This window comes from Phocoena phocoena, chromosome 17 (genome assembly GCF_963924675.1).
Source record: "Phocoena phocoena chromosome 17, mPhoPho1.1, whole genome shotgun sequence".
NCBI lineage: Eukaryota > Metazoa > Chordata > Mammalia > Artiodactyla > Phocoenidae > Phocoena > Phocoena phocoena.
In genome coordinates this window covers 55296035-55440213 of record NC_089235.1, presented here as the reverse complement: position 1 = coordinate 55440213, position 144179 = coordinate 55296035, and positions in this window count along the sequence as shown.

Below are 144179 nucleotides of genomic sequence, written 5' to 3'. Positions count from 1 at the left end.
GCTCCACAACAGGAGAGGCCACAACAGTGAGAGGCCCACGTACCACAAAAAAAGGAAAAAAAAAAGAAGACCTGTATATGCTGTCTGCAAGAGACCCACTTCAGATCTAAAGACACATACAGACTGAAAGTGAGGGGATGGAATAAGATATACCATGCAAATGGAAATCAAAAGAAAGCTGGAGTAGCAATCATATCAGACAAAAGAGACTTTAAAATAAAGACTATTACAAGAGACAAAGAAGGACACTTCATAATGATCAAGGGATCAATCCAAGAAGAAGACAATTGTAAATATATTTGCACCCAACATAGGAGCACCTCAATACATAAGGCAAAGGCTAACAGCCATAATAGAGGAAATCAACAGTAACACAATAATAGTAGGGGACTTTATCACCTCGTTTTCACCAATACAGATCATCGAAAATGAAAATAAATAAGGAAACACAAGCTTTAAAAGACACATTAAACATGATGGACTTAATTGATATTTATAGGACCTTCCATCCAAAAACAACAGAATACACTTTCTTCTCAAGTGCTTATGGAACATTCTCCAGGATAGATCATATTTTGGGTCACAAATTAAGCCTCAGTAAATTTAAGAAAATTGAAATCGTATCAAGCATATTTTCTGACCACAATGCTATGAGACTAGATATCAATTACAGGAAAAAAACTGTAAATAAATACAAACACATGGAGGCTAAACAATATGCTACTAAAAACCAAGAGATCACTGAAGAAATCAAAGAGGAAATCAAAAAATACCTAGAAACAAATGACAATGAAATCACAAAGACCCAAAACCTATGGGATTCAGCAAACACAGTTCTAAGAGGGAAGTTTATAGCAATACAATCCTACCTCAAGAAACAAGAAACATCTCAAATAAACAACTTAACCTTACATGTAAAGCAATTAGAAAAAGAAGAAGAACAACAAAAAGAAAAACCCCAAAGGTAGCAGAAGGAAAGAAATCATAAAGATCAGATCAGAAATAAATGAAAAAGAAATGATGGAAAAAATAACAAAGATCAATAAAGCTAAAAGCTGGTTCTTTGAGAAGATAAACCAAATCGATCAACCATTAGCCAGACTCATCAAGAAAAAAAGGGAGAAGACTCAAATCAACAGAATTAGAAATGAAAAAGGAGAAGCAACAACTGACATTGCAGAAATACAAAGGATCATGAGTGATTACTACAAGCAACTCTATGCCAATAAAATGGACAACCTGGAAGAAATGGATGAAGTCTTAGAAAAGCACAACCTTCTGAGACTGAACCAGGAAGAAATAGCAAATATGGACAGAACAATCACAAGCACTGAAATTGAAACTGTGGTTAAAAACCTTCCAAAAAACAAAAGCCCAGGACCAGATGGCTTTGCAGGTGAATTCTATCAAACTTTTAGAGAAGAGCTAACTCCTATCCTTCTCAAACTCTTCCAAAATAAAGCAGAGGGATGAGCACTCCCAAAGTCTTTCTATGAGACCACCACCACCTTGATACCAAAACCAGACAAAGATGCCACAAAAAAAGAAAACTACAGAAAAATATCACTGATGAACATAGATCCAAAATCCTCAACAAAATACTAGCAAACAGAATCCAACAGCACATTAAAATGATCATACACATGATCAAGTGGGATTTATCCCAGGAACGCAAGGATTCTTCAATATATGCAAGTCAGTCAATGTGATATACCATAGTAACAAGTAGTTTCTGCTGTATAACAAAGTGAATCAGTAACGTGTATATACATACCCATATCCCCTCCCTCTTGCATCTCCCTCCCACCTTCTCTATCCCATCCCTCTAGGTAGTCACGAAGCACCGAGCTGATCTCCCTGTGCTATGCAGCTGTTTCCCACTAGCTATTTTACACTTGGTAGTGTATACATGTCAATGCTACTCCTTCACTTCGACCCAGCTTACCCTTCCCCCTTCCCGTGTCCTCATATCCATTCTCGATACCTCTGTGTCTTTATTCCTGTCCTGCTCTTAGGCTCAACAGAACCTTTTTTCAGGGTATATGCCTAGTAGTGGGATTGCTGGGTCATATGGTAGCTTTATTTTTAGTTTTTAATGAAACTCCACACTGTTCTCCATAGAGGCTGTATCAATTTACATTCCCATCAACAGTGCAAGAGGGTTCCCTTTTCTCCACACCCTCTCCAGCATTTATTGCTGTAGAGTTTTTGATGATGGCCATTCTGACCAGTGTAGGTCTTATCACCTACTTTTCCCCCACACTATAGCTATATTAGTTATCTGTTGCTACATAAGAAATTACCACAAAATTAGAGGCTTAAAACACCTATACTCACTCACAGTTTCCATGGATCAGGAGTTCAGGCAGTGCTTAGCTAGGTACAATTATCCTGTACCTTGGTGTACAATCAGGGTGTTAACGGATGCTCAGATCTCATCTGAGGCTTGAGTCCTCTTCCAAGGTCACTGATTTTTGGCAGAATCTAGTTCCTTGGACTTTGTAGTTTCTAGAGGCTGCCCACCATTTTCTGCCATCTGACTCTATCTACTGCATAGCAGTTAGCTTCTTGAAGGCCAAAAGGAAAATGTCACCTCCAAATATCTTTTAATTTTTTTAACATCTTTATTGGAGTATAATTGCTTTGCAATGTTGTGCTAGTAGCAACAGATAACTAATATAGCTATAGTGTGGGGGGAAAGTAGGACCAATACTAAAATTGCTGATTCATTCATTAATTCATTTATTTACTCATTTAGTAGTTACTATTATGTAACAGGCATTGTTTTAGAAATAAGGTGAGCAAAAAGTATACAGTTCAGACCCTACTCTCATGAGGCTTAGAGTGTAACAGAGGAGAGTGATAAGTTATACAGTCACAATTATAAAAACTGAGATGTGAGCTCTAAAGTAATAGAGTATGATTCTCTCACTACACATAGTGAAGGACTCTTCCTAGGTTCAAGGGTCCTGTAGTGATGTTTAATGAGAGATTGAAAGGATTAGTTGGAAAGAACTTTCCCGAAAGAGAGGAAGGTGTGGTTACCCAACTGTCTCATTAGAACAAGATCCTTATTCCATTGTAGTCTTTTTCTCATTAGATTATAAGTTGCCTTCAAGGCAGATATTGTATCTTGTTTTGTTTTATTCAGAGTCTAGCACATAACAAGGTGCTCACTATGCACTGGATGAATGAATGAATCATTGGCATCATAAGGAAGCAGGCTTTGTGCATAAGAAAGATGTTCCTCATCTTAAAACTGCCCCTCATGGAGTAGTTGTATCCCCATTAGTTGACATCTAAGCAGACACAGCATGATCATGACTCAAGAGCATTGCACGTGTGGTGCGAAGTCAGTTGAAGCAATTCTAGTTTTCAGTTTCTGCTCAGTCCTCAGAGTGATAAAGTTAGATCATGACAGACAGGGTGGAATATCTATGCAGTCAGAAACTAGAGAAAAGAATAATCAGAAAATGAGAGATGTGGGCCTGAATAAGATGCATTACCATGTAGGGATAGTATAAAGTTTTAAAAGAGCACTTTTGACATAGAGAAACAAAATAATCCAGATATTTGACCTAGAGCTCAAATAAATTAATGCATATTAATAAATGAGGAATCATATAGGGAATGCTGTTTCAAAGGATTATCAGCCTTTCCAAGCTTCTTTCTCAGCTGGGAAATATATAAGAGAAAGGGCATTCAAGATTTATAAACAAGCGTATATGTACACACCCATTTAAGGTGATGGAATAGTCTTCAGAATTCAAAGAACATTCAGTCTCAGTTTGAAGATGTGCCCCTTCTCTCTGTACAAACTTGAATCTCAGACTGGAAGTGGAAAGTTTAGGCACAAGTCCTGCAACCATAAGCAATAGTGGGTCAGTCTTTGAGGCTGAAACTCTGACAGTTTTATTTTTGGCTTAATCTCCAGAGTACTTTGTTGTATGTAGGTATTAAAAAATTCAGCTAAGTCAAAATGATTTGTTTGACTACAATGTATGATCAAAGTCAGTTATCACTTATTATTTAACAATCTTATTTTGGATTTGTTCTGAATGTTTGGTTGAGCTAGTAGACAATATTGATAAACTAAACACTTTTTGACTATTTGTATTTTATCATGGATAGTTCACATTAAAATTTGGGATAATAATTATGTAAATATTTATAAAAGATACCATGAATATCAAAATAGAAAATAAAATTGACTTATATAAAATTTAATCAGTAATCTCTCTGATGAGAAGTGTATCTTTGGTAATAAAAGAAGTTGTTAGCTCCTTGACGGAGGTAACTTGACTTTCACAGTCACTCAGGGTATCGCAGTCTAGCAAAATGCCTGAGAAATAGAATTTAAAGTATTTGTTGAATACATTGGTGAAAGCATAAAATGATGTTTTGTAATTAAACTATTCAAAATAGTTGCCTTTCATTAGAATTTTATATTTTAAAACATTTAGTTCAATTATTTTTATTATTGAAAATGCTTTGAATACAATTTCTACACCACTGTACTAAATAAAAAATTATGTTGATTTTATTCTTTTAGTGTAACTTCTCACATTTAATGGAAAAATTCTGCTATGTTATAGTTGTCAGTACTAATAAAATTATCCTGATAACCAGTTTTAAAAAAATAGAGGAGAGCAAAATGATAAATTACTCTGTTAAACAATTTCTAATCCTATAAATGCTAACATGACTTAATCAGCTTCATTTTAGATAAGCAAAGAAACTGAGACAAATGAGAATGATTTAAATTAGCTTTCAGTATAGAAAAGCTGAATATAAAATGTGAATTAATGTAACTGTTATAATGATACCATCCAGAGAATTGGATATGTTCTCACAATTTTTAAGTTGCATAAAATGAATGGCATATGATATTTTAACATAGTTGATTACTAACAACTATAGAAAGTTATCTCCAGGAAGAATAATGTGAAATTAAAATAATCTATAAATGAATTCCAATAAAACTGAAAATATGGTCAACATATCTTCTTAAAATAATTAGCTTAATTATTACTTAAAATGAATTGATGCCTGAAAATTGTATTTTGTAAGCATGAAAGACTCCAAATTATTTGTCTGGTAAGGGTTTTGAAATTAATAATCATTAAGAGTTATTTTTTAGATGATTCTAAATGTTTAATACATACTCTATTTGGTATAATTTAGTTATATAAAAATCCCTCTGAGAAATCACCTCTATGGCATAGTGTTACATTGATAAATATATTCAAAGATAGATCTCTAAAATAATATTTTGATAGTAATTAATTGAAGATTAAACATTATAATAAGCTTTAAAATGCTATTTTAAAAGTCTAATTCTTATTGTTTATACAGCTTGCTCCATTTTATTTTAGATAAATATCAAATTTTTTTACTAGTTCTTAATTAAGAAAATAAAAACAAAAGAAATATTCAAAAATAAAAGGAATAAAATTGACTTAAAATGTTTGTGACAATTTGTTCTAGGAAATCATTGTGTGAAGGTCATACCATGCTCAGTATAACTCTCACAAAGGGTAGTTATAACTTAAGGAAGAGGAGGAAGTACCATCATAGGAAAAGTTCATGGTATTTAGTAATAATAATTTGATATGGTCACTCTAGTTCCTCAAGGATAATATACTGCTTTGGTCTGGGGTTCATTTCTGTAAGTTCCTATATGTACTTGATTTGTTCAGTATAACCTGTGTTGAGTAGTCCGAGCTCATTTACAGACACTACAGAAACTCAAAAGATATTAAGTAAAACAAATAATTGCAAATAATTTGCATAGAATTAAAACTATAAAAAACAAAACTTAGGAATCAGGTATTTATATTTACTGCTTATTCATTCTTTCCTTATAGCAATATGTACATAAGAAACCAAAGAAAACAAAGTTGTTAATAATATTATTATTAACAGTTTCCCTCTTTTTGAGTCCCAGTTATATGCACTAACATGTATACATGCAGGATTAGTAAGGTGACATGATCTTTACATCAAGGCTGTAGGTCAAATATCTGTGCCCTCATTTTATGGATGAGGAAACTGGCTAAGAGGGATTAAGTAAATTATTATTATAGTCTAGCAGGTAATAGAGATAAAATTTGAACTTAGGGGCTTCCCTGGTGGCGCAGTGGTTGAGAGTCCGCCTGCCGATGCAGGGGACACAGGTTCGTGCCCCGGTCTGGGAAGATCCCACATGCCGCAGAGCGGCTGGGCCTGTGAGCCATGGCCGCTGAGCCTGTGCGTCCGGAGCCTGTGCTCCGCAAAGGGAGAGGCCACAACAGTGAGAGGCCCGTGTACCGCAAAAAAAAAAAAAAAAAAATTGAACTTATGGCTATGTATTTCCAAAAATGAGGACATTTTCACCAAACACCTCAGCAATTTCAGATGGAGTAAAATAAAATGCATAAAGTGGAATAGATTCATGTACAGAAAAATAAACATTTTCCCAAGGAAGCCACAAACCCTACAGAGTAATTGTTTTGATAATACACCTAATTTACACAACTAGGTTACACTCAGTGTCTTCATGGAAATATTTGCATTTGGGATTTTTCATTTTGTTCAGTTTTCTCCCAGAAATTTGTTTTCTTGAATTATATTTGCATTACAAATATACATATTGTTGTAATTGTCCCCAACAAACAGAATAATTTCAAGGATACCTTTGTAGGAAGAACAAAACAATCAGCAACTTTAAAAATTTTAAATATGTCCAAAAATATCTTAAAGCCTACTGTTACTTTGGGTCACTTTTTACCTAGGATACACTGTTTTTTGTTTTGTTTTTTTTTTTAAGTAGACTTTAAGTGTGAAGCAGGAATAAAAATTTCTGTGTTTGACTTGCTATGAGTGAGATTCTTAAGAGAGTCTGATGTAAATGTTAGCCAGAGGGAGTTAGCTATATGAATCTGAAGTTCAGAAAAGACTGAATAGAAGATATTGAATTAGAATTCAACAGAATGGTGGTGCCAACTGAAGCCACCTTCATGATAGTGTCATACTGCAAGAGTGGTAGACTGAGAAGAGAAATTGCCTGAAGTTGAAGAACACTGACATTTAAAGGACTGTTGGAGGAAGAGTAAATCTTAAATCTTACTTAAATCTTAATAAGATACTGAACAGGAATCACTAGGGGAAAAGTCAGGAAGGAAAAGGATGAGAGATGCTAAGAAAAGAATATTTTTTAAAGGAGGTTAAAAGCTGCTGAGATGTCTACTGTTTTTATAACATGGAGAAGAATGGTGACCTGGGGAAGAATATTTTGGTGCATAATGGGGACTGAAGCCCAATTTCAGTGTGATAAGAAGTAAATGATCAATGAGTAAATCAGACTCAAAAGTTTAGGCAAGTTTATCGATGATTTTGGCTCTAAATGTAGGTAAGAAGCTGAAAAAAGTTGCTGGTGGGGGAAGTGAAGTAAGGGAAGATTATCCATGATTCTTACTCATTTTCTTATAATTATTTTTATATAAACAAATACTGCTTACATGCCAGTAGAAAACATTAGTGAAGATGTTAAAGTTACAGGTGAAAGAAGCACTAAAGAATTGAAGAACCCTAAGAATTTACAATGTTATGGGATGCAAATATTAGGTAGAAAAATTAGATTCTAAAGTATACATGCAAAATGTGACTATCCTTTCTTCTTCCTTTCCTCCACATCCAAAAGAAAACTGAGTGTAATAACATAATTTCTTCTTTTCCTTGTAGAATGAACAAGCAAGGGCCCTTTCCTGTGATAACCAAGGAGAAACCTAACAGAAGGTAATTTATTACATTTGTATTCTGATAAAGCATGAAAACAAACCAAACAATATCTTGCATAGAAATGAGAATTACTCTCTTTGTAAGAAGTGGTAGGCAACTTGCTGAACTAGGAAATTTTTCCTTTTTCCACATGGATTTTCACTGGACCATAGTTTCACCTGAGTTTCTGTCCTTGGCTTATATATGTGTGCTTGAGCTAATAGGTTCACTAATTAGAGAAATTATCATGTGTTAAGCTCTTACAGGTGAGGATAACAATACAGATGGATTCATGGCTATTTTCAATGGTAAAGTCCCAGAATTCATTTCACCACCACTATGATCTTCTCCTCCACTAACACTTCAAGCCCCTCACTCCACCTGACACTAACTGAAATGACTTTAGTAACAAATTTAGTAACTAATTGGGAAGGTAAGGCCAAGATATTCACACTCAAATTGTGGTAAATAAATGGGAGAGGAAAAAATGGATTCAGGAAATAAGGTCCACTCCTACATATGTGAGTAGGTTTTTCTTTACCTGTAAGGTGGCTGGATATCTCTATGGCAAGATTTATTGAATAATAAAAGTTTCATTCAGGAAATAGGAACACAGCCTCAGAACAAAGAACCAAGTTAGATCCTGGATGGAATAGTGGTGGCACTGACCATGGGAACACCTAGAGGAGATTAACTTCAAAGATGTTTTCCTTGACCTCTGGCAGAAATTTTTTGTCAAAGTTTATCCTTTTTTCTCTTTTGTCATACTTGCCTTTTAAAATGTGCCAGTTGGTAATTGAATAAATTTTTTCCTGGCTGTAGTCTTGGTGAATCTGAAGAGACAGAATAATAATTGGGGAAAATGTTCAAATTCTTTCTGCTCACTGATGCACATAAAGATGAAACTCATTCCTCTCTCTTTAATTCAGGTAAAAAGGCAAAAACAAACAAGGAAGAAAGAAAAATAAGTGGTCAGTATGTTGGTAGTCCAACTTAGATTGACATGCAAAGTTCAGGATAAGACCATGGGAATAAGTGGCACACAGGGAGAAATTTATTGTGGACCACTAAGCCTAATAGGGAGAAAATTACAAAGTGGGGTGGAAATTTTTTGTCTGTATGGTAAGAAACTCATAAGAATAGTTATTTTGAAATAATGATTGGGAATTAGCAGTATGGAACTAAGGTCCCACTTCTGGTGCTTTTGGAGCATGGGAAGTGGAAGGGTAACTTTTATTTGTGAAGGTAGTGAGAAAAGTAATACCTTCAGAAAGAAGCTAGGTTTCAGTTTAGTCAGAAGCATAAGGGAATGGTCATTGAAAAACTGATGATGTAGGTGTGGCAGGCAGAATAATGGCCCTGGAAGGATGTCCACGACTTAATCAACTTAATCCTCGGCACCTGTAATTATGTTTCCTTACATAGCAAAAGGGACTTTGAAGACATGATTAAGATTAAAGACCTGGAGATGGGGAGAGTATCCTGGGTTATCCAGGTGGGCCCCATCTAATTATATGAGTCCTTAAAAGCAGAAAACTTTTCACAGTTGTGGTCAGAGGGAGATGTGACTACAGAAGGGTCAGAGAGAAATTCAACTCTGCTGGTTTTTAAAATGGAGGAAGGGAGCTGTGAGCCGGGGGTGGCCTCTAAAAGTTAGAAAACGTGAAGAAACGGACTCACCCCTAGAGTTTCTAGGAAGGAGTGACGCCTGCCAGCACCTTGATTTTATGACTTCTGACCTTCAGAACTGTAAGATAATAAATTTGTGTTGTTTTAAGCTGCTAAGTTTGAGGTACTTGGTCATGGCAGCGGCAGAAAACTTATACATAGGGGAACAGAGGGGCATGAGTAGCAGAAAGTAACATGGGAACAGTGGTACCCATTTCACAAAGCTGCTGTGTGGATTAATGAAATTGAATATATAAACCACTTACAGTTTCTGGAACTTTCAGAAGTGGTAGTTATTGTTTATTTTCTATTTCAGGTGTTATGAATTAAGCAATGTGGTAAGCACTGTTGATGAAATCCTGTTAAAATTTATACGTGGAGCTTCTCCCATGTAGCTCATACTTAGAATTCTGAAAACAGAGTAAATTACATCTAGGTAACTAAACAATTTTGTGTTGAAATTAAAGTGGAATTGTGGAACCCCTCCCCCCAAATAAACATAGATAGATAGATAGATAGATATAGTTTTTACTCTTTGAGACTTTGTTTTCTTATCTATAAAATGAAACTGTCTCGTCAACTTTATAAACTGCTTATGAGGACCAAATCGTTCATGTCAAAGCAATTGAACAAGGGAAAAGCATTTTTAAAGCATGGATTTAATATTTTAGTGTGTGTGTTTGTAAAGGGTTGAGTGTAGCTTGTGGTGAAAAATATAGCAACTATTTGTGTCTTTATCAATCAATTTTTGGTTACATCAGAGTGGTTATAGAGATGTAAGCAGTATTGGGTAATGTGAGCTTTTCACATTATTAACAAGTGGCATCTGTTAAGCAACCCATTTGTTTGTGGAGCTGCCATGGCTTCACAGTTAAGGGGAAACATTAAAATCCAGGAAGTGTTTCTTAGTAATTTGTTGAAGATCAATTTAATTGTCCTTTGGCACTCAGTGCTACTGAAACTCAATAGTTCACTTGGAAGAAATGTGATGATGAGCAAAACCGATAGAAAAACAAGATAGTCACTGTTAGTCACTATTCAGCTTTGATAAGCAAAGATAATGCTATCATGTGCCTAAATTAAATGTTGCAACTTGGAAGCACACAAATAAGAAAATAAGGAACTTAATCATCTGTTGAACTACATTCAACACATATTTATTGAGCAAAAATCATATTGTATGCACTGCTAATTTCCCTTCAAAGATGAGTTAAGAACAATTCCTACATGAAAGATAATGAATAATAGTAACTGTTATTTCTACAATGTTTTATAAACTATAAAACATTTATTATTTTATTTAAAAAAACTAAAATCTAGTGAGAGGTATAGGAATATATGTGTAAAACTGACTTTCTTAAAAGTGTAAGGCAACTGTAAGGTTTACAAGAGAAGGATCAGTGATTTTGGCTTGACAATTATTAAATGGTTTAAAGATGAAAAATTGAGTAAAGCTGTGAATTGTGACTAGAAATTAAATAGTAAATTCTGTTATTCTGTAAAGGAATTGGGTGCTGTCATTTCAAATAACCGAGTCATAGTAGCCTTTATTTTTAATCAGCATTTTTCAATGTATAACTTGCATATGAAAAGTTCTGTTTTGAAGTATACCATTCTATGAGTTCGAAAAGCATGATATAAAATATTTCCACCGCTGTACACTGTTCCCTCATGCCCGTTTGCAGTCAACCCATTCTGTGGTCCACTACTGGCTTCTGGAGTCAATACTCTGCTTTCTGACACTGTAAGTTTACCTTTTCCAGGATATTACATAAATTAATCATAGAGTTTATAGTCTTGTGTTGGGCTGCTTTCACTTTGCATGTTCCTTTTGAGTTTCATTCGTGTTGTTGGTTTTAACAGGAGTTTATTGCTTTTACTGCTGTGCAGATTTCTACTCTAAGGTTATACCATATTTTCTTCATCAGTTCACAAGTTGTTTGTTTCCAGCAACTGGATGTTTAGTGGTATGTCATTGTGGCTTTACTTTGAATTATTTCCTTAATGACTAATGATCATCCTTTAATATGATTATTTCTCAATCTTACATCTTTGTGGAGTGTCTGTTCAAATTTTTCCAGATTTTTCTTTTTAATTGAGGTTTCAGTCTTCTCCTTGTTGAGTTTTAAAGCATTTTATATTCTGGATGGGAGTCCTCTATCAGATATGTTTGTGAACATATTCTGCAAGTCTGGCTTGCATTTTTTTAAGGTAGTTTAATATTTTATTTATTTTTTTATTTTGAGGATGGATTTGAACTATTTATTTAAGGATTTTTGATAGTTCTATATATATATATATATATTTTTTTTTTTTTTTTTTTTTTTTGCGGTACGCGGGCCTCTCACTGTTGTGGCCTCTCCCGTCACGGAGCACAGGCTCTGGATGCGCAGGCTCAGCGGCCATGGCTCATGGGCCCAGCCGCTACGTGGCATGTGGGATCTTCCTGGACCACGGCACGAACCTGCGTCCCCTGCATCAGCAGGCGGACTCTCAACCACTGCGCCACCAGGGAAGCCCTAGTTTAATATTTTTAAAAATGCTCTCTTGATCCATTTTCAAGGCCCTTACTAGAGAGAGGTCAGTTCTCCTACTTGAGCGGCTAAGTAGGTACACGTGGCAAATACTTTCCTTATGGGGCTCTCACAGTCTGTTGTTAGACACACCATGAACCTTCTCTAATCACTCCAATACAAGATACCGTGCAACTAGAGACAGCCCCTAAGCCCTGAATCTGTGAAGTTATTCAAAGTGAACAATCCATTGGAACCCTGCAAAACCCAGCTAATCTCACCCTGCTTGGCATACATAAATTGTTCCCTGCAGCTCCAGTTGCTGTTACCCTCTCCTAGGGTGCAAACCTCTGTACGGCCCTGTGTGGCAGCATACTTCCTTTTGAAGCTGTAACAAAGAGTTCTGCTTTCTAGATATCCAGTTGTTAGTGTGTCATGTCCCACCATTAAAAGAATCTTTAAATCTTAGGAATCATCTTTTATTCTGTTAACAGTGCCTTGACAAGCAATAGACCTAATTTTTAATTATTTAATAAAATTTTATGTAAGATTTGTTTTCTAGAGAAGTTTTGAGTTCAAAGAAATTTTGAAGCAAAGGAACATATTTCTCATACATCTCCTGCCTCTACACACGTATAGCCTCTCCCATTGTCAACATCATCCTCCAGAGTGATACATTTGTTACAACTGATGAACCTACATTGACACATCATAATTACCCAAAGTACATATTGATACTTTACATTATGGTTCACTCTTGGTATTATACATTCTTTGGGTTTGGACAAATATTCAATACATAACTATGTGCATCTATTATTATGGTATCATACAGAGTATTTTCACTTCCCTACAAAATCTTCTATGCTCTTTTTATCTCCCCATCCCTGCCTACCCAATAACTGATTGTTTTTCTGTCTCTGTAGTTTTGCCTTTGCAAAACTGTCATATAGTTGGAATGGTACAATGGTGTATAGCCTTTTCAGATTGGCTTCTTTCACTTAGTAATATTCATTTGTTTCCTCTGTGGTTTTCCATTGCTTGATACCTCATGTCTTTTTAGTTCTGAATAATATTCCATTGCCTGGATGTATCACAGTTTGTTTATCCATTTACTTAAAAAGGACATCCTGGTTGATTCTAAGTTTTGACAATTATAAATAAAGCTGCTGTAAACATCCCTGTAAGAGTTTATGTGGGGGCATGCTTTAAACTCCTTTGGGTAAATACCAAAGAGCAAGACTTCTGGGTTGTATGGTAAGAGGACATTTAGTTTTATAAGAGGCTGCTAAACTGTCTTCCAAAATGGCTGTAACATTTTGCATCCCCAAGAGCAATGAATGAGACTATCACGCCCACATTCTTGCCAGCATTTGGTGCCAGTGTTCTCCACATTCTGGCCATTCTAATAGGTGTAGAGTGGTTTCTCGTTGTTGTTGTTGGCATACATATGTGTATGTGTGTGTGTATCATATATAAACTCATATATAATAAAATATATGAGACACACGTATGAGTATGTATATGTGTATGTATATAAAATATTTTTATTAAGATATAATTGACATAAAATTGCATTTGTTTTAGGTATACAACACACTGATCTGATGTGTATATACAAAAAGAATCATTAAAATCCATCACTACACAAAGTTACAGATTTTTTTCCTGTGATGAGAACTTGTAAGGACTACTCTTAGCACCTTTAAAATATACAATTCAATATTGCTAACAGTGCTCACCATGCTGTAAATTACATCTTCAGGAACTATTTATAACTGGAGTTTGTACCTTTTGACCATCTTCACCTATTTTGCCCAGCCCCTAGCCCCCGCCTCTGGAAATCACCAATCTGTTCTCTGTACCTATGAATTTGCTTTTTAGATTTTTTAAATTTAACATACAAGTAAGATCAGACAGTATTTGTTTTTCTCTGTATGATTTATTTCACTTAACATATGCCCTCAAGGCCCTTCCATGTTACAACTAATGACATGTTTTCCTTCTTTTTATGACTGAATAGTATTCCATTGTGTTTGTGTGCATGTGTGTGTGACATTTTCTTTACCCAGTTTTCTCTTGATGGACTCTTGGATTGTTTCCATGGCTTGGTTTTTGTAAATGATGCTGCAAAGAACACAGGGGTGCAAATATCTTTTTAAGATAGTGATTCCATTTCCTTCAAATAAACACCTATAAGCTGACATGCTGAATCATATGGTAGTTCTATTTTCAATTTTTTTTTAGAAACCTCCATACTGTTTTCTAGTGACTGGACCAATTTGCATTTCCACTGACAGTGCACAAGAGTTCTCTTTTCTCCACATCCTCACCAACACTTCTTATCTCTTGTCTTTGAGTGACAGCCATTCTAACAGTTGTAACTTGATATCTCATTGTGGTTTTGATTTGCATTTCCCTGATGATTTTTGATGTTGAGCACCTTTTCATGTGCCTGCTGGCCTTTTGTGTGTCTCCTTTGGAAAAACGTCTATTCAGATTCTCTGCTCATCTTCTAATTGGATTGTTTGTTTTTTCTATTAAGTTGCATGAGTTCATTACACATTCTAGATACAAACCACTTATCAGGTAAATGATTTGAAAATATTTTCTCCATTCTGCAGGTTGCCTTTTCATTTTATTGATAGTATCCTTTGCAGAACATTTTAGTTTGACGTAGTCACACCTCTTTATATTTGCTTTTGGTGTCAAATTGGAAAAATAATTGCCAAGATCAATGTCTAGAAGATTACCCAGTATATTTTCTTCTAGGAATTTTATGGATTTAGATCTTACATTTAAGACTTTCATTCACTTTGAATTGATTTTTGTGTATGTTGTAATATAATGGTCCAGTTTCATTCTTTTTCTTGTGGCTGTCCAGTTTTTCCAACACCATTTATTGAAGAGACTGTCCTTTCCCCATTGTATGTTCTTGGCTCCTTTGTTAAAAATTAATTGACCACATAGGTGTAGGTTTCTGTGTGGGCTCTATTCTGTTCCATTAATTTATGTGGGGTTTTTTTCATGCTAATTATGTACTGTTGTGATTGCTGTAGCTTTGTAATATATATTGAAATCAGGAAACACGATGCCTTCAGCTTTGATCGTCTTCCTCAAGATTGCTTTGGTTAATTGGAATTTTTTGTGCTTCCATACAAATTTTAAAATTGTTCTATTTCTGTGAAAAATGCCATTGGAATTTTGATAGGGATTGCATTAAATCTGTAGATTGTCTTGAGTACTATGGACATTTTAACAATGTTAATTCATTCAATCCATGAACATGGAAGATCTTTCCATTTGAGTCATTTTTTTCATTTCTTTCATCAACGTCTTATAGTTTTCAGTGGATAAGTCTTTCACCTCCTTGGTTAAATTCATTACTAGGTATTTTATTCTTTATGATGCAATTTTAAATGGATTGTTTTCTTAATTTCTCTTTCTGATCTTTATTAGTATGTAGGAGCACAACTAATTTTATATCTTGCAGTTTTACTGAATTTGTTTATTCTAAGTTTTTTTTGGTGGAGTCTTTAGGATTTTGTATGTATAAAATCATGCCATCTGCAAATAAAGATAATTTTGCTTCTTTTCCAATTTGGATGTCTTTTATTTATTTTTCTTGTATAATTACTCTGGAGAAGTTCCAGGACAATGTTGAATAAAAGTCATGAGAATACGCGTTCTTGTCTTGTTCCAGGTCTTAGAGGGAAAGTTTTTAGCTTTTCACCATTGAGTATAATGTTAATTGTGGGCTTGTCATCTATGCCCTTTATTTTGTTGGAGTATATTCCCTCTATACCTGCTTTGTTGAGAGTTTTTACCAAAAATGGATGTTGAATTATTGCAAATGCTTTTCTGCTTCTATTGAGAGGGTCATATGATTTTGATTCTTCATTTTGTTAATGTTGTTTATCTCAGTGATTGATTTTTTGGATGCAGAACTGTCCTTGAATACCTGGATAAATCCCACTTGGTCATGGTGTGTGATCCTTTTAATGTATTGTTGAATTCTGTTTGCTAATGTTTTGTTGAGAATTTTTGCATCTATGTTCATCAGGGATACTGGCCAGTGATTTTCTTTTTCTTTAATGTCCTTCTGTGTTTTGGTGTCAAGGTATTGCTGGTCTTGTAAAATGAATTAGGACGTATATCCACCTCTTCTATTTTTTGGAAGAGTTTGAGAATGGCCAGTATTGATTCTTCAAATAGTATTATTCACCAGTGAAGCCATCTGGTTCTGGAATTTTGTTTGTTGGGAGGTTTTTGATTATTGATTCCATCTCCTTACTAGTAATCAATCTGTTCAGATTTTCCATTTCTGCATGATTCAGTCTTGGTAGGTTGTATGTTCCTAGTAGTTTATCCATTTCTTCTAGTTTGTCCAATTTTTTGGTTTATAATTGTTAATAGTAGTCTCTTATGATCCTTTGTATTTCTGTGGGGTCAGTTGTAATGTCTTCTCTTTCATTTCTAGTTTTATTTACTTGAATCCTCTTTTTATTTTCTTTGTGATTCTCGAACATGTCTATTTTGTTTATGTTTTAAAAAAATCAGCTCTTATTTCATTGATTTTTTTAAGTCTCTTATTGATTTCCATTCTGATCTTTGTTATTTCCTTCCTTCTATTAACTTTAATATTCATTTGACTTCATTTGTTCTTCTTTATCTAGTTCCTTAAGGTATAAAGTTGGGTTATTTGATATCTTTCTTTTCTTAATCACACATTTATCAGTATAAACTTCATTCTTAGAACTGCTTTTGCTATATTCCATAAGTTTTAGTATGTTGTATATCCATTTTCATTTGTCTCAGGTATTTTATTAAAAATTTCTCTTTTGATTTCTTCTTTGACTCATTGGTTGTTCAGTTGCAACTTGTTTAATCTTTACATTTTGTGAATTTTCCTGTGTTCTTCCTATAATTGATTGATTGTTTCATACCATAATGGTCAGAAAAGACACTCAATATGATGTCAATCTTCTTAAATTTATTGACTTGTTGTATGGCCTAACATAACCCATACCAGAGAATGTTCTATGTGTGTTTGAGAAGATTGTGTATTCCTCTGCTTTTAGATGCAATGTCTGTAAATGTCTATTAATTTCATCTGATCTAATGTGTTAAGTTCAGTGTTTCCTTATGGATTTTCTTTCTGTATGATCTCTCCATTGATAAAAGTGGGGTGTTAATATCCCCTACTATTACTGTATTGCTGTGTATTTCTCCCTTTAGGTCTATTAATGTTCACTTTATATATTTAGGTAATCCTATGTTAGGTGAATAAATATCCTTTTGTTGGATTTGTAACTTTATCATTATATAATGACCTTCTCTGTCTCTTATTTTACTATCTTACAGTCTATTTTATCTAATATAAGTACAGATATTTCAGCTTTCTTTGGTTTCCATTTGCATGGAATATCTTTTTCAGTCCCTTCACTTTCAGGCTGTGTGTCTCAAAGCTGAAGTGAATCTCTTATAGGCAGAATAATATTAGGTGCTATTTTTTTATCCATTCAACTTTCCTATGTCTTTTGGTTGCAGAATTTAGTCCATTTATATTTAAAGTAATTATTGCTAGGTATGGACTTATTGCCATTTTATTAATTTGCTTTCCTGGAAAAACTGTGGTTTCTGTCTGCTGCCTCTGCACTGTGTCCTGAGGGGACAGCTGGCTAGGAACTATTTCTCTTTTTATTATAGTCCTGTGTGTATGAATGTAAGTCCCACTGGCCACCGGAGCCTGATGATCAGGGATATTCTCTGGGTCACAGTTGCAAAAACTGGGTCACTAGATGTGTGTACAAGTTCCTTTCTAGGATACCAGTGACCTGGAGTAAGGCAGAGGGAGACTACATGGATAGTGCCTGCCAGCCTCCCCAGCCTCTGGAGATTATCGCAGTTAGTCCCTAGATGTGTGTTAAATTAGAAGCCTCAAGTCAAAGCTTCTAAAATAAGCAAATTGTCTGTCCTCTTTCACAGAAAGAGTGCACATATTTCTGTCTGCTGCCTCTATGCTGGGCCTTGGAGGGATAGCCATCGTAAACCCTTTAAGAACTGTCTCCAAGTTCCCAAAAACCTTGTGAGTCTCATGGATGCAATCCCAGTTGGCTTTAAAGCTAGATATTTTGGAGTCCCAACACTCAGGTAGAAGTCTTACAAGGTGGGGTGTTAGATGAAGGGTCCAAATATCTGACTCCTCAGAAGCAGTTGGGAGTTGGGAGTTCCATCCTGGTTGTGTAGACTGTGCTAGGGGTGGGGGTTTGTGGTGATCTTGTGTCTCAGCCTCCTATCCACTCCAATGTCGAATTTTTTTTTTTTTTAATTTGCCTGATATATAAGAGTTCAGCTAGTTTCTGGATTTCTTTCAAAGGGAACTGTTCTGTATGTAGCTGTAGATTTGATGTGTCTTTGGGAAGTGGTGAGTTCAGAAAGCTCCTGTGTCACTGTCTTGAACCAGAACTTCTCCTCCTATTAATTTGCATTTCCCTGATGATATAGCTTGTGGAACATTTTTTATAGGCATATTTGCCATCTGTATATCTTTGATGAGGTGTCTGCTAAGGTCTTGGCTTACCTTTAACCAAGTTGTTTGTTTTCATATTGAGTTTTAAGAGTTCTTTGTATATTTTGGATAACAGTTCTTTATCAGCAGTGTTTTTGCAAATATTTTCTCCAATCTTTGTCTTGTCTTCTCATTCTCTTGGCATTGTTTTGCACAGAGCAGTTTTTATTTTAATGAAGTACAGCTCATTATTTCTTTCATGGTTTGTGATTTTGGTATTTTATCTAAGAAATCAGTGTCATACCCAAGGCTACCTAGGTTTTCTCCTATGTTATCTTCTAGAAACTTATAGTTTTACAATTTACATTTAGGTATGTGATCCACCTGAGTTAATTTTTTGAAGGGTGTTAAGGTCTGTGTCTCAATTCATTTTTTTGCAAGTGGATGATCCGTTGTTCAAACACTACTTACATTGCCTTTTCTCCTTTGTCAAAGATCAGTTGCGTATGTCTATGTGGTCTATTTATTGACTCTGTATTCTGATCCATTGATCTATTTGTCTATTCTTTCACCAGTTCTAAACTGTCATTGTTACTGTAGCTTTACAGTAAGTCTTAAAGTTTGATAGTGTCAGTCCTCCAACTTTCTTCTTCTCCTTCCATATCATGATGACTATTCTGCATATTTTGTTCCTCAGTATAAAGTTTGGAATTGGTATGTCAATATACACAAAATAACTTGCTAAGATTTACTGCTCAATATTCTGTAATAACCTAAATGGGAAAAGAACTTGAAAAAGAATAGATACGTGTATATGTATAACTGAATCACTTTGCCATACACCTGAAACTAACACGACATTGTTAATCAACTATGCTCCAGTATGAAATAGAAATTTTTTAAAGACTAAAAAATAAACTAAGCCCACAAACTAAAAAAATAATTTAAAAAATATGTTCAATCTTACAAAAAAGATTTTCTTTGGGATTGCATTAAATATTTATATATATTAAGTTGGGATGAACTGATACCTTGACAATATTGAGTCTTCCTATCCACGAACATAAATAGACCTAATTTTTATTTCACCTTTCGAACAGTAAAAATTGCTGTGGGGAAAGCACACCCTCCCAATTTGCTCTATGTATTTTGGGTAAGCATTAAAAATTTGAGAGTGAGAAACATGTCTTTATTGGGTAAGCAAATCTTAATAATATTACATATCTTCATGTGGAACTCAGAGATGGGCAAGAATACTATTAGAACCCCAGAAAGAAAAAAAAATTTTTTTAGGTATTTTATTGAAAGAAATACTGGCTTTCTACTTAGTAGAAGATAGCTGAAGTGATTTTCTTTCTCTTTTCATGTTGCTTTATGCTAAGGTTTCTATTCCTCAAATTCTCCCATATTTGCAAATATGTTTTTATACTGTGTGTGTTGAGTGTGTGTGACTTGTTGACTGTTTATATTCTTTTGTTTTCTAACTTGTAGTGTCAGGATTAATAGATCCCATTTATTCTTGATTCTTTTTACTTTGTAACTAAGTAGTTATTTATTCTAGAAGCATATAGGGTTTTTTTCTTTACTCCTAGAGTTAAAGAATTATATCAGAATATACCTAAGGGTTTTCCTTTGTTCGTTGATCCTCTTGGAATTCAGTGAAGCCTTTTAATCTACAGAATCTGATCTTGTTTCAGCTCAAGGATATTTTTTCCTATTTATTTAACTCTTGCCTTTTCTTCCTGCTAGTTTTTGCTCCTTCTGTAATTTTATTTGCTGTGTGCTTTGAAAATTTTCTTTAATTTTAATGAATTCCTAAGCTGGGTCTTATTCAGTAACATAATTCAGTAACCATATTTCTGATATTTAAAAAATCCAATTAAAATATTGCACAGATACTTAAATAACTATCTTACTATCTACCTACCTACATATCCTACAAAATATTTTGTGCTATAATTAAATCATACTAAGTGCTCATATTTATTTTAAGTTATTCTCTCTTACAGCAGTTCCAGCTCACTATACTGTGAGTGCTTTCTTTTCCAACCCCCCTTCCTTTTGTTTGCTGACACCTCTTAGATTATGTTTCTTTGCCTACTTAGATACTACTCTTAGAATTTTGGTCCAGTCCTGGAGATCCTTAACAGGTGACAGTCTTATGAAGCATGGGAGGAACAAAAACTCTGTCCTGTGGGTTGGTAGAATGCCAGTTGTGAAGTTCATTATATCTCTTTCATGTTCATGGATGAAATCTTTCTATTCTCTTGACTTCCCATCTGCAAAGGATGGTGCTATTTCTGCCTCAGTGGTAGAGAGAATTCAGACCACCAGTTATTCTCAGCAGCTATCTAGCTACAATGTCTTTAGTTGCTTTAGTTTGACTTCTTTATTTTTTTTCTATTTAATCAAGTTTGTACTGTGATATAGAATTGTCAACAGAGTAAAAATACTTTACATGAACCTTAATTTTAAAAAAAACTAATATTTTTGAGGCTTATTAGATGCCAGAACCTTTATAAGCATGTCATTTAGGGTTATTTATGTGTCTCAACAGTATAAAGTACATGTTATTGTCATACCTCATTTTTCAGATGATAAATATGAAGCATAGGAAATGAATACAGATTTGGCTCAAGTCTATTTCACATAACCTTTGGTTATTTCCTCAATTCCAGAATATATAGTTTAAATAAACACATTCAGACACAATGTAGGTAAAATCCTTACATTGGTTCCCTGACCCATGGAGTGTGGGTTATAATAACAAAAAAAAACCAAGTGGAAACTATCAGCACTGCCTCTACCTATCAAAATAATAAAATAAACTGAATATTGCATTCTAGGAGGCACTATGGAAATTAATATTTCCATCAAGGACAAAAACGATGAAAGAATATGGCCCCCACCATATTCCCCTTTACCTCACATATTTGACCTTTGGTGAAGAAATGTGGAGAATGACAGTAAATTATCATAAATTTATCCAGCTGTTGACTCCAGTTGCAGCTGCTGCTCCAGATATGGCTTTGTCACTGGAGCAAATCAATACATCCCCTAATACCTAGTATGAGTTATGCAGTTATCAATTTCATGAACAGTTTCTTTATACCTGTTAAAAAAGACAGTGAAAACCAGTTTTCTTTCAGCAGGGCCAGAAACACACATTCACTGTATCACCTTAGGACAGTACCAATGCACCAGCTCTAAGTCATAATGTAGTATTTAGGAATCTTTTCCAGACATCATTCTAGTCAATCACATCGATGATAATGTATTATTTGGATCTGGAGAGTAGAAAGCTGGGACTACTTCAGATACATTGGTAAGAAACAAACATGTCAGAGAGTAGGAAACAAATCCCACAAAAATCTAGGGGTCTGATACCTCAGTGAAGTTTCTAGGTGCCCAGCTATCTTGGGAAGGTTGAATTATCCATGTCAGGGAAAGCACAATTTGTTGCATCTGCTTTCCTACCACTAAGAAAGAGGTCACAGTGCTTAATGTATCTTTTTGAATTTTGGAAGCAACGTATTTCCTCATTTGAGTATAACACTCCAAACCACTTACCAAGTAATATAAAAGGTTGCCTATTTTGAGTGAGATCCAGAGTAAGAAAAGACTGCAACAGATACAGGATCCCATACAAACAATTCTGTCACTGGGTCAAATGATCAGCATCTCTGCTGGTGCTTGGAGAGTCTGTAGCAGTTAGGAATGCTAAGTGGAACTTTTGACAAGCACTTATAGGTGAATCATACCACAGTACTTTGAGTTTTCGAGGCAAGCCCACGTCATACTCTGCAGACAACTACTGTTTTTTGAGATAGACAGCTTCTAGCTTCCTACTGGGCCTAATAGCAATGGAAACTTGATGATAATGAGCTGGGTATTTTCTGACACACCAAGCCATACATTTGTGTGTACACAGCAGCACTCTAATGTCAAGTGGGAGTGGTGCATTCAAGATTGGGCTCAAAGAAGCTTTGATAGCACAAGTTAGTTGGATGAGCAAGTGGCCTAAATGCCTATTCCTGACAAATTGCTTTTTCTCTCATAACCATACTTAGGGCCTCATGGCAAGTTCTTAATGACCAAATGACTGAGGAACAAAAAAGATCGGTGTGTTTTTACAGATAGTTCTACAAAATATGCAGGCAATACCCACAACTGGATGAATTCAGTACTACTGTAGTTGTATTCCAGGGTGGTTCTGAAGGACAGAAGTAAATTGGGTCTCTCCTCACTGGAGAGAACTTTGAGTAGTGCACCTGGTATAGATTTTGCTTGAGAGTAGTTGTAGCCAGAGATATGATCTGCACTGATTCAGTCATAGTAGTCAGTGGTTTGGCATAATGATCCAGTACTTGGGACAAACCCAATACCAAGAGACTAAATATACAAATGGACAATGGCCAGACTATAAAAGTAGAACTCAGATCCACAATCTGAAGTAAACTGCCCAAGAAACCAGCCCCATTGTCTACAATAAATAGCCTGGGAAACCAGTCTGCTATAATTCAGACTTATAGGAAGCCAGATTCTTATCCTTGGTAACCATTCAGCAAGTTATTTTTTTTAATAGCAATTGACCCAACATGCCCAGGACTTGATTAATAATTGACAGCTTCCCTAATTTTTGTCCCTGCATCCAACTTACTACCAACCATATAAAACCAAATATGCACCCCTAACCAATCACGTAAGATGCCCCCCTTCTATTTAGCCTACCTACAGCTTCCCTATACCAACCACCTCCAATCAGTGCATACCTGAAGCCTTCTTTCCTCACTGTCAACCTTTTCCATGCTTTTGCCTGCCTTTTAGTCTTTGCTAAAATGCAAGTTATCATGGCTGACTCCCTTGTTATAGCAAGCTCAGAAAAAAATAGCTTTTGCTCCTCTCACTTGGTTGGTCTTTTTTATTTCCACAATTCACAAACTGATGACAAAGAGATTGGGGGAAGAGGTATATTGATAGACTTCTGAATGAACACAGTGTGTGAAGATATTTGTATCTCACCTGAATGCTCATCAAAAAGCAACCACAGCAGAGGAGGACCTTAATCACTGGGGGGGTGAGATGACCCAATCTGTGGACATCAGTCATACACTTTTCCCTGGAATCCCTGTGCTAAACATGGTGAAACCCTTTTATCTGAACACTGAGGCTTTTTTCTCCTTTTTTGGTTAAGCTGTTTTCAGTTTAGTCTGGCCAGTGCCTCCTTTCAGATAGTTCTTTTATCTTTTGGAACACATAATTTTTAGACAGGTTAGTTGTTTTCCATGTTTCATTCTCTTATATTTTTCATTCCTTTTTCTCTTCATTTTCATCCTAGGAGAATTTTTCATATCATTATGTAAATTCATACTTTATCACTTATATTCTTTATTGTCTCCTATGTGTCTCAATTCTGTCATTGCATTTTAACTGTTCATCTTGATTTCCTTTGAATTTTGTATATTTTCTGGATTATCTTTTAAATAGTTTGGCCTATAGTCTCTATCCATCTTCCTCTTTCTGGGCTTATTTTAAAATATCATGTCTTCTTGCTAGAGAGAATTACAAATAATTTCTACTTAGTTTTTGGTAGTATGTACTTGAAATATACAATTTTGTTTATGGCATCTTTAGACATATATAATTTTCAAATATTACATAATAAATGTATTTATTTTTCTTTCATAGCTTCTTCATTTTGTATCTTGCCTACAAATAAATTCCCTATCACTAGACTATTTTTCTAATGTAGTATAGCATCCTTCTAGTGTTTTTATAGTTTTGCTCTTTATTTGTAAATCTTCAGTCAACTAGAAATTTATTTGGGCTGATGATACTTATGACTTAATTTTCCCATCCTTATTGTTATGTAGTTGTCCAAATGTTGTCTATTGAATTGTGTATCATTTACTCACTGAAAAAGAAATCTAGGGCTTCCCTGGTGGCGCAGTGGTTGAGCGTCCGCCTGCCGATGCAGGGGACACGGGTTCGTGCCCCGGTCCGGGAAGATCCCACATGCCGCGGAGCGGCTGGGCCCGTGAGCCATGGCCGCTGAGCCTGCGCGTCCGGGGCCTGTGCTCCGCAACGGGAGAGGCCACAACAGTGAGAGGCCCGTGTACCGCAAAAAAAAAAAAAAAAAAAAAAAAAAAAGAAATCTAGAGGCTTTAGTGTTAACTACTTATTAAAATAATAAGCCATCATATAACTTCACTGAAACTAAGTATGAATTAATTTATCTTACAGTTTAAAGAATAATTTTGTAGCACAGGAAAATAATTAAATTCTGCAGATAAATGATTTTCAAAACATGAAAATAAAACAATTTACAACATAGACCGAAAAGTCTAACAATTCTCTCTACCTTCTGCTCAATGTTTCTGGAACCTAAAACTGCTCTAAAAGATAAAGCCTATTAAAAATGTTTGACAATGATTCTGCTGAATTTCTAAAATGAATTGATCAATAGTACCTAGGATGACTTTCCTAGAACAAGTTACATTAAACTAATTTTATTTCTTTTTTTGATTGTCCTATTGAGTGTAATATCCTTGTTCTCAGGATATTATTCTGTAGTCTTATTCTAAGTATTTGCATTTTAATATACAGTATATTGTCTCAAGTAGAATGCACATTCAATAACTATTTACTAAATTGCTGAAGTTTTTAATTATAATTTAAATGTAAATTATAATTTACATTTACTACCTTTTAAGAGACTACTGACAAATCTAAACATCATTATCTTAACTAATTAGAGTCCAGGAAAACCAATAATTCTTCTTTCAGAGTAGGTATAATCTCAGATATCATATACAATTCTGCATATTATTCATAAGATTATATTATTTTGTAATAATGCCATTATTACAAAGGAAGCTTTTTATTAAGCTGTGAGTTCTATGTGCATGTGTTGTATGCCTCTATGTTTAATATTCTGATTACGTGGTACTTGTTCTGCTGTCTTTCAATTGACATCTGTATGAAGGCAATGGAAGTCACTCCCCCAAACTCTATAATCTCTTCTACATCTAATTCAAAGCCATGACAACAATCAAAATATTTTAACTGCCTCTGATTATAGTAGTGGATGATAATAGTAAAATTCATACATAGACATATATTAACTGACTAGATAATTGATTCATTAAATTAAATTAATAGGTTTATTAAAATATTTTATATTGCTCCAAGTTGTACAGTTGAATCTTTAAAAGAAAAAAAGTCAGTGCAGTCTTTTATTTTTATTTATGTTTATGAGGTTCCAAAGATGAACAAGGTAAATTGTCTTAAAATATGAGTCAATGATCAAGAATTACTCAAATAAAAGGCCCATATGCAAGCATATCTCACTGTTGCTGTGTTTGCATCCAAATTTATGGGACTTGGGATAAAATGTGATTATTTATTATGAAATCAGAGTAGTACAAATTTTAAATATGATTCCACATTCGGTAGATTGCTAACCACTACATAAATTTCACAACCACTTATTCACTTTCTCTCTTCTGAAACCAGAAAAAAACAAATATAAATGAAAGGAAAAGGGAACTATCTTTCTGTAAATTGTTGTGAAAATTCATTATTTCATTTTCTCTTCTGTTATATTACATAATTTCATTTTATATTATTCAATTGTTCAATTAAATTGTTCAATTTAAATAGCAAGTAGAAGCAGTTTACTCTGGTAGAAAGGCTGTAGGTCTGAGAATCAATTATTTGGTTTTAATATCATCTGATTTTATAGATTTTGCATTTTAAAAAAAAAATGTGGTAAGAACAGATAACATGAACTCTACCCTCTTAAATTCTCTAGAACTTATTCACCTTGCATAACTAAAACTTTCTGGGTTTTGATTTCAATATGCTTTTGGCATGTCACAATCTCTGTGAATTTTAGTTTCTTTATCTGTTAAATGGGACTAATGATATTCTATTTCACAATGTTACTCTGGGGATAAGATAACAGAATATGTTAAAAATATCCTTTGTAAGTTATAATAATAATAGGTAACCTTTACTGAACACTTGCTATGTGCATTGCAAACATAAAATAACTGAATTTTTATGATAACACTTTGATGGAACTATTATAATTCCCATTTTGTAGATGAGAATACTGAAGTAGAGAGATCTTAGCTAAATTGCCTAATGTTGTATAGCTGATAAATGGTGAAGCTGGGATTCAAATACAGGAAGTTTGACTCAAGAGCCTATGCTTTCGTCATTATGTTATACTCCCTCTCTTTATACTATGCAAATGTTTGGTTAGAGTAAGAATTTACCTTGTATATAAAAATCACCAGTACTCTCTCCCTGTGTAGATATATATGTCCTTTATAGTAGTTTGAAGATATATATGTCCTTTATAGTAGTTTGAAGTGGTTCTGGCAGTCACACGCAAAAACAAATATTGAGGCCCTTTTATATAAAGCATGTAATTTCCAGAGAGAATAAAAGAACTATGTATGGCTTTTAAAATGGCCACAGAAAGTTTAAATCTAAAATTGCTAAGCTATGACAGAATATAAATCAAAAAAACAAAAAAATGTTTTTTTCTCCCACAAATAGATTTGTTCAATGTATTTTTAGTTACTTTTGGCACATTAGAATTTCTATCTGGATCCAAGGAATGGAGCATAACATTTCACGCTCCTCCAGTAGATAAACTATGACTCATTTTTAAAGAAAAAGTCATTTAATATAGGCCTCAACACACAGATGTAGAGATATACTACCCAAGATAATGTAAGGATTGAATGCAATCCCTATCAAAATTCCAACAGACTTTTATTCATAAATGAAAAAGTTGATCATTAAATTTATATGGAATTGCAAGTGTTCTCACATAGCCAAAACAATTTTGAAAAGAACAAAGTTGGAGGACTTGTACTTTCAAAACTTATTGCAAAACTGTAGTAATCAAAGCAGCATGGTACTGGTATAAAGACAGACATATAGACCAATGGAATAGAATTGAGAGTCCAGACATAAACATATACGTCTATGGACAATTGATTTATGACAGGAATGTCAAGTCTACTCAATGGGGAAAAAAGTCTTTTCAACCAGTGTTGCTGGGACAGACAACTGGATTTCCATATTCAAAAGAATAAAGGTGGACTCCTACCTCACACCATATATAAAAATTAAATGGATAAACAAGTATTAGCTAAAACCATAAAATACTTAGGAATAACACTCAGAGGTAAATTTTCATGAATTTAGGTTTGGCAATAAATTCTTTTACATGCCACCGAAAACACAAGCTTGTTGCTTGTGAAGAAAAAAAAAACAGATAAATTGGACTTCATCAAATTAATTTTTTTTTGCATTAAAGGACATTATCAAGAAAGTGAAAAGATACCCTGCAAAATGAGAGAAAATATTTGCAAATAATATATCCTAAAACTCATGAATAAAAACTGGGCAAATCACTTGACTAGGAATTTATCCAAAGAAGATATACAAATAGTCAATATATATATGAAAATATGCTCAACTTCATTAAACATTAGGGGAATGCGAATCAAAACCATAGTGAGTTGCCACTTCCTACCAACTAGGATTGAAGTATTCAAAAAAACAAAGGGGGGAGTATAATAAGTGTTAGTGAAAATGTAGACAAATGGGAACCCCCATATATCGATGATGCAAATGTATAATGGTGCAGCTGTTGTGGAAAATAGTATGGTGACTCTTCAGAAAATTAAACATAAAGTTATGTGACCCAGCAGTTTTACTTTTAGTTATATAGCCAAAAGAATTGAAAATAAGGACTCAAACAGATACTTGTACACCACTGATCATTGCAGCATTATTTATAATAGCTATAAGGTAGAAATAACATGGCATCCATCAGCAGAGGAATGGGATAAACAAACATGGTATCTAAATACAATAGAATATTATTTAGCCATAAAAAGAAATGAAGTTCTCGTACCTGCTACAGCATGGATTAACCTTGATAACACTATGCTAAGTGAAATAAACCTGGCAAAAAAGGACAAATATTGTATGATTTGATTTATATAAAATATCTAGAATGTGAAAATTCATAGAGACAAAGTAGGTTAGAGGTTACTGGGAGCTGAGGGGAAGAGAGAATGAGAAATTACTGCTTAAAGGTTACTGAATTTCTGTTTAGGGCGATGAAAAAGTTTGGAAATAGTAGGGATGGCTGCACAACATTGTAAATTTAATGAAAGGCATTGATGTTTATGCTTAAATTTTTCCATTTTAGTTATTTTTTGTATTATATATATTATCAAAATTTTAGAAAGATACTTCCTCCAGTTGTTTAGGACAAACAGATTTCAAAAATCATACTTGAATTATCTTTTACTTCATCTTCAATATCTGAACCAAGCTATATACCAAGTATGGCTAATGCCCTATTATTGTGGTTCTATTTCACAACAACTACTTAACTCTCGTTAGGGTTTCAAACTCACATTGATATTTATTGGCATTGTAACCTTTGAACCTGACCAGGTTGCTACTAATAGCAAATGAGCATATAAAATGATACCCAATATCATTAGTTACCAGAGAAATATAAATTAAACCTGCTATACATACATTGGAATAATTAAATTAGAAAGACTGATAATATCAATTGTAGGCATGGAAATGCTGTAACTAGAACTCTCATACACTGCTGTTGCAAATGTAACATGGCTTAACTCTTTGGAAACTAGTCATTTAAAAAAAAAAAGGGGGGGGTTTCCCTGGTGGCACAGTGGTTGAGAGTCCGCCTGCCAATGCAGGGGACACGGGTTTGTGCCCTGGTCTGGGAGGATCCCACATGCCGCAGAGCGGCTGGGCCCGTGAGCCATGGCCGTTGAGCCTGCGCGTCCGGAGCCTGTGCTCCACAACGGGAGAGGCCACAACAGTGAGAGGCCTGCGTACCGCAAAAAAAAAAAAAAAAAAAAAAAAGGTAAACATATACCTTTAAGTTGATCCAGCCATTCCACCTCAAAGTATTTACTCTAGAGAAAGGAAAACACATTAGTGTTTCACTGGGAATTTGACTCAACTGACACCAAAACTTTTGTATCCCCTATTAAAAATACTGTGATATCACATCCTACTACTGCTATTTACCTTTCTCTACACAGCAAAATTGCTTAAAAGTGTTTTACTCACTCAACCCCTCTGTCTCCCTTTTTCTCCTCAACCTAGTCAGTCTACCTCTCTCACCATTCAATAGAAGCTGTGCTAATCAAAGACATTAATTAACTTCACCCTGCCAAAGATAATGACCAACACTTTTTTTGTGTGTGTTGTACGCGGGCCTCTCACTGTTGTGACCTCTCCCGTTGCGGAGCACAGGCTCCAGACGCGCAGGTTCAGCCGCCATGGCTCACGGGCCCAGCTGCTCCGCGGCATGTGGGATCTTCCCGGACTGGGGCACGAACCTGTGTACCCTGAATTGGCAGGTGGACTCTCAACCAGTGTGCCACCAGGGAAGCCCATAACCAACTCTTTGACTTCATCTTGAACAAAGTGTCAGCAATATTTGTCACAATTAACCATCCTCTCCTTCTTGAAGCAATTTCCTAACATCTTTTTTAATTTTAAGTCACCGTTTGAATTATATTTTTCACCTCAGTTACCACTCTTCACAGTTTTTTGTTTTGTTTTTGCTGGCTGCTTCTTGTTTACAAGACCTATTTGTGTTTGTGGGATCTGTCACTGGCTTTCCTTTCTGCACTACACTCTCCCTTGATATCACATACTATCCGTTAGCTTATAATTTAGAAATTATTATCTCCAAAAGGAATGTCTCCTTAGTGCTAGAGTATACGCCCAATTGCCTACTCATAAACTTCATTTGGATGTCCAAAATGCATCTCAAACTTAAAATCGTCAAAACATAATTATGCTGTTAATCCCCAATCTGTTAGCCCAAATTTCTTTCTGTAACCAATGGCATAACAAGGGTAGGGTAGTGGGAGCAACCTCTCTTAGGTGTTCTATCTTGAGTACACACCATATTAGAATGTTAGCCTGACTGTTTCCAAAGACCTCTCTTATTGAGGTAGCAGTCTATAGAGCAAATAGAACAGCAGCAACAAAATCACAAAAAATAATTATCTTTCAAAATAAAAGGATGAAAAAAAAAGAACTATAACAAGCCCACAAAAGATTGATATTTTTCATATTTAATTTTGTGACTGTCAGGATTTCAGAGAACTCTATTTTTCTCCTAGAGGATAACTTATGAGTTGCTAAATACAACGCATGTTTTACAGGCTTTGATTTTCTTGATATTGCTTCTGGTTAAAATAATGTTGGTATTTCTTTTTACCCTCTCTTTTCTCTTGTCATTTGAATCATTCTTCTGAACCCTACTAATACCCTTGACTATTCCTTATCAGCCTAAATTGTTGCCCCTTCTTTCTTGGCTTGTCCTTTGAGTTTGATTTATACACAGGCTCCTGTCCTATCTATATGTATATATATTTTTCTCCATAATTTTCTACCTGATTACAGTTTTGCCACTTGAATTCAAGTATGTCCACCTAATCATGCAAGCCAGAAACTTGAGAGTAATCTACTATTTTGTCTGTATCAATACTACAGTCAATAGTTCAATAATATTACCAGTTTTATCACATAAATATTTATCTGATCTACCCAATCCTTTCACAAATGCCAGCTCCGGGTCCTCATTATTTCTTGAGTAATTGCAACTAAGTGTAATTAATTTCTTGTCCTGTAGTTATGCAATCTCCTTGACCCTGCCCTTTAGTAGGTTTTTTTCTAAACATCCAGAGGGGTTTATTTTAAATGAAAATATGATTGTGATATTCCTGTGCTTAAAACGTTTTCAGTGCTTCTGAATGATTTAGAACATCAACTTTAGCTTGTTGTCATAGCACACAATACCTTCCATGACCTGGTACCTTTCTAATGTTACTCATCTCTCCATTTTTAATTCCTGTGCATCCTTTTTTTTATATCTAACGAGACGAAATTATCATTTTTATAGTTAGAAATGGTTAAATATTAGTAGTTTCATAGTGTTTGATCAACCCGATACTCTAGTAATACTGGACTACCTAAAGTTTCCAGAATGTTATTTCTTGACTCTGCCAGTCTTGTTAAGAAAAATTGACCAAGTTCCTGATTTCAGAACCATAAACTCTTCTGGTAGCTTTTGTTTATGCTTCTTTGTTAGACCTCTCAGTGATCCTTCCCTCCTTAACTATTCCTTGTAATTATTCTTTGTAACTATACTGAGTCAAATAACCATGGAGTGCCTAACAGATTTTGTACTAACCCACACATAGAATAATTATATATAATGGGAATAAGAGTATGTTTGTCTACCCTATTGTCCTGAGTAAGTGATGTGAGGGCTCTGAAATTAGTTTTCTCTATTATAAAATGAAAAACATAAAACATAAATCCTAATAATGACATAACTCCTTTTATAACCATTATGTTACACAGTAAAAAATATTGTAAATTTTAAAATGTATACTGATATTAATCCTTACTCTTCCAAAATAAAGCCAGGGCCAGATAATTATCACCTATGTATTAAAAGTCAGATTTATAAAACATTAGAAATAAATGAATATATTGAAGCTACAATTTAAAATAAAGATTTATGAAAAATGTTGCTAAGTGATAATAATAAACTATAAAACCCATAAAAAAATCTTTGCTTCCCCAAAGTAATAAAAACACATTTGTTGCATTAATATAATTGCATTAATATAATTTTGTATATGTCTCAGCCAGTCCTATAACACTATCTAAATTATTATGGAAGGTTAAAAATCTCAGAGAAATTAACTTTCCTAATCATTATTAGTTTTCATTTTCTGTTGTGTTGATTTTAACAAGCTATTTGAAACAAAAAGTAAATTCATATTGTGCTGTCTCCTGGATTCTTCAGAGAACTTACAGATTATTTTAATGTAACAAAAAATGTTTTATATAATATCAATACAGTTAGAATAGACCTTCATCATACTTTTCTTTGAAACATGAGAAAGTAGGATTACTAAAATGATGCATAACGGGATGATCTGTGGCTGGGCAGAGGTGGGTCAGGCTCCCATACCTGGATAATACTTGGAATTCTTAGCCGGCATACAGGGGAGAATGGTGGTTGCTCATGAGTGAGACTTCAGAGGCTGGCTCTAAACTAAATTTTGTCTAAACCATGCAGTCAGATTTCGGTGATCAAATCTGCATAATCATCATAAGGAGAAGAAAGAGAGATGCTAACATGACAAAGAGGTAAAGGACAAGGAAGAAAAGAGAAAGTGGAGGAAGAAAGAGAAAAAGGAGAAGAGGAAGAGAGAGAAGAAAGAGGAGGAAGCAGAGTTATATTACAATGCAGTAAATGGAAAAAATTCCAAGTAAGCTCTCCTAATAAGTGGTTTACAACTTGTGGTTCTCAGGTCATGACAGGCAACAGATTTACTATAGGAAATTCTCAAATTCAGTTTCCACACATTATCTTCTGAGTGAATAAAAATTTTATATCACGTGTTTTTGTGATCATATACATCTGCAATGAACAAAATTCAAATTACTTTAAATGTGTTACTGAGACCGTTATAGCTTTTATGTTAAAACAACTTGTGTGTTGTGTTAAAACAATATTGGATATATAATGATTACCATGTTTCGATCTATAAACAGTTTTTCACATTAGCAAAGAAAAAGTGGGGACCACTGATAAAGACAATGTTTAATAAAGATATATTGGGAGTTTCAAAGTGAAAACCTAAGCATTGTACCCACTGCACCTTCATTTGTAACCTCACATCTAGAGATTTTTCAAGATAAGTTCTCCTGTGGGATTGAGGCTCTTCATTAGGTGTGTCACTTGACCAGTAGAGCTAATGATTTATTCTCCTTTGCAATAGTCACACTGAGAGTTATGAATCATAATGTAGGTCACCTCTAAATACTGTAAATTCAGTGCACATGAGGAAGTGGATCTCACTCAATATCCCAAAGCATGAGGTTATTTCTGGGAAATAAATGTATATTGGAGGAGAGAGGGTTTTGGAGTTTAGTCACCTAAAGATCTTGTCATCTTTAAGATCTTGTCAGATTAAGCTCTCAAGTTTCTCCTACCAGGATCAGAAAAAAAAAAAAAAAAAAGAATTACTTTGCACCAGAGAGATCTGTACAAAAATTTACGAAGTATGAAGGATTTGATTGGAATGTAGAATGATGACTATGATATTGGCCTGTTAAAATAGAGGTGGGCAAATTCAAAATACCAGCTGTAACAGAAAAGGAAGCGATGGGAAACTGAATTACTAGAAAGTAGATTGGAAAGAAGATTAAAACCAAACTTCTGTTTGTGTTTGCTGACACCCCATGTCCCTCTTACAGACCTGCTTGAGGTAACAGGAGCCTCAACTAGCGATGGGGCTGTGAAAATGAAAAATGAGAGGAGGTTCTGAAGTGATTCCAGTGCAGAGGCTTTGGAATTAGACAGCTTGGATTTAAATCTTGAATCTTCCATGGCCCATTACTTATACTCTTCTGTGTCTCAGTTTCTTCATCAATAAAGGCAGGGAAAAAAACACTATCTACCTTATCAGTTTATGAGGGTTAAGTGCGGTCTTAAATACAGAGCACTTAGGAGAATACTCAGAAGTTAAGAAGTGCTCAATAAATGTTAATTAATATTGTTTCTAACTCCCTTAATTATGAGTGTGGATAGAAAAATGCATGATGAAAACATTTGAAATACTTTATCTTTTAATATATACAGTATATTTGGACAAGTACATTATCATGTAGACTTATCATGTAGCCTATCTTATTATCATTGTTTATTTAATTCAGAATATTTTTCAATATGTGAGGAACAGCTCTTTTATTCAAAATCCATATAAATACATTATATCAATGTACATCTTTTCAGAGTGATCACTTCACAAAGAAAAGATAACTGTTAAGAGAGGGTTCAGTGTATTTTATACACATCACATATTTTTCTTCAGATAATAGAATAATGCCAGCAAGAAGGATTATGTAAATTCAGGACTATAAAAGCAGCTTAGTTCAATGGATGATGCTAAGGGTCATGCATTAACAATTTTATGAACAGCCCTATGAGAAGAAAAAAAATTAAAGTACTAGATGACAACACTCAATTGAATTATTTTCTTCAGGGGGGAGTACTGAAGTTCCTGCTTGAGAGCTCTTTGTAAGAAAAGGCGTGTTGTATATTTTTCTTGACAACTTACATTTGTGCTAAACAAGGCGGACATACCTTGTGGCAATGTAATCTGCTGCTAAACATAGTTTTTAAAAAAATGAACAAGGCTCTAAGTAATTATCAATAGACAAAGTGATATTGCTACTCAGGTAAGCATGTGATTAACAGGAACTGCATAATATAATAAATAGCAAGGAAAAATAAAATCACATAACCATAACAAAAATACACATCACTATCATCAGTTACTACCTTGACTATCTTGTCAGAGAATAATCACACTAGACATAAGTGAGGAAAGTAATATAATGAGCGCCATTTATAGACTTGCTACCGTCTGCCAGGCATTGTTACCCTTTTACGTGTGTTAGCTGATTTAATCACTGCAACTTCTTGTGTTAGGTATTATTGCTTAATTTTAGCAGCTTAGAAACTGTGGTTTAGATTTTAGTTTAGGGCCAATGTTCAGTTTAGGGCCAACCTGAAATTACAGTATATGAACTTTTGCATTAGAACTAGCAGGGGCACCTGGTAAAATACACATTTCTAGGACCCACCACATAATTAAGCCAGGCTCTCTGGTGATAGGGTCTAGGATGTTCATTTTAACATGTTCCTAGGGGATTCTGATTTTTCAGCAAAATCTGAAAAACTTTGCTTTATTGACTAGCAAAGTCAATCACTCTTAACTTCATTCTGAAATCACATAACATTAAAATCATTTTACAGATTAAGTGTTAAAAATGTTATTAATTTGAAATTGTAATAAGCTACATATATTACACTGAATAATGGTCAAAATAATTTCTGGATATTTATAAATAGTTTACTAATATAGCTAACAAATAAATAAGTGATCTTTAAGAATGAGTCTCCAAGGACATATTATGTTCTTATTTTATGATGATGATAATGATGGGTGTTTATAGGAGGTAGAAAAGAAGTCTAAGCCATGATCTCTGCCTTCAAGCTTCTCATAAATTGTATTGTTTATTGCTGGCTCTATAATGGAAGTCTTCTCTCTCTTAGTAAAGAGAGAGGAGAAAAAATGTTCTATATAATTTTGTCTAATTTATTCTGTATTAAGGATCTCATCATTAGTGTGAACCTTTATTTTTGTATATTCCTTATTTTAAATTTAATCGTTATCTGAAAGTAGAAAGTCTGATTTTCCCCATACATAAGTACAATAATGTATGCAAGTATCAAAAATCAAAAAACATATTAGTTCATCAAAAATGATTTTTGGTGGAGTTAGGACAATTTTCATACTAAAACAGCCTAAAATATTATGGTTTTAGAACTATGACCAGTATTAAATTTCATAATGTATTATACACAGATCACTATTGTGAAACTAATAAAATTGGTGGTTGAATGTATTTTAGTGAAAATTAGAGCTGAATTGAGTTCTATCAGTTTAAAGTTAACAAATTCAGAGCTGCATGGGATCATATAGGAAGCGATATAAAGAAAAGCAGTCTATTCACATGCTAAGTATAAGATAATGTTTCATATACTTCTGTTATTCTCTCAGGATATTATACTATATTATACCAGCTCTATCTAGTGGCCACATACAAATATTACACTTAGCTAATAGATATAATTTAAGAAGCATGCTTTAATATGCAATTATTACTAATTCATTTTTTGTAAACTGAATGCCAAATGATTTAAAGCTACAGAATTGTCACCCCATCCTATTCATTGGTACTGTTTGCTTTACAATTCTTTTAAAAAATTTTTTATTGTTATAAGAACATTTAACATGAGATCTACATAATTTTTATGTGCACAATACAGTATTGTTAACTATAGGTACAATATTGTAGTATAGCTGATTTCTAGGGTTTAATCATCTAACTGAAAATTTATACTTGTTGAATAATGACTCCCCATTTCTCCCTCCCTCCAGTCTCTGACAGCCAAGATTCTACTTCTCTATTTCTGTTTGACTGTGGCAGAAGTCATTTTTAAACCAAGCATAGTTATTAAAATTGAGACTTTTTGTTTCTATTTTCTTGGCACTGATTTTGATACATAACATAATTTAAATAACGAAAGAACTTAAAATATTTTAAAAGCTCAAAATAAACACAAATTAGATGAGAGTATAAAATCCAATCTTAAAAACATTATGATACTATTATTAAGTAATCATAACCAGAGCAAGGTATATCATTTTTGAAAAATTGATGAGGAATATTTTAACCTAGTGATCCAGCCCAGATTTATGCCTTCTGATGGAGTGTTATTTTGTAATGTATTTTATTGTGGAATCAAATATTACTTGTTTTCAAAGAGCTTTCACATATCTCATAAGTAACACATAATCTAATTTCCATGCTTTTGTGTAAACATTGACTTTATCAATTAAGGAATATCACTTAGCTGTTGTCTTAAAAATACTAATCAAAGATCAATGGCTTCAAACAATATTTATCTCATAAGTCAGTGTGTCATCAAGATGGTTCTGGTGATCTGGTCCAGATGTAGTTACCCTCTGCTAATCTCACTCCTTCATATGTGGTCAGTTGCCAGATCACCTGCTGGGTCAGCTGGGGACTGGCTGGTCTGGGATAGTCTCAGCCGAGGTGAATCCTCTCCCAACCTCTTGTAAAACAGTCTCTGGGTAGGATTTCAAGAGAAAGGGAAAAAGTACACAAAACTTCTTTTGTGGCACAGAATTGGAACTGGTAACACTACTTGCATTGTGTTCTGTGACTAAAAGAAGTCATAAAGCACATGCAAGGTGAGAGGAAATAGGTTCTCTCTGACATGAGTAGCTGCAAAGTCACATTACAAAGGGTATAGATATAGGAAAAAATGAAGAATTAAGGTCATATTTTCAATCTACCACAAGTTTCGAGGGATTTTAAAATATGCATTTTTATTCATTTTGAGTGGGAGTTTCACAGATGTTCTATTTCTGTAATTTAATATGAGGCTCTTTTTAAGTTCATGGACAAACTTTTATATCTTTTTCCCTAAATTTTAAGAGTGATAATAACTGTCCCTTTTTGATAAGAGTAAGTCAAAACAACATCTTTGTTTATAAATGAAATTCAATTATTTTCAACTTAATTTATTTTATATTTCCATCCTCATTTCAGCCCTATGACCCACCCCAAATCAAAACCCTTCAGTGGAAATAAAAGGTTTGGACTGAAAATCAGAGGAAGTGGGTTTAGCTCCCTGCTGATACACTTAATCAGCTGCTTGGTCTGAGAAAAATCTCTTCCCGTCACTAGTACTTTGTTTGCCTCTCTGTGCAAAGACAGTGTGGAATTGAGTAGATCTCAAGGTTTCTTCCAACTCTTTTTAAAATTTTAGGGTTTCTTCTAAGATTTCTGTGTGTGTATGTGTGTGTGTGTAACAAAATCCCCACTATCCATTGTTTTCTTTGTTAAAAGCAATTAACAATATTTATCTTAACTGGCAATTGTCATGCAATTAAAAACATCTAATTATGCCTAGACTAGGACATGGCCATATCAGTTAAAGACAAAGAAATTATTTTCAATATCCTTGTGAAAATGACCACTCTGGTTCATAGGCTTTTAACATGTAATTTTACAAGAATATTCTCTGAAGAGCAAAACAAAACTCCCCATTATTCCCAAAGTCAATTGGAATGGTTCTGTAGGGGATATATTAGTACATTGTATTTTCAATTATTCAGTCTTAAAAAATGTTAAGTGTACATATATCTATTTATCTGTCTATCCCTCCATACACCTAGCTACCTACCTATCTACCGGCTATCATCTGCTTGATGGCTATAGATTGTCTATCAGAGATGGAATTGTTGGGTCATAAATCTATCTCTCTCTATATATCTATATACATAATTTTGCTTTCAAAATTAAATTTACAATAGTAATGTTGTTTTCTAAGATTTAATAAATGTACCACTGTAATATAACAGAATAACATTAGGTGAAATTTAAACGAATAAGGAGTATTCAGGGGTGAGGGATATTCAGTGACACTCTGAACTATCTTTACAACTTTACTGTAAATCTAAATTTATTCCAAAATAAAAAGTTTCTTTAAATAATACAAAAAGAAAAATCAATCTAAACATTTATTTATAAGGAAGTAAAAAATACACTGTTATATACTTAGACTATACAAAATTTAACAATAAATTAAATTTATATATGTCAATATAGATAGAGCACATGATATATAGTTTTGGGAAACAATTACAGAACAACAAAGATTTAATTTAAATTAAGAAAATGCTAAAAAATTACATATTTATCTTCTATATTCATATATATGTAGAAAATTTTAAAAATCGTGAGCAGAATGTACACTTAATTTATACTTAATTTATATAATAACAATGCAATATTACAAGAGAGGGCAACATAAGAGAATTCAACTTAATCTGTAATATTTTGTTAAAGAAAACTCCCAGCAAATTTGTAAACAAAACAAAACAAAACCACTTTGCTTCAAAAATACTTGTTGTGTACCTTAAAATAATACAATGTATATGTTAATTATATCTCAATAAAATTGGGGGGAACCTGTTGTAAAACCATCACTGTGAATTCCCATTAGGTAATTCTAATTTTCACCTCTTCATTTTCTGTGTTTTATCTAAATTTCTGTATTGGAGTAAATATGGAATATGCTTCAACATCAACTATTTTGTCTCTGCCAGTATCCTCTAACTCTCAAATCCACCTTGTCCTTTCCATCCTCATTACTCCATTCCAATTTTAATGAGACCTAATCCTCTCACAAGCCTACTGCCTGTTGCCTTTTACTTAATTGGTGTTCCTGTCTCTGGCTCATCCACACTCTGACTCATCCTATGGTTGATCAATGTTCCTTAAGCAAAATACTGATTTAATCCTTATCCTGTTCAACCACCTTAATTGACATCCAAGTGTCAAACACAAATCCATGTGCCTGATTTTCAAATAATTCCACAAAATGGCCTCAACAGACCTTTCCAGTCTGTTACCCACTTCTGCTGCACATATATGTAATATTGTAGTTGTTTAGCACAACCAATTGCTCCCAAACAACTTTCATGCTTTCCACTTTCATTCCTTTGCACTCATTCTTCAGTTTAGAATAACTTCTTCAAACACCTTGCCTTATGAAATCCTATCCTTTAAGGGAAAAAAATCTTTAATTATGTTCTTTTGTGATATTTTTCTGATCAAGATTGACTTGCCCCTTATCCTGTCCAAAATTTGACTTTTCTATCTTGTAAGCACACATAGCATTTAACTTGTACCTTTTAATGACACCTTTGTAAACTGTTACCCTTGAGAGGTTAGGATTTATGCCAATCACATTAGTTGGTACAGTTTAGGAAATCAGTTAATCTTTTTTTAAATTAATTTTTATTGGAGTATAATTGCTTTGCATGTTGTGTTAGTTTCTACTCTACAGCAAAGTGAATCAGCTATATGTATACATATATCCCCACTTTTTTGGATTTCCTTCCCATTTAGGTCACCACAGAGCATTGAGTCCTTGCAGTCAAGAATTCTCACAGTATAACAGGAAGGAAGACATTATAACACTTCATTATGTGATGTCAGTGGATAGAGCTAAGTATAGCTTAGCTCTTAGTATAGTATAGCTATACTATACTTAGTATAGTATAGCTCTTAGCTTAGTATAGTATGTTGTAAACGCATAGAATGTTCGCCTGGCCCACGCTTATCCCTAACTACTTACAAATCACCGATAGACAGGAGTTGGGCCAAGGCAGTTTTACTGGAATAAATATCAAAGCTGAGTTTTAAAGAATGAGAAGTTATACAGACAGGCAAAGTTGTAGCCTGTGAAAATGAGAGAGGGCTTAAGATATCATCGCTCTTTTGAAGAACGGTGGGTGCTTTGAAATAGAATTCATAACTTGAGAGAAGGGAGTAGTAAGAGAAAACACCAGAGAGGTAAGCACAAGGCAGGTTCATCTTCGTGGCCAACTAAGACTTGTGGACATCAGGGTCCATTGGAATAACTTAAACAAAATGACATAAACCAACATGTTTTACAGTTCTGTGAATAGATTAGAGTGGGAACAGTCTGGAGGCTACTGTACACTAAAATTATCATTGTATAGAATGCATTTCTTTTTTATTGTTTTATGTAGTTCATAGTTAATTATATCTAGCCAAACATTAATCCCTTGCATTGTTCTTCATTCCTTTATATATCTCCATGATTCCATTTGGAATTATTTTCGATCTGCCTAAAGAACTGCCTAAAGAACAGCTTTTGGAATTTCCTTTAATGTAAGTTAGCTGATGATCTTAGTGTTTATTTGCTAGAAAAAATACCTGTATTTTACTTTCAATTTTAAATATTTTTACTGGGCATATAATCTAGATTGGCAGGTAATTTATAAAGTACTTCGTAGATATTTGAAGGCTTCCATTATTTCTTTGAGAATGAACTCTTGATCTTATCATTGATCTTTTGCAGGTAAAATATCTGCTTTCTATTTTTAAGGATTTTTCTCTTTGTCTTTAATTCTCAGTAATTTACCATGATCTGCATAGGTTGGCTTTCTTAGCTTGAAATTCTGGTTGATATTCATAATGTTTTTTTTTTAAATTTTTTAACTTTATTGAGGGATAATTGACAAATATAATTATATAATTTTAAACTACAGAGTGATTTTATAGACACACACACACACACACACACACACACACATTGTAGAATGATTACCAAGGTCAAGAAATTAATATATCCATTACCTCACATTGTTAACATAGGTAACTTCCTTAACGGTGAGAATGCTTAAGATCTACTCTCAACAACCTTTAAGTATACAATGCCATATTATTAACCATTGTTACCATGCTATACATCAGATCCTCAGAACTTATTCTTTTTATAATTCAAATTTGTATCCTTTGATCTACCTCACCCCATTTCCCCTACCCTCAGCCCCTGACAACCACTATTCTATTCTCTGTCTCTATTAAATCTGTTTTTTTTTCTTTTTTTAGCTTCCACATGTAATACCATACAGTATTTTTCTTTCTCTTTTTTTTTTTTTTTTTGTGGTACGCGGGCCTCTCACTGTTGTGGCCTCTCCCGTTGCGGAGCACAGGCTCCGGACATGCAGGCTCGGCGGCCATGGCTCACGGGCCCAGCCTCTCCGCGGTATGTGGGATCTTCCCAGACCGGGGCACGAACCCGTGTCCCGTGCATCGGCAGGCGGACTCTCAACCACTGCACCACCAGGGAAACCCCTGTCTTTCTCTTTTTGACTTATTTCATTTAGCCTAATGCCCTGCAGATTCATCCATGTTGTCACACAGGCAGGATTTCCTTCTTTCTCATGGCTTAATAATTTTTCATTGTGTGTGTGTGTGTGTGTGTGTGTGTATGTGTGTGTATACACATACGTACATATAAAATCACATTTTTTTGGTCCATTTGCCTGATAAAGGACGTTTAGATTGTTTCCATATCTTGGCTATTGTAAATAATGCTGTAATGAACATGGGTGTGCAGATATCTCTTAGAGATACTGATTTCATTTCCTTCATACATACCCAGGGGTAGGATTGCTAGATCATATGGTAGTGCTATTTTTAATTTTTTAAGGAACCACCATATTGTTTTCCATAATGGTTGTACTGTTTAACATTCCCACCAACAACATATAAGGGTTTCCTTTTCACTATATCTTTGCCAACATTTGTTATCTCTTCTTATCATAACCATCTTAACAGGCGTGAGATGATATCTCCTTGTGGTTTCATTACATTGATGAGTTATGTTGAGCATAATAATGGATTTTGATCCATTAATTACGTGTTGTGTATACAAATACAATTTATTTCTGTATGTTGATGCTATATCCTGCAATTTCACTGAATTCACTTATTAGTTCTAACAGTTCTTTGGTGCAGTCTTCAGGGTTTCTGTATAAAGATTATGACATCTGCAAACAGACATAATTTTACTTCTTCCTTTCCAACATGCATACATTGTATTTCTTTTTCTTGCCTAATTGCTACAGATAGGACTTCCAGTACTATGTTTAGTAGAAATGGTGAAAGTGGACATTCCTACCTTATTCCGGATCTTAGAGGAAATGCTTCTAACTTTTCACCATTGAGTATCATGTTACCTGTGGGCTATGGATTGTTTCCATATCCTGGCTATTGTAAATAATGCTGCTGTGAATTGAGGAGTGCAGATATTTCTTAGACATAGTGATTTCATTTCCTTTTGATATACACCTAGAAGTGGGAATTTTGGATCTTAAGTAGTTATATTTTTAATTTTTTGAGGAACCTTCATACTGTTTTCCACAATGGTTGTACCAATTTACATTCTTACCAAGAGTGTACAATGGTTCCCTTTTTTCCACAACCTTGCAACCTGCCATCTTTTGTCTTTTTTTGCAATAGACATTCTAACAGGTGTGAAGTGATACCACATTGTGGTTTGATTTGCATTTCCCTATTGATTAGTGGTGTTTAACACCATTTCATTTAACTGTTGGCCATTTGAATGTTCTCTTTGTAGAAATGTCTATTGAGAGTCCCTTGATCATTTTTTTTAATTGGGAATTTTTTTGCTATTGTATGAATTCCTCATATTTTGGGTGCTAACGCCTTATCAGATATATGAATTGCAATTTTTTCTCCCATTTGGTAGGTTTTTTCATTTTATTGATAGTTTCCTTCATTGTGCAGAAACTTTTTAGTTTGATGCAATCCCACTTGTCTGTTTTTGTTTTTGTTGTGCTTTTGGTGTCATATCCAAAAAATCATTGTCCAGGCCAATGTCGAGGAATTTGTTTTCTTTTTTCCTGAGTTTTTATTTTTAATTAATTTTTATTGGAGTATAGTTGCTTTACAATGTTGTGTTAGTTTCTACTATTCAGCAAAATGAATCAGCTATACATATACATATATCCCCTCTTTTTTGGATTTCCTTCCCATTTAGGTCACCACAGTGCATTAACGAGGGTTCCCTGTGCCATACAGTATGTTCTCATTAGTTGTCTATTTTATACATAGTATCAATAGTGTATATGTATCAATATCAATCTCCCAATTCCTCCCACCACCCCCTGCTTTGTATCCATACATTTGTTCTCTACATCTGTGTCTCTATTTATGTTTTGCAAATAAGATCATCTATACCATTTTTCTAGATTCCACATATATGCATTAATATATGATATGTGTTTTTCTCTTTCTGACTTACTTCACTCTATATGACAGTCTCTAGGTCCACCCATGTCTCTACAAATGACCGAATTTTGTTCCTTTTAATGGCTGAGTAATATTCCATTGTATATGTACCACATCTTCTTAACCCATTCATCTGTCAATGGTCATTTAGGTTGTTTCCATGTCCTGGCTATTGTAAATAGTGATGCAGTGAACATTGGGGTGCATGTGTCTTTTTGAATTATGGTTTTCTCAGGGTATATGCCCAGTAGTGGCATTGCTGGGTCATATGGTAGTTCTATTTTTAGTTTTTTAAGAAACCTCCATACGTTTGTGGAGTGGCTCCATTCCATAGTGGCTGTATCAATTTACATCCCCACCAACAGTGCAAGAGGGTTCCCTTTTCTCCACACACTCTCCATCATTTATTGTTTGTAGATTTTTTGATGATGGCCATTTGACTGGTGTGAGATAATACCTCATTGTAGTTTTGATTTGCATTTCTCTAATAATTAGTGATGCTGAGCAGAGGAAATTTCTGTTATAGTAATTTTATGGTTTCACATCTTATGTTTAACTCTTTCATCCATTTTGAGTTGATTTTTGTATATGGTGTAAGATAAGGGTCCAATTTCACTTTTCTGCTTGTGGTTAACCAGTTTTCTCAGTACCATTTATTGAAGAGATGATCCTTTCCCCATTGTCTGTTCTTGACACCCTTGTTGAAGATCAGTTGGCAACAAAAGCATGGATTTAACTGGGCTGTCTATTCTCTCCATTTGGTTGTATGTCTTTTTATGCCTGTACCATACTGTTTTGACTATAGCTTCATATTATCATTTGAAACCACAAAGTGTGATATTACCAGCTTTGTTGTTCTTGCTCAAGATTGCTTTAGTTATTTGGAGTACTTTATGGTTCCATATGAATTTCAGGATTTTTTTAAATTTCTGTAAAGAATGTGCTTGAGATTTTGATATTGACTGTATTACACCTATGGATCACTTTGGGCAGTATGCACATTTTAACAATTGCCTAGTTGCTTGTTTATTTTGGCGCTAATCTTTATTATTTCTTCCCTTCTGCTAACTTTGGATTTTGTTCTTTGTTTTTTTACTTCCTTAAATTGTAAAGTTAGGTTGTTTGAGATCTTTCTTTTTTTATAATATGGGTTTTTAACACTATAATTTCCTCTTAGTAATGCTTTTGCTGTACCTCATAAGTTATGATTAATTATATTTTCATGTTCATTTATGTCTAGGTATTTTAAAAATTTATTTCCTCTTTTACCCAATGGTTGTGCATGATGTGTTTTTTCCACATTTTTGTGAATTTTCATGTTTCCTTTCTGTTACTGATTTATCATTTCATTCCATTTTAATCTGAAAGATACTTGTTATTATTTCATTCTTAAATTTGTTAAGACTTATTTTACAATCTAACATGTGATCTATCTTGTAGAATATTCTGTGTGCTTGGGGAGAAAGTGTATTTTGCAGATTTGGGTGGAAAGTTCTGTATGTATCTGTTAGGCCCATTTTTTTCTATAGTGTTGCTCAGGTCAGTTGCTTCCTTATTGATTTTCTGGCTGGATATTCTATCCATTATTGAAAGTAGGATATTTAAGTCTCCTACTATAGCTGTATTGCTGTCAATTTCTCTCTTCAGATATGTCAATGATTGATATATATTTTTGTGTGCTCTGAAGTTGGGTATGTATATGTTTACAATTGTTAGGACTTTACGTAGTGACATTCTTTTAAAACGTTATTCTTCTTCTAGAAGAACATTCTTCTCTAGTGGCAGTTTTTGACTTAAAGCCTATTGTTTCTGGTATAGGTGTAGCCATCCCTATCCTTTTGGTTACCATATGCCTGAAATATATTTTTATATCTCTTCACTATGTGTATTTATATGTAAAGTTAATCTCTTGTAGACAACATATCACTGGATCTTGTCTTTTTTAATTCATTCAGTCACTCTATGCTTTTTGATTAAGTAGTTTAATCCATTTATGGTTAAGGTAACTATTGCTAAGAACTTACAATTGCAATTTTCTTTTTTCTCCTTTGTAGTTCTTTTGTTCTCTTCCATTTTTGTTGTCTTTTGTTATTTGATGTTTTCTTGGTAAGGATTTGGTTTAATTTTTTTACCGTTCACGTATCTATTAGAGGTTTCATCTTTGTATAGACCATGAAGCTTGTATAAATCTTTGTTGTTATGATCATCAATTTCAATTTGATAAGAATTTAAGTTTAATTGCATAAAAAACTCTACACTGTTGCCCTCCCCACACATGTACTTTCTTTTCTAAAAGTCAGAGCTTATTTCTTTTAATATTGTGAATCTGTTATATATTTTTGTGGTTGTGGTTATTATTACTATTTTTAACTTTTATATTTATTAGGGTTATGGGTAATTTGCACACCACCATTACACTCTTACTTTACTCTGTATTTTACTATATATTTAACATTACCAGTGAGATTTATATTTTCACATGCTTTTAAGTTGCTGTTTAGCATATTTTTAATTCTATTTGAAGAACTCCCTTAAGCATTTCATTTAAGGCAGGTCTGGTGGTGACAAATTCCCTCAGATTTTGTTTGTCTAGGAAAGCATTATATCCCTTCACTGTTAAAGATAGTTTCGTAGGTTATAGTGTTCCTTGTTGGCAGATTTTTTTTTCTTTGAATATATTTTTCTACTCTCTCCTGGCCTGGAAATGTAATGTTGAGAAAACTACTGATAAATTTATATAGTTTTCCTTGTCTGTGATGAATTGCTTTTCTGTTGCTCCTTTCAAAATTTTTATCCTTGACTTTTGACAAAGTAATTATAATATTTTGGTGCAGAACTCTATGTTCAACCTTTTATGGCAACTTTTGGATATTTAAGACTGGATATCTATTTCCCTCCCACAATTTGGATAGTTCTCTGTTATTTATTTAAATAAGCTTTCTGTCCCTTTCTTTCTCTTTCTGGAATGCCCATACTGCAACATGGCTTGCTTAAAAGTGTCCCATGTATCTTGTAGGCTACCTTCACTCTTTCTTCTTTTACCTCCTCTGAGTAATTTCAAGTCACCTATCTTCAAATTTGTTGATTTGTTTGTCTGCTTAATCAAGTCAGTTGCTGAAGCTCTCTTCTATCTTTTTATTCAGTCATTGTATTCTTTACCTCCAAAATTCGTTTAGTTCTTCTTATGTTCTATTTTTTTAAAAATTCTCATTCATTCTTGTATTAATTTTTCAAAATAAGAAAATTATCTGTGTTTCCTTAAAGATTGTTGAACTTCTTTAGAACAATTATTTTGAATTATTTATCAGGCAATTAATGGATCAATATTTATGGTAGATTACTGAAAGTAATCTGCCTTTGCTTTTGTAATGTTTCCTGATTGTTGTGTTCTATTTTTGTGTTGCTGTGTGAACATTTAAAACAGCAGTCACCTCTGCCAAACTTCATAGACTGGCTTCAGTAAGGGAAGATTTTCATTTGGGGATAAAGGGAGCGTGATGGTGCTAACTGTGGGGAAGAGGGAGGAGCACAAATGTTCACAGTAACACTGGGCGTAGTGACATGAGATTTGCCAAGTATAGGAGTGTATGGTGGCTCCAGATCCAGATATGCGTGGTGACGTGGTGACTCCAGGAGCTGGGGTGTGCAGTATTAGCAACTGTATGGTCCCTTAGCAGAGAAATGTATGAGAGGTCAGCAGTGGCAACAAAGCTTAAGAGGTCTGCAGGACTATTTAAAAATTCTAACATTCATTCATTGGCATCCCAGGAAAGGACACAAATGACAGGGCTGAAAAAGTGTTCAAAAAAATAATAGCTGGAAGTTCCCACATTTGTCAAATTATAGATATCTAGAGATTCAAAAATCAAAAAAAACTCAAACAGGATACCCAAAGAAATCCACATCAAGACACATCATAATCAAACTTCTGAAAACTAAGAAAAAGAAAAAATCTTAAAAAAAGTGAGAGCAGAAATTTCCCATGAGGAAAAACAATTTTAATGACAGCAGATTTCTCATCAGAAACCATGGAGGCCAGAAAAGTGACAGAACATTTTTCAGGTGCTAAAAGAAATGTCATGCCAGAATCTTATTCCCAGTGAAAACATTCTTCAGAAATGAAGATGAAAATTAGACATTCTAAGATAAAGGAAAACTAGGAGAATTTGTCTTCATTTGACTTACACCCCCCCAAAAAAATGGCTAAAGGAATTTCTTTAGAGGAATTAATGGGAAGGTTGAAAATTTGTTCTCTTAGTTCCACTGGTAAAACAAACAACAACACGTCAGAGAAAAAGAGAAATGCAGACATCCTAAAGGATGTCTTTCAAAATTCTAAAAGTGGTTTTTCCTAAGCTGTTACAATTGCTGTTGTTGATTGTTTTAAATTTTACTTATTTCACTTTTCTGTTTTCCTATAGAATTTTTTCAAGGAATGTGCATTAGTTTTACAATCAGGCAAAATAGTAAAGCTCTTTCATTTTGAAAAACAAAAGTATCCTGATATCACTAACAGCATTATTACATCTGATTCAAACACTGACAACTTTGTGAATATTTTAAACCATTCCATCACACTACTGATCTCTGAGAAGCAAAGGAGACAGAGTGCAAAACAGAAAAGGAATATTAAGACATGATCACACTGCAAACAATATACATTGGATCCTTGTGCTCTATACACAATTCATGTATACAATGTACTGAAAGGGGCCAAAAAATTCACACATTTGTTACAGAAATAATTTTGCCTTCAGTGACTTGTGTGTGTGTGTGTGTGTGTGTGTGTGTGTGTGTATAAAATTGGGGATTTAGCTGTAAAAATCTAAACACAATTTCTTTTATAATGATACCTTAAGGGGGAAGAATCAATGAAATACAAAAAATAGTTGGATTTATAAGACAAGGGATAGTTGTTTGTTCCATAAATAGGCACAACTATAAAGGCTGGTTTGCCCAATTGATTTGCAGGTTTTGGAGTTTTGTTGTTGTAATGCTGTGCTTCATACTAGAAAACCTAACAGTTTGCAATCAAAGATTCATCAGTTTAAAACCATATTTTGCTATTATACCATCTATACACTTTTGGGAAATGTACTACATCTTAAATATCAATTTTCCCTATCTCAATATCATGATCATAAGACCTGCCTTACAGGGTTGAAGTTAGCTTAAAATAATACTTAGTTTTTTAAAAATTGTTCTTTTAGTTATGCCCATGTTTATTTTAATAAAAATTATAAATTCCAAAATGTAATACAGGTGATTTTAGAATATAATTTTTAAAACTTGTAATAATAAACATAGAAATTTATCTTATTGAGGGCAGGCAAAATTTCTTATTGATAATTTTGTCTGAAGAACCCTAAAAATACTTGACAAAGACTCACATATTCATTAAATATGTACTAAAAAGTTAAAAGCACCTCTGTGACTTAACATAATTCAAGCTGTGGGCAATTCTGTCCTTCTCCTTTTCAATTGAAAACAAATACTATACAAAACCAATACAGATGAAATATGGGCAGACATACCAGTGATTAAAGAAATACACAGGCACACTTGCATTATGGTAAGTTTTATCTGTTTATCTAATCTATTTCTAATGTGAGTCTCTATGAAAATACTCTTTTGTTGTCATTATAAATATATAAATAACATTATTAAAATCTATTAAAGGTTTATGTAAAAAGAATTTTTAAAGAGCTGTTCAGAGAACATTATCTCCCATTGCTACTTGTAGAGTTGAATCCAAATAGTGTAAAACAGAAACTCAAGTCACATTTTATATACACCTGAGAACTTTATGCATTAGAGCTTAGCTATTTCAGGCTGTGCCAAAGCCAGACTATTTGGGTTATACTTTGGCTCCAATGCTTACCAGGTATGTTACCTTGCTTAATATCTCCAAGATACTCTTTTTCCATTTATATAATGTGACTGCTACTATTAGCTATTTCTACTAAATTAGCTACTTGACACTTAGTAAGCCTTCAATAAATATATTTTATTAATATGATCATCAGTATCATTTATTACTTAGTCATGATATTCAAATCAAGTGAGTAAAATTATGCTAATATTGAGAAATTTTCATTCTTTAGAACAACACTGACCTGCTTCTTAAAAGAACATTGTTCCTTCAGTAATATCACAGACTATATTACTCATTGTTTTTATTATTATTAGCTCTGGTACTGTTTTTATACATCATTGTAAGTCTAAAATCTATTATGTCATCTGTCATCCCCAGATCGTTACAAATCACATTTTTAATAATTATTTTGTTGATATTTTGCTTATTTGTCTGCTGATCCCAAACTAATCTTAATTCATTTGGTAATAAAGCTTGACCAGAACTAGTATTATGCTCTTTAAAGTCTTTATTTATTTATCCCACATATTTGGAATGGTTTTGGTTCATTTGGCCCCAAGGTGTCAGAAAATGGATTATAGACTTATTTAATTTTCATGAAATTATTTTAACATAAGTGCACATTTATAATTTGTAAATAGTATATGTAAATAGTAAATAAAGGAGAGTCATTGGCACAATAAATAAATCTAATACAGCCAATCAATTTTCAAGGAATGTAACAATCATATTAAATGATAATACATTTTATATTGCAATGAATAGTTCTGGCCCAAAGTTAACTTTATTCCAAATCATTCCTACATACTTTATTTATATTTCTTTTTTTAAACTTTATACTGGAGTATATTTGATTTACAGTGTTGTTAGTTTCAGGTGTACAGGAAATTGATTTATTTATACATATACAGATTCTTTTCCCACATAGGTTATTACAGAGTACTGTGTAGAGTTCCCTGTGCTATATAGTAGGTCCTTATTAGTAATCTATTTTATGTATAGTAGTGGTATATGTTAATCCCAGCCTCCTAATTTATCCCTCCCCCATACGTTTCCGCTTTGATAACCATAAATTTGCTTTCTAAGTCTGTAAGTCTGTTTCTTACAGACTTTGTAAATAAGTTCATTTGTACCAGTTTTTTAGGTTCCACACATAAGTAGTATCATATTATAATTGTCTCTCTCTGTCTGACTTACTTCATGCAGTATGATAATCTCTAGATCTATCCATGTTGTTGCAAATGGCATTATTTCATTATTTTTCATGGCTGGATAATATTCCACTGTATGTATGTACCACATCTTCTTTATCCATTCATCTGCTGATGGACATTTAGGTTGCTTCCATGTCCTGGCTATTGTAAATAGTGCTGCAGTGAACATTGGGGTGCATGTATCTTTTCAAAGTATGGTTTTCTCCAGATATATGCCCAGGAGTGGGATTGCTGAATCATATGGCATCTCTATTTTTAGTTTCTTAAGGAACCTCCATACTGTTATCCATAGTGGCTGTACCAATTTACATTTCCACCAACAGTGTAGGAGGGTTCCCTTTTCTCCACACCCTCTCCAGCATTTATTGTTTGTAGATTTTTTGATGATGGTCATTCTGACCATTATGAGGTGATACCTCATTGTAGTTTCAATTTGCAGTTCTCTAATAATTAGTGATGTTGAGCAGTTTTTCATATGCTTCTTGGCCATCTGTATGTTGTCTTTGGAGAAATGTCCACTTAGGTCTTCTGCCCATTTTTTTATTGGGTTGTTTGTTTTTTTGCTATTGAGCTGCATGAGCTCTTTGTATATTTTTGAGATTAATCCCTTGTTGGTTGCATCATTTGCAAATATTTTCTCCCATTCTGTAGGTTGTCTTTTTGTTTATGGTTTCCTTTGCTGTGCAAAAGCTTATAAGTTTGATTAGGTCCCATTTGTTTATTTTTGCTTTTTAGTACTCTAAGAGGTAGATCAAAAAAGATATTGCTGTGGTTTTGTCGAAAAGTGTTCTGCCTATGTTTTCCTCTAGGAGTTTTATAGTGTCCAGTCTTACATTGAGGTCTTTAATCCATTTTGAACTTATTTTTGTGTATGGTGTTAAAGAATGTAATAATTTCATTCTTTTACATGAAGCTGTCCAGTGTTCCTAGCACTACTTATTGAAGAGACTGTGTTTTCTCCATTGTGTATCCTTGTCTCCTTTGTCATAGATTAATTGACCATAGGTGTGTGGGTTTATTTCTGGACTATCCTGTTCTACTGATCTATATTTCTATTTTTGTGCTAGTACCATACTGTTTTGATGACTATAGCTTTGTAGTATAGTCTGAAGTTGGGGAGCCTGATTCCAGCTTCATTTTTCTTTCTCTGGTGGGCAGGGCTGTGTTAAGGGGTGTGTTTATAGGTGACTGTGGGCTCAGAAAGACTTTAATCAGCCTGTCTGCTGATGGGTGGGGCTGTGTTCCCAAGCCTAGAGCCTTCGGCTGTTGGGGCCAGGTCTTGGAGTCAAAGGCAGCCTCCAGGTCAGATCACAGTAATGAGTGCCCTCCAGTAACTCTGCCACCAATGTCCTTGTCCCCACAGTGAGCCACAGAAGCCACCTGCCTCTCTAGGAGACCTCCCAAGACCAGCAGATAGGTCTGGCCCAGGCTCCTACGAACTCACTGGTTTTTCCTGTGGGTCCCTGGTGCACATGAAATCTTGTGTGTGCCCTCTAAGAGTGGTGTTTCTGTTTCCCCCAGTCCTGTGGAGTTCCTGTTATCAAGCACTGCTGACCTTCAAAGCCAAATGTTTGGGGGCTCCTCCTCCTGATGTCAGACCCCCAGACAGAGAAGCCTGACATGGGGCTCAGACCCCTCACTTCAGTGGGAGAACCTCTGCAATATAATTATTTTCCAGTTTGTGGGTTGCCCACACAAATGAATATGGGATTTGATCATATTGCGAATGCGCCCCTCCTACCATCTCATTGTGGCTTCTTTGTCTTTGTAAGTGGAATATCTGTTTTGGTAAGTTCCAGACCTTTTTTGTCGATGGTTGTTCAGCAGTGAGTTGTAATTTTGGTGTTTTTGTGAGAGGAGTTATGCTCAGGTCCTTTTATTTCACCATCTTGTCCAGGGGATCCCATCCCTTCCTGCTTATTTTTGAACTATCACTTCTAAAATAACACTATAAACTGAGAAAATATATTTAATTCACACACATGTAAAGCAACTCTCTCTTACGAAGCATGTTTTTGCCACTTATGGTCTAATAGAAATGGCATATGGAGGCAAAGGCCTTGTTTACAGGATTATTTCTGTGTAAATTTATTTAACTGCTCTAAACCTTATTTTCCTTTCCTATACAATGGGGGACATTAAGAATCGTAATGCCTTCCTTTTCAGAATTAGGTAGTGTGTTGTTTGTTTGTGTGTCTGTATTCACATGTGTAAATGTACTTCCTAAAATTCGCGAATAGTACCCGTATTGTAAAATTCACTCCGGGAACGCTTTATATGAATGTTACACTTTCAACATATCACTTACACCAAATAAGAACGTTGCTCACCATCCAGCTCTACAAGGATTAGGTCATTAACCACTTTAGTTGACCTCCAACCCACCCTGAGAATTTAAGGTGGGGATCAAGAATGAGGCACTCCGTGCTCTGGGAAAAACTGGCAGAACAAGCCTTCAGAGAGTTACATATTTTCAAGAGAAAATTTTATGAACCCAATATCTTGCATCTTCTCATACCTAGAAAAGCACTAAAATTATTAACATCAACAAAGATATCTGCTCTTCATGACTAACAAACATCAACTGTCTACCAAAATGTGTGCTTGATTGCGTGTAGCTCCTTTACCAAAATCACATATATACTGACCCCTGCTCCACGTCTTCAGAGCAGCTCCTCAAAGCTGAGAGGCTGTCTCCTGGGCTACAGTCCTCAGTAAGCCTCAAATCACAGCTCTCATGTCATGTGTTTTTTTTTCAGTCAACACAGTATGAAAGGTGGAAATTTATAAAATATTTTTTAAAAATCTGATACTAACTTGAATGAACATCTAGTTTATTGAATAAACATCTAGTTTATACAACTTTTTGAATAATGATAAGCAACTGTTATACTACTTCCATTTTATATTAAATAAGAACTTTGCATTCTCACAATTTGGTCTAGTTCTTATTGACACAAAATTTGTGAGAAGCACCTACATAATAACGGGTATAGCAACCGAAACAACACAGAAAGTATTTATTGACAAGGAAATATTGACAGAGAAAGAGCCTATCTGAAAGTATGGGAAAAAGTAAGAATGCATACTACATAATGATGTAAGATGAAATGAGTTTGAAATGTGGGGAAGAAGAAAGAGAAATGAAAGAAAATAAACACTGAAGTTAAACAAGAAAATATGCAGTAAGGAAATAATTAGAATAAAGGCAGATATATCAGGGCAAAGGGGTCTGATTTTGTGTTTCAGTCAGTTATTCTTGAATTTTCTTTTTAATGAGTATTTCTGGAACAGATTCAGCAGAGGACTTTGGCTGATATTCTGATGGAATGTTGAATTAGATTGATTTCTCCATATTCATATTAACATATGTATCTCTGGCCTCTGTTTTACTTAGAGAACTTGATTTTTTTTAACTTATTTTCTCTTTTTCCTTTTCTTATAATTATGGTGTTCTCTTCCAGAACCCTCAATTCAAATCCATTTGTGGGCAAAACAAACAGTGCTTGAGACAGTAGTTAATTCAATCCCACTATTCAGGAAGCAGCTTATACTGTTTAGTGCCTACATTGCATTCTAGTATGAGTAACAATCTCTTCCCTAAACATAAGGTATAATTTAAATATATATTATATTTCCGTTTCTAAAAAAACTATGACAAAGATCCAATATTTTATTTTCGGAAACTCATTATGTAAGTAGGTATTCTTAACATTTTTATCTGACAGCATTTTTTTAACCTATACCTTATTAATTATATCCAGATTCTGTTCATATAGGCTTTCATCACTCTACTGTATTTAACTACAGCATATTTTCACCCTATAGCCACTGTCTATCCTGCCGGTTTTTATTTTTAATTTATATCAAAGGAGGAGAACATTTTATAAATTTTAAGGTTGTGTGTGTAATGGCTAACTATGAATTTTGGAGTCATATATCAACTGGTCTTAAAGGAGTTTAAGGAGGTTTTTTTCTTAGTTTAACAAAAATGGTGAGTCTTTCCTAAATTAATAAAATGAAGCAATACAAAAGAAGGACTAGAAAGAAAAATCACCCACTTTCACTACCCTGAATAAGAAAATTGCATTCAGTCAGTTTTTAAAGGACTTTTCCTAAAGTTATAGTCACATATCTTCAAAACGCCTACTCCTGCTTTTCACCTACATTGTTCTGTGGTTATTAATACTAGTTATGAATGGTAGTGAAGAATTACATTTCAAAATCTTACTGAATAGTATGTTTGAATAGATTGTGTGTTCTGTCAGGGATAAAAGCTACTAGTTTTTATAGTGTCTGACTAAAGAAGAGAATTTTAGTCTTGTCAGTTCAAGATTACAGAGACACAAGGTTTATCAGAATTAAGAATCTATGAAATCTGCTTCCCGATGAGATGTGGAGATGGTGGAAACAAGCTACATCAGTTCCAGATCCTAAGATTCTTTTGAGACTACCATTAAGTTAACATAACTATTGTGCTCACTGGGTCCCCTGAGAAGCAGACGAGGTTTATTGAGGAGTAATGCCCGTGAAAGATAGATAAAACGGAGATGCTTAGCAGGATTTAGCAGGGAAAGTCACTGGACTGTGCTGCAGAGCTGACACATCTGCAGCAGGAAGGAAAAGGGAGAGCAGCAGGATTAGACATGGAGAGGCTTAGATCATGATGCAGATATGACAATTCTCAGCTACATGATGAGAGCTTAAGAGCAAAGACTGCCCATTACAGGAGTCCCACAACTGGCAAAAATGTCCAAGTTCTAGTACCGCTAACAGGCTGAGTAATCGGCTGATCTGTCCAGCTCACTGGTGATTTCTTTCTTGACTGAAGATCTGAGCAGCACACTTCCCTGTGTGACAAAGTCTAGCCCTGTACCTTATCCATTTTGGCGGGAGTCTTTCCAAGGTTCCAATGGACCCCTCTAAGGTAAAACTTAAAAGAATGAAGAGATTGGGATAAAGCATTGATACAACACTCATCACTACAGTGAGATCTGGTATGTAACTGATACACATCATCTCCCTTCTCCACTAACCATTCTAATTTCTCTCTGCCCTTTGCTATCACCTCCACGGTCTCAGGGATTACCTGATGGTGTCACTCAAATCCTCATTCCTAAGAGTTCTGAGCTTCTACTAATCATTCTGTTGTCAGACTAGGGTTACTGGACTTACCCCTTGTATTCACAGTTGGGAAGGGAATAAGAGTAGGTTGCCACGGGGAGCACATGAGCTCCATACATTGTCCTCCTTCTCTCAATTGTTTAACAGCAGTCCCATCTCCTTCTGCTGATCAGAGTCAATTATTCCTGTTTACATGGTGACTCCTCTTCTTGTCTGTAGAACCCTAGAAGAAAGAAGTCAAAAGTGTCCAGGCAATAGCCATAGCTTATAACTCATTGGAGTCTTTGTATGCTGCTTGGCAAGAGAAGGTTCCTTTTTGGGACTAGGACCACTAACCCTGCAGATCCCGGAGATGTGAGGATGGGAAGAATAAGTCACCCAGTGGGTCACGGAGAATAATTGGTAAGTGGGACACTCATTCTTCCATCCCCTGGTCTCAGACCCATGTGTTCTTCCTACTAGGAGCACAAGGCCATATAGAGTTCTTTGATTCTGTGTGTATACCTTATCTTAGAGGATACTGCCACTAAGAAGGCACTGCAGCTGCACTTGTTGTAGGCCCTTCCAATGCTCTCTCAGGCCAGTTGTTTCTGGATGGTACATTATATGATAAATCCGTTAATTCCATGGTCATAGATCCTATAATTCCTTTGCTATAAAGTGGGCTCCCTGGCCAGATGCTATGTTTTGTGCATTTCTGTCACTTTGGGTCCTCATGATCTCATTGCTATCAATGAGCCAGGCTCATGAATAGCCTTTCTTATCATCGGCCCTGACCTGTAGAGGAGAACCACAATGGAACTTCTTAGTGTCCCTCTCACCAGCATACACTTGACAGTCTTCCTATACAACATGATACACTAGTGAAACTTTTGGCCTCACACACAGTACATCCATTCCATCATGTCCAATCCTCTAAGCCTTTTAGTCCCTTCTTTTATCATTTGTGTTGGCAATTCTGGCATATCAAGTTCACTCAGGATAGCCTGCACTTACTAGAAGTTACTTCTAGTAAAAAGAGTGTGCTTATGCCCTAAGATACTTGTCATGATGTTAAACTCTGTGTCTCAAGTATGTGAGCTCAAGTCAATAATCTCTCCCTTATCTAGTCCTATGTTCCAGCCCCCTCGATTAGATACACTTAAAATCTAGTCCCAAAGGTACTCCTTCAAACTTCAGCTAATGTGAGCTAATTCTTGTAGGTCCGTGGGGTGCAATAGTTTCCTTCATCAGACCCAGATGTTTCTGGTTGGACCTGAATCACTGAAATGACCAGGGCATTCCGCATCCACCAAAACATTCTCTTAAGTCTTTAAATAACTACCAGTGAGAATTATAGCAATTGAGGCAACACTTTGTGTTAGGTATCATCCATCTCTCATTAACTCCCTATAATGTGGTCCTTGTTGTCAGTAAAGTGACATAGTCCCCAAACCTTACTCTCTGTCTGCTGAGTTAGATCCTCCAAAAAGCAGATACTGATACAGAATTATGAATGGAAGTGGCCTATTGCAGGTTTATGCCTATAAAAGAAAAAAGGAGGATGAAACAGGATTGGTAAAAGAACCTCAGATATTGATACAAATGTGTCTTGGCCAGCCCAATGAAGAGCTCTAAAGCAAAGATTAATTGGTAAAGGAGCTGCATAGGAGACAGAAAAGGCCAGGTCCTAGTAATCCTCTTGTGTTGTTTAATCATTGGCTGGGGTTGCCAGGGAAGAGCACCACCTCAGATGGAAAATCATGCAAGGAAATGGGTATATGCCATAGCCTTTTAAGGTGTTTCTTAGGAGTTCTAAGAAGCTTCTTGGCCTTTTTGTTGAGAGCAACCAGGAGGAGGGCAATAGGGACCTTATACAGTGGCCCCTGAAATAATTAATAGCTGGAGGCTGTCAGCTAACTGCACTCCTTGAGCTAGCTGGCAAGTACTTACTTATTTGATGGGATATCTGAGCAGAGCATTCCTCCTTGGCTGGCACATCCATGGTCCTGAACAAAATGGCTGAAATTAGGTATTGTGTATGTGGAACACAATAATTAAGTTATTTGGTACATATTTTACACTTTGCAATGTTATTTGCAATCCAAGCTAGAAAAATTCATTAAGAAGTATAATTCTATTATTGTGAATGTCTTTTATACTTATTCTTGTTCTTTGTGATTTATTTATAGTCAAATAAATAATTATCATTTTTAATGAATTTAATTTAAACAATCCTCATAAGACAAGGAAACACCAGTGGTAGTTGCTTACATATGGCAAAAACAGCAAAACTGGGCCTTCATATATTTAAATGTGGTTTTCTAATATGTTAGAAGCATTTTTGTATGTGTATAGAGCAATGATGCTATTTTAAAATGTTTTTCTGTATCTTCTATTAGCTTGAGACTGATTATAAACATGAAATAGAGAACTCATAGCTTGCAAATTGTACTAAACATAACAAATAACCAAAAGCAAGCAAGCACTGATAATAATAACTTTTAAGTTCATTTTAGCAAGCACTTTTCCAGCCTTTTATGCAATAGGCAGAGCGCTAGGATTGAATAGTCAAATGAAATAACTGCCTTCAATGAGGTTTCATTCTAAGTCTGGTGAGAAAGATAATGCTGTTGTGGGGCTTCTCTTAAAAGCTTAACAAAAAGGATGCAGGCTTTGAGATAAGACAGAATAAATGTATCAGATTTCAATAATATAAAGTTAGGAATCATGCTTAGAGGAGGAGATGACAAGGACAATATACCAAAACTGCAAAACCAAAAATTCATAGTAAATACAAAAAAGTCCTTGTTTTCTTAAATTCTAAAAAGATTTGATATTTAAAATGAAATTAAGGCTTACCTAAGGTTAGAGCATTGGATGATTGATAGGTTAAGCATTTTTCCACAGGGCACATTTGAAATCATATATCCTTTTTACAAATCCCTAATCCAAGGTTGAACCTATTTTAAAATGTATTGAAAGGAAAAGCATTTTAAATTCTTTTAAATCCAAGTTGTATCACTATCTGTGTGAAGGGTTCAGCTCTATATAAGTATAATCAACACATTCTGGACAGATAAAGAACTACTATGTCCCTTCACCTGGACAGTATAGCATCATTTAACAGAATAAATGATAGATCTTGGAGCTAAAATGAGAGGAGAGATCTAGGAGTAGATAATAAAGCTAAGAGAATATTATTCATTTAAAGTTGGAATTCAATATAAAAACAATGAGACAAGTTGTGTTTGTGCCAGAAAAAGACACACATGACTAGGAACCACTAAGAAGAACTGAATTAATTCTGGGAGTACAAGAAAGTTACTAACAAAATATTTAATACTTTAATTATATATAGAAATTTTCTGTATCTTAATGATTTCAAAATACAGTTTCAAAAAACTTAAAATTTCTGCTTTATTACAATAAATTAGAAGTAATGAAAGGGTTTGGGTAGTTTAAGATGGGAAGAATATAGCACAAAAGCCAGACACCGATGTTCATAAATTCATAAGTGTGTTAGTGGTAAGGTAAAACTTAATTGTAGAATTTTGCAATTCTTTACCATTGCTCCAAAGAAAGTACTTTTTATTCACTGCCACTGCAGATACCTGTAACAATGGTCACCAAGGATCCCTATGGTCTGTACCAACAGCAACCTCAAATAAAGGAACTAAGAGACTATGCCACTGCACCCTCTTCAGAACCAGAAAGACTGCACCCTTCAAGCCAGTGCCCTTGCAGCCATCTGCAGATGACAATCTTTCTTTCCACACTGAAGCCAGTCTGAAAAGGCTAGAAGATGTGACTGCTCAATAATGCAAATATCAATGCAAAGCCAATAGAAACACAATAAATCAAGAAAACAAAGAAACACCATGATTTTTAAGTAACTGACCCCAAAGAATGGAGAACTACAAGTTTCCTGAAAAAGAATTCACAAAAATTTTAAGGAAGCTCAGTGAGATTCAAGAGAACACAGATAGGCAACACAATGAATTCAGGAAAATAATACATGAAAAAAAAGAGATAGAAATCATAAAGTAGAACCAAACAGAAATTCTGGAGCAGAAGAACACAGTAAATGAAATGAAAAATGCAGTAAAGAGCTTCAACAGCTGACTTGATCAAGCAGAAGAAAAAATCTGCAAATTTGAAAACAGACTTCAAAAATGAAAAAGAAAGAATGAAGATTATGTACAGTATGTACAAGAGACCATCAAAAAAGCAAATGCACACATTATGGGAATAGACGGAGGAAAGAAAGAGAAAGGGACAGAAAGCTAATGTTTTTAAAAATGGCTAAAAACTTTCAAGTCTGGAAAGAGATGGAGACATTCAGGTACATGAAGCTCAAAAGTCCCCAGACAGACTGAGCTGATAGAGATCTTCACCAAGATACCTTCTAATCAGAGAATATTGAAATAAGCAAGTGGAACGACTCTCATCACATGTGAGGGAAACTTGGTAAGACTATCAGCAGACTTCTCACCAGAAACCTTGCCAGGTCAGGCAAGGGTAGGATGTTATATTCAGAATGCTGAAAGAAAAAAGACCTGACAACTAAAAATTCTTTACCTAGCAAAGTGTCTTTCAGAAATAAAGACAAGATTATGACTTTCCCAGACAAAAGCTGAGGGAGTTTCCTTACCATGAGACTGGCCTTACAGGAAATGCTGAAGAGTTCTTCAAGCTGAAGTGAAGGACATTAATAAGAAATATGAAAACATATGAAAGTCTAAAGTTACTGATAAGGATAAACATATACTCAAATTCACAATAATATTTTAATGGTGGTGTGCAAGACACAAAAGGTAAAGAGAAATATCAAAACATGTCCCTACAAAAATAAATTCACAAAGTAAGATAGCAACAGAGGAAGAAGAACAAAAGAACTACAAAACAAATTGAAAAGAGTTAATAAAATTTCATAGTAAGTACTTATCTATCAGTAACTACTCCAGGGCTTCCCTGGTGGCGCAGTGGTTGCGAGTCCGCCTGCCGATGCAGGGGACACGGGTTCATGCCCCAGTCCGGGAAGATCCCACATGCCGCGGAGCAGCTAGGCCCATGAGCCATGGCCTCTGAGCCTGCGCTCCACAATGGGAGAGGCCACAACAGTAAGAGGCCTGCGTACTGCAAAAAAAAAAAAAAAAAAAATTACTCCAAATGTAAATGAATTGAATTAAACTATTCAATGAAAAGGTAAAAGTTTTTTTCTTAAAAGACCAACTATATTCTGCTTAAAGACTCACTTCACCTTTAAGGATATTCATACACTGAAAATAAAAGAATGGAAAAAGATATTCCATGCAAATAGAAATAAAGAAAGAACAAGGGTAGCTATACTTATATCAGACCAAATCAACTTTGAGGCAAAACCTGCAAGAAGAGACAAGGAAGGTCATTATATAATGAAAAGTGATCAATTCATCAAGCAAATATAACAATTGTAAATATATAAATACCTAACATTAGAACACCTAAATGCATTATGCAATTAACAGATCTGAAGACAGAAATATACAGCAATAGTAGGGGACTTCATGCAACACTTTCAACAATGGGTAGATGATCTAGAAAGATTAAGTCAGTAAGGAAATAATAGACTTGAACTATACTTTAGATCAAATGGACCTCACAGAGACATACAGAACATCCATCCAATAGCAGCAGAATATACATTATTCTCAAATGTACATGGAAATTCTTCAACAAGATCATATGTTAGGTCACAAAACTAGTCTCAACAAATTTGAGAAGACTGAAATCATATCAGGTATCTTTTTTGACTGCAATGGTATAAAAACTAAAAATAACATAAGAAAAGCTGAAAAATTAACACACATGTAGAAATTTAAGAAAAAACCACTAAACAGCCAATGGATCATAGAAGAAATAAAAAAAATCTCCACATGAAAAGATACTCAACATCACTAATTATTAGAGAAATACAAATTAAAACTGCAATGAGGTATCACCTCACACCAGTCAGAACGGCCATCATCAAAAAAATCTACAAACAATAAATGCTGGAGAGGGTGCAGAGAAAAGGGAACCCTCTTACACTGTTGGTGGGAATGTAAATTGGTACAGCCACTATGGAGAACAGTATGGAGGTTCCCTAAAAATAGAGCTGCCATATAATCCAGCATCTCACACCTGGACATATAGCCAGAGAAAACCATAATTTGAAAAGATACATGCACCCCAATGTTCATTGCAGCACTATTTACAATAGCCAGGACATGGAAGCAACCTAAATGTCCATCAACAGAGGAATGGATAAAGATGATGAGGTACATATATACAATGGAATATTACTCAGCCATATAAAATAATGAAATAGTGCCATTTGCAGCAACAGGGATGGTCCTAGAGATTGTCATACTGAGTAAGTCAAACAAAAAGACAAATATCATATGATATTGCTTATACATGGAATCTAAAAAAAGGTACAAATAAATTATTTTCAAGACAGAAATAGAGTCAGAGATGTAGAAAACAAACTTATGGTTAGCAAGGGGGAATGGGAAGGGAGGAATAAATTAAGAGATTGAGGTTGACATATACACACTATTATATATAAAATAGATAATAAGAACCTACTGTATAGCACAGGGAATTCTACTCAATACTCTGTAATGACATATATGGGAAAAGAATCTAAAAATGAGTGAAGATATATATATATATATGTATAACTGATTCACTTTGCTGTACAGCAGAAAACACAACAGTGTAAATCAACTATACTCCAATAAAAATTAAACAAAAATATCCCCAGACAAATATAATGAACACACAACATAACAAAACCTATGGGATGCAGCAAAAGCAGTTCTAAGTGGGAAGTTTATAGTGATAATCATCTACATTAAGGAAAAAATGGAAATCTTAAACAACCTAACTTTACATTACAAGGAACTACAAGAAGATGAACATACTAACCACAAACTTAAGGAAGGAATAATAAAGATTAGAACAGATAAATAAAATTAGAGACTAGAAAGGCAACAAAAAAATCAATAAAACTAAGCTATTGTTTTGAAAAGATAAAATTGACATACCCTACCTAGACTAAGAAAAAAAAGCAAGACTCCAATAAAATCAGAAATGAAAGAGGAGACATTACAACTGATACAACAGAAATTCAAAGGATCATGAGACTATTTTGAACAATTATATGTGGACAACTGCATAACCTAGGAGAAATGAATAAACTCCTAGTAAAATATAACTCACCAACACTGAATCATGAAAAACAAAAAAATCTGAACCAATAACAAGAGATTGAACCAGTAATCAAAATTTTCTTATAAAAACCCAGGACCAGATGGCTTTACTGGAGGATTCTACCAACACTTAAGAAGAATTAATACCAATTTTTGGTAAACTTTTCCAAAATGCTGAAAGCAAGGAATACTTCTAAACTCATTTATAAAACCAGTATTCCCCCATACCAAAGCAAGGGAAAGACAGTAAAAGAAGAAAAATATTACAGGCCAATACCCCTGATGAACTTAGATGTAAGTATCCTCAACAAAATACTAGCAAACTGAATCCAAGAGCACATTACAAGGATCATATATCATGAGCAAGTGGGATTTGTCACTGAGATTAAAGAATGATTTGACATATGTAAATCAATAAATATGATATACCACATTAACAGAATGCAGGATAGAAATTATGTTATCATCTCCATAGATAAATCATTTGACAGAATTCATTCTTCTTTCATGATAAAAACTTAAACCATATTATTAGATACAGAAGGAATGTATCTCAACACAATAAAGTCCACATATGACAGTTCCACAGCTAACATAATACTTAATGGTAAAAAGCTAAAAGCTTTTTCTCTGAGACCAGGAACAAGACAGGGATGCCCACTCTCACCACTTCTACTAAATATAGTACTGCAAGTCCTAGCTAGAGCACTTAAGCAAGAAAATGAAATAATTGGTGTCTAAGTCAAAAAGGAAGGAGTAAAATTATCTCTCTTTGCAAATGACATAATCTTATATATAGAAAGCCCTAAAGACTCCACAAAAAACTATTAAACTAAAAAATGAATTCAGTAGAGTTTCAGGATACTTATAAAAGTCAGTTGAATTTCTATGCAATAACAGCAAACTATCAGAGAAATTAAGAAAACCATACCATTTACAATAGCATCAAAAGTAATAAAATACTTAGGAATAAATTTAATCAAGGAACTGAAAGACTTGTGCACTGAAAACAAGACTAATCAAAGAAATTGAAGAAGACACAAATAAATGGGAAAGATATTCCATGTTCTTGGATTGGAAAAATTAATGTTATTAAAACGTCCATACTACCTAAAGTGATCTACAGATTCAATGTGATCTGTATAAAAATTCTAATGGTATTTTTCACAGGAATGGGAAAAAAATCCTAAAAATCTTTTGGAAAGACCCTAAATGGCTAAATCAATTCTGAAAAAGAAGAAAGTGGGAGGCATCATACTTCCTGATTTCCAACTCTATTACAGAGCTTTAGTAATCAAAACAGTATGGTACTGGTATTAAAAACAGGCACATAGACCAATTGGACAGAATAGAGAACCAGAAATAAACCCTCACATATCAACTAATCTTTGACAGGGTGCCAGGAACACACAACGAAGAAAGAATAGTCTCTGCAATAAATGCTGTTGGCAAATTCAGATATCCACAGGCAAAAGAATGAAACTGGACCCCTATTTTACACCACTAACAAAAATTAGCTTGAAATGAATTAAAAACTTAAATGTAAAAAAAAAAAAAAACTTAAGTGTAAGACCTGAAACCCTAAAACTTTATTTTTAAATATTTATTTATTTATTAGGCTGTGTCAGGTCTTAGTTGCAGCACGCAGGATTTTCAGTATGGCATGTGGGATCTTTAGTTGCAGCATGCGATCTCTTAGCTGTGGCATGAGGGAACTAGTTCCCTGACCAGGGATCAAACCTGGACCCCCTGAATTGGGAGTGTGGAGTCTTAGCCACTGGACCACGAAGAAAGTCCCTAAAACTTTTAGAAGAAAACCTAGGTAAAAAATCCTTGACATTGTTCTGAGCAATGCTTTTTTGGATATGATGTTGAAATCACAGGCAACAAAAGCTAAAAGAAACAAATGGGACTATATCTAACTAAAAGTTTCTGCACAACAAAGGAAACAACCAAAAATTAAAACAAAAAGCCAATCTATGGAATGGAACAAAATATTTGCAAACCATGTATCTGATAAAGGGTTGTTAACCAAAATATCTAAGGAACTCATACAATTCAACAGCAAAAAAATAAATCAACCTGATAAAAAAGTTGGCAAAGGACACAGATAGACATTTTTTCCAAAGACGACATACAAACAGCCAACAAAAGAAATGGTGTATTAATAGATGCTCAACATTGCTAAATATAAGGTAGATGCAAACCAAAACTGTGATAAGATATATACCACAACACACTTGTTAGGATGGCTATTATCAAAAAGAAGACTAGTGTTGCCAAGGATATGGAGAAAATACAACCCTTGTACAATGTTGGTAAGAACATACATTGGTACATCAATGGAAAATGGTATGCAGGTTCCTCAAAACATAGTACATATATCTCCTGGAGATACTGATTTGATTTCCTTCAGATATATTCTCAGAAGTCACACTGCTGGATCATATGGTAGTTCTATTTTTATCCATGTTAATTGCCAGCATTATTCACAATAGCCAAGATATGGAAACAATCTAAGTGTCCATCCAGGGAGCCAATGGATAAAGGCCATGTGGTAGATACATACAACAGAATATTTTTCAGCCTTAAAAAAGGAAATCCTGCCTTTTGCAACAACATGGATGAGCCCAGAGGGCGTTATGCTAAATGAAAAAGTCAGAGAAAGACAAATACCATATGAGAACTGAGTAACTGTCACTAAGACACAAAATTGTGTGTGTGTGAGAGAAATTTGTGCAGCACCAAACAAAACTGGTCTGTCAGAAGAATTATGTCTGAGCTATTTTAGAAGATCTTACATATAAAGCTTTGGAATCTCAGAATCATAAAATTCCAGAGTCCTTGGAGTAATTTTTTTTTCTCTTAAAATGTTTTATCTGCAAATTTCTTGAAGCTAAACAGCGAATTATCTCATAACATTAGTATCAAAGAAACAAAAGTATAAAAGTTACTTATTGGAATGAGTTAGTCATAAAACTCTTTTCAGAATTGTATTTTTTTCTACATTTACCAAAGTGGATTTTTAACAAGAGTAGAAAAGCCATAAAAGTATACAACTGGAAAATAGGAGAGTTACTTTAGAGAAGAAAAATCATAGAATAATCATATAATCAAATCATATTCCTCATGCCCTTTAATATAATGTGCTATTTTCCCTTCCTGCCTGAGCAAGTCTCTTGAACTCCCATATAAAAATGTAAGCAATGTGATAAGGATTTATAACCTCCAGGAAATTGTTTGATTGTATTGATAAAAGAAATAAGCTATATTTTACAGCCTAGAAATTCAGTTTTCAGGGGTGTCATTCAATATGTCTTCCAATATGAGATACTATTTAATAGTTAATATAGCCACAGAAATATCAAGGCTGAAAATCTTAGAGCAAAAAATACATGTTATTGACAAATAAATTTACCGTGGAAAAAAGGAGTCACATAAGGACACTGAATGACATAAGAAGAATTGATTGTCCAAACTTCATCACATCTAAAACAATTTTGAAATGGGTCCCAGGTTTTTTGAAGGTTGTAGTGTGTTAAGTGGTCTTAGAACACAAAATTAGAAATTATTTGGGGGAATTTCTAAAATGAAACAAATAATTGGTTACTAAATTTTAACTACTCATTCAAACTGAAAAAATTTTATATGGCTAAACCAGGTTATATGTTGTTTTGTTATTGAAGAATAGTTGATTTATAATATTATATGAGTTTCAGGTGTACAGCATTGTGATTCAGTATTTTTACAGATTATACTTCATTAAAAGTTATTACAAGATAATGGTTATAATTCCCTGTGCCATACAGTATATCCTTGTTGCCTATCTATTTTATACATAGTAGTTTGCAGATTATATATTAATAGTAGTGAACAGCACAAAACCAATAGACTGGGAGCATGAATCCCCATAGTATTGTCTTAGAGATCCTCAAATGGTTCCTGATCTTAACTGGGCAAATCAGTAGAAAAAGCCTAAGGCAAAACTGAGACTATAGCTGAGGGGTCAAATAATAATAATAACCTGACAATAAAACAGGCTCTGATAGAATGGCAATCTAGACTTAATTTTTTTTCCTCTCTGAAGAGTGTGTGTTAACATTTATTATCTAAATATTAATTGAGTACATACCATAGCCAAACACTATGGTAGGCACTGAAGAGATGATGTGAAAACAACAGTTTCTGGATTCAAGATCATAATTTCAAACTGAAAATGCATATACAATAAATGACTGACAGAGAATGGAGAAGTCTCAGTTAAAGATTTTTGCATAATTAATCAATTTCATCTCAGTTTAACCCTGGATGATTTGAAGGTAAGTTATAAAAACTAAGTTTTTTGGCCGCACTGCGTGGCATGTGGAATCTTGGTTCCTGGACCAGGGATTGAACCCACGCCCCCTGCAGTGGAAACGCAGAGTCTTAACCACTGGACTACAGGGAAGTCCCCTAAGTTACTTGTGAGAAACAAATTTTAAGTATACTAGAATGAAATTAAGAAGGAAAAAAATCTGTTGTCAATGTAAGAGTAGCTTAAGAATAGTAAAATAAAGTTTTTGCTGCATATAAGAGTTAATTTTATATATAAATTTTAGGATGAACCAGGATGAGAATATCATTTACACATGACAACCAGCCATACCAGTTGTTTTACTATATATTGAAAATAAAGTTATACTGTCCTATAATGTGCCTTGTTTACGAAGAATTTAAATTTAACTCATCTTTTTGGAATTTATCCTACTCTAAGTGTTTAAGATTTGTAACTTTTATAATTAAAAGCTTAGGAAGCAGAGGAATTTTTAAATATTCTGATGCTACATAGATGAAGCAAAACAAATAATATGCACTTGACATATATTAAAAAGTTCATCAGTTTATTAATGAAGTTAACCAAAGTGAAAATATAGCTTTCTCTGGTCAGTAATTTTAGAATTTATGTGAACAGTTGATAAACAGATAGCCATCTCCATTGACAGATGGAGTCATCTGTCAATTTTTATCAAAGTTTCACAAAAATATCACAAATCTATATTTTTAAAAGTCAAATATATTAACTAGAGGGGTCAAAACTTTTGCCCTAAAATTCCTAGCCTCCAATACAAAAGCAAACATAATTACAAACATAACTTAGCATACCAGTAATGTAAAGGAAAACCAGTTACACAAGAGGAGCATACTTATTCTTGGTAGTGAGGACCAAGAGATATTCAATGTATCCCCTTAAAGAAGATACTTTATGAAACTGACCTTTATAAAACTTCGATATTACAAATAAAATGATTTCTTAGATTCTTAGAGAATATTATTTGCTAGCTAAAAAGGAAGCCAGCAAACCAAATATACACATGATAAATAGAAGATTATAAATAGATGATAGTAGCAGGCCAAATTAACATTTTATAAATGACAATGAAAAAAGTTGTACATTTAATGTAATAATCTGCATACTAATGTGATGTAAGTAAAAATAGTAAAGAAAACTACATATGTGAAATGATCAAATGGATAAAAAGTTTGATATAAACAAAATAAATCCATGAAAAAATGAATATAAATTTTGTCCTGCTCCAATAGAAATGTAAATTAAGAAGGGTGATGTTGCTCAAATTATACAAAGATGTATTTGACTAGAAAAAATATTTTCAAATAAATGGGAAAAAAATCATAGGATGTATGGAAGAGTGCTATGTAATTATTAAGTCAAATTTGGAATATAATTTGCATTATTTGAAAATAACATAAAATAGCCTACTTAAAACACAAATCTTATGTTTTTCTATTTATGAACACATACTACATTCTAAAAGATATTAATGATTGACCAGGATATACAAAGCAGATCTTTCTCACCTAAAACCATTAGACTGAAGTCTTCATTAATATCAAAAAACAGCTTGAGGACTTCCCTGGTGGCGCAGTGGTTGAGAATCCGCCTGCCAATGCAGGGGATGCAGGTTCGGTCCCTGATCCGAGGAGATCCCACATGCCGCGGAGCAACTAAGCCCGCGAGCCACAACTACTGAAGCCCGCCCGCCTAGAGCCCGTGCTCCCCAACAAGAGAAGCCACCGCAATCAGAAGCCTGCGCATTGCAATGAAGAGTAGCCCTAGCTCGCCGCAGCCAGAAAAAGCCCGTGCGCAGCAATGAACACCCAATGCGCCAAAAAAAAAAAAAAAAAAAAAAAACCAACCAGCTTGAGAGACATTTGGGAGATAAAATCGTGATTACAAACAACAGTGCTCATATATAAAGACCTAAATATACTAGATAGGCTAATCTGTGCACTGAATTTTAGGTAAAACAAAATATAATTTGGTGGTTGCCTTTGCTTCTAGGATGGGCTCTAGACAAATAATTGTTAAATAAATAAAACTATTTCATTTTGTTATTCCCTCTATCTTCCATTTCTTTGAGCGTACCTTCTTCAATCCCATCCCAGTTTCTCAAGCATTTTATTGTGACATCTTTATCTCTTCTCATTGATACATATTCTCTCAGTAACACTGCCTAAGATCTATATCTTTCAAGACTTTATCCACTGCAGTTCAAGGAAATTTTATATGAACCTATTGGATCCTTCATTTTATACTAATCTTTATGGATTACGTGGTATCTCCCTTAACTTGAACATACCATGAGTGGACAAAAGTGATCTAAAACTCAATCCATACAGAATTTTGAGATGGTAGTATTAAATGATAATATCTTATTTTAAAATTTAACATTGCATTGCTGTGTTTTCATCATTGGCTAAGAGTTTAATATGAAGCACCTCATTAATGCTGATAACAGTATTATAAATTAAGTATAACTGTTATCCCAATTTTATATATGAGAACTGGTTTTAGAAATAGAATTTGTCCAAGTTTACACAGATATTAGATTGTAAAGCTGTTTTTTTAAATACACACCCTGAACTTGGAGTTTTGAAAGTTTAACTCCTATAGATACTTCCTCCAAGCTGAGATAAATATGATATAGGAGATCAGAAAAAGCCCAGAGCACACAATACTATAAACTCCTTGAATACGCTTAGATATTGTCTTCGACCATCACATTATCTAGCATCCTTATTATTCTATTATTATCCAAAAATGTAGTTGGTCAGTAAAGATTTTAAAATCTTAAATAAAATAATTTCTATTCCAACTGGTTTAAAAGTCTACATGGAAAATGTTAAACCTCAAACTTTGTGAAAGAAAAACGAACAAAAAGTTCAAAAATGTAATCACACATTTCAATGCAAGAACAGCTTTAGAAAGGCACAGACGTGGAATAAGAATCTCAGATTTTATAAGATTGACTGGAGAAGATTAAGGTTCAGTTTATGCTAAGAATTGTTCACTATTAAAGTCCTCAGAAGGAATGGGAAAATGTAGGTTGCATTAGTCAAGATAGGAAATAGAGGCAGCAACAACAGAGTTATGATAGCAGCTGTTGGTTGCACTACTTGAGTTTAGAAAGAGTGGGATGGGACACTTGTGGGCTAAGATCTTGAAAGGGTCACTGAAAGAATATTTTAATACTTTGCGCTCCCTAAGAGTCCTTCCTTTTAGTCAGTATTGGCGAGAGAGCCAACATATTTAGGACAAACAACAGAGTTCAGTACTTTGTTACTGTAATGGTAGCCCCTAAAATGTCTTAATCCCCAGAACCTGTGAATGTTTCTTTAACTGGGGCAAAGGTCTTTGCAGATGTAATTAAATTAAGGCTCATGAGATAAGGAGATCATCCTGGATTTTCCGGCTGGGCCCTAAATACAATTATAAGTATTCTTAGAAGACAGAACACACAGAAGAGAAGAAACATACAAAGAAAGCTATGTGGAGAGGAGGTAGAGGTCTGAGTGATGTATAAGCCAAGGAAACTAGGGGATGCTGACAGTGACCAGAACCTGGAAGAGCCAATGGTTTCTCTTCCAGTGCCTCCAGAGGGAATGTGGCCCTGCCAACTTGATTTCAGACCTCTGGCCTCCAGAACTGTGGGAGAATAAATCCTTGTTCTTTTAAGGTACCCGGTTTGTGGTAATTTGTTACAGCAGACTAAAAAATTAATGCAATTACTACCAAAGGTTTATGCATCTGAAAAACTAAGCGAGGTCTATAACCTTAGGAGATAGTTTATTATCAAACGTGAATATCAGTTTCTCCTTTGAGTTACGGTTTTCTATGGTTACTTCATTAATCTATCAATGGCTGTATAGGAGGATTTGAAACTCTGGACAAAATGCAACATAGGACATCGATGCCAAGGTATAAAGAAGATAGAATTATTAATAGGCCCAGAAATGCTGCCTTTAGCCATTCACCTATTTTCTCTAGTCCTAAACAGGAAAACAAATACCATTCCCCACCCCCCCACACACCTGAATTCTGACCTAGAAAACCTGGAAAATGGCACAGTAGTCAGGTTGCCAAGTTTTCTCATCTCTTCAGTCCTTCCCTTTATGTTTTGAGATTTTTCAAAATACTAGGGATTAGCACTTGGAAACCACACACAGATGTAGAAAACAAACTTATGGTTACCAATGGGGGAAGGGTGGGAGAGGGACAAATTAGGATATTGGGATTGACATATACACACTACTATGTATAAAATAGATAACTAATAAGAACCTACTGTATAGCACAGGGAACTCTACTCAATACTCTAATGACCTATATGGTAAAAGAATCTAAAAAAGAGTGGATATACATATATGTATGACTGGTTCACTTTGCTGTACAGTGGAAGCTAACAACACTATAAATCAACTATACTCCAATAAAAATTAATTTTAAAAAAGAAACCAAAGATGTAGAATTAAAACAGAAAACCTTATAGATCTCATCCTTGATAGTTAAGAATCTAGATTTTGAAACAAATATAAAGGGGAACTATAGCTATTAAAAAAGAAATGATATCTGGCTTCCACTTAGGATGCAGAAAGCTGGAAGAATGCCAAACTCAATTTAATAACAAGAAAAAGATGGATAATCTATAAAATCATATCTTTTATTGAACCCATCAGAGTTGAAGTTGCAGGGCAAACAGGGCAAACAACTAGACTGACATCTAAGAAAATGCAGGTGCCTCCAAAGAGAGACAGGATGTAAGCGCTGGCTCATCAGTGGCAGAGCATGGGAGGAAGAGACACAAGATAGTAAGACACATTTAGATAACATGTTTAATGAATTACTAAAGACAGAGTGAAAGCATATAACTCTAAGAGCTGCCATTACAAGGCAAGTTCAAACATAAGCACAGGCTTTTATCCATAGATCTCCAGCAGGAGCTCACAAGAAAGTTTGGGACAGAATGGGAGATCAGAAAAAGCCTAAAAGCCTTTGCAGGTGAGGCAGGCTTGGAGGAAAGAAGTGGTCACTGATAGAAACAAGGATCAAAGCCTCACTCAGATTTTTCTCCCCTAAGGAATGAAAGCATTATGCTACTAAAGGAAGGGTATCCAACCTTGTCACCCCCAGAAAACAGGTGAAGACCAACTGAAGCTATGGGAAAGTAAAAGAAAGCTTCTAACCCCCAGATAAGAGATAGAAAATGTTTCTGGGTTCACTATCCTATTCCAATATTATTAGAGGTCTCTTAACAATGGGCAAGGGGAAGTATCACTGAGAAAGCCCAATTCCTGAGACACAGTGAAGCAGAGCCAATAAGAAAAAGGACAAAACAGGACTCCTATACAGGATCTCTCCTGAGCAGCAGTGACAAAAAGGACCTTTCAGCTGTGGCTGTACCTGGGCCATGGCCCCATCACCCAGCTGGACACCAAAGTATCAATGTTTAATTCAATTTTCCTTACATACTTTTTAAAAAAAGCTTTATTGAGATATTTACATGACGTAAAATTCACCCATTTAAGGTGGCTATTCCCCACAGGAACAGGCTAGCAAGTGCTGAGTAATATGCAAAGAACAGTTTCCAACTGAAGAAGAGGTAAGAATATGGAGAGACCCTCTGGGGAAAGGGTAAACAGGTTAAGGTTAAAGCTGAAGACAGAACAGGAACATTGATGAAGTTCCTTCAGCAGACCAGATTTATCCTAGGGAGGAGGTAGCTCTAGAGGAATTTAAAGCTGGTGGCAGGACTAAGGTAACCTTAATAATAACAAACCCAAACCTAGCTCAACTTCTCCAACTCAACTGACTCCAACTACCCCTTCCCCAACAAATATTAATGGCTTAGTAGAGTAAGAGGCATGGCTATTTACATGCTATTTACCTTAGTTGGTACTATCCTAATATGAGTCCAGCATTCAGTCAAAAACAGACACCAAAAATCAATCAATTGTCAAAAGAAAATGTAATTAATAGAATCAGGCTCAGATGATCCAGGTGTTGGCAATCTCAGGGAAGGAATTTAAAATAACTATTAGGATATTAAAAGCTCTAGTAGAAAAAGTGAACAACATTTATGAACAGCAAAGAGATAGAAACTACAAAAAAAAAGTCAAATGGAAATTGAAAAATAAAAAATACTGCAACAGAAATGAAAAATGCCTTTTACAGGTTCAATAGTAGCCTTGAAGGAGCCATAAAAAGAGTCAGTGAACTTGGAATCAATAGAAATTACCCAAACTGAGAAGCAAAAAGCAAAAATAATGAATATAAAGAAAAGAGCATGTGGGAGTTGTATACACTAACAGACACTGTAATATATGAATGATTAGAAGCTTAGAATCAGGAGAGGTAGAAGACTGTGAAGAAAAAGTATTTGAAGACATACTGGCCAAGAATTTTCCAAAAATAATGAAAGACATCAAACCACAGATCAGGTCCAAAAAGCTCAAAGATGTAAACCATTAAAGCCATAGTACGATTAGAATGGCAAAAACAAAAACAAAAAATAAAACAAACAAACAACCTGACGATATAAAGTGTTGGTTAGTATACACCATAATACTTGTAACCCTCAAACATTGCAGTGGGAATACGAAATAATGTAGCAACTTTGTAAAATTCTTTGACAGTGAGTTTTGAAATACTACTCATAAATTAAAGAAAGCAAACTGATAAGACTCAGGTCTGTTATGCTAAGTGAAAGATGTTAGATTCAAAAAATCACACAGTGCATAATTCCACTTATATGACATTCTGGAAAAAGTAAAACTGTAAGGACAGAGAACAGAACAGCAACTCACAATGGTTGTGTAGGAGAAGAAGGTTTAACTAAAAGGGTATGAGAAAATTCTGGGGGGTGATGAAACTTTTCTATATTTTGACTATGGCAGTAGTTACAAAACTATGATTTTGTCAAAATGCTTAGTGCTTTATACTAAAAATAGTCAATTTTACTGTATGTAAATTGTGCCTTAGTAAATATGACTGAAAATAGGGAGGTGGGAGGAGAAGACAGAGAATCATGTGACATTCAGTGGCCCATGGCATTTGTGGTTCTCTGTCTGGGAATCTTACTGTCTAATTTAGGAAGTATGTTGCTTGATCTGAGTTTCTTGAAAAACTATGATGTTATCTGCTTCTGGAGAAACCTGAGAAAACTTCAGTTCTAGATCCCCAAACAGAAGAGTGTTCAGGTTGTGGAAACATAATGTATTGAATGGCTTTGGAAACCTGGATCCCAGGGATCTATGCCTTGTTATTTAAACTGCTTTGTTAGTATTTAATAGTACTTGCTATGGTCCTTTCTAACAAGGCTCAAAACCTGTCTTACATTGGTATCATTTCTATAAACCAGGTCTCTGGACTGAAGCTCATGAAGAGGTTTCTGTGGTTTACTTATGGGAAAAGCTATCTGCACCTATTAATTACAAACTTGGATATACGATGCTAAATCTTCATAGTAATTAATCATATCAACCCATAAAAGAACAGAGTCAAGGATTGGGGTGTGATCCCAGACGCAGAGGCTCTCTGATGACTAACTCATATGGAGATAGGGTATAAACTCGATTTGGAGTTCACCTAATGACCATAAGAGCTAAGAGCAAAGCCTTTGGCTATGGGAACTGACAGTCCTTACATATTTGCGCAAATTTCAGTTTGAATATGTCGTTCATTCATTCTATTTCCATGAAAACTAGAATGGTAAGACCAAGGAAGCTTCTAGGTGATAGAACTACCAGAGTTCCTTAATCACTTTTGCATTGAATAAATAGGGGCCTTTCCTGGTTACAGTTAAAACAACCGCCTTTTGACAAGGCAAAGCTTTTAGCCATCCAGAAAAAAAATCGTAAGAACGTGTCAATATCAGATAAAAGGAGGCAATTGTATGATAACTGTGCAAATGGATGCTGAGACGTTGATTTTTAGTTATTGCCAATATTATTTAGCTAGAGTTACAAGGTAGGCAGACAGCACATCACAGAAAAATCCTCAGCAATTTTCAGTGGCAAGCAGCATGAGCAAAGACATACAGTGGGGGAAAAATCGAGTATTATGAGTAGAAGACCAGGCCTACTCATTGTTTGTTTAGTACATGTGATAAAGACACCTGGACTGAAGTAGTGATTGGTAAGAATGTTACTGAATTTTTACTCTAGCACTGATTCTCAGCTAATGCAGGAAGAAAAGCTGCAACGCTCCATAGGAAAAATTTGGAAATGGGTGAAACTCTACTTTGGGCTGTTAACTATGAGATAAAGAAGTCAACAGGCATTTAGTAATTTGAAGCAAGGGATGCTGCATGTTTAGCAGTGCACAGGACAGAATTGCACAATAAAAAGCCCAAATGTCAACAGTGACCTCATTGATAGATACAGAAGGAGTAAATACATACCTAATGTATCCTAGGAAATTCAGGAAGAACACAAGTGAAAATGTGGTTAGAGAAGGGTACTTTGCTCCAGATCTGCAAAGCACAACTTGTAGTACAATTTGTATTTTCCTCACAGAACATTTCTCCTTACTGCTTCAGAATCAAAATTCATTTAACATTGTAAAATAAATAGGCTCTGACTTCATGGCTAAAGTAATAGGGAATAGGCTTAAGAATAACAGTTTTAGGGCTTCCCTGGTGGCGCAGTGGTTGAGAGTCCGCCTGCCGATGCAGGGGACAAGGGTTCGTGCCCTGGTCCGGGAAGATCCCACATGCTGCGGAGTGGCTGGGCCTGTGAGCCATGGCCACTGAGCCTGCGCGTCCAGAGCCTGTGCTCCGCAGTGGGAGAGGCCACAACAGTGAGAGGCCCACGTACCGCAAAAAAAAAAAAAAAAAAAAAAAAAGAATAACAGTTTTAATTGATACAATGACTTTTAGGACAATCAAAGCATGTGTGTGTAGAGGATGTGTTGAGTACTTTGGGGGAAGATTTATCTTTGTAATTATATTTTCCTTTGACTAACCTTAAAACTATTTTGCATATACTAGTACATACAGACTGACAAAAATGCATACTCCAGGAATATTTAGGAGTTGATAGAAGTGAGCATAGTATTAAACATTCTCCATAGTATTAAATATTGTGTATTATACATTACTAGGTAGCTTTAGTCTTTTATTATATTTAAAATCAGGTAAACAATAGTATCTTTTTTGGTAAATGAAAAATATTTATATTTTATAACAATTCAAATACAGGTTTAAATCACACCATTTAATGTTACAAGTTTATAGAATCGATTTACGTTCATTAGTCAACATACATATATTACTATAACTAAAACAAGAAATTAAATAAGGAACATTCATATGAAATTTCAGAATAGGTAAATCTACAGCGACAAAAAAATGGATTTGTCGTTGTCTGGGGCTGGGAGTGGAATGGGTAGGGGAGGGTGAGAGAAGAGTGCTTATGGGCCTCTTTTTGGGGTGAAATATTCTAAAATTGTAAAGGTTGTGAATATACAAAAGCCACTGAATTGTACATTTTAAATGGGTGAATTTTATGTTATGTAACTATCTCAATAAAGCTTTTTTCAAAAGTATATAAGGAAAATTGAATTAAACATTGATACTTTGGTGTCCAGCTGGGTGATGGGGCTATAGCCCAGGTAGAGCCACAGCTGGAAGGTCCTTTCTACCACTGCTACTCAGGAAAGATTCTCTCTGCTTTCCAGATTATTTCTACTCAAGATATAAATCTGGTTGCATTTAAAAAACTTCCAGAAGAGACCACAAATATCCACACCTTTCATGGACAAGAGCTGGCAGCATTTTGAGAACATGGATTAGCACCTATTCTTACAGCTGCTGGGCGCTGGGCAATTTGCTTTTAACTGCTCTGCAGGCAGCTTCCACTCATCCCTTTTGGGAGAGCTCACAGTGGTCTTAGGCTGGGAGGCAGGGACAGGGAGGCACAGTCAGTGATCACTTGGCCTGGCATCACCCACTTCCTCTCCATCCTGTCGGCCTCTAAACTTGTTCTCTAAATGTTCAGCAGTAGAAGTGTATTTATTATTATATATTTTTGCAGCTTTAAAACAAATGGATGGTTTTATCTCAATTTTTTTAAAGGCGATAATTTGTGTAATGGAAATACCTAATAGATAAAAACAAAATTTTCCTGTTTTCCTATTAAACTGTTGTAATGAAATCATATATACTTAGACTTTAAATTTACATTAAAACGATTTTAAGCATATCAATGTAAAACTTAATCATTTAGTTTCCATGTAAAGAGGGAAAGCTTTGTTTTGTTACAAACTAGACAAATTAACTCTAAAGGCTGTTTGTAAGAATTAGTGTGCAAAATACCAAGACATTTTTGGAAACAAAAAGAAAAGAAAAAGTACTTGACATACTGGATATTTTAAAAAGCTATACATTACTCAGCCATAAAAAAGAATGCAAAAAAAATAATAATGAAATAATGCCATTTGCAGCAACATGGATGGACCCAGAGATTGTCCTATGAGTGAAGTAAGTCAGAGAAAGACAAATATCATATATCACTTATATGTGAAATCTAAAAAAAATGATACAAATGAACTTATTTATAAAACAGAAATAGAGTCACAGATATAGAAAGCAAAATTATGATTACCAAGGGGAAAAGGCAGGGAGGGATAAATTGGGAGATTGAGATTGACATACACACACTGCTATATATAAAAGAGATAACTAATAAAAACCTACTGTATAGCACAGAGAACTCTACTCAATACTCTGTAATGGCCTATACGGGAATAGAATCTAAAAGAGTAGATATATGTGTATGTATAACTGACTCACTTTGCTGTACAGCAGAAACAATCACAACATTGTAAATCAACTATACTCCAATAAAAAAAAGAAAAAGAAAAGTAAAACAAACTATAAGTGTGCATTAACAGAGTTGGTAGTGAAACAAGAAAAAAAAACTACAAAATAATGGCGAGAAAGTCAAAAAACTATGTAGAAAGAAACAGAGAGAAAGAAATCATATTACAGGTTGATTAAAGACTTTAATTATAAAAAAACTATAACTGAACTGGAAGGGGATGTAAAACTATATAAACTTGGATAAAGAACAAGACAAAATATTAAATATCTAATAGAATTATGAAATGTATAAAATGCATAATAAAATAGAAGTTTACTTAGAAATGAATAAAGTTCTTAAGTCAATGAACAGAAAAAGTCAAGCTTAAATATGTTAAAAAATTATGAATTTCTCTATGATGCCATAGAGAAATTTTTAAAACAAGTAATACATTGGAAAAAATATTTCCAACATATTACAAAACTTATAGGGTGGAGGAGGGATAGTTGCATAAATTCACTTGTAAGTATTGTAACCTCTTTTCTTTAAAAGGTATGCTCATTATCTTTTTCTTGCTTTCTCTGTGTACAGATAGATTCTTAGAAATTTATGATTTTGGATTTTTTGTCTGTTGTTTTAGTGCCTGCTATATACAAAGTTAACCTTGGGGCAGACACAAAATTATTTGTAACACCTTATCCTCATTTTCTTAAGAAAGGTAATTCCATAGGTAACTGAGGCGAGAGGGAGTCATAGGCAAAAAAATGAAAATACCGAATGTATATAAAAATGTTGAACTGCAGAAGTAATTAGAGTAGTTCAATATAAAACAATAATTAGATAAAACACTGTTTATTATGTTAGTATATTTTAAAATTTATAAAGCTCAGTGTAGGTGAGGATGTCAGGGAACTTCCATTCTCACAGCCTGTTAGGGTATAACTTGCAAGAGGCTATTTGGAAAATAGAATCAGATTCTGCCAGAATCAAAAGCTGTATTTATTTTTTTCAATCTGTTCTACCTTTAGAAATGTGCCCAGTAGAAATAGTTGTTGCTTACAGTAACAGAAAAAAATACCCAATATAAATTTAGTTTCAAGAAGAATGATTTAATATATACTAGCTTCTACCAATTATTAGCTATGTAACCTTGGGCAAGCTACTTAACTTGCTTCTATTCCAGTTCCTTTTCTGAAAGATTAGGATAACAGTCATATCTAACAGATAATATTTTTAGAATTAAACGAGTTAAGTATGTAAAATATTTTGCACTTAGCGTTTTGCAAATACTATAATGTGAAGCTGAGACAGTTTTAACTGTAAAGATATGGACAATGTGGAGGGAATGACATAGCAACGTGATGGAGGGAACCTGGGTTCAAGAAAGAGTTAATGTATCAGATGTGACCACGTGCTTTGGACCACAGTGTATATTGGGACCTCTTCATTACAACAGCTTAGCTGTTACTCTAACTAATAGAATTACTATTCCATTTTCATATTTCTATATGTATGCTTTGTCAATAGATAAAATTGAAAAAATTGAGCTGTTAATTGTAATTCCTTCTCAGCAGGACAACAATGCTATGGATGAAAGTGGACTTGAATTTTTAACTCTATGAGTATTTAAAATCCTTGACATTATTTTTTTCTAATAAGCATGTTTTTTTTTAATAACAAAAAAACAATGGAAAGAAGAATGAAGAAAAATAACATTAATAGCCCAGTTGTCCAGAATTTAATAGAATGTATCTCATTTAATTTTTATAAGAACCATATATATGTTTCTATTTTTAATATTAAGGATGTTGAAGATCAGAGATTAAACAATTTACTTAAAATTTTTCTGAGAATATATTTTTAAACTGGGATGTGAGAATGAGATTTAGGACTCATTCTCTTTCATTATGTGCTGAATTTTTAAAGTTTCTTTTTCTTTTTTTTTTTTTTTTTTTGCAGGACGTGGACCTCTCACTGTGTGGCCTCTCCCGTTGCGGAGCACAGGCTCCAGACGCGCAGGCTCAGCGGCCATGGCTCATGGGCCCAGCCGCTACACAGCATGTGGGATCTTCCCGGACCGGGGTACGAACCTGTGTCCCCTGCATCGGCAGGCGGACTCTCAACCACTGCGCCACCAGGGAAGCCCTAAAGTTTCTTTTAAATTATGTGTTCTTAACATAATGTTAAATATGTTTTTTTATTAGTGTCTTTCTATGTAGTCTCCTTTTGTGATAATGTCTCCATTTTAGTTATCTGTTAAATTTATTAGGACATCTTTATTGAATTCTCATTTTGTACTTGACACTGTCCTACATCCTAAGAATTCAGACCTAAGTATTAGTATACTGCTGTTTCTCAAGAGGCTGATCTCGGACAGCTCACAATAAAATATTAGTCCTAAGCTGACAGATAAAATATTACATATGTCTCTATTAACATGATTATGATTCCAAATGATCCGATTTTCAATTTCAAAATTCCCTTTAAGAAACCACTATAAGTGAAAGACTGAACTGGTTAAAAAAAAAAAAGAAAGAAAAGAAAACGGCATAAATAAGCCTAAGCTAAGGAAAATTGCTTAGAACATTTTATTTATTATTATTATTTTTGCTACGTTGGGTCTTCGTTGCTGCACGCAGGCTTTCTCTAGTTGTGGCGAGAGGGGGCTACTCTTTGTGCAGTGAGTGGGCTTCTCATTGCAGTGACTTCTCTTGTTGCGGAGCACGGGCTCTAGGAGTGTGGGCTTCAGAAGTTGAAGCATGAGGGTTCAGTAGTTGCGGCACATGGGCTCAGTAGTTCTGGCTCACGGGCTCTAGGGTGCAGGCTCAGTAGTTGTGTCACATGGGCTTAGTTGCTCCACGGCCTGTGGGATCTTCCCAGACCAGGGATCGAACCCGAGTCCCCTGCACTGGCAGGCAGATTCTTAACCACTGCGCTACCAGGGAAGTCCCTAAAACATTTTAAAAATAAACATTTTTCCTCTCTACTGTTCATATATTTTCCCAATGCTGAACATTTCTGAAGAACCACAATATGATACTAGTGCTTCATTTAAACATCAATATCCATGTTCACTTTACAAATTTCAGTGGTTTTTAGGTTTGGGTCTAACAGTGAGCAAATTCCTTATTTGTGCTATTGAAGATAATACTGACAAATACTACTGAAATATTGATATAACAACGTCTGATCATATTTTAAACATTCAATTTATACCCAATACTTTTGTGTGGCTATCATTCATATTTCTTCACTAGGGAGAAAAAAATATCTAATGAAATGAATAGCACAGATCATTTTTCATGACTGCTGAGAAACCTTGACTAGGAAGGGACTTTGTAGGAATTAATTTCTATGTGTTTTTTACTTTTTTTTTAAATTCACTCCTTTGTGTGTGTGTATTTATATATGTGAAGAAAGATGATAGCAATTGATTTGCAGAACTATATATTAATTTGTTTAATGTCTGATGTTTACAAAGTGACTTCTTAGTTCCTGGAGGCAACAAACAAATAAACACTCTCTTTACTTTCGTAGGGACTTATACTGGGAGACAGTCACATATCCTTAAGTAGTAAAAAAGTGACTAGAAGAGAAAGTGCAGGGCTTCCCTGGTGGTACAGTGGTTAAGAATCTACCTGCCAATACAGGGCACACAGGTTCAAGCCCTGGCCCGGGAAGATCCCACATGCCTCAGAGCAACTAAGCCCGTGCACCACAACTACTGAGCCTACACTCTAGAGCCCTCGAGGCACAACTACTGAACCCCCAGCGCCTAGAGCCCATGCTCTGCAACAAGAGAAGCCACCACAGTGAGAAGCCTGTGCAACTCAACAAATAGTAGTCCCTGCTTGCTGCAACTAGAGATAGCCCATGTGCAGCAACGAAGACCCAACACTACCAAAAATAAATAAATAAAATAAATAAATTTTTAAAAATAAAGGAAAAGTGGAGAAGAAAAAAAGGAAAAAGTGGTGAGTATATATTAACCAGAAACTGTTTTGCCATTTTTGATTTTCTTTTTTTTCATTCCATACCAGCCATTCTTGTAAAAGTAAGTACTGGCTCATCACATTTGGAACTGTTAAGAAAGTTATTAACATTCCATGACATACCATGGGAAGTATATTTGAAGCTTTTAAAAATTATGCAGCTTTGGGCCAACATCAAAAGAGTTTACACTTCTCATACTCATCTGAAATCTAAAGACGACTTGTATGCTTCCAAAAGGATCACCTTATTAAGTTCAGGAAATGATTTCTTCTCATATTCACAGCAGTAGAATTAGATGAGAATGCACAGAAATGCATTCTGAGACCTCTCAGCCTCACCAGTAATCCAATCACTAAACAGTATGCAAATTATCTAACAGGAATACACTCAGGGCCATAAGAGCAAGTAATTTCCATTTCCATTACTGCTTAATGAGAGTGTGCAGTAATTTTAAGGCAGTGGAAACCTCCAGGAAGGGCTTTTTTTTTTCTTCTTCTTCTCTTTTTGCTTTATTGTAACCACTTCCTCCAATTAGATTGAGAGGTAAATTATTGCCTTATCTGATCCAAGGAGTACAAAATGTTTCTAAAATAAGTTTTTCCCCTTATAAGAATGTTTTGAAGCCTGCTAACATAAGAATTAAAAAGTAAATGTAGTCATAATGATCTTGACTTTTTTCACACTTACAAGTGTGATATTTAATAATCTAGATTCTGTAAGACCTTCTTGCTCTCTACCCTAACACCCAGCACATCAACTCTTTTAAGCTTAAAATACATTCCAGAGAAAGCTACTTCTTAGGCATTTTCACTGAATAGAAAAGTTGTTCGCAGCTTGTTGTAGTTAGGACTAGCACAGGGCACAGTTATGAAAATCACTAAATGTTTGAAATGAAAGGACACTCTGAAATCACTATCCACCCACTATATTTCTCCTTCATTCTACAAATGAGATGCAAAGAGGTTAAATTTATCTATCCAACTGTTCACAAAGAGCGGTTGATGGAGCTACCTCTCGTGCCTCCTGATTTGGAGTTAATTAGGTTTGTATTTCCGTTTTCTTCCCTAACTTTATATTCTTTTCTTCGTTGCATGGTGACCCCATAGTGTTAATTGTTAATGTTTATTAAGTATTTAACCTATGTGAATTTACTAGATGTGAATTGTGCTTAGTGCTTTTTATCTTTAATGCTTAAAACAGCCTGTGAAAGAGTCGCAATTATTTATCCCCTCCACAAATGAATTAATGTGACCTGGAAATTTTGACTTTCTTCAAGTTTCACAGTAAGTGATGGTATCAGGAAAATGAACACATCTGTATAGCTCAAAGCCTAAGCCTTTAAACACGACTAGAAATTGCCTCCATTAACATTCTGTGCTTACGTTGCCCAACCTCTTGGATCCAGATATCTCACTTCCCTATAAAGGTCTTCCGAAGCTAACTTGATTAAAACAAAACAAGTAACTTAATTTTGTACAAATCATTTACTTTAAAGCTAAGCAAAATACCTTAACAATATTCTACACTCTATAATATACCATATTGTACAGAATGCATGTTTCAGCAAAACTGTTCAAATTGGTCTATTATCAGTCTTTTAACCATATTTTTATGGAAGATACCTTATAAGAACCTATTCCCTTCAATATTGTTTAAAATGTGTTAAATTCAGTACATGGTTTAGTAAATTCCCAAGTGTGACCATAAACCTTTTTTCTGGCAATAATATTTGTTTTCCTCTCCTACTTAAAAAAAACTCAAATAAAAATATCTAATATCTGTTTATGATTTTCACCTACATAGCCATTTTTTTTCTTTCTCCATAAAATGGCTTAAGTGTATCTTAATCTTTATTTTAAAACAGTAACTCTTTTTTCTTTATAAGTTTTTTAATAGTTATAATTCTAAATACTATATTGAACTCATGATTTGGATTGTTTCTTTTTCCTAAATATGTTAATAGCACAATTTACATCAAATCAATAGACTCTAAATACCATGCATTGTTATTGACCAGTTTAACTGGACTGGACCCATAATTTACTATAACTGGACCCATATTTTACTATATTAATTGACTTTTAGTAATATACTAAGAATATTACAAAACCTTAAAGCACTTATATTCTGATACTTCGTTAAATATTAATTACAAATTTGTTATGAAAACCTTTAGGTGAAACAATGAAGATCTAATTTTATTACATGACAGAGGATCCATGGTTAGAAAGTTTTGTTAGAAAAAGTTATACGAAATACTGATTGCATTTATTGTTTCTGTCTTTTTGATTATACTTTCATGAAGTATGTAATATCCTTAGAAAATACTAAGTGTTTCTTATTTTCTTTATACACTTACATTTTACTACATGTAATTTTCTGTGCTTTACCATTTATGTTCAACAGTTATTCTAATATTTATCCATGCTTGTAAAGGCAACTGTAGGATTCCATTGTACCACAGTATATTTGTACATTCTCTTGTCAATGTGCACTGGGGTTATTATCCTCAGTGTTTTGCTGTTAAAAAAAGTAGTAAAATTTTACAAGCTGCTCTGTATATTCTTATACATGTATCCTGGTGTATATGCGAAAAAATGTGCTTATTCTATACCTCAAAATGGAATTTATGGCTCAGAGGTTAGAAAAATCTCCCACAAACAAAAAAGGCAAATTGTCTTCCATAGTGCTTCTATAAATTTGGATTAATACCAGCAATGCATAAGTGTCTTAAGTACTATATTCTACAAATCTTTCTGTATTGTCAGATGTCTTCATTTTTTATAAATCTGGTAGATTATTAAATGATATCTCATAGTTTTCTATTTCTCTCATTACTATGAGATAAAATATCCTTTCTAATGTTTTGGGGCTATATTTATTTCTTCTATTAAATGCTTCTTATCTCTTGACCACTTTTATACTAATTTCTAACTTTTAATTTGTTTACAGGAGTTATTTATATATTCTGGGTATTATCCCTTTGCCAATTAGATGTGTTACAAATTTTTTGTCCTAGTTTATAAATTTCCCTCTTATTTATACCTTTAATTGTGTCTTTTGAGGAACAAAAGTTAACTTCTATTTCTAATATACAAGGAGATTTTATAAAAACAGATGCTGAATTTTGTCACATATTTATCCTTAAATTTATTGAGATGTTTTACATATTGTGTTTTTCCCTTAATCTGTTATACCTTGTGTATAAGTCTTCTTCAAAGAAGCAGAAGGCAGGAGGGAGGGAGTTACCTTTACATACATAACAATCTATCTGTCTTTTTGTCTATCTAAAGAGCTTTTTAAGGAATTGGCTCACACGATTGTGGAGGCTGTCAAGTTCAAAATCTGCAGGGTAGGCTGGAAGACTAGAGACCTAGAGAAGAGTTGATATTGGAGCTCTAGTCAAAAGGCAGTCTGCTCTTAGAATTCCCTCCTCCTTGGAAGGTTATTATGGACTTCAACTGATCAGATTAGGGCCCACCTGGTTAGGACTTCAACATATGAACTTTAAGGAGACATAATTCAGCCCATAACACCTTCCATATGTTTCCAGAATAAATGAAACTAAGTTATATTTATATCACAAATACTTTATAAAAATGTGCAAAAATATACATGCATTATTATACATACACATATATATATACACACATATATATACACATATATATATAAAGTATAATTAGAGAGTATAGCATTGTAGTTAAGAGCACAGAGCCAAATTGCCTGGTTTTGCATCCTAGACCCACCACTTATGACATGTGATTTACAGATTGATAAAGTTTTTAGAGCAGGATATAGTATATACTAAATACTCAGAGTATTTTCTAGAATGTTGATAAGGGTGATGATAATATATTTCTAAATTTTTATGTTTTTTGAGTTATTTTTGCATTATTTTGTCCACAAGTGAGATTGGCCTGTATGTAGACAGAATAATGGCCATCCAAAGATTCTCATATCCTAATTCCTGGAACCTGTGAATATGGTCTGTTACATGACAAAGAAGAAATTAAGGTATCACATGCAGTTGCTAATCGGCTGATGTTAAATTAGAGAGAGTACACTAGAGTATCCAGGCAGACCCTATACAACCACAAAGATTCTTAAATATGGAAGAAGGAGGCAGAAGACTCAGAGTTAGAGTGATGTGGTGTAGAGACTCACCCATCTATTGCTGAGTTTGAACATGGGAGGGGTCCACAAGCCAGAAATGTGGGGAACCGTGAGAGGTTAGAAAAGGCAAGAAAATGGATTCCCCTTAGAACTTCCAGAAGGGAATACAGCTCTTGATTTTAGCTCAGTAAGACCTATTTTGGACTTGTAACTGTAAAATAATTAGTGTTCTTTTAAGTCACTAAATTTTTGGTAACTTATTACAGCAGCCATAAGAAACTAATGGAGCTTTCAGAACTTCAAAGTGGGATGCTTCTGAAACAAGTACCTGAAAATGTGGAAGTGGCTTTGGAACTGGGCAACAGGCAGAGGCTGAAGAATACTGAGCAACATGGATAGTAAAGGCTTAGTTTGTCTTCAGCAGATTAGTAGAAATATGGATGTTAACAATTCTGCTGGTGAAGACTCAGAGGAAGTGAGGAACATGGTAGAGAAGACATTATGGGCATTATGTTTCACATTAGGATTCGAAAACCTATACCACATCATCCTTTACATTAACAGAATCACAGTCCTCTTAAGGAGAAACATAGGTTCATAAAAATTTCTAGGGATTGGAATATAATGTACAGGGTACACAGGGTAAAAAATAAGTACCAGTTTAGGTGTAACTTAGGCCAGTTTTGAATTCAGAAATTAGCATGACTAAGGTATCAATCTATGTAATGCAACAAGAATTGTCCATCAATCCACATCTTGCAGGATGTTATCTATGTACCAAAGCATCCCCCTTTAGCTTCTCCAGATTTTTTCCTGCTATTTCCTTAACCATGTTAATCACAATCTATATCTTTCTTTACATCCTTCAGCATATAATACAATAGCTCCTTTAAAATTCTTATCTACTAATTCCAACATGTGGTTATCTTAAGGTTAGAATCACATCCTTCTATTCGTAATATCAACTAAGATACATGATATATGAACATATTCCTTCTGTTCTATTTGCCTCAAAGACTAGAACCTTAAGCCTAGAGTAAGACCACCTTTGGAGTACCTGAATGTCTCTCATCTCTCCCTCAAGTTGTCATTGAGCCTTTTTAAGTCTACTTTTAATATATGATATGTCAGCATATTTAAATAATTTTATACAGATCATAATTAATTTTAAACTTTTCTTTCTTGGCACAGATGTCTTTTTTTACATGTTAAACGTACACAGGTGTGGCATGACAGATATTGGTGTGAAAAGCATAGAAGTACCTGTACATGGTAATAATAGGAATTATATAAAACTTACAATTTATGATTTTATCATGTGTGGTAATTTATGCCACATATTTTACAATTTACTTAGCTGTTTTCATGTTATATTGACAGATCTCTCCTATTATCTCATGTAAAAATAATCCTCCCTCTCTTGGGAGGGCAGAGGGGTGAAATGAATTTTGCTCACTATTTCTATGTTTGATCAGATACCTCACTTCTCCTCTAACTGAACAAGAATTATTAATACCAGAAATCAATTATCTAAAGGGTATAAAAATATAAATCTTTTAAATAAGCTCTTTCAAAGGAGTCTTATTTTATTCTGCATAATTTTTAAAGCTGATAAACTAAAATTACAAGGAAGATGGCCAGTTACAAGCTAGTCTTGATTAAAACAAAACAAATACAAAAAAGTCCAAAATTAGTGAATAAACTCAGTGGAGATACAACTATTCAGATACCTGTACCCCAAATTAAAAAAATCTGTTTTTCTAAGTTTCATGAAAACTTTCATATTATTCATAGTAGAATTTGATACTGTCAGATGCCATTTTTTTCCTCTTGCAAAACTGAACTATTACGGTTGATCCTTCAACAATGTGGGTTGGAGATGTAGGCCCTCCATGCAGTCAAAAATCCACCTATAACTTTATAGTTAGTCCTTTGCATCCGTGGATTCAACCAACTGCAGATCACACAGTACTGTAGTATGTATTTAGTGAAAAAGTATCTGCATATAAGTGGACCCACACAGTTCAAACCTGTGTTTTTCTAGAAGATGATTGAAAAAGTAGATTTTTCTTTCAAAATTCAGCAATTGAGAAACACAAAAAAGTGATGGATATTACAAATTATATTCATTAAAATGTTTAGGAAAATACCAAGGCTTTTTCTAGAACCATACCTGTGTTCTACACACACACATTATTAAATTCAGATTCTGAAATATTTTAAAATGATCTTTTGAAAACAGTGTCATAAACATCTTAAAATCTCTTCTGCTGACTGAGATAACGAGATAAGTATAGCAGGAATCCTAATATGCTTGTGTTTCTATGCTTTCATTTTTTGTCCACAGTTCATAAATTGCTATATTATCTGTCAATGTACTGATTACACTTGTGAAAGAAATAATAAGATACTTTTAGGGTGAAAAAGAAGATATGCATCCTCAGTTCTTTAAATATATTATATTTGATATGGTTAATAGCATTATAATATAATGCTGTCATCTTCTCTCTATAAAAGTGACCTTCCTGAAATATGCTCAGTTGAGTGGGGGCTATAAATTGCTATCCTGGAGCAATACAATGTATGACATTACTCACCTGTACTCTTTGTTCAGCCTTCTTGTAACAAGCACAACACACTTGCAATATTTTATTTTTAGGTGTACAATTTGTGATATACCTAGACCCATAAAGATGATATCTTAGAGCAGCAGGAGGTTGAAAAATGTATTTTAGCTGTGGAATTCTGTTTCCAAATAAAATTTTCTTGGAGGCACAAAATGTAAAACTTAAAAGTTGACTTACAATTCCAGATGAGATGCAATTCTCCCTTTTCCTTCCTCCCCTTCCTAGGTATCCGTACAGAGCACTTAGCCAGAAGCCTATGAATTGCTATTTAAACCCCTCATAAATGAATGCCCCATTACAAAAATATTCAACTAAGGACCAGACTGTGAAATGCTTAAGAATTACATTATTGTCATAATAGCAATATTTTTGAGTAATTATTATTTGTCAACCGTTATGCTGATTTTTTAGTCGCATTATCCCAGATATTCCTTATTCATCATCTGAAGGGAAGTACTATTTCTGGGTACTATTCTTCATCCATTTTATAGAATGAAAACTGGGGCACAGTATACTTAAGGAAACTTTCCTTATACGATAGCTAGTAAACACTAATGGCAGGATTTAGACTAAAGCAATCTGACTCAAAAGACTACTTACTTATGAACATGTATTATTTTCTATCTGACCTCACTGTCATCATTTCTAGAACTACCTCCTTCACTACCTAAATCTATGTGATTCTAATGGGGATGAAAGTAGAGACCCACTACCCCACCAAAAAAACCAGGCATTTTACCTAAGGTGCCCATTCAAAATAATTCGCCCTTGTGTAAAGTGACTGGTCCAAGGTGAGACATATAAGTAAGTCCAATCTCTTTTTCTGAGATTGTTACATATGCAGTGAGAGATGTCTCTCTCACAAAATTTAAGTACTCCTGTAAACCTGAATCTTCTTGAAGGGGTGGGATTGGCAGGTGTCTCTCTCACCACGTGAATAGAGTGTACAATAAGACAAAGCCAAGAGGAGAATGGTGCTGGTCACCTTAATTTCTCAGTCATGAGGAAAAAAATACATTATTTTAATTTTTCCCATGAGCCAATTGGAATTGGCTTTCTATCTCTTGTATCTATTTGATCCCAATAAAGGAAAATATCTTTACATCCCCTATACTACTGGGGATGCAGAAATGCATAAGACCCAATTTTATTCAAAGAAATGGTTGAAACAGATAAATAAATAAATTGCAGTACAGAGGGATGCAATATAACTGGATTGTGCTTAAAATATCAACTTTTCCACTGGGGAAAGAGATTCATGGACTGATTCTTAAAGATAGGTAGTCATGAAAATGAGGGTTAGGGAACTTTTCAGCCTGAAGAAATACGATCTGCAAAGCTCAGAGTCAGAAAAGAACATAAAAGTCCTGGCAGAACAGAGACATTCTTTGAAAGAATCTGTATTTCACACTAACAAACAAAATACAGTCAATGTTAATCTAAAAGCCGGCCTATGACATTTTATATAACTGAAGGGCATGGTTTAATGATAGGTACTATTTTATATCTTTTATTTAGTTTGAGATACATTCCTGAGTTCAGGGAATAAAGATAATCTATAACCATTATGAATGAACAAAATCTCCTCTAGTAAAATGTAAGCTCTTTTGTGGGAAATAAGTATTCTTTGTAACTAAAATGATATTTAGAATTATATTTTGGTTGAGTCTCAAGTCCTTAACCTCTTTAAATATGCATTTACTCTACAGATATCTGAATCATTTTTTTTCTCAGAGCCAAGGTTTCCCCAGTGTGATAAAAGAGAAGGGCAAGAGAAGGGGGAAAAAATCTAATATTTTTTTATGACAAATGTTTGACTCTGAATAAATATTAAGCACAGGTAGGTAATAATACAAAGAGGAGATGCTTCATGCCAGTTGATCAATCACTAGTATTAGAGGTCCTAAGATGAAAAAAATTGATTTCCCCCTCCTCTGAGAACTTATTAAAATTCCACATTAAAAAAATTAATAAAGCCTGATTCCCTTAACACCCTGACAACCTATCCAGTTTCTGTTACCAATCTCATTTCCTCCCACTTTATTGACTCTATTTTCCAGTTATGCCAAAACTGTCCCTGTTTTGTATAGTACCACGTGTATTGTTCTCTCTTTCAGGCCATTTCAACTTCCTCACTCACCCTTTTTGTCCTGAGGAAACTCTTCTTAATTTTTAAAGATATAGCTCAAAAGTTCTTCCTTTAAATACTGTATTTGTAGATTTATATTTGAACACATTTCTGCCACTATCAGCACTGTTTAGACAAAGGCCTGGGGTATAGTATTTGTCACTTGATAAACAGAGAAAATAGAGGGAAAAAGAGAACCAACCACAAAATATTCAGTCTAATGACAAGGTATAGGAATGGTCTTTGTTTTCATAAAAGCACCTCATTGTAGTAGGGGATTTGTGATTTCATTACTTACTTTTGTAACTAGTTTTCATTTATTCATTCATTCATCCAACAGTTAGGTGTCAGGCATTGTGCTAAAATATTAAATATAGCATTCTTTCCTTCAAGCTATACCTTTATTAGGAAAAACATTTTTTTGTTTTTGATATACCCTCACAAATAGTTTCACAGTTAATTTTATTAATATTTCTTCCTAAAAAATCAGAAATAAATCTGAATATTTTATTTTACAATGGAATTTCTCATACATGTTTTTAGCTGAACTCACCAGAGTTCCTTGAACATTCTGTATAAAGTATTAAAGTATTATATAATATTTTATATAATGCTTCTTTATATGATCACTTATGAATGCACTAAGCAAAATAACTAATCAACCAAATCAATTGTATGCCCAAACAGAAAGACACCCTAGGAGACCTTCACCTTCATCTTCTTCTACACACAAATGGTTTTTCAGTTACTTATGCAAGGAAGCCCATATAGAGTCCATCAATGTCAGGGCTGTATTTTAATTATCATAAATACTTACTATTAATTATTTTCCTAGTAATTTGTTTTTTCATTAAAATAGTTATGCTCATTAATCATCATTGTAATCGATAGTTTTCTGAAACAAAATCTTTATCTTCATATAAAGTCTACTTTTATCTTATTACCCACAATTATACTAAGGAAACTCTGTATTACAAACTTGAAACAACTAGTTTCTTTACACTTTGTTTCAATATTAACAATGTCCTTGGTTCTATCCATCATTATAATGGATTTTTTCATAACATGATTAACTGAAGCAGTAGTTTGCACTGCTGTGAAAATAGCTTTGGTTTTGAAGGTATCGTGCTTCCATCAGGTTCCTTTAGCCAGGGTTTTGCTATAATAGGGCACACTAATTTTCATAATGCTAAAAGGTATAGAGGGCCAGATTGTCACAAAGTACCATTAAAATACTAAATACTTACTGTCTAGTTTCTGTTGGTTATTTTAGACAATGTAAAAATACTTCTATATACTGCTCCTTGAGGTGATAGATTTGTTTTTGCTGCTTTTCTTCTTATAGAAGAAACAGTGAACTGATGCATGCATTTATATTCCAATTGTGGTTCTGCTGTTTGGATTTGTATATGTGTGGGCATATACAAATTTTCCCACACAAATACATTTGTATATGTGTGGGCATAAACTTAATAATCATTTCTTTTATTCATATATCGAGAATACACTGAATGCTAAGAATTGTGTTAGTGCTGAAAAAATGGAAGGTGGACAGAGATTAGAGCATAATGAGGAAATCTTTTTTAAGCTATTACAAACAAAATCTTAAAAAATGAGTACAAATGCAATTAAATACTCTGTGTGAAAGAACTGTGTAAAGGGAGAGGAGGGAAGTACTTTAGATGTCCTCTTGAGGCAGGACTTCTTTAAGGTACTATTTCTACTGAGGCTTGAAGGAGGAGACCAGAAGAATGAGGCAGTAAAACGAGAGAAAAGAGACTCTTAGAGTGAAGAAATAGCACTTGAAATGGACTTGGTTTTAGAAAAAAAAAAAAAAAATGTGTGTTCAGGAAACCTGAATTAAGGAAAATAATATATTAGATTATTTATCACATATTTTAAAAACAGTAAAGCTTCAGCATTATTATGCATATTATGCATAACATATTTTGTAAAATGTATACTGACTCACCTAACAATTTGATGCAATTGATATAAAAGCAATGTGAGGCAATGATCCACTACAATCCAGATTACAGGAACTGTCAAGACAGTTATTCATGGATTCGAAGTCAAGATTATACTTTAAAGATTATGGGCAATAAAAACCCTCTTCTGATGAACTTCATTTAATCACTAGTCATTGAGTTCATATGGTATTGTTTCAGTTGTTGAAACGCTTTATATACGTTTGTATGTCTCAGAGAAGAGTTTGCTTTCTTTTCACATCCCCTAAAATGAAGTCAGGCTTTGATAATGACTCAAACACAGAGGACATGCATGTGGAGAGGGAAATGGTACTTAGAAATGCTGAGAGTTCACTCAGTAGCATATGTCATTCTTGTGCTGTCTGCATGTATTATCTTGACTGGAATATTGTTCATTAAATCATTAAAATATTTTTAATAGCTAGTTGCTGAGAAATAATCCCTGCTTTCTTTTCTCAATAAAATTTAGATTTTTTAAAACTTTATGGGTCATAAGAATATTGACAGCTTTTCAGTTAAAATACAGAGTTGTAAAATATATAATAATATAATAAATCTGTGAGCAAATTTATGTTACAGAATTTGTAATAGTAATAATTATTTTTCTCCTAGCAAAAAGACTGACCCTCTGGCTGTCATGCAAAAGGTAAAGTAGAGGATGTCATGTTTGATAAAGGAGAAATAGAGGATGACTTATAACCAGCGTCAAGAGTGAAAAATCCTTCCCCACTAACACTATAGTCTTACGTGGAACTGGGAGCAGACATCCCTACTTTTCTTCTCTTTTCATGCTTCATGTTGCTTGCTCTTATTAATATAATTTACCATCTCTCCTAAGTCTCATGCTTACTCTACTGTATTAATCTCTTAGGTCTAATTCATAAAGAGTAAAGTTCAAGTTGTTTAATAATATTCATTTACTGTGTAGTTCAACACTGGAACTGAACAGTCCAAAACAAGTAGATGACAGTGAGGGAGATCTCCAGAGTGCAATCTCCAGAGCTATGGTTAAAGGGCATGTCTCTCGCGGTGGGGAGACTAGGTTTCTAGACAGTTTCCTATGAAAGAAGATTCAGAAGTATACAGAAGAAGGCAACCTGCTAAAACCGCTGAACAACAGAAAGAAAGAAAATTGTAGAACAACACCCATGGCCTTGGAACAAGACAGAGGCTGAGTTACTGCCACCATGTTTTCTGTCTCCAATAATATGCCAGATACTGGCAGTGCCATCACGATTTTGATTAGTATTGATAAAATGAACAAAAATGATAAGAATCTGGAGGGTTGTGGTGAAGTATAAACAAGGTTAAATAACCTGAAATGTAATAGGTAGATACTGCCTGTTTCTTATCCTTCTTTTGTATAAAAATACATAGTAGTATCTGAGTTAATACTTGGGAAATAATTGCCATGATCTCAGAGATATTCTCTGAACCCCATTGTGACATCATTCTTTTTTAGAATCTACACAAATTCTAGCAAAATATAAAGCTTGCATTATGCATTAGTTCCACTTTCTTGCTTGATAAATTTTATAAATGTGATTGCCAGCACTCCCCTTACCACTACCACCGGGTTCCTTAGCGTTGCTTCTTACCATCTTATTAATAAGAGAATACAATGGAGGATCAGAGGGATGACATTAAAATGGCATTCTTTTCAAATAAGGAGAGTTTGGAGGAGGCTGATTTAAATAAAACTGAGTCATATGCATGCCCATGCTTTTAGTTTAATAATCCTTTGGCATATGACTTATACGAAGCAAAATTACTCATGCTGTACTAAAACGTGTCTATAGCTATGAAGAGAGTAAATGTGTCTAAATTCAATGCAAAAATTTGAAAAAGTGAAGGGAGATAATGACTAAATTAAGAATAACATGGTTTTCATTTTTATTGTAAAGAAATTTCAGGGCCTTAGGAAATGTGATTGATCATTTGAGCCGTTCAAAATTGAATGGACTTTTGGATTGAAAAAAATGTAGGATAGGATATTATATATTGGGGCAAAATTTTATTAGTTGATTTGCTTTTATAATAATCCATTAAAACATGATTTAGAAATAAGTGTTTTCACTGTGTGACCATAATTCTTTCCCTTCAGGAGAGATGTAAGCAATTACAGAGTATTTGTCTTTAATAAAACTAGTCCCTGATGTACATTCGGCACATACATGACAATACCAAAAAACTGATGGATATCATTTGATGTAAAGTAACTCTAGTTTCCCACATGTGAAGTAAAAGAGGAAAATAAATGTTGTTACCAGGAAAAGATGTATCATGCTGCTTGTGTAAAACTACTAACTTTTCAAACACACACATCTGAAAGTGTATGTCTTGTTTTGATAACCTGTGATACTTTAGGTTAATGCCTCCCCACCTAAAATACAGCAAAAGGAAAAAAATATATAATTTTATTTTTAAAATTTAGTTTATAGTTATGTCAACAGTGAACTCTAATAGAACAGTTTAATTTTTGGTGGTGTAAAGTAAATGGTTTTAATTTCTGGAAAATTTGTTTGAGCAAACAGATGATGAATTTCAGAAAAATCAGTTTTGCATCCAGATTTTGTGGAATGACATTTCCTGGTTTTGCTCCCTTTTGTGAATTAGAAAGTGCTGTGAGAGCTAAGGGACACCTGGTGTGACACACACTTGCTACTCCAGGCTTCTCTTTAGAACTGGAAGTGAGTGACTCCCACAGAATAACTCTAAGTTTTAGTTTAAATTCCCTTTCTCTTTTACTTGTCTCACTCTAAATTATAAAAGCAAGTCAATAATCACCACAATACTCAGAAACCAAAACTTGCATTAATATTCGAACAAAATGACTTACATTAATGTCTGCATATAACTGACATATATATGATTCTACAAAGTTTTAGATTATTTCATAGAGCCGACAATTCTTTTTCTATTGAATAATGCTTAAAATTATTGGCTTATCATATTTCACACATACGCACACATATGTATAATACATAGAGTTATTCCTCCCACATCTTCCTTATCTCAGTAAATGGTATCAGTATCCAATTGTTCAAGCAAAGAAACATACATTAAAAAAGTAGACATTTTAAAATTATCAAATTCTCTCATCTCCTACAGCTGATATGATTAGTTTGTCCTATCATTTCTACCTTTAAAGTAGGTTTCAAATCCTTTTGTTTTCTCTGTTAACTACCAATCTAAGCCATCATCATCACTTCTCTGTTCTAAACGGAGTATCCTCCATACCAGACTTCCTACTTCCACTCTCTCTCTACACAGAAGAGAGCATAATCTGTGGTAAGGTTATAACATTCTACTACAGTAAGTCCCCTACAAAAGAACCTTCAAGTTGCGAACTTTCAAAGATGCAAACGTGTGTGCCAGCCCCTGTATGCCAGGTATTGTACCACACTACTGTACTTTTCAAGGTACTGTACTGTCAGATTTAAAATGTTTTCTATATTTTTTGTGTTTGCTTTTTATGTATGTGTTATTTGTGTGAAAAGTATTATAAAACTATTACAGTACAGTATTATATAGCCAATTGTGTTAGTTGGGTACCTAGGTATGAACAAACTGGACTTATGAACGTGCTCTTGGAATGAAACTCATTCTTATGTAGGGGGCTTACTGTACTTGTATCTCTTCACTGGCTACCCTGAACTTAACACCCAGACTCTTTAGCTGATCTCCATGGTTTTACATAATTTGGACCTCTCTCCCCACTGATGATCATGCCCCAGCTATATTGTCCTTGTATCCAGATTTGGGGCTTCATGCCTGCAACTATCTTTGACTAGACTGCTCTTCCACAGGCTATTTGAATGGATGTTTTCTTCTCATCCACAGGAATCAGTTCATGAGTCATCTCCTTGAAAAGAATTTTCCTGATTGCCCTAACTAAAATAACTCTCATAGTCTCTAGTAATTATCATATCACCCTGCTTATCACCTTAGTAGCATTTCATTTTACTAATTAACACCATTTTATTGTGTATCTTTGCTCCTAAACATATTGAAGTAGTAATAGAGGCAGGAATAAAAGAACAACAACAAAACCCATCTCATTCACCACCATAAATCCAGCAATTAGAATAGTGCTTTTGCATGTTGTTAAAACTTAGAAAATATTTGTTGAATAAACAAAACAGTTTTTAAATTATTTTCTATTATCATTATAAAATTCAAATATATTAAGCTAAATGACTGTGTTCTCATCTTGAAATATTTCTTTCAATGACACCATTAATAATTCTCTGTTCACTTATTTATATCATTTATTATCACATATTTGTAGTTTTTCTTTGTTGGTTCCCCTGACCTCCAATCCATAGCCCATCAATTACAAAATTTAATGGACTATTTCTAGTTAATGTCCCCTATATTCTTCTTCTTTTCTTAGGATCCCTGTTTCAAGCTCTTATATTTATACTTCAACCATTGTTAAAGTCTTAATTGATCAAACTATCTCGTTTTATTTTTATTTCTAAATTGTGCTGCAACATTTTAAATAAATCATCCAGAGCATTACTTTATTCTTGCTATTCTCCTATTCCAAAAGTTTTCAAAATTCTATATAACGTATTAACTAAAATACAAACCTCTTTGGCATTCAAGCTTTGTAGAATTCTGGCTCAGACTACATTTCCAACTCATTGTTGCCCTTTTAATAAGTATACCTTCTGCTTCATTTAAAATTTAAAATATACATTCCTGAGACCACATGTTCCTTCAATATTCACCCTTCATATTTAAATTTGGTCTGTCCTTCAGAGACTACTTCAAATCTTTCTATAGCAAGCCCAGCCCACAGTCTGAATTCTTCAAGAAATCGTCTGTAAGTGGTCCCAACATCTCTCTTTAGTTCTATTTTCATCCACTCATCTTCCAGAATACTTCATTCTAGTGGCTGGTTTAGGAAGGATTACAATGCAGTAGTGAAAAGAGCAAGTACTTTTGGATCTCACAGTGTTGATTGAAATCCAAGCTCTACTACTTTCATACAGTCTTGGAAATAAGGAAAAGGAATTTAACATCTCTGAGCACTGGAATTATCCACCCATAAAACTAAACTAACACACTAGAACATTTTTTTCAAGGCTCAGCTCAATTCCCATCTCTCCCAAAGAGGCTTCAATGATCCTGACAGTGTGAAATGTTCGCTTTCTTCTCCAAGTTTCTGGAATGAAAATTTTGTCATTTAGGATGGCTTTTTGGCATGTATTCTTTTGATATTAGTTTTATCTTTTATTTCATTTAAATAATAAACCAGTATTTACTGAGCATGTGCTATATTTCAGCACTGTGTTACACACTTTGCCCACTTTACAGTAGGTGGTAAAATGGTTTCATGGGTGAAAAAACTGAAGATAAAATAAATCATTCAGAGTTACACAGCTTCATAAAGGCTAAGGATTCAAACCCAGGTCTGTATAGTTTATGATCTCAATTTATTTTTTGTTTCATGCCTTATTTTGCCGAAATGACTACACCTCCCATAAGAAGTCTAAAATATAATAGTGCTAGAGTTTCTTCATTTCATGACTTAACAATACCTTCAAGAACCCAAACTCCCTCTACTTCTCGATGTCATCATATTTGGCTTTTTGATATGGTCTCTTATACGTGCTCACTTCTTTATCACTACACTACTACCCAGACAACAATGTCTAGGAGTTCCAAATGAACTCTTTATTCCTGCAACTTCTTTTTTAAAAAAGTAAGAAAAGCCTTTCTCAGGAGTCCCTTTTTCTCCTGCAATTTCCTGTTTATAAAAGTGAGAAAGCCTTTTCAGGAGTCTCTTTCTCAGGATTTCTTCTCATATCTCCTTAGCTAGAAATTAGTCATATACCCCTATCGAAGGCAATTGCTGGCAAAGAAATAACATTTCCATGATAACTCTGTCTATTCCACTGATTATCAATCATGTCTGCAGTTTAGAATGACATGGGAATTTTCTCAGTTACAAATTCATGTGATCCATCTCAAAATAATTAAATTAGAATCTCTCATGCTAGGGCCTAGGCATTATCAATTTTTAAAAGTACCCAGGTGATTACAGTTTACAGCCTAGTCGCTAGACTAATCTGGGGCTAGGCATAGAGGAAATCATGGCAGATGGAGGATAAACATCTACACAACATACAGGCTCTGCCAGAATGAGTGGAGTGAGGCAGGGGGAGAATAAAATGAATAAACAATCAAACTATCTCCTACATAGTATTAAATTTTTGTCCTTATAAAAATTTAGAGTAATATTAAAATTATAAATGGGTGCTTTTTCTTTTTCCTGCAAATAAATTATAAGTTTAGCTTGATTCAAATTACTAAGTCCATTCTGTTTAATTGCATGTATTTACAGGTGCTGCAGCGTGCCAAAGTTATTAGGGAAAGAGGCTCTGGCTTTCAGAATACCTGAACAACCTTTAAAGCTCCAGGATATTCTTCTCACATAGAGAGCTATACTGCTCTACAACACTTTGGCACTTTGGTACCAGCAATAACCAATTATATTAACTTTCACTGTTTACCTAGTGTGTGACTGACATTTTGAAAATCAAGGGAAGCAGCAAACTTCTCACTACACCTCTCATGGATGAAAGTTTGTTTTAATCTTGTTTTCTACAGGCTTTTGTTGCAGACCCACTAGCCAGCAGATTGACTATATAATTTCCTCAAGGGAATTACTCTAAGTTGCAAGCATAGCTCTTCTTTCTGGGCAATGCAGACTGATCCTATAAAATAAGTTAGTCTTCTCGTAACTACTACTTCTCCTAGGTGATTCTGTGAGAATCTTAGGAGAGACATTGTTATTTCATAATCTGTCGAGATCCATTCCTCTGGTTATTCTTGGTACAGAATATGAGTACTTTTGGTTATAAATACAGCAAGTTTAGTTATAAAGACTCACAATGTGGAAAATCATTAAAATGCATATTAGATCACTGATCATACAAATATTTCATAGCTAAATATTTGACATTTAGGGTTGTTGTTAACATAACACCATTACTTGTCCACATTCCTCTTAATTTTCAACATTTAACAAGTCCAAGTAATTGCAAGTTTCAACTACTAGCAGTATTTTCCCTGAAGCATCATTAGCAGACACATTTGGGAGTTTTTCTATTGTAAATTAAGACATCCTATGAAAAAAACAGGGTTTATTCCTTAGTTACCTTCTCACTGAGGTGACCTTTAAAATTTAAACAGTAAGTTAGATGCTCCTGTTAATATTTAACTACATAAAGAGCTATGTCTTTAGAGTATTAAAGGTATTTTTGCCTCCATACAACTTCAAAGACTGGGTACTGGTACTCACTATATCCTAAAGGGAAACAGTAACCTCCCAAGGCACAGATCATAAAGTGCAAATTGGCTTTTAATCCTGAATCAATGGTTTACCCTGGTCTCTATTCTCTTGAGTAAACAAGTGAGATTTTTGTCTACAAAAATAAAGTTAAAACAGAGAGGACAAAACCTGATACCTGTATGAGACTCTCTGGAGGCTTGTTATCAGCAACTGTGAAATGGTATCATTCTCATTATTTATTTTTTTCCATTAGAAAAATATTTATTCTCTTTGTATACTCTAAGAAACTCCAGGGCTTCCCTGGTGGCGCAGTGGTTGAGAGTCCGCCTGCCAATGCAGGGGACACGGGTTCGTGCCCCGGTCCGGGAGGATCCCACATGCCGCGGAGCGGCTGGGCCCATGAGCCATGGCCGCTGAGCCTGCGCGTCCAGAGCCTGTGCTCCGCAACGGGAGAGGCCACAACAGTGAGAGGCCCGCGTACTGCACACAAAAAAAGGAAACTCCAGTAGAGAGTGACAGGCTTTCATTTCTTCATGGATGATCTTTACCCTGGAAAACTGAATGACTTCACTGTCTCTACATTGGCTGGCAAGAATACATAATGATTCAGCAAGGTGTTTTGAAAAGAACTCAAGAAGTACTAGATCTTTGACAATATATATGACAAAAGGAACTCTAGGAATGTAGAACAAATAGATTTATTATTGATTATTACTCGAGTGATGGGATGGTTGATTGGTTCATTCAATAATATTTTGAGTATGAAATTTGGTCTAAGTTAAATTTTATTTAGAAATGTAGAGGCATGATAAAGAGTGAGGTGGTATATTTTTATGCAGTTATAGTAGACTGATGTACTGCCACATTAAACTGGACCCAGGCAGTCATTTCGCTCAGAGTTTGGCAAACAATGGCCAATGGTTCCAATCCAACTCACTGTGTTTTTATTTAAATAAATTTTTGTTGGTACAAGCCATGCCCATTTATTTACTTATTGTCTATGGCTCCTCTCTGCTATAATGGCAGAGGTGACTAGTTGCAACAGACAACCTATGGCCCACAAAGCCCAAATGGTCAGTTGACCATTTATAAAAAAATTTGCCGACTCCTTGTTTAGTATATTCTTCATTCCATAATATGTTACTTAGTGTTAAATTTACACATAGGCAGCTCAGAGGTGAGCCTAGAATTTTATACATCACTTAATGGCATTGCACTCTTGAGCTCCTTTCTCTTTGCAGTCTCTCTAAGATTATCCAGCTCCTTGGAGGCTCCTTTATATGGTTTTCTATCTAGAAAGCTGGGGCTTTAGTTTCTATATTCTACCATACACCTCCTATGACTGTGTCTGCTACCAGAGCCCAGTAGTAGGAAGACAGAGAGAGAAAATAAGCAATGAAGATTTGCCCGTGTTCTTGGTACTGGTGAGGGGACAGAATTCCTCTCCCTCAGAATTTTGAGCACTTGCCCAGTTGTCACTGCTGTCACCATTACCATTGCCACTTGTTCTAGTATGACACTGCCAGAGAGCTAAAGCAGGAGAAAAGGAGGAAAGAAAGAAAAAAAAAGAAACTCGGGTGATTTCTCCCACTCTCGCTGGCTGACCCTTGTAAGTCCTCTTTTCTGATTCTGAGACGACAAAGTGAGGGTTTTCTTGAAGCCTTTTTTGTTCTCACCTGGGGTATACATCCAGGTATCTGGATGCCTGCCATTGAGTCTAGGCCTGACAATATGGGTTAGGGGGCAGAGGTACTTGGGAGATTCTCTGCAGGTTTGGCAATGCATCAAATTTTTGTCTTCTTCCCCAAGACTCCTTCAGATACTGACTTCTCAGAGTCCTCATATAACTACTGAATTTTGCCAAGTTTGTAGTTGCATTCAGTAGGAGAGACAGGGTAGATAGATGACACTTAGTCCACCTTATGAAGGAACCAGAACCATTCTAACAAGGTTATTTTCATTTCTGAATAATATATTTGTAGAAGACCACACAGCAACACTCTATAAATATGACTGGTAGATTTAATTTTTCTATTATAGGGCATCTGTCCAGCTTCTATTCCTCCTCCCCCAAATTCCAGCAAACTCAGTTAGGAGAAAGAAAACCATAACTACATTTCTGAAACAATTCTTCAGTCCCAAATAGGCAGAATACTATTTGATCTTCTTGAAGCATTTGTAAAATATGTTTCTGGGTCTTAACTCTTCCTTGAAAATATTGTCTAGTTTCATGCTATCCCTGAGTATATACTTTCTTAAATGTATTTATCCTAATAGTCAAAATATATAATTATTGATACTTAACATGAAATATACTAAGTTGATTTTCCCTTCTTTGGAAAAATACTCTTTCATCTTTAGAGAAAATTTCCAGTAGTATTTGTTCCAAATGGCATCATATTTCACTCCCGTTGTACTTCTTAATCTCTTTACCACTCTAAGGACATACAGCCTTCTAAAATCTTATGTGACTGACAAACAGGAAAAGAAAACACAAAAAGGTCCACACAGATAACACTGATATAGTAGTAGTTTAAGAAAAATATATGACATGATCAAGAATATGTGATCAAAAGTAATTCAAGACATAAGCACTCTTGAGTAATTGTCTATTTTGATAAGAACTAGAATTTCAGTATTCTAGTGCACAATATTACCTTGTAATTTTCTGCATTCATGAGGAAGGAAATTTAAAAGAATAAAATGCTTTGTCCTAGAAAACACAGAAAATAAATGCTCAATCTGTGTATCAGATCTCTATATTTTCATTTTAGTATATTGTCCCCTACCAAACTTTCCATTATGATCTACAGTAGTCTACCTGTTTCTAAGTTATAATTCACAGGATTATAATTATTTCTACTATAGGTTTAGGAAGCTAGTGAAAGCAGAACATAGATTTGTTGTTTAATTACAACTAATTATTTATTTTTAATCTGGAAATAATTCTGTCAGACAAAAAGCAGAAAAATTAGCAATCAAGTAATCACTATTTTAGTAATATACAAAGAGTCTAGTTAGTAATACTAAAATACTAAAAAAGATCAGGTGCTTAGATTCTTAGTGATTTTAAATTAAACATAATTGTTATATTGCTAAACTCTTAATCCAATTGATATTAGTGCTCTAAACTATGAACTCCATATTAAAGTAAATTGGCAGCATAATGGGTTGAAGATGTAATTGAAAAATAAAGACAAATATTGTGAATGTCTATACAAAATTAACTAAAATAGATCAAGCACCTATACATAAAACCTAAAAATAAAAAACTCAGAGAAAATATGGAAGAATATTTCTGTGACCTGGGTTACACAAAGAATTTTTTGAAATGAAACCAAAATTATGATACATAAAAGAAAAATTGATAAGTTAGACTTCATCAAAATTAAAAATTTCCAACCTTCAAAAGATATTGTTCAGAGAATGAAAAGGCAAGCCATAAACTGGATGAAAATACTTGCAAAACATATAACTGATAAAAGGTGTCGGGGCTGTATAAATAAGTCTTAAAACACAAACATAAAAGGAAAACAGAATAAAATTGTGCAAATTAAAAATGGGCAAAGTTTTGAAGAGATACTTCAAAGAGCATATATGGTTGGAAAATAGGCATGTGAAAAGATGCCATCACTAATTAATGGGAATATGCAGATTAAACTACAATTTGATTTATTAAACATCTATTAGAATTGTAAAATGAAAGACTGACTATATCAAGTGCAGGCAAAAATGTGAAATGACTATAACTTCCATACACTACTGGTGGGAATGTAAAATGGAACCATTTCAGAAAAATAGTTTGATAGTTTCTTAAAAATTTAAACATAAGCTACTGTATGATTCAACTCTTCAACTCCTAGGTAATTACCCAAGAGAACTGAAAGCATATATCCATACAAACATTTATGCACAAATGTTCAAAGCAGCATTATTTGTATTAATCAAAAACTGGGAACAAACCAAACATTCATTAACAGGTCAATGGATAAACAGGTTGTGGTATATCCATATATTGGAATAAAACTAAGCAATAAAAAGAATGTTTGATGAGCATGAATGTGTATGGATGAATGTAAACAACATGATGAATCTCAAAATAAGTATGTTGGGTGAAAGAAGCAAGACAAAAGAGGGTATTCAGTTTATAATTCTATTAGTATAAAATTATAGAAAATGCAAAATAATGTCTTGTGACAAACACAGATCAATAGTTAGATGGAGATGAGGATGGGGTAGAGGAGAGTCTGGTGGGAGGAATTTCCAAGGGGCATGTGGAGACTTTTGAGAGTAATATACATATTTGTATTTTGATGGTCATAATGGTTTTACAAGTGTATATATGTCCAAACTTATTGTATTGTAGGACTTCAACAGGAATGACATCGGCAAGATGATGGAAGCCCAAGACCCACCTTCCTCCATGGAGACATGAATTTAATAACAACAAACCAACAAAATACCTCTGTGAGAAATCCAGAAACTAGTTCTTGCACCCCAGGTGAGTGCAAATTCCTGATACTCTCCACTGTCTCTGGTTCAAAGTCCCTCCCCACTGGCACAGTGCCATGTAGTGCATTTGGGAAGAAATCTTTAACTCCTATCTTCTCCCTGGGGAGGGAAAGGAGTAAAATGTATGTCCACCTGCCTTTTAGGGGGGCTTCCCAAACGACCAGAGTCTGTTCTGCCTTCATTCAAATATTGCAGGAGGGGTGGGGGCAGTTAGGGTATCTCCGAGAACAAAGACATCAACCACACACCAAAGTCTATAGTACCTCAGACAGACAAAAGATGGAACACCAGGACTGTGATTTACTACAGCACCACAGAAGCCACAATACTATAGAAAGACAAGGGGAAGTCGGGGGGAGGCCTGAGTAAAAACTGACAAACCTTTTCAAACAGGAGATAAACACACAGAAACCCAGAGAGGATAAATACCCAGAAAAGCCTTGAGAGGTCTCCAGATTCTCTAGCTACTCTGTATAGAGAAAGTTCTCTCTGTATGAAACCAGACTGCAAAGTCTGAGAGAGTTGACTGATTCCTTGGATGCTTAATTCTCAACAAAAACAACAACAAAGCAAGAAATTCAAAAACAAGCAAGCAAAAACAGGCAACCATAACACATCTAAAGCAACATATAAATCTCCAGAAACTGAACGTTAAGAAACAGAGATACATGAATTAAAACAAAAAATTCAGACAAAGAATTCAAAATTGCTGTCATAAGGATGATAAAAGAGTCAATTCTCCAGGAAGATATAAAAATTATAAATATGTATGTACCTAACATTAGAGCACCTAAATAAATGGAGCAAACACTGACAGAAGTGAAGGAAGAAAGAGCAATACAACAATAGTAGGAGACATCAATATCCTACTTTCATTTATGGATATAAATCAAGAATATCAACAAGGAAATACAGGACTTGAACAACATTACAGACCAACTGAAAGTAACTGACACATACACCACACTCTACCCAACAGTAACAGAATACATATTCTTCTCAAACACACATGAAATATTCCTGAACACAGACCACATTATAGTCCACAAAACATGTCTTAGCAAATTTAAGACGCTTAAAATTGTACAAAGTATCTTCTCTGATCACAATGGAAATAAACTGGAAATCACTAGCAAAGGAAAAACAAGCAAATCCACAAATATGTGGAAATTAAACAACACACTCTTAAACAGTCACTGGATAAAAGAAAAATTACAAGGGAATTTAGAAAATACCTGAAAATGGATTAAAATTAAAACAAAACATTGGGATGCAGCAAAAACAGAGGGAAGTTTATAATGGTTAATACTTATGTTAAGGAAAGAAGAGAAATCTCAAATTAATTACCTAACATTATGCCTCAAGGAACTAGAAAAAGAACAAACAAAACCAAAGTCCACAGAAGAAAGGATATAATCAGATGAGAGAGTAATAAAAGAGAATAGAAAAATAATAGAACAAATCAATGAACACAAGATTTGGTATTTTGAAAAAATTCAACATTAACAAACCCTTAGCTAGACTAAGTAAGAGAGAAGACTCAAAATGTCTACAATTAGAAATAAAAGCAAAAATATTACAACTGATGACACAGAAATAAAAAAGAATTATTGGAGACTATTATGAACAATCATACACACAAAAAAATAAATACCCTAGAAGAAGTGGATAAATTCCTAGAAACATACAACCTACCAAAGCTGAATCATGAAGAAATAAAACATCTGAACAGACCTCTAACTAGCAAGGAGACTGAAGCAGTAATTAAAAACCTCCCAGCAAAAAAAATCAAGTACTAGATAGTTTCACTGAATAATTCTACCACATATTTAGAAGAATTAATGTCAATTCTTCTCAAACTTTCAAAGAATTAAAGTGGAGGGTATATTCCCTGGCTCATTCTATGAGGCCAGCATTACCCTATACCAAAATCAGAAAAAGACACATCAAGAAAAAAAACACAAAAACTGAAGACCAATATCCATGACAAATATTTGATGAATATTAACACAAAAATCCTATACAAAATTCTGCCAACCTGAGTTCAACAACAAATTAAACGAATCATACACAAATTAAAAGAATCATACATCATGACCAGATAGGATTTATACCAGGAATACAAGGATGTTGAAGATATAAAAATCAATCAATGTCATGCAATGTTAACAAAATGAAAGACTAAAACCACATGATCATCTAAATAGATGCAGAAGAAACAATTTACAAAATTCAACACCCTCTCATGATAAAAACAATAAATTAGAAATCAAAAAATAAAAATAAAAGGAAAGAAAACTACTTCAGCATAATAAAAGCCATGTATATAAAACCCACATCAAACATTATACTTAATGGGAAAAGACTGAAAGTTTTTCCTTTAAGATTAGGGACAAGGCAAGGATGCCCACTCTTGCCACTACTATTCAACATCGTACTAGAATTTCTAACCAGAGTATTCAGACAAGAAAAAGAAATTAAAGGCAAACAAGTTAGAAATGAAGAATTAAAATCATCTCTGTTCACAGACAACATGATCATATACATAGAAAACCCTAAATATTCTATACAATCTATCTTAAAACTAATAAGTGAATTCAGCAAAGTTGCAGGATACATCATTAACACTCAGAAATCAGTTGCATTCCTATACACTGACAATATCCAATCCAAATAAGAAACTAAGAATAAAAACCCATTTATAATAGGATAAAAAAAAGATAAAATACTTAGTAATAAACTTAACCAAGGAGGTAAAAGACTTGTACACTGAAAATTACAAAACATTGCTAAAAGAAATCAAAGAAGATACAAATAAATGGAAAGACATGCCATGCTAATATACTGGAAGACTGAATGTTGTTAAAATATTCATACTACTCAAAGCAATCTACAGGTTCAGGCAATTCCTATCAAAATTTGAAAGCCATATCATGCAGAAACAGTTCAAAATATTCTAAAATTTGTATGGAATCTCTAGGGACCTTGAATTACAATCTTGAGCAAGAAGAACAAAGTTGGAAGCCTTATACTCCCTGATTAAAAACATACTACAGAGCAATATTAATTAAAACAACCTGGCACTGGCATAAAGCCAGATATGTATACCAATGGAAAAGATAGAGAGCTTAGAAATAAACCCTCCCATATATGATCAAATGATTGTTGACAATGGCAAGAAGACTACACAATGGGAAAAAAAGGCAGTATCTTCAACAAATAGTACTGGGAAAACTGGATATCCATCTGCAAAAGAATGAAGTTGGACCTTTACCTTACACGATATGCAAAAATCAAATTGGATTAAAGATTTGAATGTAAGACTGAATCTATAAAATTCCTGAATGAAACATATGGGAAAAACTTTCTGTCGTTGGTCTTGGCAATAATTTCTTGAACATGACACCAAAAGCACAAGAAACGAAATCAAAAATAGACAAATGAGGCTATACTAAACTTAAAAAATTCTGCATGTCTGAAAAAACAATAAAGGGAGTGAAAAAGCAACTTATAGAATAATAGAAAATAATTGCCAATCACATATCCACTAAAGGGTTAATATCCTGAATACATAAGGAACTTCTACAACTTAACAAATAACCTAATTTCAAAAATTGGCAAAAGACTCAAATAGAGGTTTCTTGAAATAAAATATAAAAAAAAACACATGTAAGGATGTTCACCATCACTAATCATTAGGGAAATGCAAATCAAAACTACATTGAGACATTATCTCATACCCATCAGGATGACTACTATCAAAAGAACAGAAAATGATAAATGTTGGTGAGGATGCAAAAAATTTAGAACACTTCTTCTCTCTTAGTGGGAATAGAAAAAGTTGTAGAAATTATGGAAAATAGTGTAAAGAATCTTCAGAAAAATGAACATAGAATAGCCATACAATCCAGGTATATTTATGCAATAGAATATTATGCAGTCTTAAAAAAGAAGGAAATCATATCACAGGCTACAACATGGATGAACCAAGAAGACATTACGCTAAGCAAAAGAAGCTGGTCACAAAAGGACAAGTACTCTATGATTCCACTCATATTCTAAAACTTTTAGTATCAATTTTAGAAGATTTGCATATTTTCAGTTTCTGCTCTATCTAGTAAATTTAGATTCCTGATAGCCAAATCAAAATTTTTTTATGTTAGACATGCTGGTAGTGTAGTCTAAGAAAATTCATTTTGGGTATGCACTACCCTTGATTGGCTATATACAAGATAATACTTGTTTTCCTCTGTGCTTTGGTAAGAAGGAATACAATCATTTTGTCTAAAATTAGCACTTAAATACACAGTTGTCTTTATATTTTTACTTGAAGGTTCAAAAACTTTATACAGCTGTTCTGAAGTTTGTCCTTCTATTAAAATGCAGACTTGAATGACAGGTCAAAATGGCACTCTATTTCAGGGAGCCCATTAATTTTCTAAACCTAATATAAAATATTGAGTGAACATAATTACTCCCTTGGGGAGATAATACATAATCTTCATTAGATTCTCAAACAGATTTGTGACATAAGGGAAAAAATCTTTACAAACCACTATAAAGTTTTTTCAAAACCAATAATTGTCCTTTGTCTAAACTATCCAACTGATAGACAGTAGCAATCAAGATTGAAAGTTTACAATGATATAAATAACATAAACTGGTACTTTTGGCTGATATTATATGTGCATCTTTAAGCCAAACTTAGATGTCCTCTGTATTGTTTAAGTTAATCCAGATATGTTACTGTGACATTCAACATCTTTATTCCATTAATTTTCATACTTTCCTTTTCTCCAATTGCAATATTTGCATAATCCTTTGTAAAAAATATGTACAACAGAGAAATAGAGGGAATTAAGGAAGGTTACAAAGACAATTCTCAGATTGATGAAGATTATTAAAAGTCTATTTAAAGGGGAGAAAGAAAAGAGTTTAAAGAAGAATGAAAAGAGTCTCTATGTTCCCTAGGTAGAGAAGAGAGAGGAGATGGTACAAATCTGGGTTTTTCTCTTCACTGTGGCACTTGTTTTTTACCTCCTACTGTCATTTGCAGAGTATCTGTGCCTGAAATAGGAATTTCATGACAGATGATGTTGATAGCACTGAACACACAGGTACATTTTTAACCTACTGTGAGTATTCAAATAAAAAACAGATGGTAACTTCTTAGAAACTAAGTATATTCCTCTGGAGATAAAGCGGAGTGTTAAAACATTTTAATGTTGCACTGGAGCAGATAATTAGGGTAATTATGACTCTTCAAAGACAAAATAAATAAGGTCTCAGCCAACTTCCTTTACTTTAAATTGTAAAGATTATGAAATTCTAAGGGGAACATGGGCAAAAAGAATAATTTTGTAAAATGCAACAATATTTACAATGGTGGCATATGAGATTGAATAGGTTGTTTACTTCAACATTATGTTCAAATACCAATTATACAATTAAGGAAGTAAAATCAGGTTGCCTGTAATTTACATGAAAACTGATAAAGTTGCAAAAAGATAAAAGCTGTCAAGCTGGTTTAGAGACACAAAGAAATAAGTGCACAAACACATACACATACACCAAATAAGCAGAAATACTAAGTGATTTAATTTGATTTGATTTTAGACTATTTCAACCATGCCAGCACATCATGGTTTGCACAAATAGTCTCAGCAATATTATCATCTTCTGATTTTCATTTTTACTTATTTTAATTACGTTTCCAAATAAACAATTTTTGGAGTATCGTATTGTAGAACTATGATAATGGCTGAAATTAAAACAATATATATAGGGGAGGGGGTAAGGGTAAGCTGGGACGACGTGAAAGAGTGGCATGGACTTATATACACTACCAAATGTAAAACCAATAGCTAGTGGAAAGGAGCTGCATAGCACAGGGAGATCAGCTCAGGGCTTTGTGACCACCTAGAGGGGTGGGATAGAGAGGGTGGGAGGGAGGGAGATGCAAGAGGGAAGAGATATGGGGATATATGTATATGCATAGCTGATTCACATTGTTATAAAGCAGAAACTAACACACTATTGTAAAGTAATTATACTCCAATAAAGATGTTAAAAAAAAATGGAAATGCTTATTTCACCTTGGGAAAAAAAAAATATATAGCCTGTATGAAACACTTTTGAAACAAAGTAGAGATACCAATATACATACACAGATAAATGCAGCATCCTGTTCTTTCTAACCTCTATATATTTTCATAATAATCAACCCTTCCTATCCATTATTACATATTACACCCTTAGTTTGGGTCCTCTCTATAAGTTCCTTTGACTTTTTTAAAAGTATCAATATTGGTTCTGTGTATCCATTCTCTGTCTTTCCAGGGCCACTTCCATTTTACATCTCTAGGATCTTTCAATAGCCTTCCTGGTCACATGCTTCCATTCTTCACCCCACCTCTACACGCAGACATATTACATAATGAGAAGAATTTTGTTTTTAAACAGATAAACCCTCTTACATGACATTTCTGTTTAAATACCTTTACAGTTTTCCTTAGACTTTATCGTACACTGACTAACTACACTGACCATCTAGATATTTCTTCCCATTCTTGCCTTTTTCACCACATTCCAGCTACATTTGTGTCCTATCTAATTTTTCAGGCAGATCAAAATTATCTGGTCTTGGGCTTTCTGAATTAACTCTTATCTCCTCCTAATTAGATTTTTTGCTAGGCTAACCCTTTCAAATTACAGTCTTCACTTAGATGTTTCTCCTCAAAGCTCTCCTCCTTAATTCACTCGCTAGAGGAATGACCTGGCTATGCTTTATCCCAGAACTCTCAATTTCACTATTTTTCTTGACTAGATTTTTCATGGTTAGTTTTTTTTGGGGGGTTAATATATTTTCGTTGTTGTTTTCTTCTTCCTCATTTCTCATGTGCACATCTGTCTTCCCACTAGGATGGAAGATACCTGAGAGCAAAAAATTTCTATGTCATATTTGTTCCATTTCCAGGGAACCTAGAATATTACCTGACATAGAAGAGATGTCTGTGGATGCTTTTGAAATAAATACATGAACAAGTAAATAACTAAACAAATATAAGGTTGCTATCCTCCATATGACTGTAAATTTTTCTACCTTAAGCTTAGATTTAATAATATCAATAACCTACTAAAAATCTTTAACACATCTGCATTGCATGTTTTAAATCCAACTAACTGTAATGCCATACAAGGACCTTTAGAAGCTGGTCTCAATGTGTAGTTCCATACTTTCTCCAATCACTTCTGACCATAAAGCACTCACCATGTTAACTGGAAATCCTATTAACCACATTAACACTAAAATGGGAAATACCATGGACTTTTGTGTCTCTTAAATTTTAATATAATGTGCTCTTTGCCTGTAATGACTTCTTTTGTTTAAATAAATAGAAAGTTCCTAATTATGTTCTAAAGTCCTACTGAATTATTACCCCATATCTGTAGTTTACAAATTATCCCAGAAAGAATTAGGCAGTCACCCCTCATGTTCTCAAAGTAGTATGCATGCACACCTCTCTGTATATCCTATCACCTTTTTATGTCATTATATATTTGTGACAAATTGCTCAAAGATAGTGAGCTCCTTCAGGATAAGGACTATGTAATAATCATCCTTGTATCCTTGTGTTCTAGCAGAATGCCTAACACATGTAAAATGAATGCATATTTGTGGGAATTTATATTTTCCTGGTAACTTTTTAAACATTACAAAATTTTATGTGATCTTTGAACTCAAAATTAACATCCATTTATCTTTTTCATGTATCCTCTTATTGTTCCAGTTTTCGATCTCATGATTTGATGACTTTTAATGTTGAGTAACAACTCCATTCATCTTTTATCTTAAAATATGTTCTAAACACATATGGTATTGATATCAGATAAGACAATAGCCCTAGAAGCTCCTAGATCCAGGCATCGTTTATTCAACAAAGAGTTAAGTGCCTATCTTATTCTAGGTCCTATATTTGGAGCTGGAATTCTGAAATCTACAAGTTATTAGGTAGATTGTTTGTCCTTAAATTAGAATACCCTAAGTGATTTTTGAATGTCCACTTAAACTATCAAATTCTGTTCCTATGTTAAGTATAAAAGAAACAAATAAGATAGGATTTAGTGCACATCATAACTGAATCCAACCCATTATTACATAACAGAAGCATTTAGAAAATCAGTGGCTAGCTTTTAAGTGTAAATTGTTCCCCTTTTTATGTGAAAGTGACTGAAAAACAAAACTCTTTAGATCATTAGAAGCAGTTATTAAAGTTTGGTTTAATATCAATAGTCTTTCATTTTCCTCAGTGTTTAAATGTCATACTATGTTTTTCTGTGACTGTTAGCCTCACAGTTTTATAGCTAAGGATTGCCACTACACTAAAGGACAGCTGCTTCAAAAGTTCTTGTCAATATATCTCATTAAAATATGATCATAAGTGGAAAAATCCAAAGATACAACTAACTGGACAGTACTGACAATTCTATATAGTGGGACTGTTACTTATATACAAAGGAGAACAAAACCTAAACTTAATAACTAAAATATGTATATAAGTATATAAAAAAGCTTTAAGAACTATAATTATACATATATATGTATAAATGAGAAAGTTTTATAAACTATAAGATGGTAAAAATATATATAAGCAATTATTTTTGTTTCTATCTAATCATTTGGTTGGGAAGACAAAGTTTACCCTCATTTACTTATTTAACAAAAACATTTTGAGAAATTGCTTTGGGCCAGACAGTATGTTAGGTACAGAAAAAAGAAACATCAATAAGAAACAACAGCAATAATCTGACCCTAACAAAATTAATTTTTAATGGAAGAGCAGACATGTTAACACAAATTTAAAATGCAATGTCACAAGTGCTCTAAGAGTAGTATTGCATTGCGTGCTCTGGAAACATAGAAAGCTTGGAGAATTATTTTTTCAGGATTCATTGGCAGAGAATACGCTTGAAGTGAATTCAAAAATATAAATTTAATAAATCTATAAAGACTACCTTTTGATTTGAGAAGGGGAAGAGGTCAATGTGAAACTATCTTTGTGAAGCTGAACTTTATCAGCAATGCCACAATCCCTGTTAACTCCTGATATACTCTCCTTGTTGTCACATCAATTACTGTATTAGTTTCTAATCGCTGCTGTAACAAATTACCAAAAAATTAGTGGCTTAAACAACACAAATTTATTGTCTTACAGTTCTGCAGATCACAAGCCCAACATAGCTCTCACCAGGCTAAAATTAAGGTGTTGTCAGGGCAGCATTTCTTTCTGGAGTCTTTAAGGGAGGATGGGTGTCCTTGCTAACTCAGGTTGTGACAAAATTCAGTTATTTCCAGTTGTAAGAATGAAACAAAGGAAACCATAAACATAACGAAAAGACAACCCACAGAACAGGGAAAATATTTGCAAATGAAGAAACTGACAAGGGATTAATCTCCAAAATATACAAACAGCTCATGCAGCTCAATATTGAAAAAACAAACAACCCAACCAAAAAATGGGCAGAAGATCTAAACAAACATTTCTCCAAAGAAGATATACAGATGTCCAGAAGCACATGAAAAGATGCTCAATATCACTAATTATTAGAGAAATGCAAATCAAAACGACAATGAGATATCACCTCACACTGATCAAAATGGCCATCACCAAAAAATCTACAAACAATAAATGCTGGAGAGGGTGTGGAGAAAAAAATACCTCCTACACTGTTGGTAAGAATGTAAATTGTTACAGCCACCATGAAGAACAGTATGGAGGTTCCTTAAAAAACTAAAAGTAGAGCTACCATATGATCCAACAATCCCACTCTTGGGCATATACCCAGAGAAAACCATACTTCAAAAAGATATACATGCACCCCAATGTTCATCGCAGCACTATTTACAATAGCCAGGCCATGAAAGCAACTTAAATACCCATCAACAGAGGAATGTATTATACAATGGAATATTACTCAGCCATAAAAACGAATGAAATAATTCCATTTGCTGTGACATGGATGGACCTTGAGATTGTCATACTGAGTGAAGTAAGTCAGACAGAGAAAGACAAATATCATATGATATCACTTATATGTGGAATCTAAAGAAAGGGTAAAAATGAACTTATTTACAAAACAGAAATAGAGTCACAGATGTAGAAAACAAACTTATGGTTACTGGGGGGGAAAATGTGGGGGGGGAGGGATAAATTGGAAACTGGATTGACATATACACGTTACTGTATATAAAATAGATAACGAATAAGAACCTACTGTATAGCACAGGGAACTCTACTCAATAGTCTGTAATGACCTATATGGGAAAAGAATTTTAAAAAGAGTGGATATATGTATATGTATAACTGATTCACTTTGCTGTACAGCAGAAACTAACACAACATTGTAAATCAAACATACTCCAATAAAAATTAATTTTAAAAAATTGAATGAAGTCTCTGTTTTCTTGCCAGCTGTCTTCTGAGGGCCTTTTCCATTTTGTAGAGGTGACCCTTGTTCCTTTCTCCATCCTCAAAGCCAACAAGGGTGGGTCAAGTGCCTTGCACACCTCATATATTTCTTCTGTATTATTTTTCAGATTCATTGTTTTGCTTTCCTCGCCCAATTTTTAGTATCCCCATGATTAGGTTGGGCTCATTGTGATTATCCAGGATAATCACCCCATCTCCATGTCTTTAATCTTAATCAATTCTACAAAATTCCTTTTGCCATGAAATGTAACATGTTTACAGGCTACAAGGATTAAGCTGTGGCATCTTTGGGGGGCCATTATTTTACCTGTCACAACTATCTTCTATTGATATCAAACCTCTGACAGGTAAACTCCACAGATAACAACAGTAATTTAAAAATAGCCTGTAATGCCTGTTATGTTGTATGAATTTTGACGGACAGTGTTATAAGGCATCCTCTTTGGAGGTGGTAGCATTGATGCAGAATTTTAAAAATCAAGTGTCACTGCACATAGTTACTTTTTTTTTTTTTTTTTTAAATTTATTTATTCATTTATTTATTTTTGGCTGTGTTGGGTCTTCGTTTCTGTGTGAGGGCTTTCTCTAGTTGTGGCAAGCGGGGGCCACTCTTCATCGCGGTGCGCGGGCCTCTCACTGTCACGGCCTCTCTTGCTGCGGAGCACAGGCTCCAGACGCGCAGAGCTCAGTATTTATAGCTCACGGGCCCAGCTGCTCCGTGGCACGTGGGATCTTCCCAGACCAGGGCTTGAACCTGTGTCCCCTGCCTTGGCAGGCAGACTCTCAACCACTGCGCCACCAGGGAAGCCCCACATAGTTACTTTTATATGAACAGTTTTAATTATCATATACTGTATTTTTTTCACTTCTTAGCGAAATCTCCATAAAATATCAAATGGAATAGTTACTTTTTATAATTTTCTTGCAATATAAAATAACCTCAAAATATTTTCTTATCTGAGCCTCAACGTAACCAGTAGTATGTCTACCATAGATAGTATTCCTTTGACTGTATAGATTAAATAGTAGGTACAGAGAAAGTGCTGGTTTGCTCAAAGTTGGTGGGACAGCAAAAATAAAAGTCTATTAGCACTGTATTCTTGCCATACAAATGTGTGGAAATAAATACTATTTTATGTTTCTATAGTTTCCAGATAAACTCTATGACTTTTTGTTGTTGTGGCGGTTTGGGGGAAGGAGAAGGTGACAGTAGTTGGGGATGGAGTCATTTTTTACGTATTACATGGACAAAATAATAGCATTTAACTATTTAATAATAAATTAGCCTAGTGAGACCCTAATACCTAAATATATAGTAATGTGTAAAATAAATAAAATAATATTACTATATTACTATTGTATTTGAGAGAAATGCCCATGATGAAAATGAAATGTTTTATACATAATGTTTTAGTTCAGAGCTAGTGAGTTAAAAATAAAAATCCAATAAAGCCTTGAATTGTTTTCCTTCATTATCAAATTGATACATAGTGCATGAAGTAGTGAAGCAAAGAACATCTATTTGATGGATAGACAAAAAAATTTAATTAAGGAAGCATGAAGCATGATAACAGGGAGAAATGTAGATTAAGAATTATAACAAGACTAAAAATAGGGGTTATTTTAAATAATGCTGGAAGCTTGATTAATGTTAAAATATATCAAAAAGCCTATATCATAATAAACAGAACTTGGCTGTGTCTCTTATCCCCTCTGATAACTAGAAAATTATACATGCTATGTATAATTGCTTTGTTGTTTGCAGCTGCTGTTGAGAACACACTTGACTTTTTCCTTTTCACAAATTTATTTTATAAATAATTTAAATGTGATGATTTTTTAAAAGCTTGGAGTGAAGCTGTCACCATTTTTCTATCTTCATCAAAAGAAATCAGAATTTCTAAGGAGTCACAGACCTTTCTTTAAGGGTCATCACCACAGGGAGTCACTGGTACAGGTGAAAGAAGAGCATACTCTTTCAAGTAGTGGAGTGGGAAAATAATTTTACAAGTATTATCTCAAATTGACATATATCTTTCCTCATTATTCAAAGATTCCATATTTGCTAATTTGCCTATCCACTAAAATTAAAATGTATTTTTTAACCACCAAATCAACACTTGCAATGCTTTTGCAGTCATCCTGGATATGCAGGAGTGGCAAAGAATTTGAGTTGCCAGATGTGCATGTTCCCATCTGAAGTCTAACAAGAGGAAGCTCTGCTTGCTTGTTTCAATTCCCATAAAAGATGACCAGCAGATGGAGTTGTAGGGACAGTGCCGTGAATTTGAAGAAGTTCTGGCTCTGGGCCAGTTGGATGGGGTTTGAATCTCAACAGTAGGTTATTTTATGCATCATAATGCTATAACAAGTAATTCTTGACATTGTCTTTTTTCACTACTTAACTTGTTCTAGAGTGTGTGTGTACGTGTGTGTATGTGTGTGTGTGTTTATGCTCTTGGTTGGAAATAAAAACAATAGAAATTAATTCAGAGAGCAAGAAAATTTACTTTTTGGTATTAATGTGTAAACTATTACTTAAATATGCTAGAGAACCTAAAAAATACATTTATGTCTAGGTATTTTAGGGGATTGAATTTATTTATTCCATTTATTCAAACTAATCTATTTTCATTAATAATATCAAAAGCAATGGACATTCAGCAAAAACCTCTAGGTCTTTCTTATTTCATATGAGCCGTATAATGATAGGTCGTTCTTATATATTTTTCTTCCTATAGAGAACTGTTCAGAAAACTCCATCATATATAAACTACAATTTAAAGTTTATCAATAAAAGTACAAAGCACTCGTAGCTTAGCCCACTGAGGGCTACTTTCCTGTGATACCAACATAGGAGTCATCACTGATGAAATCAAATGGATATTTTGAAAATTTTCCATGATATGCTGATGTTTTTTCTTTGCTGTTGTAATAATTTGGTCTGAGTTGAAAATGTTTTTAAATAGATGACTAATGCAGATTGTGAAATCATAAAGAAGAAAACTAATAATGTTAAAACTGTAAGCTCCACATTTATACTCGCTGTGTTCAAACTGTGGCACCAGAACTTATTGTGTGCATTTGGACAAAATAGTTCACTTTTTTTTCCTCACTTGCCTTTTCTATAATATTAGGATAATTAGACTCCCTCCCTTTCAGAAGTGTGATAATTAAATGTGTTAATACATGTAAAGTGCTTAGACAGGGTTGCTATGCAATCAAAGACAATTCACTAACTCATTCAAATTCCAAAATGTGGGAAGAAAAGTTGTACATATAACTTGCTCCTATTCCATTGGCCACCTATGATTAGCTGTAAGGGAGGCAAAACCTGTAGCATTTTTTTCCTGCAAGTTATAACCCTAGACAAGATTTACCATTTACCATTTTTAGTACTACAGAGGGAATGAAGAATTGGGGACAATGAGAAGTTTCTAGAACCTTACATTTTCAATACATATTAGCTAATGTATGTAATAGACTAAGATCGCATTACCACCTTATTCTCCTGGTATTCATGTCCTTCTTGAATATGAGCAGAACCTGTGACTTGCTTTGGACTAATAGAATACAGCACAGATGGAATGCCACTTCCATAATTATATAATATTGTAACTTTTGTCTTTTCTAGCAGACTCTCCTCTTGGCTGGCTTTGATGAAGCAAGTTGCTATGTTGTGACCTAGCCCTGTGAAGGCCCATATGGTAAGGAACTAAGATTAGCCTCTGGACAAAAGCCCAGAGGGAGCTGAGGCCCTTGGTCCAGCAGAAGAAGAATCCTTTTAGTAACCATATGAGTGAACTGGAATCGGATCCTCCCCCAGCTGAGCCTTCAAGTGATAACACAGCTCCAGTTGACACCTTTACTACAGCCTTCTGAGATGCCTTAAGTAGAGAACCCAGTTAGGTCATGTCAAGACTTCTGCCCCATAGAAATCCTGAGATAATAAATATGTGTAGTTTTAAGGTTGTAGTAATTTGTAGTCCAGTAATAGAAAACGTATATATATGTATTATAATATAAATATATTTATATGTATTATATATGCCATTAAGCAAAAACAATTTATATATAAGTCCTTTCATTTAGTGAAAGAAATAAGGCACTGAAGGAAGCCAGAAAAGGAAGGAGGGAAAGAATGTATTATTTTTAATGATATTTACAATTATTTCCAAATTGCCTTACTCTAATTCAAAGTCAGCTCTTATTTTAACAAAACTACAAATATTTAGTTTTTGGTTTTGTGCTTATGTTTTATAGAAAGACATGGAAGAGTTAGGTTACATTTCCTGAAATACATCTTTTAGCTGTGAGATACAAAAATAAAAAAATATTTTTCCCGAACCTATTGCCAGGGAAGCCCTTAGACATTTTCCTTTTCTTCTTTTTTTAAAATAATTTTCCCTTTTTTTGTTTCAGATTTTTTACTCTGAATATAGTAGGCACAAAAACTTGAACTATATCTCAAAGGATTTTTATTTTTGTTTCACCGTTATGAATTGGAAGTCTCCCTTAAATGAGAATTTGTGTTTATTCAGAATGGGACTTTAAGTGGTTTGCAAATAACAGTGAATGGCACAAAGGAAGACTCATCTGAAAGTAGACTTTTTAGACTTTGTTCAAGTATAATCAAAGTGAAGATGCATCTCTTATCTGGTGCCAAGAAAGTGTAAAAAAAAAGGCCATTATTTGGTGAATAGAAGATACAGCTTTTGGTACAATACAATCATAGTAAAATTGTTTCAGAGATGGTGTTGGAGAACTAATGGATTTTGAAACAATGTAATTACAACAAAGGGAATTTCAGGTCCTTGGGCATGAAGTAATTTTATGAATAGCCTTACCTACTTTGATAAAATTATGTTTTAAGCAGAAGTGAAGAATGTTATATAAGTAGGTGAGGATTTTAAATATCATCCTCAGATGACTATAAAATTATTATTACCACCAGATTTCTGTACCTTTACCACTCAAACCATGGAAATATAGCTTTTGTTTTAATTGTTTCATAACAGAATATATGAATCCCATTCTGTTGCTGGTAATAAACTTTATATTTTTGACCTAAATTTGGGGCAATAGAACTAATACCTAATTGACCTTTAAAGGCAGTTGTCTCTCCCATATTAAGAAGTAGAGTTTGATAAATATATGTGTTGATAAGAAATGTCTGTTCTCATATAACATAAACCTTCACTGTATAAAATACAATTTAACTCTCTCCCAGATATTTTTCAGATGGTAATGGCTCTAAAGAAGGTTTCATGTTCAAATCTTTTAAACAGTATTTTTAAAAGAATTCTACATCCTTAAAGTATTTAATATTCTGTAGCCAAAGATTTGCCATTTTCTATTATTTCCAACTGTTATAGGAGATATTAATGTGATTTAATTTGTGCATATTTTTTGGTTAGAAATGTGAAGTACTGTGCATGTCAGATTTAGTCTGCTAAACTGGAGATAACCCCTATACTTTATTGATGTGTTTTACTTTTTGTGATACTAACTCATTTCACAATAAATTGTCAAGATAGAAGACTTTATGGATAGCTTTTACCTCTGTATTACATATGTTGCTTTATCATCTTGTCAGCTTCAGGTATTCTATGCCAGGTTATTCAATAATGTAAGAAAATTGTTAAGCTTTTTACAGGTTAGAATAATGATCTATTCATATTTATAATTTCTTTGTTTCAGTGCAAATCAATATCAACTTTAGTTTCAACTTAGAATCTGTAGATCAATACCATGTTAGACATCTCAGTGTGAAGGAAAAGTTGAATTATGCTAATTACTGTCACAAAATTAACTGTAATATATCAGGTTTTCTTAACCTCAACACTATTGACATTGGAACTGGATAATTCTCTTTGGGGTGGTGGGGGCATGCTATCCTGTGCATTGTAGGATGTTGGGCAGCATCCCTGGCATCTACCCACTAGATGCCATTGACACCCCCTCCTCCAGTTAATGACAGCCAAAAACGCACCAGGCATTGCCAAATGTCCTCCTGGGGAGGAAAAGAGGAGGACTGTCCCAAGTTAAGAACCACTGCTATACAGGAAATTATTCTTATGCAGTTATTTCAGAAAATTTAACTTGCAATGGTTTAGGAATTTCGTTAGAATTTTATACTTAAATTTACACAGAGATTCTAATAAGTTTGGAATTATAATGCTACTTATTTTTTCTGTTAGGTTTTAGAAAACTCTTTTAGTGTAGTCTTTGCTTCTATTCGGGTTGGATTAGGGATGAATTCTGTTGGTCAAGCAAAATGAAAATGGTTTACATTGATATTTGATTTGTCAGTATCATAGAGTTCAATATTTAAAAGAAGCTAAAAATTTATTTGCTTCTGGGATTTCCTTCTATCCCTATACAACACTTGACTTTAAGACACTAAAACTTTGTTTTACCTGAAACCCTGGACCATCTATGATATACAGCTGTGAAAAATAAGTTCATGCTTAATTTCACTTAATTGCTTTAGATCACTTTGGCCTGAGATATTGGTCCTCTGCTATGTTTGTTTCTTTTTTTAATTTTTGTGATATTTCTTAAAATAAGTTGTAATAGTGAAACTGATGAGAATTTTAAGTAATAATATATTAGTGCACTAATTACATATTAGTGTACATTTGCTGAATACATAATGCATTAAAAAATAACTGAAATGTGGAAACAAATTAAAATGAAAAATATGATGCTAATTTTCCTTGTTGAAAATAAAGTAAGAGAACTCTCCCTCTTTTTCTAGAGCATTTACTTTAGAAAATTTATAATTGTTAAGTACTTTCTCCTTTTGAAATTTATATAAATCCTTTTGAAAACTAGATAGGTCTTTTGTTACCTCTAAGACCCAGGAATGTCTTTCTCAGGGACCTGGGACCCATCTCTTTGAAATGTAAACATCAAAAGAGAAAGCTCTCCAGTCTTTCAGTTTCTGTGGGAGGGTAGAAGCCTAACTTGCTGCAAGCTGCAAAACTACTTCCTGTCATAAAAGGTATGAGAGATTAGTTTCTCCTCTGGGTTAAGACAATTAGCCAGCATAGATGGTCACTACAATTACTAGGATGAACTATGTGTGACCAATAGTACTCTCAAGTCCTCTTATTTGAGGATTAGTTATTGTTCATCTTGAGAACATGTATGTAACAAGTTGTATCTGCTTGGCTCTGTAAAAGGGTGGGATTTCTTTCTTTCCCATTTCTTAGTGGATTGCCTGTTTTGTATATCACAGTCTGATTTAATGTTTATTCAGTAATAAAAATGTTTTATTTCATTACTACATTTGTGGAAACAATCTGGGTTGGGAAAAGATTTTGTTTTTAATTATATTTCTCCAACAAAGGGGACTAAAAATACAAGTTGAAAGATATGTGTGGGAGTGTGTGTGTGTGTGTGTGTGTGTGTATTTTTCTGCTCTCCCTTTTTTTATTGATCTCTAGCTATAACAGAGTTCCGGGACACCAGAATTGACATTATGTTAACGATCTTTTAGTTTTAGTTTCACCCATGCTTTCATTCCTTTTACCTGAAAACAAGGAAGGAAGAAGTTAGGCTTCTTGCATTACCACTGTACGGTTACTGAGGCCCAAGTGATTATATTCTGGTGTTGGAATGAACACTGTGGCAGAGAAACATATTGAAGGAATCTTCATTTTGCTGAATAGGGCTTCGATTCTTACTGCTGCTATAGCTTAAAATAAGATATATTGGGAAAAGAAAATACTGGCAGATATGCCCTGGAGAGTAACTGCTAACTGAATCCTCTGCTAACTCAGTCCAGAAATAAAGCTATAAAAATAGTGCAGTTGGGTCTGGAAGCAGTAAGTTAAAAAGTGGAGCTTTGCTGATGTCAAGGGCCTTTAGGCAAAATACCTTAAGAGGTTTTCTTTCTCTCCCTTCTTTCCACACTCTTCCTCCTTTCTCTTCTTTTCCTCTTTCCTTTTCTCCCTCTTTCCCTCATGTGTCTTTATCTTTGTTTTTATTAAAAATCCAACCATAATGTAAAGGTTTATTAACTTGAAGCATGTGACAATTTAATATCTAGGTAGTTTTCTTGAGACTATTCCTTGTGGGTAGGTAACAAAGAATTACTAACCTGATTTCAGTCAAGGCAGAGAACCCTAACTCATGCAATTCTGATAAAAGCCTATCTAACAGATCAGCTGGCTGAGTTTTTAGTATATTTTTTTTCACAATTTCTCTCTGTCTCCAGTATCTGCTGATACACTGGTTTAATGCTTTTTCTAACCATTTTTCAAAAAAATATTTTTAAAACCTTTAGGCTATTTATAAAACCCTTATACCATCTTAAAAAAAAACCCACCAGAATTACAACACAAAGATCTATTCCTGTATTTCTCAGCAATACTGTACTGTTTCTGTTCATCCATGGTAGTCTTTAACCCTTTTTCTCATCTACCATGATACAAGCAATAATTGTATGTATTGGTTGCTGTTAAAATAAATAGACATTAATAGTGTGTCTGATCATTACTTGTCACTAGTTGTCAAGAGTACGGTATTTCAGACACTCATGTATCCTACAAAGACTAAAAAATAATGTATGCAAGGTTTGCAGAGGATATATGCTACTTTCCTAGATTTGAATTTATGGCAAATTGATTTCCAGTAAATTCTCTAAACTTTTGACAAAAAGGCAGAGAAAAAAATCCATATTACATGTATCAATTTAAAGTAATTTTGAAAACATTTTTATTATAATGGGCCCTCTATCATACCTTAACTGTTCATATTGGTTTCTTAAACACAATCTAAATGTTTTATGTACGGACACCATAAAACAACAAACATAGAAAATTATTCTCCATCAATTTGGGCTTTCTGTGCTGATTCTGATACCATTACCCTTTTGGCAGTCCAACCTATTTTTTATTGCTATTGTTTTCAAACTCTGCATTCCTGTATCTTTTCAAATAAAGGTTTGGCTCCAAATAAGTATTGATACCTCCTAATCCCAAATATTATAATTGATTTCAGTGTCATTATGTTTCCTTTTATTTCTTCACTGTCCAACATTGTTTTAGCACTCCCATATTAGAGATTAGAAAATAGAATAAAAAATCCAAGCAATTTGCATTATTTTTTGTTTGAATATTTTTGTAATAAAATTTGAATTTAGCAAAATTACTAGTTGATATGATAGAAAAATGCTTGTTCTTTGTTTACAGTTTATAAAATCTCTAGTATATCAGTTTACTTGAATTACTTTGGCATCATCTTGGATTAACTTTTATTTCACTGAGTTTGAAAAAAGTTATCTTGGTTATGTATATGGTTACAGAACTATACATATTTTCCCAAATCCATTTAATAGTACACTTAAAATTTTATGATATATAAATTTACCTCAATAAAGTTCATTTAAAATAGAAAAAGCATAAACTGCCTATGACATAACAATATGGATGAATCTTAAAACTGTATATATTTAGCAAAAAAAGCCAGATACAAAAGCAAATTGAAGAATAAATTTAAAAATTGAGGAATAGGCGAGAGTAATTTCGAGCTATAGCAATCAGAATAGCAGTTTCTGAAGAGGGGTAGGAATTGACTGAAATGGGATGTGAGTAAACTATCTGGGATAGGGGAAATATCTCTATCTTGATTGCTATGTTTATTACACTGGTACCCATTTGTCAAAACTGAATTACACATCTAATATCTGTACTTTACTTTAATAAGCAATTTAAGGAATAGCAATAATTTTAACTTTGCTTTATTCTATTACACCTAGGTACTAGTGGAACATTCCAATTCCTTAAAAGTCCCTCTGGTGCCTCGGTGTAACATATTTCCATTATCGTTCTTATATATTCCCTAGATTTTGATGCCATACAAAGTATTATTGAAGAGTTACTCTTCTCCAGCCTCAACTGCACAGAGCCTGCACTTCCTCGACTAGATCTTCCCTCCAACTACACCATTAGTGTGGAAATAGCAGCCTGGCTCCCGTGACATTCTAAACAACGCATCCTTGGTATTGCACGGGCATTATCCTATGACTTTTACAAAGGCAATATAAAATTATGGCCTCAAAATACAGGTTTGCAAATCTAGTTTGTTATAGTTAATGCCATACTTTCCAAGGCAAAAGGAGAACTACAGAATATACACTTGACCTGGCAACATATTTCCTCCTAAGACACTCATATAATTTCAGTGAAACTCCCAGATTCATAATGGAAGTACACTTAAACCCAGAGCCAGGGGTTCCATTTCTAAATACTGCTTAAACAGTGTCATTACACTTGTGTGATTTGTGGTGATGTTATGATAATCAGTTTCCTGATTATAACTTTAGAGACATCAATATCAGAGTTATGCCAGGTTTTTGAGGTTAAGATAAGGAATAAGTCATACAGTCTTAGTCAACATTTAAGCAATGTACTGTGCTTCATTGGGACCATTAGGAGAGGTCCCTGTTTGTACTCTATCAGATTCTCCATGACTCCGGATTCCTGCGCTTGAAATAAATATTATACTATTTGAGCCTCTGAGAGTCTTCAATAAATATCACGCCACCAATTTATCAACTGAATTCTGAAAACATTGTGAAATGAAACAAAAAAGAAAGCACAGGGAATGAGATATCACCTATAGTTCTCATGAAGCAAAGCTGGAAAACTCAGCTTAGTGTGAGAGTCAGGCCACGCACTTGATGCCCAGATGAGTCAGGTTTAACCATCAGGCACCAACAACACTGAACCAAACAAAGTCACTGTCTATAAGAAAAAGCCTGGAAGGAAAAGAAGACCATGTGCTCTTGGCAAGCAGTTTGCTCCTGTGAGAAACTAGGAAAGAGCTGAGGTTTGTATTCCTACCCAGATGTGATTCCCAAATTTCTCAATTCTACTTTCCCAGCATAGAAAGAAACCTGAATATGCCAAATGGAGTTATATTTCCTCCATTGGTAGGAAACACAAAGAGAGGTGATAAGCATTCTGCAATAACAACTACAAGTTATAATTTCATAATTGAAATGTAGTAGCTCCCCATATGTTATGAACATCACAACCTAAGTTTGGTATGTTGGGCTTGGTTTCATCCCAATAGATATGATTGCTTCCGAAGTTGAAAGTTCTAAAGTATCTAACTTTCTCGTTTCTTTAATTTGGAGAAAATACTATAAGTACCATCACTTTCATGATTACTGAAGTCTCTTTAGAATTACCGTTATTATTAATTTCACTACACACACCAACTCTTCAGAGTCAGGGAGAAAAGAATGGATCTCATCAGGAAAGCAACAAGTGCATTTCTGGTGTCCTTAAGCAATGTCAATTTCACTACAATTCCATCTGTTCCACTTGTCCATATGAAAAATGTGAGGTCTTTAAAAACTATATTAATACCGAGACCATATTTCTCCAAATATAACCCTACATGTGTATTTGTTCCATATTTATTCATTTACTCTCACTGCAGGTCTATACATTCAATCTATACTTTAGGTGTTGTAAGATACAGAGAAGCTAAATATGCCATCATAGTTCTGAATGTTTCTAGACACTGTGACCATCTCCTAAGTCAGGGGAAATTGGTTGGACTTACAGACCATTTATGGGAGTCTTTGCCCAACTTCAAAATTTGCCTGGAATATTTCTTCTACTGAATGAAGCTGAAAATATCTCATTTGTGCTTAGCATAATCTTGTTAAGAACTATAGAATTTCTTAGTTTTTTGAACCACTTGCACAAGGTGATAGAGAATATTCATCAAATTTTGAGTAGTTATATATCTTATGGTGGTGCACTGCACATCAGCATAGTGGGGTATGGAGTATCCACAGGGATTGACCACTGCACTACTTTCATATAGATGAAGAGTGATTTTCTGTAGTGTGGTACAGTGGAATGATTATGTTTTGGGGTCAGTCTTGAATTTAAACCCTAAATTTACAACTCACTAGGGACAACTAGATAAGTTACTTAGTTTTTCTGAACTTTAATTTTCTCACCTGGAAAATAAGGATAATAACAACCCCTGCAGTATTGTACATATTTAACAGCAATGCATATATATAGAAGATAACATGGTGTCTAGTAAACAGTAGATATCCAGTAATATTTGTTCTATTTACTCATAGCATTTATATCTTGTATAAAATCCTATAGGAAAGCTTTTGTTAGACTAAGTATTATTTTTATTTCTTATACTTTCACTTTTTTTATTTCAAAAAGTAATAACACTCGATCACCACACAGTGATAATACTTTATCACTATGTGATAAAAGTGGTGACGCATATTAATGTAGCAAAGTTTAAGCAAATATCTGAAATACATTTTAACATATCAACAATAGTAGGCATATTTTCATGTTTTGTTATAAGTTTGAAAGTCATTTCCTATAAATTTAGGATATGTTCATATTTTACTGCTAATCATGATTAAGCTTTATTCTTTCTGTGTTTTACAGTTATTTTGGCAATACAGGTATTTTCTCAACTTCATTCTAATCTATGATACAACAAGTAATTCCTACATATCTTTCTCAGAAAAAAAAAGTACTAATATCTCTGGTAGAAGAGCACCTCTGATATTCCCTATCCTATTTGAACTCTCTAGGGCACAGGTAATAAATGATGTTATGATCAAAAAGTAAGACTAAAAGGCTCATAACACAGGCCTTCTTTCAGAAAACACTATGATTTACAATAATTATAAAAGATCACTGCAATATTTACTTTTCATTACCTACTCTGTGTTATATTTTCTTATTAGTCCTCACAATATCTTTTTTGTGACCTTTGGCCTTTAAAATAACCTCTGAAAATAATGCCATTTTATCCATTTTAGGTTATAACATACCATCATATCACATAGAAACAGCAAGGGGGGGTGTAGGTAAAGTATTTTGTAATAGGTAGAATGTTCATTTAAAATGCCTTCAGGATTTGCTTTGTGAATACATACCCTTATTAATTCCAAGTATTTTTATTACAATGACTGAATTTTGAAGTCCAATGGACTCTTTTGATAGAATTTTTTGAGTGCAAAACATTATTACCAAACAGAAATGAGTCATAAATCTGAAATTGACAATTCTTCTTGTCTGAAGAGAGTTATTGGTTTTGCAACAAATTTCAACTCTCCATTTGCTACATTTTGTCAGCCTGATTATTTTTGGTTACCTGCAGGTGAAATTTTCTGTAACAGAGGCTTTGAAGTAGCTTGTTTTGCTTTTAGCTTCTTACAATAATAGAAGAGTCTGCTTTCAGATGGCTTAACTCATAGTTTTTTTTTGGCCTTCACGAGCAAATGTGTGAATGCAGGAGAGATTGTGGGGTTTCACTTTCCATCCATAATGGAAATAACAAGTTTAAAAGACAAGCTAGGATACATATGATGCCCAAACACTCTCAAAGTCTAGTCCAATGCTCTGCATTTCTATAGCAGTAATTTTTAAGGTTACATTATTTTTTCCTGTTCGATCTTAGTTCCTCTCAGAACCTATCATGAATTGAGAGTCCTGAGATGAAAGTAAAAATAGCAATGTTATATTCCAAATGCAACAATAAGCCTTCTTTCTCTTTCTGACTCAAAACTTAAGGTACAGACATGACAGCATGAGTATGAAGAGTCTGAAAGGATCTTGAACTTGCTTTAGAATTTAACTGAATGAAAACAGGAGTAATTTCTGTGTCCACTGGGAAGAAGAAGAGTAAAGAAAAAGGAATACCTAAGTGCTGTGCTACATTTTCCTTTTTGGTGTAAATCAGTTATTTTTTCCTAAGATGATCACAAACATTTTTTATTAATTTAATAAATTTACATTTATTAATTTAATAAATGTAAATCTTCCTCCACATGTGTCTATATCCATATTCATAGTAAAACAAAAAGAATGGTGCCTTTTATTAGTTTTCTCTTAGCTAATTTTATGGGCCTCATAATTTCTAAAATATGATAGCACACAAAATTAAGTGTATAATGACCATATCATATCAATATAGGATATTTCTGTGTTTAAAATACACTGAAGCCCATATTATTAAAGTGCTAAAATTTTCATATTGCAAATAAATATTAATGTGGTAAGTCAAGTAATTTTATTTCAGTTGCTAGTAGGACTATGACATTATGTTTTATTAAAATACAAATATTTTATTACCTTTAATTTTGTTGGCTATAGCATTGTAATATTGATAGCTGGTTTGCTGAGTAGGACTACTGTGGTTTTTATTAGGAAACAATAAAAAAGAAAAAAGGTCTCTGCCCTACTTTTTGACATCATGTAACTGCTTAACTTTCGAGATTTCTGGGGTACAAAAGAAGTATTACAACGTTAAAGAACCAGATATCTGAAAAGTTTAAACTTTAGCATTTCTTGCTTCTACTCTGCTAATGTGATTCTTCCAAATTTAACTATATGTGAATCCTCTCTCTGAATTTCTCAACTAATAGGAAATACAGTGTTTCAGATGTTGTGGTTTTAAGCCGGTAAGATTTGCAACAACTGACTTATTTCTCATCATAATTCTGTGGGTCAGGTGGGTGACGCCTCGAATGGTGCTGTCTGGGCTCATTCATAAGAGTGCATTCAACTTAAAGATCATCTGGGCAGGCAGATCTAAATGTCTTCACTATACTGTTCAGCAACTCATGTTACTGTCAGCTGGGGCTCCTTGGTTCTGCTCTATGTGGCAGAATTCCAATAGATTAGAACAAGTTTCTTTACAGGACAGTCTTAGGGTAGAATTCCAATGGAGTAAGGACAGTCACTTCAAGATTTTTTCAGGACCCATGCTTCAGAAAGCTCAAAACCTTTCTTCCCCAACATTCTGTTGGTCAACACAGGTCACAAGGCCACATAGGTTCATGGTGTAGAGTAAGACTTCACTTCTTGATGAGGGCTGTGAAATATTATCGTCGAGTATTCAATCTACCATTCCACACACAACTTCTCTACATGGACTGCTTTCCTGTTTCCTTTTTGGTTCTCTAGCTTTATTGAGATATAACTGATATATAACATTGTGTAAGTTTAAGGTGTACAATGTGTTAAGTGATTACCACCATAGCTTCTGCTAACGCCTTCATCAGGTCACACAATTACACTGTGTGTTTGTGGCAAGAAAGTTTAAGATCTACTCTCTTAGCAACTTTCAAGTATATAATACAGAATTATTAACTATAACCACTGTGCTGTATGTTAGATCCCCAGCCATATTCAGGTATATATCCAAAGGAAATGAAAACAGGGTCTTGAAGAGATAGCTTCATGTCCCTGTTCATTGCAGTGTTATTCACAACAGCTAAGGTAGGAAACAATGTAAGTGTCCATCAATGGATGAATGCATAAAGAAGAAGACATAGTATATATACACAATGGACTATTATTCCACCACGAGAAAGAAGAAGATATCTCCTGTTTTCTATAAGCAAATATTTGAGTCATTTTGAGTTTGTCACTTGTAAGGGGAAACTTTGGAAAAACAGTAAGATTTGTTTCTTCATTTTTTTGGAAGTAAGAGCAGTCTACCAGCCTTTTCCCCACTCTCATATCATTGCAAGTATTTAGGCTCCTTTAGTATAGACAGACTTAGTCACTACAAATTTCTGAGCCAATTCTAATCAACATGAGCAGAGTATTAATAGCCTCAAACCCAACTGCATATGAGATCTCCAAGTATTGTATATTGCTCTGAGCACCTGTATTCCATCTGTTCTGTCTTAGTTCTTAGTTGTACTTAGTGTAACAGTTCTTTGCTGGAATAAGAATTTTATCATAAACCCAATCCTTTGAATTTGGTACTGAGGAACTGCCTACCTAAGTCCATTTACTGCCCTGAATGGCTATTTGTCTCCACTAAATAGCACAATATTTTCACCGTTTACTTTGTGTCAATTCCACTGCCTAGAGCAAAGTTTGCAAACTTGTAGATTTCGGGAGAAATTTGATCTGTGACTGTGTTTTTCTTAACCAAAGTAGTGTTTAAAAATAGCTGCATACCTGGCCTCCCTCGTGGTGCAGTGGTTGAGAGTCCTCTTGCCAATGCAGGAGACATGGGTTCATGATCTGGTCTGCGAAAATCCCACATGCTGTAGAGCTCTAGGTGTGCGAGCCAGGGCTGCTGAGCCTGTGCGTCCAGAACCCGTGCTCCACAACGGGAGAAGCCACAACAGTGAGAGGCCTACGTAAAACTGCAAAAAAATAGCAGAAAATATTCTACTTTTGTGTATTTGAAATAGTTCATGTTTAAAATAACAATTTTGATGTAAGCTCAATACCACCTTTAAACACATGAGAAAAAAATAGTGAAAAAATATTTTGTTATACATCTGTAAGTTGAGTTACTCATATTAAATAAATAACCAAAGATGCATTTATAAATGTCTTGTTTCTGCTACTGAAGAAAAGTGGTGCAATTTACATAATGTGAGCTATGAAGAAAGCCTGGAAAAATCCTCAGCAGGTAAGGTGAACATGGACGGGTATCTAATGTAAGAACTAACTAAGAAGCCACTGGGAGATGATTTGTGAAGCCATCAGGGAAGAAGATTAAGACCTGTGCATGTAAGAAGCTGCCAGTGGGCTTCTACTGATGTTGTTCCTACACAATTTGGAACTTATGTTGTCTTTTGCACTAGGTAGAGGTTAGTCTTCCCTTAGCAAGTACTAGAAGCTTCTAGAGGAAAAAACAATCCTTTTTTACGTGAATAGTTTAAAAATTATATGCTCCAGAAGCTATTGGTGCATTCTGAAAGTGCCTGCCAAATAATATTTTCTTAACTTTCTGATGACTTCTTAGATTCTGTGAATTTATTATTTAGCTTTAAATTTAAAACTTGCTTTCATTATTGACTTCTAGGCAATGCAAAAGTGATCGATATTAACCTTCAGAAGCCTCAAGAATTAAATTTCTAGAATGTTAGTTTCACACAATTTCATATACCACGTTATATTTGCCTGACACCATGCCTGATACAAATGTTTTTATATAATATTTAATTTTCTTGCCCAAATGACTTCTATGAAGGCAGAGAGCAAAGTTTTGAGGGTTTAAATGACAGCCCAAGATTACAAGACTAAAAATTCCTACTTAATGTAAGAATTATGTTTAAAATTTTTCTGTGAGAGGCTTTTTGATCATAGATAGGGTAACCGTATAATATATTGTCTAAACTAAGACACTTCATTTCAGAGACAAATTCTGAAACAGATGGGTTGCTGGAGCAACAGATGTAAATTACAACCATTTTGTGCAAACTGAAATGTATATTTACTTTATTGGAGATACTGGAAAACATTAAAACCTAGACAAATAGGTAAGATTTTAAAAATTAAAAATTCTTTAACAAAACTGCTAAATTTTTGATTTAGTATCTACACATGTTGCTGTTTAAAACCAGGGCGATATGTAAATTGCATAGTTGTCTATCATGTAAAATGCGTTAAGTATGTATCAACTCAAATAAAAAGATCTTCTGTGCGAATACTGTCAGGAAAATGATCCCTCTGTTATTCCCCTCTTTAATTATGATACTATTTTATCCATACACAACGTTATAACTCTCATTATACAACATGCTGGTAATAAAGTGGGATGAGGAAATTATATATGGAATAAGTAGCAATAGGTTTTATTCTGAGACATAAAGATCCCTCTTGTGGACAAAAATTTTGAGTTACACATTGGGAAGTTTTAGTTTTTATGCAAAGGGTCCAAAGAATACTACAAGCACCATAAATACCTGGAGTGTTTTTTTTTTCTTCTTTCTAAGCAGAGAACCACAGAGTGGGAGCACAGGCAAATCTCACCTACTAACACCTTAGATAAAAACCCACCAGAAAACATGAATTGGGTACAGCCAGTCACAATCTCTAGCTTTAAGTCTGAAATAAGGCCATGGAAGAACCCTAACAGTACATCAGCTTTCTTGACAAACCTAATTCCTAGATTGACTACACAATGCTTGATGTTGGGAGATCAGTCAGCTAACCAAACAAAAATAATAAAAAAGACATAGTGATGATGATGAAACTGTTCCAAGGAATATAATGTCCTGAAGAATCAGAGGAAAAGAATATTTTGGAGAGTATTTACTTCAGATATCAAAAGAATGTATGTTAAATCTTTATTTTCTTTTCTCCAGAAGGCTGAAAATAGACTTTACTGAGACAGAATATATTGATTATATTTTCTCAAGTTCTGTATTCTTGATGCTCTAGCATTTGAAGCCATGATCCTGGAAAGATGGCCCTTGCCGGAGCTAGCAGATGATTCCTAGAGGTAGTAAAGGATTCTTCTTAGAGCATGCCTTTGACATAGGAACCAAACAATCCAGAGCCCACACCCACAACTGCCTCCTTTATCAAATTCTCATATACCAAGCCAATACTTCCCCTGCCCTAAATCAGTACAGGGCCAGGTACTGGACAATGATGGACCATCAACATTACCCAGAACCCTCTGAAGTTATTCAAACTATCCAATCTTAAACTTACTCAATGTCCTTACCCTGCCTCATTTTTTTTTCCCCTTGGAAACTCCAATAAAGTCTATGGGCCATGCTTTTGCCTGTGCCCCTCTGCCTCCTGACCAACCAGATTGACTCTTAGTACTTGTATCAACTTCCCATGGTTTCACCTCTCTAGACTCTTCTATAAAATACTGACCTCATAAGCTTTGATGAACGTAAACTTGGGTATGTGAATAGATAACTTAGCTGAATGCTTGGCATTTAGCACTTGCTCAATAAATTGTAGCTCTATTAATACATAAAGTGATCAAAAAAAAGTGTGAAAGAGTAGAAAGTCCACCTGTGAATAGTAATGGGATTCCTAGAGAAGAATTTAGAATTAACACTCAAAGATATGACAGAATAGTGTTCTAAGATTAAAAGTACATGAACCTGAGAATTTAGAAGACCTTATTGTATTTCAGGAATATTTATGGGGAAGAGACCACACATGCTTAGTTTTGTAAATTTACTTTTTATATCAAGATACCAAAAGTTTTCTAATATTCCAAAAGAATGAAATTATGTAGTTCTAATTTAGATTAAATTGTAATTAGATTAATTAAAACTTCTTCCTAACACCAAATGCCAGAAGACAATGAAACGCTGCTAATAATAGGAACGTATTTCTCTGAGTTATGGGGGACGATGCCTAGCATGTTCTGGCATAGAATCTGTTGAAACTTTCACACGTCATGAACTGGTGTGATAAACCAAAGAAGTACATGCACTAGTAGGAGTTAGACAACTGTAGCCTACTTACTACCTGTTGTGAAGAAAAAAACAAAAACAAAAAAAACAACTTCTATTGAAACTTACCCATGTTTTGTCTATGACTGCTTTTTCCCTACAACAGCAGGTTGCAGTAGGTGCTACAGAAACTGTATTGGACCCAAAACTAAACTATTTACTACCTGGCCCTTTACAGGAAAACTTCGCTGAGTCCTGTATTAGTGAGCGATATATCAGGCATTTGAAAAATATGGGAGAAATAATTATCAGGATATTAAAATTTGATAGCTGTTATTGGGGTTAATCGATGCTTAAGAGAGAGACAATGAAAAGCTAATCAGTTAAAAGCTATGTGTGAAAGTCAAAGGGACTTTTTGGTAGTATATAAAGAGATACCAATCCCCTGTTGACGGAGTGCTGAGAAAGCTCAGGACCAGGACCAAAACAATACAAAGACTAACAGAGTGCCAGAGAGCACTAAATTCTTACTCTAAGCAGGTCTGCTAAATCAAGATCAAGGCACTGATTGGGAAATAGTGGGACCTTCAGAATGTAATGAAGATGTCTGAGTTGTTTAAAAATCTTGAGTTCCCATATGCCTTCAAACACTTGAAGCCTGCAGAAACCTGCGGAATGGTTTACTCCTTCCTCTAAAGGATTTTAAGATGATGGAATCACCTTCGTTGTTCAAGACAGCACACCCCCATACTTCCAAAGTCAGTTCTCATCTTTACTTCTGATTACTATCTTATTAATAGAATTAAACTGCAACATTACCAGTGGAGAAAGTGCTCAGCCTACCAAGGAAGGTAGGGGTAATTATTACCCCAAAGAAACCGGACCCTGATCAACATACACCACAAGGAGCCAGAATGGTACATCTAGAAATGTATTCTGAGTGTATCAAGGTATATAGAACATAAAGCTGTGTGAGGAGGACAGTTTATTGATATGCAGCATTTTCTCAGGATACAGGATCAAAGACCCTGTGAGATAGTGCAAAGGCACCACAATGATGTCTCCTAGAAACTTGAAGAAAGCAATGCTCTGTTAAATGAAATAGAAGTTCAGAGAATTGAACATGTTAGAGTGAATAAATTGTGTACATCCAGAAAACCACTGGATAACTGTTTCTATGGAAATGCTGTATCTGCCCCCTTCTCTTCCTCCAAAAAAAAAAAAGAATCGAAAGTAAAGAAAAAATTTGCTGGTGAGAATGGTAGCAGATTACTTAAAATCTTGATGGTGTGTCTCTTTTTTTGCCCATGGCCAACAATAAGAGGTTCCTTTAATGAACTTATGATAGGATTCCAAAATAATGGAGACCAAGTGATACAGCTCTTACATAATTTAGCACTAATTATTCAGGTCCCTCTTCTGGTAACAATTCAGACCCTGGGAAGCAGACTCTAGGATGGAGGTTAGCATGCAGGGAAGGAGGCGAGAAGATGGGCTGTGATTTATTCGCCAAATGCTCAGTCAACACTTTGGGGATTGTTTGAAGCTCAGCTTTTCGGAATGGATTAGAGTTGGAGTGAAGGGGCCAGGGTTTTATATCTTTATACAGACAGGTCATTAAATGAAGCTTGTCCCTGGAATCACAGCATGAATTTTGGCAAGGTGGCGCTTTTCAGCTTAGGGAAATTTCCAGAGAAGGCTGAAAGATGAGGGCTGTCAGTCAACAGTAGTTCCTACAATTGGAGAGCTATGCCCTGAAGGGGGATCTCGGTATGCCTGGTGACTGGTCACAGACATATGCAGATACTGAGTTACAGCTTTTCCTCACTCTCTTTGATTTCATTCCCACCTCTTGCTTTCTGCAGATCTACACAGAGGCAACAGTTCCCCATAGGCCACTTTATGTGGCCCTACTCCTTGTTCTCCCTTTGGTAACTGGGAAGTTTGGCTTCTCAGGATGAGATTGGATTTATCTTTTTTGATCCCCAATTTCCCATTTCTAGACCTTCACCAGCTATACCAACAACTGTGAAAGGTATCATTTCTATGATATATTGCTATCCCATATTCCCCTGACTGAACCTAACATGATTGTAGCAATTATGAGTATTTTTCAGTTTGTTCATATAAATATATACTGACACTTTTTCCTTTTTTAGTTTGTTTACTCTTACATAGATGTTCTAATTGTGGTTAATCTTACATGTCTATACTTAAGTTACATATTTCAAAGTGTAGAGTGAAACTCTACAACATTTCCAGATGGATTAAGGACCACTTGGGACTTTGTATCACCACTTACGGGGAGAGGATTAATATATTTTCAGTAGTACAAGTTGTATTGTTAGGTGGGAACATACTTTTATTTTACATTGAAGTTAAATATGGTTTAAAAAGGTGTATATAGATACCATGTAGAGGTGGACTCTGGTGTACAATGTGTTGGCTAACTTGGTTAAACTGGGAAATGTGTTTCCTAGTATCATTTCACCTTCATACCTCTGTGGAAGAGGGGAAATATGCACAAGATCTGGAATGTGGAATTGAAGGAACTCTCTGGTCTTTTCACATTCAGATGAAGTGGCAATAGACAGACTCAGAGGTGCCTGTGGATTCCATCACTCTCCACTGTTCTACATCTACTTTGTCATGACTGCTAGCCCTACTGACCTGCAATGTCCTCAAGCCAACTACCAGATGTTTGGCTGTGATTAAACAAAGACAGCCATAGCACAAAAACAGTTTCCCAACGACCTCTCACTCTATGTAATCTTTCATTCAGAAGGGTGCTAGACCAGATTTTATCATATGGTGGCAGCAGAGTTCTAACAGGTCAAGCCCCCGTGTAGAAGGACTTAACTAAGTCTCTGCTTGCACCACTTTGCTGATGTTCCATTGGCCAAAGCAACCACCAAACTTAGAGTCAATGTAAGAAAGGGATACAAAAAGGCATGGATGTGGAGGGACATGATTCCAATCTCAGTTGTATTTTACATTTGTTGTAATTACAAGTATACTTAGTTTCAGTGTATAGTACTCTCATATATTGACTATAGATATTTATTTCCAAGCTAATTTTAGAATATATTAATTGCAATTTCCCTACCTTCTTTTTTTTTCTACCTTATGATAGTGAAGTCTTATTGTCTTTTTAAGTTTGTTAGCCATTAGCCCAGTATATTGGACTCCGTGATTTTTTAGAGAATATAAAAACATAAATATGCTGTAGAACTTGTAATAAACGCTACATAAAGATTTTTCTATCATCCTGTGGAACTGATAAAGCTCTAAGCTATCAGTACTTTTTTTTTTAGGGTAATGAAGTTAATGTTACGTCAGATACACAAATAGAAATGCCTTTATCATTTTTTTTAATCAGCACTAGAGAAACTCTCTTTGACCTAGACTGATTCTTACATTTTAACACAGGGTTTTGAGATCATTTCTAGAGTAGAATAAATGCAATCTGTAGCTGAAAAATTCAGGTTAGATAACATAAACAAGATTTTTTTTTAATGTATCCTTAAATGTCCTAAATTGAACAACTAAAACTAAGTTAAATTGAAGGGGGATAAATGTGGGGGTATTTTGCCATTGCTATCTGCAATGCTCTTCATGAGGTTTTTTAGACTCTACTAAATATTCAAACCCAAAAGATAGACAAAGACCACACTGAACCTCAATCTGATGAGAAGAATTTAGGACAGGAACACCCCTTGCCAGAAGAATGTCAGACATTCTTCTTTTGCCAGAGTTCTGTGGTAGACCAACACAGCATCCCATATGTGTCAAAATCTTTGTAACATCTCTACAGACATCACTTTCAGGATCCTCATAAGAGGCATAGCCAATTACAAGAGTCATTGCAGTCAGGGATGAATAGAATAGTTTGTACCTATCACATTTTTATAATTTTTCCAGGCCAGATGCAGTACACAAATGAGCAGTCATTTTTTAATAATAAATGATGTTGCCTAGCGATTTAGTTTTCATTTGCACCTATATTCGGTTTCCAGGGAAACAGGAACAAAGATGTTTGCCTCATGCAGCATGGGAAAGGTTTTTGTTAACTCTTTGCCCACACTGTCAAATATTCCAACCATATTTTTTGAATAAAATTTATAATAAATCAGTGGGCTTTCATTCCACATAGATTTTCTTAAATGCCACTTATTTTCCTGAACTGAACAGATGGTCCATGTAGTTGAGGAGAAAGTAGATAGTAGCTATTGCTTTTTATTCTGTAGTGGTGAAAGTGATAGTGAAAAGAAGTGCCTTTAGAAAAAAATGTCACATGCTCATTGCCAACTGTGACAGGCCTGTGCTCACTGTGTAATGAAGTGCATACTTCACTATCTACAGATCATGCTCCCACTGCAGGAGAGGAAGCATGAGCACTGCTTACAGATGAGGAAACCAACACTAAACACTGTCCAGCTGATCTCTAGATTCTCGTTAGTAAACACAGTTTAGAAACATACATGAAATCATTTTTCACTGATTCTGAACTATCATTGAAAAATCAGAATTTTTAAATAAAATAGTAAAGCAAACAGCATTGCATTGTTTAGGTTTCTCTTGGCTCTAAGACATAATTGTTGCTGGCTAATTATTATTTGAATATTGTTTATGACAAGAGGAAACAGGGATTACTCAAACAGGCAAACAATTCAAATTGAAATCATTTCACTGAAAGTGTAACTCTTTAGCATAATTCTTTGAACTTTTTGGTTGGGGATCTATCAGAGACTATGATGATTCAATCAGAAGCACTAATGGAGGTGACATTAACACAACCATTGGAAACCAGACAGGAGAGCAGAAAGTTAGGTGTAGTGAGCGATCCTAATTTTACAGAGTGCCTTAATGGACTCATGTTTTTTAACCCTTTATAATATCCTATAATTAAATCTAATACCTTAAAAGTTAAAACCCAGAGCTCTTTTTTTTTTTAACCAATGAATCTATTCTCTCTCATTTGTGTTTGTGTTGATTTTTCTTTTGTTTTTACAATCAAATTTAGTGATAAAATAATATGGCTTTGATTATATACTCATATTAAACCCTTCACATATAATCATACAGTTGTTGGTGAGCCGCCTTTGAATTATAAGTATACTTATTTATTTATATTTATTTATATTATAAACAGACATCATTATTTCTATACCACTGTCTTACGTTTTTCGAATCTTGTGAGTTTCTGGGTAGTTTCTTTTGTCAAAAATGTTAAAAAAATAAACGTTTACAAGTAACACCTCATTTTAATTGTAATTCATTTTCCTTACCTTAAATTTTTATTAGCATATTATACAGTATATTCTCAAGTTTAAATATTATAACAATAGAATTTTTTTATCAAAGCCTCGACTCAATTTATGGAATCTTATTTTTAATATAATTTCTAATAAATCAAATTGTGTTAATATATTTTTCCAAGTATCTAACTTAGTATTTATTGCATGGAAAAATTTATTCCTAGTAAATAAGTATCTAGTCAATATTTCTGCCTCCCATTCAACACTTTATCTTTTTTTAAAAGGGATTATTAGATTTATAATGATATCATGTAGTTTTTTTTAAAATATATCTTTATTGGAGTATAACTGCTTCACAATACTGCACTAGCCTCTGTCGCACAACAAAGTGAATCAGCCATATGCATACATACATCCCCATAACCCCTCCCTCTTGAGCCTCCCTCCCACCCTCCCTATTCCACCCCTCTAGGTGGTCACAAAGCACGGAACTGATCTCCCTGTACTATGCAGCTGCTTCCCAATAGCTATCTATTTTACATTCAGTAGTGTATATATGTGGATTCTACTCTCACTTCACCCCAGCTTCACCCACCCCCGCCCATGTCCTCAAGTCCATTCTCTATGTCTACGTCTTTATTCCTGCCCTGCCACTAGGTTCATCAGTACCATTTTTTTTTTTTTTAGGTTCCATATGTAGTTTTAATCCTACCTTTCTTGATCAAGCTATTTTTTTATAATTTCACTGATAGACTATAGTCAAAATATTTTTGTGGTGTACATGACAAACAATTTAAATTAATTTACGTAGTCTCAGTATGAATACTGGTTCTGCCTTATAAAGTTTTTATCAATACTTTTATTTCAAATAGTAAGGAGATTTCAAATATTAAAGGGGTATTGTGATTCAAGATTCAAGAGCACATGATACTAGGAGAAGTTTTTTAGGTCCTCTGATATTTTCCATATTTCTAAAGATTCAGAAAAACAATGTAGTGTTAATAATGTCAATACACTAAGATATTTGGAAATTTTTATATCTTATTTTTGACCAGAGGTATAGTTAAGCTACTGATTGTACGATTAGGAATTACTATTAAACTGAAAATGAAACTGAGTTTTCTTCCCCACTGCTTTGTTCACTATCCAGGAAGTAAATAAAACAAAACAAAACAACAACAAAAAACCCAACTCGACATCAAAGGAAATATACAGTTTATCTTAAAAGTTTTTATTTCCACTTCTTACTTTTTATTTTTGCTTTATGATCTCATGATTTAGGGAGAAAAATAATGACCTAGAGGCAAGAATTCTTAGCAGCTAATGTTCAGATGAATAAAATGCCATGGGCCAAATAAATTGTCATAAATAAAGCAAAGCTAGAAAATGAAATGTACTGCTTTTCCCCAGAGATTGGACAGTTATTGATTCACAGTTGTATAACAGGTAAAGCAAAAATGAACCAACACACTTCAAGGTCAAGGAACACTTAAATTACTGCCTTTAGTTCTAAAGAATATGTCTATTCATTAATTCATGTATGTACATTTATATAAATGTTCAGTTGTCACATAGAGATAGAAAATCAAAATCAAAGCAGGTAAGAGAATTGCACAATAAAGAAATAGGTTATTTTTGTTTCAAATGTTTAGGAATAGTATAAATTTGAAAGAAATTTCTACTTTTAATAAAGATCATTTATTTCATTGGTGCTGATCATTCCACTGCCTTTTAAGTTGCTTCTGAATTAATGATTATAAATAATTTTGAAATTAAGTTATATGTGTATATAATTTCTGATAGTTTTATACACAACAGAGTGTTTGCTGTACATATTTATGAATTCTATTTAAGCATATCTAGGTTGCTTTTATACTCCCACCATTAATGCACATTCATTTTTTTCCTGCATCCTCAATACTCCTTGACCTTATCTCACTTTGTGTGAATAGCACCTGTAGTTGCTTTTTGTTCCCTACCATATCCATGCTTTTGTTTTCCTCAAGTACCAATATCTTTGCAAAAGAACAGAAGGTGACAGTGTTTGGACTTACACTATCATATTTTCCTTCTCTCTGGGATCTTGACTCAAGTCCAGGCAACCTATTCTTCTGTCTGGTGCTATCAAAGAGATATTTTTTATATCCAGCCATTATGATTCTTCAAGGGGGAGATTCTTTAAAATATAGGCAATTTCACTGTAGCTGGTAGCAGAAGTCAATATCTATGCATACTTTTTCCTTTACATACCAAAAATGGATTTGACTCTCTTAAAGAGGAAAACTGATGCATGGAAAAATGAACAAGACAGGAAAGGAAAAAGAATCAAGGATAAGGAACAAAAGTAACTCAATATTTCTGAAGATTTCACCAGAGAGGGTGCAGGGTTGGAATATTTTGGTTCTTGGAAACCAAAACCTAATTCAGGCTAATTTAAGTGAAGAATAGTCTTTGCAAGAGGACTGGAGATATCACAGAATATATAGAAAACTCAAGGGGCAGCAGAAATCAAGGATACTGACATGGAGAAAGCCCAGATGGAATCTAAAATTTCATTTTTCTATAGATCACTGCACTGATTCATATAGAGTTTTCAAAGGCTCAAAAAGAATGTTATATGGGCTGAGTTTAATCCACAAGTTGACTGAGATGACAGACAACCAGAAGATGACCTTTTGAAAATGCACACATATGTCCTTCACAATTGCAAGCAATATAATTAAAAAAATTTTTTTGTAACTCGTTATTCTGCATTTGAATTTCCATTCAAAATAACAAAAATAATCTTAGTCATGTTGAGTTTTCTACCATTCTTTTTCCTCCAGTATAATGTTTATGTTTCCAGTATGAGTTAGTAGTGACAAGTTATAAAGGAATTTTAATCTTATTCTCAGTCTTGTCTAGTCTACATTCATAGCCAATGAGTGTGTCTTTCATCTCATTTTACCTCTGGTCTTGGTCTAACAAAGTAATTGCATAATTGGGCTTTCTTTCTTCATTGGCACACATCCTCCAGTGCTGTCAGTGGCTTTGTCTGTTCCTTACTTATCCTTGGGTAATTTCGTGTAGTCTCAGAAGTGCAGTGGTATTAAGGTGGCCCCATTGTGAGCAAGTTGGAAGTATCACTGTGAATCTTTCTATTACTTATGTTGCCTTAGCAAACAGTATCAGTCTTTCTCTCCAGCCTTTCTGTGGTCTGTGCACAGTGTAAGTAAAAAAGTTACTTCTGATCCTACATCTATTCTAAAAGTTTTGTCAAGATAGGACCCACTATATTAAATTAATGGTCGTTACTGTAATTAACCTACCTAATGAACGTAATGGATCAAACATGATAAAAACTAATCTTTAATGATTGTATTAAAGATTTATTTAAATCTTCTTCGATGAAATGTACTTGACAGAAACTAGTAAGCAAATGTAAATATAGGTTTCTTAGCATTTGTCAGTAAGATAAAAATTTTAAATCCAAGAAGTATACCTAAAAAGACAGGTTCATAGTATATGATTATTAGATATAATTAGATATTATCTTAAAGTTATGGTTTATCTAAAAATTAACACTTATTGGAGAAAGAAAGGAATATTCAGTAACAATATTTCCTACAGACATATTAGTAGGGATCTGCCTTTTAACTGAACTGGTAAGTCTCTTAATTATGCTTATAACCTCAAGCATATATGAAGACACTATGACTATGGGGAAGAAATGGTCCAACACATAACTAGCAAAACCTGCAACACTGCAGGGAAGAGTAGTTTTAAATGGCATCTGCATGAGAGAGAAATTTTCTTTGCCCACGTGTAAGAGTGGGCATGTGGGCAAAGAAGCAAAAAGATATAGTTAACTTTTTAAACATTAATCAATACGTATAGCTTTTCTCTTCCCCATTCCAATTCTACCCTCAGCCAATTTCATGCTTCTTGTTCTGTCTTCATATTTTCACTCTTTTATTAATCTAGAATTGTCTCTGATCCTTGCCTTAAGAAAGCTGATTTCAGAAGAAAACTGACAAATTAAGTACTCTTTTTCTGTCTTTTCTTTTTTAAGTATTTAGGTCCTAGAGAAGACAGGAAGCAATTTTTCCCAAACATGTGAGAACATATATAATAATTATCTGCCTCAACATCCCCAGAATAGATAGGGCTT